At 41.9% G+C, this 109,320-nt stretch overlaps 2 protein-coding genes across 3 annotated transcripts; both read left to right on the top strand.

Moving 5' to 3' along the window:
* The first annotated feature begins 200 nt into the window (after nucleotides 1-200).
* CIB2 (calcium and integrin binding family member 2) lies at nucleotides 201-49,904 on the top strand. The gene is made up of 6 exons (XM_056347659.1): nucleotides 201-670; nucleotides 10,401-10,435; nucleotides 27,064-27,175; nucleotides 41,338-41,485; nucleotides 41,573-41,768; nucleotides 48,793-49,904. Exons 1-6 carry the CDS (start codon nucleotides 620-622, stop codon nucleotides 48,812-48,814), a joined length of 564 nt encoding a protein of 187 aa, XP_056203634.1. The 5' UTR covers nucleotides 201-619; the 3' UTR covers nucleotides 48,815-49,904.
* A 20,328-nt stretch (nucleotides 49,905-70,232) lies between these two features.
* Nucleotides 70,233-107,305, top strand: TBC1D2B (TBC1 domain family member 2B). Of its 2 annotated transcripts, none has more exons than XM_056346017.1 (13): nucleotides 70,233-70,684; nucleotides 77,404-77,557; nucleotides 82,681-82,846; nucleotides 87,876-88,033; nucleotides 89,040-89,266; nucleotides 91,787-92,179; nucleotides 93,565-93,675; nucleotides 94,802-94,995; nucleotides 95,534-96,028; nucleotides 97,829-97,946; nucleotides 98,649-98,834; nucleotides 100,182-100,303; nucleotides 103,333-107,305. In XM_056346017.1, the coding sequence occupies exons 1-13, from the start codon at nucleotides 70,322-70,324 to the stop codon at nucleotides 103,526-103,528; spliced, it is 2,883 nt and encodes a 960-aa protein (XP_056201992.1). In that variant the 5' UTR covers nucleotides 70,233-70,321; the 3' UTR covers nucleotides 103,529-107,305. The 2 variants fall into 2 exon arrangements, with proteins under 2 accessions (XP_056201992.1, XP_056201994.1); XM_056346019.1 differs by lacking the exon at nucleotides 70,233-70,684 and adding an exon at nucleotides 76,344-76,493.
* The last annotated feature ends 2,015 nt before the right edge of the window (nucleotides 107,306-109,320 follow it).

Here is a 109,320-nt window from a genome sequence, read left to right on the forward strand (position 1 = left end):
GCTACCGGGGGGGGGGGGGCGGGGGGCTGCCTGTGTGTGTGTTCCTGGGGGGGGGTGTGCCCTACCTGCGGGGAGGGGTGTTGGGGAGGGGCCCTACCTGCGGGGAGGGTGCCCTACCTGCGGGTCCCGGGGCCCTGCCCGCCCCCGCCGGCGGGGGCCGATGCGCCCGGGTGCAGCACGGCGGCGCCAGCGAGCGACACCGGGTGACGCAGCGCTGCGCCGGGGGCGCCCAGCAGCGCCCCGCAGCCGCGGGGTGGGCCACGCACCCGGGACTCGCACCCGGGCCACCGGCCGCCGCTGGCTGCTAGTCCGGGCTGCTGGGCCGGCGGGTGGCGAGGGCGCTGCGTGCAGCCTGGCCGGGGCGGGCTCGGCTGCCTGCGGGCGGCACCTGCCCGGCCCGGGGTCCCCTCCCCGCCGCGGGGTCCCCTGCCCGGCCCGGCCGCGCAGCTGCGGGCACAGCCCGCTCCGTGCTCCGCAAAACTGGGGGCACAGCCCGCGCCCTGCGGGCTCCGCGCTCTTCTCGGCGCCGGCTGTACCCGCTCTAGATGCCTGCAGTACGGAGGAACCCAGCTGCTTCCCATGGGATGCATCTGCATAGAGGAAGAATTCCTTCTTTAAGATGGGTAATAAGCAAACGATATTTACTGATGAACAGCTAGACGCCTACCAGGTAAGGTACCCCGGCTGTCAGCTGGGGAATAGAGGAGCAATCCGCGTATGTTTGTGGGGTGGGGTGGGTTTTTTCCCAAACATAAACGCAAGCTTCATTTGTAGCCTACAGGCATATATTCTGCTGTTCCTTCCAGCAGCTGTGATAGTATTGTGAGGCTGGGATGCTGAATATACTCAGTTTAATTCCCTTCTCTATATACAGGGAAAAGAGTCAAATCCTCAAGGTCTGGACTAGGAAGCAGGGTGAAGACTGTGACTAGCTTGACAGTGGGAGCTTTTAGTAGGATCTTTCTCTTGAGTGTTTTGTAGAGAAAAGTGGAGCAATAACCTCTCCTTCTCTGCCTGATGCCTTTGGTGACAGTAGAGGGGAAAGGAGGGTGTGTGTGTGTGTGTGTGTCTTGTCTAATTTCACTTCTTTTAAGGACAAGTCACAGAAACACGCTGAATGTAATTCCAGCATAGGTATCCCTGTGCTTGCGTCCACTCCCGGATGGCAGTTTCTTACCTTAAAGCAGTGTGTGATTTATGTCTACGGATGGCTTATTGGTGGTACTTTATTTACTTCACATTTCATGAGCTGGATTTCTAACAGGGTAGAAAAATAACAGTTCCTAGCTTTCTGTCACGTTTCAGTACACTGCAGATCTGATTGAAACGGGCTGCAGGCAACTCTCTGCACACTGGGCATCTCGAAGGAGTTTGCTAGAACACAGCAAGGCAGTGCAGGAGGGGAAGCAGGGGGGGAAGCAGGGGTGGGAGCGTGCTGGGGCGGCAGCTGCCCGCTGGTGATGAGATGCAGGCAGGGCTGCCTGCGCTGCTTGGTGCCTGGGGGATGGACACACGCAGAACTGACAGCGCAGGAAATCCACATTTGGTTTATCTCCTGATAACATGAGGGACAGATCCAGCGCACACAGGAGTAAATACCTTCCTTTTTACCTTCATCTTTGACTCAAGCCCTTGAAGTAGAACCTATGATTTTAAATACTGATTTTCTTCGGAGTTGCTGCTAACATGGCTTTTCACAGGTGTAGATATTTAGCCACAGATAAATCCCTGAGGTTAGGGGTATATGTTGAAACACTTTAAAATGTTATCCCATGCTGAAAATAAGGCATAAATTCAATTGTCTTATTAAATGCCTAGGCTTTTTCTTGTCATTGCAAGAAATGGAGCTTCTTTAATTTCCGTGTGTCACACATCTTACCCTTGCCAGCAGTCTGTCACTGTAACATATTAGTCTGAGTTAGTGGTCTTAGACTTAGTAGTCCAAGACCCAAAAACGCTTTTTTACATCCCCGCTGGAAATCAAAGGTCTGTAAAGCACCAATGTCTGTCTTCTGACTAACAATGAAAGTGAACACAGAACAGAGCACAACTGCAGTGAAACAAAACAAAATCCAAATGTAATTAATGTTATCTTCTCGACATAAACTGGCAAATGCAAGAGCTGAAATGTCATCCCTAATCCACTGCTCTTCATGTAGAAATTGCTGTTCTCTAATGGCTTTTGCAGCCCCTGCCTTTCGTGACGCTGGGTAATTGATCTCAAAGCCTGGTAGTAGTTAGGCTCAGTGGCTGGAGTCAGCTGAGGGATTTCTCTGTTACAGGCCAGCTTGTAGTTCATTAGTCTAGTGCAAGATAATTTTTGACAAGTAATAGCTCTTGTTTTACATGGTAACTACAATAAAATAACAAGTTTCAGGACGATGGCTAACATCCAGAATTTGTTAGGTAGGAATATCAGCCTCGTGCCATGAGCAATCAGATAAAGCCCTTACTTACGTGGCTGGTGCTTTGCCTCTGGTCCGTGAGTTACTGCAGACCTCTTGGATCTCTGAGGCACACAACTCCTGGGCTTGCTGCTGTAGCATCTGCACAGGGCTGCTGCCTCTGCCCTGCATTCTGGGGGAGCACTGTGCCTGCTGTGGTACCAGTGGGGCTGCTGGACTTGGAGTTTGCCATCTTAGCTGCCACCTTCTCAATTTGTGTGGTTCCTTCAGAACGGAAAAGGGGAGAATGGGGTGATGGTTCCATCATTTTTAAAATGTGGGTTTTTCATTTCTTGAACTGGCAGTTGGGTTGCCAGGTCCTCTGAACACTGGACCACAGTAAGATGCTGGCCACCAGGGTCCACTTTGCAGTGGTCTTCTGTGCACAGCTGTATCCCACTGCGCACCCAGGCATCCGTATAGAAATTGCTTTTAAAATGGATCATTGATTAATCTTCCCCTCCCCAAACAAGAACAAGGCAACTTCTTGTGAATTGTATGTCTGTGAGTTGGTCCTGTACTCCTTACAATAATACCCAGGGTTACAACATCTGTAGTATCAGTATGGCAGAAGCAAAGAGGCAACTTGCTCCTTTTTGTAAAATAGGTCGGTTTTTTGTTCAGTTCCCCAACAGTTCCTACTAGAAGACTGGTCAAAACTTCACTCCCCTTATGTTAAGACTTATGTCTTTATTTGAATATATTTCTGGCCATTGTATTATCTGGTTGTAACTTCTGCCATTTTTGTCCTTAATGCAAATTGCACTGCGCATATAGCACCTAAATACTACTTTAGTAGTGACATTTTTATAATTTTTTAAAATGCATTATGTTTTAAACGCTTATTCCATGGGAGATACTATGAGATGGGAAAGCGAGAAGTTCGTGTGCTCAAAGTATGGTAAAACCGTATGTAAGTGGCTTTGGTTTCCAGGAGCAAAGATTAAGCTGCAGAAAAAATAACCTGCTTGAAGAGCTAGTATACATAAATCTTAAGTCATTAATACGATATTAATGAAATAAAATAACCAAATTTGATTTGTCTAAAACTTTCTGAAATGCCCATATATAAACTTTTTTTGCATATGAAGTGCCATATCGAAGAGTCATTTTTTTAGCAGAACCTTTACACTTAAATAACTGTAAATTGGGTCACCCACAAGATGACCTCAATATTTTTAATAGACAAGGGTTTTAAATACTTTTCATTAAGACTGGCGATGGGTGGCCGGTTGAAACTGTTTGTAAAAGAGATGCATAGTAGGACTTAATAATATTAAGCCTCTCAGCTTTTTTCATTCAAAGTAGGTAGAGGCAAACTGAAGAAAGACCAGAAAGCTGCAGATCTCACACACCCTGTCTCATCACCTGTTCTTTAGTTACTGTTCTAGTTGACAGGTCTTCACATATTAATAAACTTAGCGAAATGTTTTGGAAGTTAGGCTTTTGCAAGTGTTGGTTTCCTTACTGAGATTCACCTCATTTAAAGTTAGCTGTGTAAGAAAATGAATTCTACAGGGGATTGCTGGTTCTTACGCCCTCCGAGTGCTTGACAGTTTGGGAGGGGGGGTTGTGTGTTGGTTTTGGCTTGGGTTTGTTTTTTTTTGGTGGTTTGGGTTTTTTGTTTTTATATAAAATGCAAAATCTAACCAAGGTCTGGCTAGGGCAGAGGTAAGTATTAACCAGCAAGAAAGATGTGTTTCATTGCCATCAAAGAGTGTTTTAAAATTCATCTTTTAAAAGTTGTCTGTAGGTTTTGGAGGTCAAGCCTCATACTGAGACAAGAAAACGAACAGGAATTGTAGGCTTTTTTGAGTGATGCTGTATAAAGATGCTTGAAGCAATAGAAGATCCAGGCAATACAGTACAGCGGCATCAGAGCCGTGGGTTGACCTCAGGGCGCTGCATTTCCTACCGAGCAGGATGTGCAGCAGCTGCGCGGGGGGCATAGGCAGCCTGCACCCCTGCTCAGCCAGCTTGTCGCCCTTTCTGGAGTTAATTGGATAAATGGTCTGAATTTGATACAAACGTGGGTCTGATTTTTTTTTCCTAATAGACAGAACGTAGAGAATATAGGGCACAGATATTTTGTATCAGATATTACTGTTTTTATTGCAAGCTATTTCTTTTTTTATTTGTTCATTAATGGGATTATTTACTCTGCGTTATTTAATGTAGCCTCAAAACAGACTGATATTTATCCTGGCTGTGTTCTAGGCAGTTTATTGCAATAAAAGGTAGTAATATGAAATAATGACTTACTGCTTCTACACAAGAACTTGTCTATTACAGAGCTAGTTTTTTGCTTTCATTAAAATTCTGGTCAAAGTGGGATTCAACTATAATTCATGAGAATTGTGGAAAAACCTGATGAAACAAGTTACGTTATGATCTGTCAAGAAATGCCATTTATAAAGTGAAACTGGGTCATCAAGCTAGCTATCCTTTGCTTTAAAAAGCTGTACTTCACTTAATTGGGATCTTTGATGAAAATGAACCCTTTACAAGAATATAAAAAGTGTGTTCATCATCACAGGTTCTCCAGGTCCTTCTGTAAAAAGTATTTTCCAGTTTGATAGAGTATTGCTGCCTAAGTGCAAATTTAAGTAGCATGGTCATGGAACAAGGGTTTTGTGAGATTATCCTTTAGTCAGATTCTGGTTTTATGTTACCAGAATATATATTTTATATACACTACTGGTTTTCTAGTGCATATATAGATTGAGCAAAATTCCATTTATTGACAGTTTGCTGCTTCTTTGGTCTACAGCTGCAGATTTTTCCTCCTGAAACTCAGTGAGTGTTTTAGTTGTCCTGCCTGTGGCTCTGAAGTGTACGTGATTACGAATAAAGGTGGTCTGGATGTTAAAATCTCCATTGACATTCTGACGTAACCAGCTTTTTTAAATGATAAAAGTCCATATACCAATACTATTATTAATGCAGATACTAACTCTGGCAGGATTTTTCTGAGTGTTTAAATCTGGATGCGCTGAAGTACTTGCCCAGCTCAGCAATGTTGGCTGGTGCTAGCCTCAGTGACTTCCAGTAACTCTTTATGTATTCACAGTGATGAAAATACATCAATATCTTGCTGACTCAGTCTTGCACAACTCTATACCAGTCTTAGTTGTATGGCAGCTAGAATGAAAGTATTGCAGTTGTAAAATGTTACCGGAATAGTTAATAATAGATCTTCCATGAAAGTTCTGTTGTTTCTATCTAGCACCCTTTAACTTACATTTTTGATTACTTTATAGGACAATGTTTTTATGGTGTTTTGATTAAGTGTTCTTATACGCATTGTATACTTCTGGCACAGTGCAAAACATCATTTGTGATTTTAAAAATGAAACTTCTGAAATAATTTGTTTGAAACGCTGCCATTTAAAATGCTGCAGCAACCAGTACTTCTCATTTCTTAAAAGCTGCTCAGTAACACAGCTGTCTGTCTTGCCTTGAGGTTATTGTCAGAACTGCTGTTGGTCGCTGGTTTACTTCATCTGTGGCTTGCTGGCTTTTGTTTGAGACTGTTTTACTAATTGGGAGTGAATTTGTATTGCTAAGACTTCCATATTATTTCCTTATATATAAAAATTCCCAATGGAGCTGTTGTAGGATCAGAACAAACCAGCTCTTATGAAACTATACGTATAAAAGGCGGAATGTATGTATTGTCTTAGAGGACAAACATGCATTTAATGTGTTTAAGAAATATTGTTTCGCAGTAGCTTTGTGTACTTGGGCATTGCTATTCTTTCATCCTGTTCCTTTCTCCAGTTTTTCTTCTTCTCTGTAGAGAAAAGTCTTGCTTATCTGTGTGAGGTTTAGTTTTATTTGAAACCTGTGCTTTATGCACATTGATACTTGCTTCAAAAAGTGGTGAGTGATAATTTCTCATTCAGTGACTTCTGCTGCCATTCACAAACTGCGCGCCGCGCTCTGGTATTGGCAGCGTATCCAACAGGGCAAATGACGTGTGGTCTGACACAGGAGCCATACCTCATGTTACGCTCTGTGTGTACGCTTTATGTAAAGTACCAGCATTCTTAGCACAATTATCTCAATTTTTTGTTCAGATAACTGTAGAACTAAACATAAAGCAGAACCGACCTAGGAGTTTGCAGCGAAGGCTTACAGACCAGTGGAAAAGGTAGTGGACCACCATATGTCAGTCTGTTCCTGTTTTGGCCTAAACCTGCAATCACCTGATGTAGGAAATCAAAGAATAGAGCTCTAACAGCCTGTGTATTCTGCTCTTTTGGGAAGTAAATTTTAAGAGCAGAGCCCGTTAACCCTACTTCACAGGCAGTGTTGGGTGACTTGCAGAAGGTCACGCTACCAGCCAAGAGCAAAGCTAGCCGTGGAAGCTAAATACACCAGCTGTCTCTTTTCTCTGCAAAATATTTTAAGAACCAGTTAAGCCACCTAAATGTCAAATTTGAAAACCAAGTCCCATTATACAAGCTAATGATCTCATTGAAATCAATAGGAAATTTTGTTTGTTTTATTTTATTGACTTTGCTAGACATAAGGAAGTTAAGCGGGTAATTGCAGATTTATTTAAGTGGTATCTTACCCTCCCAAAACTGCCAGTGATCCTTTGTCAGACATCTAATTAATTTGATTATCAAGAGCACAAGGACAGACTGAGTGGGACAGTTGATCTTGGAAGAGGAGCATGTGTTTTCCCGGGGGCTGGGGTAGGGGACCTCCCAGCCTCTCTTTAAATAACCTAAAACCCGCGAGGGGCCTTCTGTTAGCAGGAGGTTTTCAGGCCATTGTATAGCCTTAGAAATAAAAGCAACGTTTCTTAGGATAAATTCTTGCCAGAAATCTTGAATCGATAAGAATTACAAAAATTCTGGTAACGTTTCTTTGTTCAGTATTTACTCTGCGCTGGCCTGGCGGGAGCGCCAGTGCCTTTAGTGTCCAGACAGAGCAGCCAAGTTGCTCTTTGAGTTCTTCATGAACTCAAATACATTCCACAGAATAGCAGATGGGTCCCATGATATCTCTGGCTTGAAGGGAGATGGATGTCGTCATATGCATAAATGACAAATGCTTTCTAGGACCCGCTTCACCTTTCCTTATGAGGGAGTTACTTTAACATGGTAGTTTACTATTTATTGTCCATCATTGTGTATTTTCTGTATGAATGAAGTAGCCAGAAGAAAATTGGATGACTCACCTCCGTGTTTCTTTGGTCAAAAGTCTTTAATTAAATTGCCCGAGTCCCAGCAACTATATAATCTGATTTTGTTATTTAGACCCTTGTTCCATCATGACTTTAATCCAAGTTAGGACTGTGCTTTCAAAAAAAAAAAAAAAAAAAAAAAAGGGCCAGTCCTGCACCTCTTTCCTGCCATCACTAGATACTAGATACTTGAGCTTCATCCCTTGTACCAGCACCGCTGGTGCTCTGTTCGAAGCTACTGGATGGAAACAATCCGAGCTGGGAGTGGATCTGGTTTTGCTAGGTTCATTGCCAGACTCGTGAGTTTCCTCCGTGGGAGTTCTCTGATGCAGTTCTAATATCTGTGGGTGCGAGGTGGCATGAGGGAAGAGGCAGGAGCGAGGAGCTGGGAGCAGCAGGAGTGCAGCTGGGCTCCCATGCGGTGGTGGCTCGGAGCTGCGGCGTTTGCCTCGGCCGCCCCAGACCTGACCTAATGGTGAGCATTTCTGAAGCGCTGCGTGCAATCTTGCTGTGGGGCAACAGTAGGGGCCAGGTCACAACTAATTTGTGGTGCTCTGACCCCGAGTGGCATTAAGATCTCGGCAAGTGGCCTGTGAAACCACTAAACCACTGTAAATGCTTTTTGGACACCGCCACCCCCCACCCCCCCCCAACACGCAATTCCACGCCGGTGGCAGGCGCGGCTGGAGCACTGCAGGCAGGCAGTGGCCAGGCATCGCTTGCAGCTATTTATTGTAAAGGTTTTCAATATCAGTGGGTTTAGATTATGTTAGTTAAAATTTTGTTTGATTTAAAAAAAAAAAAAAAAAAGCAGGCAGTAGTGTTTGTTGTCAAAGATGTGAGGTGATTCACGTTAAAATAAAAAAAACCCAGACACGTGGACCTCCAGTGGGGATGGATTGTGATCTGACCTCTGGGTGTGTCTTCCAGTGGTATTTTTGCATGATTCCTGCGAGGTAAAGGGTGGCTTTTCTTTTTCATCTTTATCTCCATTTGCACATAAATTCCCTGTCAGCTTTCTAGTTAAGTAACAGTGCCTGCCGTTCTCTCAGGCCTGTATAATTACGGGCTGATTGCTGCCGAGGGCATTGCAATTATTGGTGAAATTGCACCTGCCTCACCTTAGTCAATGAAGCATCCTTAAGTGACGGTTTGACTGTCAGTGTTGAATGTGCTGGAATTAATGAAGACTTAACCAGCTGGCTCCTGTTTCACTTTGCGCGGTTCCAGACGATGTGCTGTGGGTGTCGGAAGCTCACCCGGTGCTTCCCGCTGCGCCTGGTGCCACTGTTGTGCCCCGCAGTGCCGGGGGAAGAGCTGCTCCGCCACATCGTACGGGGAGCGCAGGCAGGTGCCGTCACTGGTGCTGCAGGACCGATGGTGTGCCCGCACACCCGAGACAAGTTTGCCCCAGCTGGCTGCGATGGCGCATGTCCCTCCTGCCGGAACGGGCGCTGGGCCGAGTGGCTCTCAGCCACTCTCTTGTCCTCTGGCGGGTAGCACCGGGGGTCACGGCGGTTGTGTGTGCTTTTAGGTCAGACTTACCAAGCCCGATGTTGTTACCTTGTCACTAGCTGATTTAAAAATACAATGAATTTCAAATAAGGTTCCATTGAAGGAGGAAGACTACTAAGAGCTGAATTCCCAGGCGAGTGCCTGGCTGTATCCCGCAGGCCTGAGTCAGGCCGCAGCAAGAGTCGTGGTTGTTCCCTAAATACACACATCCCCATCAGCCACTGGCTCTAAGACAAGATGAAGTATATTTTTTTTAAATGTACAACCTGAGCAATGTTCTAAACTGATCATCCAACAATCCATTGCCACCACTGTTCCCAGGTCTGGATGTGGGGCAGAATTTGCCCTAAATACGCGTTGGACAAGACCGCGGGGATGAGGGGATATTTCTGTTAATGGACGGGACTCATTATTGTGGTTCCTCACAGCACCTGAAAATATAACTTGTTTTGTGACTGATGTAGAAAGACATATAATGGAAACTATTTCACTGCTCATACTACGGCGCTTTTGTGAAGTGTGTGAATTCTTCTAGCAAAACACAGTTGTTTGTATGGAGTGAATGCAGTACCACCGCAGAGCCGTTTAGAATGCGAGTGAATGTTTGTAAGCTCTTCTTCCATGCTCAGAGAGCTCTGCTTTGCATTCTAGTAAGTTACTCCACGCGCTGTGGTGCCGCGAGGCCAGCGGAACGGTTTGCTGTCCGGAGCAGGGGCTGTCCCTTTCCCCATGGTCCCGACGGACCGGAGTTTGCAGGCTTCACCGAAATGACCACAGCACAAAGTAGTTGTTAGCAAAACCAGTTAATAACCAAGTACATCACCTTTATTATTAAATTGATTGCCTCTAATAGAGGAATAATCCAAGTTAGAAGATAGTTTTCTTCATCTATTTGTTATTTATAACTTTCTAGATCCATTTAGTGAATGTTTTTGGCCTATACCTTTACTTTTTTGATTTAATTTTGTTTCTAGTCTGGTCATTCCACAGTGGGGAAGTATTTCAGCAAGCTGGGCTTTTTTTCTCCCGAAGTTCCATATTAACAAAATTGGTTTTATTGATAGCCCTGTCCTTAGGATGTTTCAGTTATTTCGTAGCATATATTGCTTTCTGAGTCAAAAGCAGATGGCATATCTAATGTTTTCCTGACAGATCTGAGTTTCCTTCAAAAAGATGGGAAATTAATTCTTTGCCATTGTTTTCAATATCGCTATAGTACAATAACACATCTTGTTTTTTAACAGGATTGCACCTTCTTCACCCGGAAAGAAATTCTTCGGTAAGTAAATTGTATCAAATTTTTCCTTTGTGATTTGTATGGAAGAGACTGAATCTTTTCTCTGACTTGTGAGGAAAACCAAATAAAGCCAGCTATTTTGCGTGAATGAATGAGAGTATAGGACTGGACTCAAGATACAGTTACAATATATACATGTGTCTAAGGAAACAGGTGCTGATTAGCTTGACGTCAATATCATTGGCTTTTCTAGGGATGAGCCAGTGACTTTTATGAAAGGAATGTGCTGCCTTTCTGCTCGGTTATATATACACACACACACATATCTGAAGGTACATCCTTCATTCAGTACATGTTTTGGTATGGACTCAAGTGCGGAGAAAACTGGTGGAACTTCAGTTGCAGAGCGCTGAGAATGCTTGTTCCTGTGCAAACTTTCCCTACAGAAAGTCACGGGGGCTGGGGTCGCTTTTTGCAATTGAAGGACTTGGGGTTGTTTCAGCAGTGATGGACTGAGCCAAACTGAAGTCATTTCTGCCTATGTATGGGCTGACTTCTTGCCCAGGATCCTGCCGTGGATTCTTGATCTCTAACCATTCAGATTAAGGATCTGTAAAAGCATGACATCGATCCTGTCCTGTCAGTATACCTGTTTTTTCATGAGGATTTTTGCTGTATTGGGTAGTGAGAATGAATCTGTGGTGTGTATCTAGATGTAGGAGCTCATAACGCTTCAGGATTCTCAAATTTGACTAGCTTCTCAGACATAAGAAGCCTTTGTTTTCATAAACATTGGGAACTGCTTTGAGATCAAAACCGGACGTGGTCTCTGAGCGAAACGTTCTTTGCCACCACTCTGTTGCTGTAAATGTCAGGAAGATGGATGTTGTGTCGAGGCAAAAACTAACGGCTTTGAGTGGTGTGCTTTGTTTTTTTGCTGGAAAAATAAGAGGTGGTATTTCAGCTAATTTCCTGCATCCCTTTTTCTCATTACTGACAGAGAAATGATGCACTCGCTCCTCAGCAGCGCGCATCTCTGAGACCGCTGTGCAGTAACAACGTTGCAATACCACCACCTCAGCCAGAATTGAATTTGGTTCAGGTCCCTCTTCTATAATTATTCTGGTTTAAAATTTAGTCACGTTGCTGGGGTACATTTTAATGGTAAACGGTGTGACGGAGTCAGGATGTGCGTGCAGCGAGTGGGTGACAGCTGCCTAAAGATAAGCTCAGCTTAGTGTGTGCTGGCCCCAGCAGAGACACTGGCGTTCTTGGGGTGAGTCCGGGCTCCACAAAAGGGAATTTCCATAGCATGAATGTAACTGCTTTAGCAAAGCGTTTCTTGGCTGCAGACCTCCAGGGGTGGTGTGTAGTGGTTAGCTGTAAAGAGGTGCTGTTCTGTGAGGGTGATGCCCTACAAAACGTCGCGCAGCTTGAATAAAACTGAACAGTAGTTGTATGTTCCGTCAGGGCTGCCCTGTTGCTAGTCCTGCTGGAGGATGCTGACTTTGGTAAAGCCAGAATTTGTTAGGGCAACTTGTTTAGAAAAGCAGCTGTGAGAGAGACATGTAAGAGACTTTGTGGTTTAGACGTCAGGAGGGGTTTGATGATGTTCTTGTACCGTCATCAATTCCAGTAGTTGGATACAGAATAAAGGATGTCCCTGTGCAGCCACCAAACCTCTGATACATACATGATAGAGGCAGAAAAAAGCCACGACACCTAACAGTGTAGTGTGATTTGTTGTATATCCAGACCTTTAGCCACCTTCTAAGTCTTTTAACAGTCAACAAATAACTGCTCTTCTGTTTCACAGGGCTACTTGAGACACGAGTTCTGAAACCATTTGTTTGGATTGGATAAACTGAAAAAAAAGGCTTTGTTTTTCTAAAATCCCCTTTAAATTGTTAAAAGCTTTATAATTGTATTTGTACTATGTTTCTATGAGAGAAATAATTATGAATTAAGGATTTTACATTTTATGTTAGCTAAGGTTCTCTTTGTAGCTTTGTATACTTGACCTAATTGGAGAATTTGGACCCTTCCAGGGTAAGTGGTTTGTAGACTGTGATACTGTGTCATCTTGCTTTTAGGAGTAATTTCTTTTTCTTCCTGGGGATAATGTCTAAGGAAATAGTGGAATTAGCCTGAAAGACTCATTGATTTCCACTGCAAGAAAAGTGACTCATTGTGGTACTTGTACACATCTAAAGAAAAAATTGTGGACAAATAGGAAGCCTAAAACATGTGCAGTATGAGCCCAATTTAAAGAATAAGACATAAAATGTGACCAGTTTTATAGTAAGACTAACATTGGTGGGGGGAGGATGGCTTCGGAACTGTATCTGTGTTTTACAGTGATAAAAAAAGGAAATAAAGGATCAAACATCTCCATGGAAGTTGCAATTAGGAATCTGCTAAATCTCAATAGGCAAACTTTTTTTTTAATCTGGAAAACAACATTTCCAAACTAAATTTGAGCCATCATGTGCAACTGAGAAAACACAGAAAGTGTACTTGGAAAAATGCGCTGCAGATTACAAGAAAAGATATTTGAAAGTAATGAAATCAGAAAATGTCCTTGTGTGATAGGCAAGCAGGAATGTACAGTATTGCAAAATCTGACTATGAAGTAAAGAGTCAGCAAGTTCTGTTCTCTTTTTCTGGGTTGCAGTAGATAAAAAATACTTGAGAATGAGTTTGCGATGTGCAGCTTTGACAAGCAGATAAAAACTGGCTGAAATTAAGAGATTTCTGTACAGAATTGTCATAAAACTTTCACATGCACTCTTCAGTTTTTCTTGACAGCTGAGACTGAGAAAAAACTTACACTGAAGTTTGATATCAGGGTGCTAAAGATAATGTTTTAGATCGTGCTAAACCCCAAAAGAATAAATGATCTGGATTTGCAAGTATTTTTTATATAACAATACCCTGGGCTTGATTTGTAGTGTGTGCCCCATGCAGAACCTGAGACTGTACTGGATAGGGGACCTTTGGTCGTGGTGAAAACAGCTCACAATTTATTTCTGTAAGAGCACTCTGTGGTCCTGGAGAACTGTGGCAGCATAAAAGAATACCTGAGCAGAAATGGATCTTTATTTTCTCCTTGATTGAGGCAGATTACACAGTACTGTAAACGGCGTGGTGCTGGACAGAACACTACATGTATCTCTTAGAAAACTCTGTCATTTGAAACTACATTTGCAGACAGATTATTTTTTTAATAATATATATTATTTTTATATATTTTATTATATATATGATAATGTTTTTTCCCTTGCCTGGCAAGTGTGACTTAAGAGTAGAGGAGATTACTAGAATTCATAGGACTTGATGAAGGGAGCAGCACTGAATTGTGGAAAAGATTCTCCTGCTCTTCGGGAATGGGTGGATGCTTTTCTATGTAAGAAAGTCTGGCGTGGGGACAGGGGGCAACAGGGACGGGGGGGCATCGGCAGCTCCTGCTGTAGCTTCTTACTCTGCCTCTTCCTATGAAAGCAACTGAGCACCTTTGACAAGTCGCCACTGTAGTTTGTTGCCAACACTTAATATTTGTGTGTATGAGGATAATATTGCCTGTTGAGGTTGCAAGCTCTGTCTGGTAAGGATAATTTGAACTATTTTTACATGCAGCTTGCTGAAAGTTATCTTTGTTGTAGGTTTTACATTTTTACAGTAGTGAAAAAGCTGTTCTGAATATTTTTTTGAGGCTTATGGTAACTCTGAGAGGTGCTGTTGTCATGGTAGACCTGGTCATTTAAATAGAACGATGAAAGAACAGTGAAGTGTCAAATGTGACAAATAGTATTTAAGTTAAAGCAACTCTGACAGATTGTTAGTAAGTACTGTTTCTCTAAAAAGCGTAGAAATGTGAATAAGGATTTTTTTCTTGGTTTGTTTTTCTTTCTTCAGTAACATGAAAGGGCATAAGTGATGCCAATGATAATGCCCCAGATTGTTAGAATTTATTGTGAAACGGAAGCGTAGCTTCTTCCAATACAGCTTAACAATACATTCTGTATTTCGTAACTGGAGTTGTAAGGAAACAATCTATACCCTGGGAACAGAACAAAGCGTGCACTTAGGCTCAATTATATTCTTTATGTTAGGCTAAGGAAAACTTTTCTGCTTGTGGGCTCTGTATGGGAGAGAAGCGAGACGCTGCCTGCGTGACTTTTCACCCTGTCTGCATCAGAAAGAGCAAAACCAAAAATACTTATGAGGAATGGTGCAACCTTAGAATATGATTGGGAGCAATAGATGTTTTTGGGGTAAGAGCTTAGATTAATGGACAGTGAAAAACGGATGCTCTGCTTGAAAAGTACACTGTAAAATGCAAAATATTAATGTCTGATTGGAAAATACTTAGAAGAATAAGATCATAGGAGTAGTTCTGTAAAGTCCTAAAATCACGGGAGAAGGACTAGTCACTTGGAATCGTTGTATTTCCTCTGCTGCTGTAGCCTCGCAGTGTGACGTGTTGGCTCACGGGGCAGCATCACCGGGCTGAGAGGTGGCTGGCAGCAACGCCAGCAGCGGCGGGTGTTGGCTGTGTACGAGCTGTTGGGTGCACATTGCTGTCTAAGGAATTACAGGGTGGCATCAGGAGGTATTTCTGCATGCCTGAGGTGGTGTTTTACTCATAAAATGAGTTATGATCCCCTCGTTAATTAGCACTTCCAGATTTGGCATGTCCCCACCTGGACTAAGAGGCAGTAAGCGCTGTTCTGTGTTTCTCTAAGCACCGCAGAGCGCTCACGGGCACCGTACAAGGGAGGCGCAGGTCGGGCGCGGTTCAGGCAGAGCCGCATTTCTTGTGCAGGGACACAATCCAGCACCGAGTAACCTTACCAAACAAACAAACAAAACAAAAAAGGAATAGTTTTTTGGCTTGAGTCAGCCACCCTGGCAGGCTCACCGTCTGCCTGCATGAGTGTTGGCAAGGGCGCGAGGGAAGGGGCACAGCTGTGTGCGTGGGGATGGAGGGACGAACATGGCAGTTCCAATTTAGATCGATTTAAACTGATGTGAACCAGCATGAGACTGCAATTAGGTGAAATGGGCTTAAGTGTTTTTATCTGTCCCTGCAGGAAAAGTAGCCCATCAAAAAGCCCAAACAACAACAAATCTATTTTCTGCTGGTTTAATGAGCTGAATCAGCTCTCTGAGGGATCAGATGAGTGGTAAAGCTGGCACAAGAGCTAGAGCAAGCAACAGAACTGAAAATGAGGAAAGGAGAGATGAGCAAGACTTAACGTTTTGGTACCAGCACGGTGTTGGAGTGGCTTGGTCTGACTTCAGTGTGTAAGACTTTGATACTGGCATGGATTTAAGTTAACATAAATGCAGGGTGCAGTCAAAGAGGTGGCAGACACATTGTCTTGATTGATAATCTGAGTGTGGATAATTTGCACATTATTAGGAAATAGTAGAATTTATGAGTTTAAGATGAAGAAGAAATAAACATAGAATAATGGAAATGGATCTAGGAAAAAAAAAATCTAAGTGAGACTGCAGCAGAGGCAAGCATGCCTGGTAAAGAGAAAAATAGAAACCATAGATCATTATTGGTGCTTGATAGCTATTTATCACCAGAAAACCTAAGTACACGCTTAAGTATTAAAGACTGTTAGTTTTGAGATGTGCTTAACACAACTAAGAGGATTCTCATGGGCCCAGGACAAGAACGCATTAGAGAATGTCAGATAATATAGACGCATTTATGTTATCATTGATTCAAAAAAAATTCTGAAATATTTATAGGACAGCTGAGAAATTTTTAGAGTTGTTACCGATTTCCTTGGTAGGTATGTGTTAGAGCTTTGAAAACATGCCCCACTTCTTAAGGAGCATGTGGAAATTAGACCCGTATGTATAACTTCAGGGCATAACTGTGGTGCTTTGGAAGGTGCCAGAACACACTGGTGGACAATCTGTTCCTGAGTGTCTAGAACACAACAAAAACTCAGAGGCACCCACTGTGGATTGATTAAAAGCCAATGTCTTCCTTTGGTTGGCTGCTAAAAGGAGCAGATACAACATAAATAGATATGACATATCTTTTATTTTGGTAAAGCCTTTTCCACATTCCTGTGTGTGTTACTCTTGTTCTACCTGTATAAATATGCTAGCCTCTTGGCTAAGGTACTATTGAACATACTTAGAAAATGTGTAAGAATGGTGAGAAACCTTGAGGTAGGAGGGTTGCAGACACTATGAAGATCAAGATTAGCTTTTTCAACAGTGCTCAGTATGTCAGAGAAATCATTAGATCTGAAACGAGCAGGAGGAAATTCACAGAGTTGAGTACTAAGAACTGAGGAAAAAAATTGTAAGCACAGAATGCAACATAACAAAAAAAATACGGGGTGGGGGGTAGTTGATCTAAGCAAAGTAAGCACAATTTTAACAAACGAACAAAACCCGTAACTCCCCCTGATGCTCTTGCAAAAAAGGGAAGTGCCGTTCTAGGATGCATTAACCTCAGCATTGTATATAAAATGGGAGAATTCCATTCCAGTCAGCACTGTTGGGAGCTCAGTAGGAACAGACTGTTCAGTTTTGTGCATCACCATTCAAAAACAATCTGTTGTACTGAAAAACGTCCACTAGAGAGAAACAGGAATACGGGGGAAAACATGATATATGAGGAAAGGTTGGAAAAACACTTTAGTCATAGCAATGAATCTGTTTAGATAACGTGCCTCTCATTATTGTAAATGGGAACAAATGGTTGAGCTGTCTCTTCTAAGGTGGTATTTCTCTTACTCAGTTTTGTAAATCTGATTTTCTAACAGACAAGCTTTTACTCCAGCAGTAATGCTTACCTGCTAGCCAGCCCATCTGTCTCTATTTCTCCCTGTAGACTAGTACAGTTTGGCAAATACCCAGGCAGTCAAACACAGGTGTTCTTGGTTGTCCATCCTCGCCAAAAAGCACAAGAGCTGTAAATTAAAGTTGTGTAGCCTGGGACTGACTTAACCTAGCTGGCCAGCTGTGGGGGGGTATGGCAGTAAAGTACAAAGCTGGGCACCATCTGGGCAGCCAGCACGCCTTTGAACCTTTTTGTAGAAGAAAATGAGTCATGCTGTTGCATTTTTTTTTTCTCTGCCTGTTTCTTGGCATGTTTTTGATGGGTAAAATGTAGGTCAGGAGCCCTTCTGGCCAGCCCAGCTGCGTGCTGGGTTTGACACCCGAGTGCTGGGCGAGGCGAGCGGTGCTCGAAAGCCTGCCCTGCGGGGGCGGGGCTGCTCACAGGGGGGTGGAGGGGGGGTCGGGCACAGCTCATGTTCTTCCAGCGCATCACGCCTTTAGAAAATTTGGGGTTCATACGGGGCGAGTTCCCATGCTGTCAGCTCTGGGGGAAGAATGCGTCTGCCAAGAGAATTCAGGTTTGGGGGAGCCCTGTACGCTGGGAACCTTCCTGAACTTTGTGCAAGAAACTGTATGCAGGGAGAATGTATATCCTGAAGCTGCTATTGATCTTCTTGTTAATTGTGCTTCTATTCTTGTTATTAATAACGTTTTTGTATACTCCATGAATGGGGAGAAAAAAAAAAGGCTTCTAGCCAAGTCCTGCATCTCCCGTGCCATAACGCTCTCCTTTATCGTGTCCCAGTCAGGATGCCCCCGTGTTGCGAGGCACGGGGGAGGACCACATCATTCCTTGTTCTGTGTGGGATCTGGACTGCTGGTGTACGGTGTCCAGTTCTGGGCTCCCCAGTACAGGAGGGATATGGAGCTACTGGAGAGAGTCTGGCAAAGGGCCACTGAAACCGTTAAGGGCCCGCAGGACCTCTCGTGAGTAAAGGCTGAGAGAGCTGGGATCTGGAGCGTGCAAGGAGGACAGAGCCCAGTGGCAGGACAAGGGGCAGCGGGTACAAACTGGAAGGCAGGAGGTTCTGTTTGAACACAAGGAAGCACTCGCCCCTCTATCCCCATCCCGGTGAGGGTGATGGAGCACTGGGCCAGGCTGCCCAGAGAGGTTGTGGAGTCTCCATCCTTGGAGATACTCCAAAGCCATCTGGACGCGGTCCTGGGAAACCTGCTGTGGGTGCCCCGGCTTGGCAGGGGGCTGGGCTGGGTGATACTGGAAGTCCCTGGTAACCTCAATCATTCTGCGATTCTTTGAATCACCAGTGGAAGAGAGGCCTGTGGGCAGGTTCTTCGGTGGTGCTTCAAGGAAGGAAAAATACTACGAACTGCTTTTATCTACGCTTCCTGTGCATCATGGAGTTCTGTGAATGGCAGTTACACGTACTGAAAGGCAAAGCCTTCCTGAGCGTGACTAGATCTTGTAGAATAAATTTATTATCAGTTATCTGCCAGAAATGTTTCTTGTGTAGAATTTCATTTTAATTTTACTGCAGATGGTGTAGGAGGTTGTTTATTTAGTATTGTCTTGAATTCATCTATACTGCTTCATTTTGCATTGCAGAGATGAAGGGACACTTGATGTGCTAACTAAAAGCTGGCTGAAGGCTCATCTGTCCACCTTCTCTCTTCCTCTTACGCTGCCTTTGTATAAAGCTGATTTCTGTGTCCAGTTACTGTATTTTACTGACATAATGAAAATAACTTCAATTTGGAAGCACAGAAGGGATGTGGCCTATCAGTAAGAGAAATGTAATGAAATTCCTTCACCTTTCAACTCTTCCTGCTTGCCTTTCTCGCTGTTCCTTTTTCTTTATCCTTTTGTTGAAGTGTGGCAATTTAGTGAGTTGAGTTCCTGTTTCTATCAGATGTTCCTGGCTGGTGCCTTCAGTGTCACCAAGTTTCCTATCATTTTGGTTTCAGCTCCATATGGTAGACTCATTTTTCTGATAGACTGTTGCAAACTCTTGCAGTCCTTGGAGAAAATAATTCACTGAGGAATTGCTGCAGTACAGAGATTTATGCTGTAGCTAGCATGTGCAACATGTAACTGTCATTGCAAAAGCAGTTTGTGAACGTGTGGCATAAATCTGAGACCCTGAAAGCACTTCATCAGTTGCAGACAGCCCTGGAGGTGCCTCCTTCCTCAGTTTCTGAGCCCCATGTTAAACCTCCTTCTGCTTGAGCTCTGGCAACTTTTTCTCTGCGCGTGGCAGACTTACAGACGCAGGTCTGGTGGGACCTGTTCCCCAGCTCTCTGATCACACGCCTGCCCATCCGCAGTAACAGCATTGTAGGACAAGAGTACGCGCCCCCCACCCACTGGCATCGGCAGGGGGCTGCAGCCTCTGCACATCAGCTCAGCTGTAAATCAGTTCCCGTCAGGTCTTTGCATCGGCACGATTCATTCTTTCCTGCAGTCTATGCAATCCCATCTCGAATGCTGTTGCTCCTTTGGCTTCCAGCCCTCTCTGTCTCCAGGGGCTCAGAAGGGCGGATCGCTCGGATCGCTCCGTTTCCAGGGCTGTGGGTAGACTGGCCAGTGGTGCTGCTGGTCTCTGGGGTGGTCACTTCTCTGCCTGTTACAAGAAGTCCTCCTCCAGTTCTGCTCTGGCATCTGGGCAGAAGCCTGTAGCTTTGATAGTGGTGAATAACCCACAGGGCAACTGAAGCGCGCGGGAGTGTGGCTCTGGAGCTGCCACTGGCGTCCTCCGAGCTCCTTTGGGACTGTTCGTCAGCACTCGCCACTTCGTCTCGGTGTCCCAGTTAGGCCATTTTGCTATTTATTTTCTGTGAATATGCCAAACAATCTAGAACTGACTCTTTGGGATAGTCTTGATCGGAATGTTAAAGTCTTTGAATGCCTTCCTGTTATTTAGGAATCAACAGGAAAGATGTTGAATTAAAATGTTTTCCCTTTACAACACAAATCAAGTGGCTGGTGCTACAAAGGCAGATCAGAGTTGGTGAGATGTTTATTAGGTTATAAAGGCCACTTTAAAGCTTCTGGTTATTTCTAATCAATGAGCCATTACAAGCTTTTATCTTTTGTTTTCAGCACTCCTTTAGTGCAGAGTTCTTATTCCAAAGCAGCCCAGCCAGCTGTAGTGTGTTGTCACTACATTTAGTGGTGGTGATCTATGAGTATCCAGCCAGGGAAGAGCTGCCTTGTGTTTTAATACACCCACTGATGACCTTGGGTACAATCTGACTTTCTCTCAAAGCTCAACAGCAAACTAAAACGAGTGCTGCAGGTGTAAGCTTGGAAATCTCTGCTTTTCAGTTTTACACAGGCATAGCGTGGAGGCATGGCTATAAGTTTGGAGGCATTTCAGCCATGTCCAGCAGATACCCACACAGTGTTACCCTTGCTGACTCCAGGATGCTGCACCCTTGAGAACTGGGGACAGATGCTGACCCACCTTTTTTACCATATAAAATGGTCACAAGTGGTAGAATGAAAGTTAGCATCAACAAAAAGTAGGCTGTGGAGGCAATACTGTGTTGTTTGCGGTTTTTTTTCTGAACACAGCTTTTTTTGGTTTTCACTGGTTGATGGGCAGCTGGGTTGATTTAAAAATTTCTGCTGCTTACAGGTGTAAGTCTTGTTCTGCCCTTAATTAATTCAACAGAAAAAGTCTACCCCCATTTACATGCCCAGGCAGTATTGCTGGTGTAACTGCATCAGTTACCTCAAGGAGCTGACTGTGAAAACCTTGTGTATTTTAAAACACATCAGTTCCCTGAACCTCACTGCAGTTTCTCAAGTGTTAGTGCTTGTGCAAGGGAGGGGAGTGGGTGAGCGAGCTTGAAATTTCTGCAAGGGCAGATCACAGTTTAGGTTTAGACTGGAGTAAAGTGGTAGAGAGTCACAGCCTCACTCCTTGGATATAGTATGTTAACCGTAATCATATACCAAAATCTGTGGGGAGAAGGCATCATCAGTAAATTAAATTGTTCTCTAAATTTGTCACTACATTCCCTCCCACTGTCATCTGCGGGAGTAAACACGGCCAGCTTCTGCGGGAGTAAACACTGCCAGCTTTTCTTCTCGTTCTTCCATGCAGAGTAAACAAGGCATCTTGGCAACAAAGAGCACATCCAGGAATGTGAAAATGCTTCTGCATGCATCCAGAAGAATTTTTTGAAGCAAATGTGCCTGCAGGGTCTGTAGTCTCTCCTGCAAAGACAGTGAAGCTGGGTGCCAGTCCTGGCTTCTGGTGGTACATGATGGTCTGTGTAGGTGATGGCTGCCTTTCCGAAGCCATACATGTTCAGACAGCACTGCAAAACCTTGCATTGCTCCCCTGAAAGGACATAAATGTTTCTGTGACAAGGGCAGATAGCTAAAGCAGCTTTTAGGTTATTTTCAGATATGCTTCTTGTTGAGGGCTGTGCTAAATGAAAGGATAGAGAGCCTTTCCTGGCTAGATCACAGCTGCTCCTGATGTGGCCAGGTCACCTGAAGTGCCTTCTGCTTCTGTAAGAACAGGAGAAATATTAGAGCTTTTACCACTGAGCTTTGTTTATTTTCTATTTATGGTTAGTAATTAATGTTACTGAGATGCGTCAGAACAGGCAGTGATCCATACAGCGCCAGTCGGTGCAGCGTTTGGGAGGTGATCACTGACTCTGACTCAGTGTGGGTTTTAGTGCTTGGTCTGAGTGCGGCAGTAGTATGAGCAGTTGACGTAGTGATGTATTGCATAAAGGCAGGAGGGTTACAGGTGTAAATAACCCTTACACCTACTGATTTTTATGTTGCGTTATAGAAAAATCGATCAGAAATCAGTTTCTTTGCCAAAAAATAAGTACTTGCCCAGTGTAATGTAGGTTACTCAAGTAAACAGAAGTGTTGCTGAAACTTGTGCCCAAGGGACTGTGTTTCACTGTGATACGGGGCTTTCTCACGATCCCGTAAGAGGCTGAAGGAGCTCTGCTATTTTTTCAACATGTTTTCTACAAAATCTGGTCATTTGGGAGACTGGTAATCCAGTTTGTCATAAAAAAGTGCATGGTGTCCCTGAAGGACTTTCCAGCATCAAAAAATTTCAGCGGGGAAAGGAGTTAATATTTTTTGTTGGTGGTTGGTTAGTTGAATTTTCTGTTAGTTGTATTATAAAGAATACCGGAGCTTGTGCAACGTACTGTGTTGGGTTTGGAACCAGAGCTGAAGAAATCTTATGGCCTTTTTCATTGTGAAATTAGCTAATGGTGCCATGTAATAAGGCTATCACAAATAGAGTTGCAGGGTCCTTGCAGATAAAAGCAAGTGGAGGATTGTTTTATGGCTGTAATCTTGTTTGTGGGAGCTGGATCACAGCCACTTCCTACAGGCTCGTTTGGATGCTTTAGTGTGAAATCCACTCAGGTGGAAAGCTCTGACGCCTACAGATCTTGGAGAGATTTGGTGAATTAGCGGAAGAGTTAGCGGGAGGAGAGCAGGCTGCCGGAGCTGTCCTCAGGTCCACTGCTGATTACTGTGTCCATCCTCCACCTTCCAGCAAATTCTGGCAGGTCCTGCTGCACGCAGGGCCGCGTGCAGGAGCGCTGTGCCTGGCCGCTCCTTCCTGCTCTTCTGCAGAGGTGGAAGAAAGGCTTAACTTTCAATGGACGGGCTGGGAACACATTATCTTCACGGATTTCTGTAAAAATAAGTATTTTCTGCATCGTGGATGTTTCTGAATAAAAGACGCTGCATGTATTAACACGTACAGGTAGGGACATATATATGTTAGGGTATAAAGATGTTTGGCAGTGGGAACTGTTCCCTTGCTGTGGTTGTTTTCCCCCACTTCCCATCCCTGGGCATGCATTTCCCTTTCCAATTCTAAAAATGGAGCTCTGTCGGCAGACGTGGTGTTCAGCTCGGTGCCCCTGGCTGTAACTCCTTGCAGAAAGGAAAGAGGAATCAGTTCCATTATGATCTCTGGCAGCAAACTAAAGGAATGTCTTTTTATTCTGTGTCCTTTGGCAATGTTTTTAGCTAAAACCTGGTCCCTTCTGAGAGATACTTTGAATATTTTCTTAGAGATGCTCTCTGAAATTAGCACAATTCCATGGTATGGAGGTATAATAGGGTGGTATTTGTTTTCTTGAAGGAACTGCAAGCCCTCAATGCTTGAAGTAGTAGGAAAAGCACAAGCAGAGAGAATGCATCAGTCTTGGGGAAACTGTATGTACCGCGGTGCTATCAGGTGGGCACACGGTAGGTGCCCTGTCCACGATAAAGTAAGAGTGCTTTTGTTGGCCTTATACTAGAAGACACAAAGTAGTTGATACCTGTGGGACAAGAAGGGTGGTTCTAAGGTGGAATACAAACTCAGACTGCTCTGCAATCAACAGCACAACACATTCCAGCTGAAAAAGGCCAAACTTCCAGGTGAAAGATTTTTTTTTTCTTTCTGCTACTAGAGAGTTTGGGTTAACTTCAGTATAAATAGGTCATTTGGGTTTCTGTGGACAAGATGGTGAATTCTGTCGGGAAGAAAAGATGGGTTTAGTCTGCGCGGATATATTGTGTTGTAAGGAGACTAACCCCTGTCCTGGGGAAAAGGATGCCTGTGGGCGGCTGGAAGAGCTGTAGCTGTGCCCTCTCTTGGGTCTCTCTCCCTCTAAGCCTCCATCACTGAGATAAGATTGTTGCTTCCTAGCAAAGGGCAGCTGCGATACAGCATTGAACCTGTCCTGGGCCTTCCAAGGCTGTTTCTTGTGTTAGACCAATATCGCTATCTCTGTAGATACCATTTCAAAATTTCTTACTTTACTTGACGATGGTGAGCATCATACGGAGCTGTAGTACTTCTTTCAAAAGAGTGCTGAGTATCAGATCACCGGGAGTCGGTGGTGACAATGAACTGCTTTTTGATGTACCTGTAGTAAGTACTTTTTGTCATCTTAGTACTCAGTCTCTATTGTAGCACTGTGTTATTCCTAGTACTAAAGTAGTTCAAAATTCACACTGTTGTGGGTCTTTCTTTTGTTACTACTAACAGGTGTTTATTTATTCTTGTGATATGCCTGTATTTCACTAAGAGATACTTTCCCACAACTTTTTTAGACTGCTGTCACTTGTTTGTTCCCAGTAGAAATTGACCCAGCTTTTGTTTTGTTTTGTTTTGGTTTGGTTTGTTTTGGTTTGTTTTGTTTTTTACAAAGGAGGGTTTGTTAGGAGTTCTTTATTGAAGACTAAGAGAAATTCCATACCTTGTTTTTAGGTTAACTTAACAAGCTTAGTAAACCATGAAATACTGATCACTTTATTCCAACCCCGTGTCTTCTGAAAGACATTGTGGAGAACTTTAAGATGCCCAACTCGGCATCTGTATTCATAGTCCTGTTGGAGGAGACAGAGCAAAGACAGAAGAGTCTAATACTGGAGAAAGCAGGGAAGACAATCCTGGCCGTTAAAATAAGCAGGCAGCGCCAGCCAGTGTGTTTCGAAATGTTGCTCACAATGGTCAAGCTGTTCCAAGGGTGCATTGCTTTATTTTGATGAAGACTAGAATACCATTTCAGTATGTAGCTTTAAAAAAAAAAATAATCCTTAGATGGATATTTGGTTGCAAAGGTTTGCTTTCCTTTAAGTGCTTTTAAGCTTTTTTTTTTTCTGTTGCGTTTAGGGGCATCTTTGTAGCTGCTGTTTATGACAGAAATCAGTTACTGGAGTGGGAAATGGCTGTTCCATCTTAAATGACAGAGCATTTATGAGATGTCAGGGTGAGCTGTGGTAAGCAGCCGAAATATGCTTCAGTCAGTGGATATTTAATTTCCTGTATGGCACAACAATACTGCTGCAGGGTGTAAAGACATTAGTTTCCTAAGATCCAGACAAAACATGTGTCTGTGTTCCATTTCATGTATTCTTTGTGACACATCATAATGATGGCCGGAGAGGTGCCTGTAGATTATTTTCTCCTGGTTTTTGAAATTCCTTCCCCACATGAACTTGGAATAGCTGTGGGGCTGCTGGGGCTGAAGCTGCAGCTGGCAAGGCGGAGGGGCTGGGGAGGCTGCATTGCTGCGTGGTTCCTGTTCCACTGTTTAAAACCTCTTAACCTCTCCTTGTAATCGTTAGTATGCCTACTGAGCAGGCAGGACTGTTTTGTTAAAATGAAAACGTCACCAAAAAATACGTACAGCTTTTCAATATATGTAAATAGTACATGTGACCTAATGAGACACCAGACTGCTTTGTGTTAGTACCTAAGATGTGGTAAAATGACCACGTTCTGCCCTATGCAGATGAAGGATTAGGCGTGAAACAAAATTTTCATGTATGATAAAAGTTACATTTTGTAGTACATGACATTTTCTAAGTTTTCTGTGGACAGCAGCTACCTACACTTCCTTCCTATTCCTTTAACACACGCAGAGGGCTGGCGGGTCCCACGTTCATGCTGGATCCATTGATCTCTGACTGATCTTTGAGCACTGGGATACAGGTGTTCCCTCTCCAGCCTTTTTGTGCTATTATTTGACAGAGTCTTGGGATTCTGTATACTTGTCCGCTAGAATGACATAATCACTACAACCAGTACAATTAGAAAATCAGCAGAATTAAATCTCCCCAGTATATGAAATAATTCTAAGCAGGTAATGTTTTACATACCAGGGAATGTCTGTCTGTGGTTTAAGAGCTCAAAATTTGAGATCCTTTGGTGAGTTTGGATTGAATACCCGTTTTACTTGAAACGCTTCCACTCCTAATTTGAGCGAGCCACCCTAGTGAGAATAAATGCGCTGAGATAGTTTGAAGAGTTTACACCCTGCTGAAGTTGATGTTTTCGTTACATCCGGCTGTTTTCTCTTGGCTTTCGGGCTCTGCTTTTGCGCTCATTCACTAGAATATCTGGAGACAGCAAACAAAGGGTGGGATTAGCACATGTTAATTCAATTAATGATTGGAAGTAACGTGGCAGAAACATTTATGCAGTCTTTGCCTAGGTTGTGCAGGAGACTCAGACAGTTTTTACAATTTACTGGTACTCAGCTTCTAAACTTCTAGAAACATTGATGTGTGTCACGGGCTTTGACTCTTCCTTTCCCAGCTCCCTTACAAAACTGTGACGTGATATTGTCCGCATGGTAAGCGAGCCTTAGAGGGTCAAACTCGGTTTATGAACGTTTGCATCTCTCAGGGAAACACTTGTGCATTGCCTTTAAAACACCCTGGTTTGATGAATAAGCTGCGCCAAGAATGAAACAAAGCTGCGTGAACTGGAATGGAGTGGGCATGGTCTGTGCGCTAGTGTCAGCCAGCGCTAGGATTGTAAGGCTAAATCCCAATGCTAGTGAGTCACGGAGAGGAAAAGGGCTTTTTAAATTCAGAAGTGGTGTCACCCAAGGATATCGTTGCCTGTAGCATCATAGTTGCATATTTGACTTTTAAATTCTCTGAGCTGTTGTTCAACGACAACTTTCTGGCGTGGTGCAGATCGCCCAATAGTCTCCCCTGGGATGTGATCCTGGGCTGTGCTCACAGTGTTAGTGCCTTGATCCAGGCCTGCGTATGGTGCTGAAATGTTACTACAGGCAGCCTGAAACGCTACTGAGTTATGCGCCTCGAGTTACGCGTGGGTGTTAGCAGCAGTTATGCTGGGTACTGCATCAAAGCCTTTTTTTTTTTTTCTTTTCTTTTTTCCTCTAAAAATATGGGGATTTGGTGGGCTTGGACCTGTGTGCTAAAAATACTAAGAATTAGAGCTGCAAGACAAATTTGTGTCTGATTGCTGTATGAATGGAATTGGTTGTTTAAAATTGGTTATTGGCTGTTTTTTTCTGCTTGTTTACAGGTTGCATGGCCGATACCATGAAATGGCACCAAACGTTGTGCCCATGGACTATACAAAGGACCCAGATGTTAAACTACCTATGCAGCTTATAATAAACATGCCTGAGCTAAAGGTATCAATTCTGACTGCTTACAAACTGTGTCTTAAATTATGTAGCTCAACTGCCAGAGGTTTTGCCAAGTGATTTTGATATCCTGAAGCAATGTGCCATGCTGAGGTCTTCCCCTTCCTGTTCCTGGTCAAGGGCAAAACCAGCCCCAGAAACTGGAAAGTGTTTAGGTGGGGTGGGTGCCTGTCTTGCAGAGACAGCTGAGATACGTGTGAAAGGAAATGAGCAGGAACAAAACTTACATTCAGCAATCTTTCCACTTGGTATACATTGATCCCTTAGAAGCCGGTGGGATCTCTGTGTGAAGGGCCGGTTAGAAATCAGAAGTTCTTGTCTCAGTGTGTGGATAGAAAATTTGCCTGAGGTGTGCAGAACGTTGCTGATCAAAAGTAAGTTTCCCCCTTTTTTCTCAGCTGCAAGAGCACAGTAAATACTGGGTTTCTTAATTACCAGGAGTTTCCATGTCTCATGGAGTCATTGCGTGACAGGAAGTGGAGAGACAGTCCATGTAACTAGAAATGAGAGAAGCAGTAGCATAAAGCAACCAGTACAAAAATAATTGAGACGTTATTTGTTTTTATTACCAGTTCAACAAGTGAATATGGTTTTAACAGGATTTTTAGCATTTATTTTTCAAACAGTTAGTTATGTTGTCGTTGGTCCCGTGGTCTATTTTTATCATGTCTGCAAATTAGTTGACATCTTCAAATTACTATCATGTAGAAACAACTATTTGTTCACTGTGCATGAAGTATTAAGAGCAATGCCATAAAAACCTTCTAATTGGTGGCCTTCCACTTCACTTGAAAGATTTAGAAATTCTTCCTTAATGTTGTAAGACATTGATTATTTGGGGGAAAAGCGTACAAGCGTAAGCAATGCTTTAGAAATTCGGTTTGGAGGAGGTTAAGTCAACACAGTGAAAGACATTTTAATTGGTCTTCAGGTTGAAGTTCACAGAGCTTGTTCCTTTATTACCACACTTACTGCATGTTTGGTTCTGCAACAATACCATTTATTGAACGAGGAGCATACTTCACTCTAAAGAATGTTCATTAAAAAGTGTTTGACCAGCATTTCACATAAATGGAAACATTAGAGATTAAACACATATGAGCATTTAATTTAATAGATGGCCATTGAAAAATTTTCATCCTTCACTTATGACTCTGGTTTACCAGATACCTATGTACAGCTTAGAAATTCGGGTTTCTGAATAACTGAGAAATAATTTAGGATTCTTTTCCACACTGAGCAAGGAATTACTCAGCAAAATCCTAGTATATGTTTATACTCTTTCTAATGATGGGTTGGCCTTGTAATAAAGTATATGATGGTGTGGCTAGCTTTAATTCCAAAGTTACACATAAAAAGTAAAGACATTGTAAATTTTAAAATTTTATAAATAAAATAATGCCAGGAAAACTATAGACAGCATTAATTCTATCCTAAAAGCCATAAATGGCACTGTCATCAATGTAGCACATCTACATTATTTGACTTATCAATAGTTAAGGATTTTGGCAGGGCTGTTTTGCTAATGACCTTCCTTACCAATATTCCATAGTATAGGAATAGAATTAATATATACCTCACTGTGGCTCGAAATAGTGACAGAATGGAAACCTGTGATGTGCGATGAGTTTTTAATAGAGCTTTCAAAATGGTTCTTTCATCAGCTGGTGAAAGCTACTCGCCCTTCAAACTCCTGAAGCTGCATAACCCACCCCTAATTAGAATCCAGCTCCAGGTTAGCTTCACATCAGCCATGCCCAGCATGTGTCCTTGAGTGCCATGGGTGTAAGTGTAATTCTCTGCTCCACAGCTTGCAAAGTTGACCTTCCTACCTCACCTCAAATAAAATGAATGACGTTTAATAAATCATGCAGGTACTGTAGTGTAACAAAACCATTCTTCTCATCTTTGCCCGGTGTGTTACACAGTGTGATGTAGGAACAGGCTACAACAGTGGTGGAATTCAGGGTGTGTTTATATGTGAGCTTCTAGTATCAGCAGCTTTGAAGAAAACATTATTTTTCAACAACATTATGTGTTTATAAAAGAGCCTAAATTATGGGCCTGTATACTTAATAATGAAAAAAGTACATCTGGGGAAGTATTAATGGAACTTTAAAATAAAGATCTTGCTGAAAAGTTGGGTTTTTTTCCAGTTCACCAATTGCTTAAAATATCTTACTATAGGTTAACCATTCAGGTATATTATAAGTATTTCATGTAAGTTTTGTAGAAAACAAATGTTTGTATCATTTTTATTATTATACAAATAAGGAAATTAGGCAACAGCAAAAATAATAATACTTTGCAGAAATGCCTTGCATTTTAGTTACCTCAAATTGAGTCCAGTTTGGAGACAGAAACAAAGATTTCAAATCAGATTTATCTAAAATTAGATTTAAGTCATAATTAGGCATCAAAGTCAGTAGCCTGCGAGTTGTTGGCATGAGCAGCCCTTATCAGGCCCTTAGGCTGAATTCTGCAGTATAGTGTTAAATTACTCACCAGAGCAAGAAGTTGGGACTTGGAACACTTGCTCTAGATCATCTTTGTCCTGCCCATGAGATTGTGGGATGGGATGAATGATACCAACAGGTGAATAGAGAACAATTATGCACTACTTTTCACAAGGACAAGGAAGTATTGCATGGCATTACAGACAGCTGACATAACATGTGAATGTATTGAGGAACTTGTTGCCACAAGACATTTTGGCAAAGACAGCATTAGCCTTCCAAAATTATTTAGGTACTTTTATAGAGCAGAATTCCACAGATTGCTACTCATTTTTATGAACTGGATGTAATATCTAACTTAAAGTCCCCAAAATGCTCATTGCATTGATCTCAGAATATACTATAGGAAGGATGGCCATATCACCGTTTTTTTGTTTGTTTTTTTTTTTTTTTATGTTTGCCTTATCTGCTACTGGTTCCAGTTAGAGTTAGGCTGGTGGGCTGGATGGACTGATGATTATGACAGTTCCCATATTATAGTTGGGGGGCAGGGTGTGTGTGTCCCTTAGTAGCAATCCCTAGATCCGTTGGATTTATTCTTAATGCCCCAGTGAGATTTGTCTGAGGTGATTTACTCAAAGGACCTGCTCTTAGCAGTTACCTGGAACCGGTCATGTGAAGCTGAGCAGCTAGTCTGAAAGCAAGAACATTCTTGATCTTGAAATAGGAATATTTGCCTGGCTTACTGAAGTGCTGTCATGTCGGTTGGACAGCTGTAAATAAAAATGCACATTAGTGTTGTATAGACAACAATACACTAAAAATTGCTAACGGTCTTACATACATGAATATAAAATAATAAAATAAACCAATTAGCTTTTTTAGTAGCTAGCAGGATGAAACAGCATGGGCTTCACAAAGCCTAAGTACGTGGGAGCATCTTTAAGTATTCTGTTTTCAACTATCCGCTATTTTTGCTTGTGCATAAATACGGAATTCTTATCTTGGTGATAAAATGTATCATCCTCCAGGGGTTTTGATTCATTTATCCATTACTGTAAGTAGCTTTATTTCTCTCTAACATGTATGCAACTCATTCATCACTGTAGCATCTTAGGTGCTTGTACTGGCTGGCACTTCTGGTGTGGACCATTGGTATTCCCTAAGTTTTATGTTGTCATCTCTAGAATCTTGATAGTGCAGTATGAAATTCTCAGGCTCAGTTATGTGGCTCTGTGGAGTTTAACTGCCAGATGGCCGATAGCTGCTTTGTGAAAAATCAAGGCAAAGTTCAGAAAAGAAAGCACGAAGTGATAATCACACAGGTTCTTTTTGGCTTCAGTGATACAGGGTTGAACACTCGGGAGCACATTAAGGAACAGCTTATTGTACAAAAACTTTAGAGATGGGAGGCTACTACTGTATTTACAAGGCAGCCTGGTGCTTAAGCTGAGATATAAACCAGAATTTTTATACTGGACCATGATTAGATTTTGAGATACAGGAGCACATCTCATTACCTTAGCAAAGTTAGGTGGTAATGATAATAGACTTCCATAAGTAAAGTTGATTGTCATCTATCTTCTCCCAGGTCTCACAAGGCTGTGGAAGATCCTTAGAAATACTGCTGTCAAACCACTCATTTTATTTCAGGAATTCTAGCAGTTCACAGAGGAAGTGCTTTCAATAACTAGTGAGTTCATTTCCAGTGAAATACCAGTTAGAGGAGGCTAGATCTTACTCCATAACTCTTTCAAAACGTTGACACTAGGAGATGTTAAAATGCCACCCAGGATCTCAGTTATAAACGAGGGTCAGTCTTGGTCATGGAGCATTTTGTGGTTACCCGTGCAGATGGTGGGGAGGGGGAGAGAGTGTTTCCCCTAGAGTTCATTTTCCAAGCAATCTAGGTAGTAACTCTAGCTCGTACCAAAAAATACCTTTTAACCTTTGCGGTTTGACCAGGCTGCTAAATACATAATTCTGGTGCTTTTTTCCTTCAGTAAATTTTCATCAAGGTGAAGACAAAGCCAACATCTAAATCTTAAAATAGAAATAAATGAACTGATGTCTATTGAATTCTAATGAAATTAGTGATAATTTCAATGCACCTGGCTTTTTTCATATACACATTACATTTCTAGTTACTGGCAATGTTGAGGTCAATATCACTGCAGATTCTGACAAATGGACAGAATCAATAATGCACTTTTCTAAATTAGATTCTGCTATTATAAAGAAAGACCTTTACCTCACACGTTAATGTTTTGAGCCAGGATTTTTGTGTTTCAAAGCAAAAAAAAAGATTTGATGGTGTCACTTGCAGATCTACAGTAAGCAAATAGCTTTTAGTATAAAATATTACTATTAATTACATTATTGGGGTGTTCCTTGTGATGAACAAGGAGTCTTTTCTTTGTTGTGTCCCAAACCTTTACGTATAAAACTATTATAAGTAATAAGTGTAATATTGTTAGAGCTAATAAAATCACAATTGGATGAAACATTAGATTCAAAATTCCTGTTGCTGTTGGTGACCATCTGGGTAACGTATCTCCCCAGTGATGTTCTCCATCCTTTTTCACTCTTTCCAGGACATTGTGTATCTCTGCTTCATGATGGGACGGTGGTCAGGGGTCTTTAGCCATTGTTGCAAATTCATTTTAGCAGTTGATGCAGGTCATCATGTTGCAACAGTTTTCTTACCCATGTAAGGTTCATCCCAATGGAGGTAGGCAGTAAATCTTGATATGATATGTAGTTAAATTGTAGCAATTGGTGTGTTGTGACAGGTAAAATTATGAATACGGGTATTTGAGTGATTACGTTTCTACAATGGTGTTATCTGTAAAAATTGACTCACAAAGGGTTCTCATGCAAACACACCCATATGCAACATATACAGGTGAGTTTCAGGGGTTTCATCAGGACGTATTTCAAAATGACAAACATTTTGTTCGGTGTCAAGACAAATGTCTTAGGCCTTAGTGGTATTACTTTCACAAATACCTCCCGGTTGTTCCCGTCTAACGCATGCGTTAGCATCAATAGTTTGCCATTTATTCATGTTTTGTTGGGCCCATATTGTGTGTCCGAACAGGTGGAGTGCAGTCCCGGGTGGCTGAATCCCAGGCAGTGCCTGCATATGTGGTAGGTACCGAAGCATTGCGTATTGTCAGAACAAAAGCTGTGGCTTTACTGTCCGTGGGGTTATCAGTGGAGTGAACTAGATGCCACCAGGGCTGCCATTCCCTTGCAAATTTAGTTGTGTAATCCCAGGTTACCTTTTGAATCTCAGGGGGCAAGATGCCCTCATCGCCTTCCAGCAGATTGCAGCCACAACTGAGATACGTGTGGTGTGGAACATACTATAGCTGCCATATTGATTAGCATAAATAAAAGGAGTGAGGGTCTCTGCCCTGTGGGTCGAGCCTGTTGCTGTGTGAACTGGACTGGGTTCCTGCTGGCGGTGATTGCTCCTGCCAGGAGGATAAGCAGTCCTTCGATGGTTAACCCAATCTCCAGGGAGTATGGGCTGCTGTCATTCCTCGGTGTCATTCCTGGAAAAGGAAAACAAGACAAGCCTTGGTGGGGTTTTTCTGTGGTGATCCCTTAGTGCCTCAACTTGTTTAACTGCTTGGACTAAAGACAAAAGTCCCTTTTTCCACTCAGAGTATCTTTGTTCTGACTTTTACGATGCAGTTCAGCTGAACAGCAAAGGTCTCCTGGGTCTGTCAGGGCCAGTTTGGCATAGGTTATGGTAAGTTCAGCAAAACCCTGTTCTGCTATAATGGGGTCTGTGATCCTTTATAAAAGCCTGGCGACCTTTGGCTGTTTGTCCATAGCTTGCCAGGCATACCAGTTATCATGAGCCCGTTCTTCTGAGAATTCTGGACTTATTTCATGCTTCCGTAAGTAATCAGTGATATTACTTGCCACCCTGCCAACTGTGCCAATTTGTCGTGGATCCTGATCTAGGATCCTGCTGACTGTGCCAGTTTGTGACGGATGAGTGATTTAGATCACTTAAAGAATCACAGTCAAAGGAATTAGCGAAAGTGGTTTTAATGTGACGTTGTAAAAGTGCAACTTAACGGAGCTTGATGGCAGGGTTCACCCTGTTACTTACTACATGGAGGAAGCACACAAAGGAGATTTGAGTTAGAGTTGAGCTAGAATGATCTATGCAGAGACCGGGAACACAAACAGTGAGGAAGACCCTCCCGTTGAGTCACGAGGTTTGGAACGGCCTGCTTTCTTTCTGAGCTCCTAGGGAGGGTCTGGCTGTGGCTGTATCAGCCTTCGTCCCAGGTTTGGTCAACGGTTTATGTCTAAAGGTTTATATATGCAAAGTTTGTAATAATATTAAGTAAAGTTTCAGCAGTATTAATTCAGCATGCTCTCGTTTGCTTTCTGAGGATCCGTTGTGAATAAGAAGTCTCTCTGCCTTGGGTAAGGAATGCGTCTCGGGTGAGGAATCTCCAATGGTGAGCAGTGTCCCAGTGCCAGGGGAGGGTCACCTGCACGTAGTCCAGTTGCAGTTTGGGGACAACTCAAGCTGGGCTGGTCCAAAGACCTGTCACTGGTAGAAGGTGTCTCTGCCTTGAGGAGCAACCGTGAGAGGTGTCCTGGCTGCAGGGGAGGTGGCCGCCATGCAGGGGTTGCTGGCAGAAGGCGCTCAGGCTGCTCTGTCTGTGGGTGGAGCAGTTTGCGGCTGGTCAGATGGCGTGATGGGAAGGTGTGTGTGGGGCTCCCTGCACCCGTCTCTTTGTGCCTCGATACATGAGTTTTGGAAAAGCTGCTGGCTGTTGGTGTGTTGATGGCACAATGGGTGCCCCGGGCTCGTATGCGCCGATGGCCGCCATGTCCCCCTGCGGCCTGGGGGCTCCCCGGGGCACTCCTGGGCCCACTGCCCCTCGGGCCTGCGCCCCCTCTGCAGCCTGTACCAAAGCACTGCTAGTCTGGCCGAGGGGCCGGGTGCCTCCGCCACGGACGCGCACTCACTTTAATTGGTAATGAATTATTCACTGACTCGGGGTTCTTAAAAGTTGAAAGTCAGGACAAGAAGTAAATAAATAAAGACGGGGTAGATACTTTCAGTTGATTAGGTCTACCGTTACAGCAAAGTAACAGAGTTGCTTTGCTCCATCTGTTCCACTGCAGTCTCTGCTCTCTTAATTTTGACAAACTTGGTTACATGGGCAGCAGCCTTGGAAATTCAGAGCATGTGGGTGCCCATGAGTGCAGCAATTAATACTGTGAAATTGTGGCAGTGGTATGAGCTGTTTGGTATGAAGCCACATAGAAAGCAAAAGTGATTTCTTTTCAAAACAAAACTGATTTTGCTCCCGTTATCCCTGTCCTTTTCAGAGAGCTGGATGTGGGGATGTCGCCCGGTGGCAGAGCTGGTGTATGGTCTGTAGAGGCGGCAGGCGGCCACCCTCTCTGTGACACACATGTCCCTGGCTATCAGGGCTCTCAGAGCAGCGTGTGGCCGGTCTCTGGTCATGGTGGTGCAGAGCGGCCCCCTGGCAGGAGCTGGTCGCCAAAGGCCTTCCTGGAGGGGAACCCATTTCATTCCACTCCCTTTGGAGCTGGCGGCTTTCTTCTTCTGGCTGGTGCGGTGACTGGGTTGACGCTCGCAGGCCTGGTCACCAGCCGCGGCAGCGAGTGGGGCAGCTCATGGCTCCACGCGCCACCGGGACAGGACGGCCGCAGGCCCGGGAGTTGCTCCAGGGAGAGGGAGGGCACGTGGGGCACTGGGGCTCTGTCGTATGTTCGGAACCGATGCCTGCACCCCATTTTTCGTAAGTTTATACAGGAATGCATGTTGAGTCGCTTCAAAATAGAATGAAAACACATCCTGCAGTGGTAACAGGATGGAATTTTAGAAGCGGCTTCAGTGAGTCTCCAGAGTTCTCCGTGCAGCAGGCAGTGGCGCCGAGCGGGCAGGCTGATGCTGCTCCCACCCCCCCCGCTCTGGCCACGCTTCACCTGCGGCTCGTCCCAGCTTCCTTGTCTCTGCATCCTGGTGTTCCTCCTTAGGACTGGGTGGATATGTTACCCCTTTCAGACCTCTCTTCTTGCTGCTCTGGAGCCCCTTTTTAATTGTGTGTCTCAACCACGTGCCCTGCAAGTGCAGTAGGCGAGGGCCATTTTCCTTCCGTGACCTCCAGTGCTGTACCTGCTTGATGGGCTTTACCCGTATCATCTGCAGTTTCCTGCTATCATTAGTGAACCAGTTTTTGTTAAAATACCATATGTTCCCATGATACACTGTTATGTTCTGTAATACCTAAGCAATTCCATATGCAACTGGAATCATCTGTTATTTGGCTGTTGTGACCGTAGTGCAGCCTTCAGTAGAGAGCTAAGCTTACTGCTGGACTGTCTTAACGTTTCTGCATTCTGACAGAATGATGTGATTATTTATTTTTTTTTTAAGCTGTATCTTCACCTGGGTTTGTGCAGGGTTTTCTTAATCAGTACCCTGTAGGCACTGCAGAGAATTTTAATGATGTGAATATAATATCTACACATGAAAAAAAAAATCGATTTTAAGAAGAAAAGCAAAAAATAAACCTAAAGCCAACAAAGAAATGTGCTTTTCTCTGCTCCAGGGACACTTTATGCTTCCCTTCCAAAGCACCAGTCTCTCCTGTGGAGGTGTGGTAATGAACAGTTTAGCCATTTTTATATTAAAGTTTGGCTGGTAAGAGTTAATTTCTGATTTTTTAGGAATAATTCCTGAAAATTTGAGAAAGATTTGCTGCTGATCAGTTCTGAACAAGTCCTGATTAAAGCATTGAAAGGAATTCTGGCTTTCAGTAGTCTGCAAAGCAGGCTGCTTTGTGCGTGTAAATATCCTCCCTATCGTCAGTGGGGACTTGGGTTCAAGTACAACAGAGAAACTGCTCATCGTGTTTCTGTGGATATAAAGCTGAGAAGCATTTTGTAATGACTGTCCAGCATCTCTGGCTTAGTTATCTTGGCCTATCTTACACCTTTACTTGCAACCTCCTATTTCCACAATGCAGTCTGCTTGTGAAAATAGGGTGCAGTGCATTAAATCCATTCATCTCCAGAATGGAGAGGGCAGAAGGTCAGTGCGGGGCTTTCCTAGAGCCTGTGAGGGGAACTACAGGGCAGGGGAAAAGAACAAGTGGCTTGGTAAGATTTAGCTGCGTTCTTAGGAATAAACTTTAGAATAGTTTCTTAGAAAACTAATGGTTATGGTTTATTCTGTGGTGTTCTAGGTCTGTATGTTGGAATAGATGCTATGTGACACTCAAAAACTCTACAGAAACACAATCATCTGAGTAGAAGAAGTGATCGTTAAAAAGATGGATGGCACATTTAGGAGGATTCTCTCAAACCGCTACATCAATCTCCAAAACAGCAGAGTTTTAGTTGTAACAATTCTTCATGGTTTCTATCTCCCCTCTCCTTTTTGTTGTGACAGGGCAGTAAAAGCTTTTTAACAAGACAAGTGCAAGTTTCTAGTTTTAAAAAGATACATTTTTTAAACAATTAGTGCTTAAGGGAAAACAACCTAGGAAGGAACAGTATAATTTCCCCCTTTACTCCCTTCCCCCATGGCTTTTCCTTTAAATATGATGGAACCCTAATCTGTGCTCTTTGGAGTAGAGGTAATGAAATTACAGAAAGGATGTGAAAAGTATCTCTGAAGGTAAGCTAATACTTTCCATTGTGTAAGCCACAGATATACTGCCTGAAGACACATAATATGAGAAAGTTAAAGGAAAGAAATCAATATGAGGAAAGATTTTATTTTTCATTTAGGTTTTAGAGATCCATTTGGCAAAGAGTTATTTAAGAAGTATGCTTAGGTCCATTTAATTCATTGTTAATTCATTTGTGTTTTCAAGATCTCTGACATGCCAAATAGACAGCTCATCTTATGCAACTGCAATATGTTTATTCAGTCCAGGAGATCACGCCTAGCATTTCTCATGCAGAAAGTCCTGGGTTTGATATTCACTGCTGATAGGGATATTTGCATCTGTGTATTCCCTGTTCGTTACCCAATGCTGCCTCTAAGATGTCAGTTTACAACTGTTACCATGACACATGGTTCTGATGAGGTTTTTTCTAAAGAAAGCAATATAGTATTTTAGAAATAGAAAAGGTATTTTTTTCTAACATCTTTTCTCATCCATTCTGATGATTAGCATTCTCTAATATTAAACATTCAACAAAGACACTAATTTTTAATGTGCCTTTAGGAAGAGAGCGGGCCTTTTGCATGTGTTTCAGCCCCAGTGAAACTTACTTTGGCTTATCAGTAAACTGACAATTTGAAACAATAGAATCGTTCCCCTCGTCTGTCTGTCTGTATATTCACAGCACAAACAGGTCTATCAAGCACTCAAGTCAGATGCTTCGGCCTCAGCAGTACTCTCAGATGCACACCTGCTATACCTCCTCTACACATCGTGTACATGATGTGAGCGATCGTTACGGATCCTTTTACAATTACTTTCTCTCAGCCATCTGGCTAATTCTGAGGTGTTGTTTTTCATTCTGAGACTCTTTGAGAGATGTGACCCTGCTGTTTTTTTGAGGCTGTTGTCTTTTTATTTTCAGGAATCCCTCTTTTCTACACTATTTAATCTCTTTTTTAATTTTTTCCTTGGGCTGTTTTTTTCTTCATGTGAGCAGTGATCTCAGCCTGAAGTATTCAGCTCAGAGCACAGTGAGCTCGTTAATCTCCTTCCCTTTGACATCTGTAGGCATGCTCCTTACTGTGGAATTACTTCAGTCATTGAATCCTGCAGGACAATTTGAATTTAGTATTGACTGCTTTAATGGGCTGTCATTTGAGCTGACGGCCCTGTGGTCCCTACTTCACCTATCCATTAAAACAGCCTGATTCCTGGCTGTCATCTGAGGCAGAAAGGCTGGAGAAATCTTGGCATTCAGCGGTGAATTTTGAATCTTGATTGTCTCATGGAATTACGCTTCCAATGCCTGCTTCTCAGACCTCAGCCATCCTCAGAAGATCGACACGCACGCTTACATGGTTTGTCAGTAGATGGGTATTTGCCTTCTGCCAGGCTCCAGCTATTTTCTACCACAGAAGTAGTCCTAGAATGCAAACAGCAAGACGCAGAGACATCTCATTAGATAGCTGATGTATCCTGAATGCTTTGGTATCATTAAGTAGAAACCTTCTGCCAGGATCAGGTATGCTCTTGGAGGATGTGAATGGCCAGTATAGCCTCTGTGAAAAAGTACCTCAAAGTTCCAGCTGGGATGTTCACAGAGACTTGTTCTTAGATTTGCTGGGTGACGTGACTTGACAAATAGGTGTAGGTGCGGTACAGGCCTGGTCAGTCCGTGCCCTGTACCCCACAAATGGCTGGCCACTTCTCTGTACTTGCGTCCTGGAACTGGACGCGGCAAAGGGTCATCCTGTGGCGTGAGTCCACGCCATGACCGGTCACCTGGAGAAGGAAGGCAGGCTGCTCCCCAGAACTGCATGTTCTTCGAAATGTCCACATGCACAGTCACACCTCCCATTTCTCTTAGAGAACTTAAGCTTGCGTATGTTATGCTTGTCTTTTAACAAGAATCCTTGAAAGTTTTTAATTATTTGCGACTATAAAAAAATGTATCTTAAATGTTATCTCTGTGTGGGTGACAAATTTCATTACGCTTCCAAGTTCTCCGTGTGATTTCAGTTGAACATCTTTATCTTCAGCTTTTATTGTAAGCTACTGCACACTATTTAGCAGTTGTTGAGTTTCACTTCAGAGGCAGCTGCATAAGCAGCCCAATACTTTTGTAAGGTACTTCATGCTCCTTTAAGATGATTACTTTATTTACTACATTACATTTATTTACTACATTAATACAAAATGTCAATCTATTCATGTAACTCTGCTTTGTCCATGCTGCTTGTACTTTTTTAGTCTCCACAGGTGTGCAGAAAATGTGTTCTGTAGGTGCATCTGTTCCATGTGTGGGTTATCAAGAAAGAATTCAAGTAAACTGAAAAATAAGATTTTTTTCTGGTCATTTACCTCTAAAATACAGCTGTTTTATGAAAAGTAATGTGAAATGATTGGATGGTTTATGAATACCCGTTAGCTAATTGAACTTACAGAAAAAAAGAAATTAAATGGATATATGATTGAAGTCTGAGCTTTCACAACGCTGCTTCTTTTAAAGTTAAATAAAATTATGCATGCATATTAAAAATCATGAACTATACGCTACCATGAAAGTTGTTTACATTTATAGGAGATCATAGCATCATAGAATGGTTTGGGTGGGAAGGGACCTTAAAGATCTAGTCCCAACTCCCCCCATGGGCAGGGACACCAGCACCCCCAAGTCTTTTCTCCTCAGGCTGCTCTCATCCATTGTCTGCCCAGCCTGTGTTTGTGCTTGGGATTGTCCCGACCCACATGCAGGACCTGGCACTTGGCCTTGTTGAACTTTATGGGATGCGCGTTGACCCACCTCTCAAGCCTGTCCAGGCCCCTCTGGGTGTCATCCCTTGCCTCCAGCGTGTCAGCCGAACCACACAGCTTGGTGGGGTCGGCAAATTTGCTGAGGGTGCGCTCGATCCCACTGTCCATGTTGCTGATCAACACGTTAATTGGTGTCTTGGCTTTGATAAGATCTGTAGAACAGCTTCCATGAGATGCTGCTCACAGCCCAAATGATGTCTGTGTGTTTTATTTGTATTCAACTGAACTGAATTGATTTTCCCAGTTTTATAGACACAGCTACAAATTAATCTTAGGGGTTTGTATAGTTGATGGAAAGATGTTGTCTTGTTACTCTGAAGATGTTTGTTTTGGACTTCAGTGTCGTAAAGCAGCTTTACTTATGCTTGCTTGTGCGTTTATGGTTTTAGACTGTTGTGTTACTCAGAGTAGCCTTGACAGCAGCTGCGTTGGAAGGGTGCTAGAAAAGCGTCTTGGGACCATCTCCTCTGGAGATGAAATTTCAGTTAAAACTCTGGCATTTGTAGTCAGTTCAACCCGAGGCTGGGCACGGACGTGTATTGGAGTGAAAATGGAAGACTTTTCTACAAGTTTCTACTGGGATGTGACTCTGCAGCCCTATTGAACAGACATGGTTCAATTGATAGTTCCACATCAATCAGGTGTGAAATGCAGATACTTTTTGAAGTGGTTTCATTCTTCTTCCAGCCTTCAGTCAGGTGCCAGCAGAAGGCATAAAGGTCCCGTTTGTTTTGCTGGCTTGCCACCATGGGGTTCCTGTTTCCTTCCCCTCCTGCCACCCCCTGCTGGTGTGCGTTAGCTTCTTGATGTGGGAGCTGTGGCCCTCCGACCCCTTGCCAGGAACCTGTTACGGGCAAGTGCTCTTCACGCTCTCAGTGCCTTTACCCTCTTCACACTCTCAGTACCTTTGCTCTGACGTTATGAAGCGCGTATTCCACACCGGAGAAACGCGATGAGCACCAGTGCAGAGAGCATGGCTCAGAGCGGAGCTGAGACGCTCGGGGCGAGAAGTGGGGCTGTGCAGCAGCACAGTCTGCTGATGCCTGTAAATGTGACTTTTTAGGTGCATTTTTGGAAGGAAAAAAAAAAGTTGTCTTCAGAGAGCTAACCATGGAATTAAATGCTCATTAACAGGGAGTTGGCAGGTGTTTTGATCTTCCAAATACTAAAATTAAGATGTATCTGTTTTTCACAGGAGAATCCCTTCAAGGAAAGGATTGTGGAGTCTTTCTCAGAAGATGGAGAGGGGAGCCTCAGCTTCAACGATTTTGTGGATATGTTCTCTGTGCTCAGTGAAATGGCTCCCAGAGAGCTGAAAGCAATCTATGCCTTTAAGATCTACGGTACTGCGCTTTTGTGTGCCTTTTTGTTTGAAGTAAAGGAACATGAGAGTTGTTGGTGATCTTTTCTTTGGTTCTTTTATTGTTTAGATTTTAACACAGATAACTTCATTTGTAAATCAGACTTGGAAAAAACCCTCAATAAGCTGACCCGAGAAGAGCTAACAGCAGAAGAAATCACTCTGGTGTGTGAGAAGGTGATAGAAGAAGCTGACATGGATGGTGATGGGAAACTAGGATTTGCAGATTTTGAAAACATGATTTCCAAAGCACCGGACTTTCTCAGGTATTGTTTTAAGAAAAAGATAGTCTCTTGCATATTTTTCAGTTTGTTGTTTTTTTGTTGTTGTTGTTGTTGTTTTTTTTTGTTAGGATATCACTGTGTAGCGTAATACATGTTACATAATTACGCTACATAATAAAATGTTAGACTTTGATACTTCACCAGGGAGCTGACTGGAGGATGACTTCTTACCCTAGCTCTGTGCACTTTTCTAGAGCATATTCTAGTTCTCTCCTAACCTGAAGACTCAGAGCTCAATGCTTTTAATTATCTCCTTTTTCCCCCTGTTTGTTTGTGTTCTTTCTTCAGGAAACTACTTTGTTCTATTATGAGCTCAAATTCATATTGTTCTTAAGCTTATAGCAAGGATCCATGGTGTCTGAATAGGTATGTGTGTAAAAATCATGTATAAATTACAAATATATGTGGAAATACATTGGTCTTTTGTGTTGGGAAGGTAAGAGCCAGAGGTTATTACAGTGGTACAGTTCATGCTGGTGGCAGAAAATCAATTAGAATCATTAATTACAACAGTCTTTCTTTGATCCGGTGTTTATCTGGGTGGGGTTTTTTTATAACTGATATTTTTAAATTTTGTTGCTGAGTTTCTAATAATCTGTAGATAAAACCCAGCTATCTAAGACAGTTTTTCTGGCATGTTTCATATTTAAAGAGACCTTTTGAAAAGGACAATGACTTTTTATTTTTACACATAAATAAAACATTCTACATAGACTTATATTTAAGGCTGTTACTTTAGTAATACAAGGATAGGTCTTCTTTAAGAAATGACAGTGGATCAGCCAGCAAAATATAATACTGCCAGACTGGGAGGAGTTCAAATTTCAATCTTAAATCCACTGGCAGGGTAGGCTGAAGCTAAAACCTGGGTCCAATTCCTCCTGGAATTTCAGTGGTCTGAGTTAACTGTGTCTAATAGCAAATGCTTGATAACCTGAAAAAGTTTTTTTATAATCTTTGTTCATCCATATTTTTGTTAAGTTGGTAGTGTTGCTGCTTGTCTGGTGATAATTGATTACGTAAATTCTAACATCTGGGAAGACAGATAATTCAACTATTGTCTGGATGGTACAGTACGATTGTAAGTCGTTTTGGGAATGTTGGAATTAGTAAATTCTAGTTTCTGCAGACTTATGTCTCCTGGTTAGTTGGCTGATATCTGGGAAGGAGTTTAGTTTCAATTTTTTGCTGCAGTTAAGGCACAAAGACTGTTTCATCAGTGTAGATTTTCTGATGTCTGGAAACGTGCAGAATTATTTTGCGTCTATCTATGAAGTGAAACACAGACTCGTTTTTACACAGCTGCCTGTTTGCGGGAATTGGCAGAAACGTAATCATCTCTCAGTCAGGTGGTTTTGGATTGTGCCAAAGGATTCAGAAGTTACTGGAGGGGATTAGCAAAGCTCAGACTGATTGAATAAACTGTATTTTCATAGGAAATAAGGCTAAACATTAGGATAGAATTAAGATAGATCAAAATTTGAACTGATAATCTTAATGCTAATGGAGCTTAAAGAGTTTTAAGTGTCTGCAGAACGCAGAACAGTTTGTTTCTTTCATAAATGAAATTTCTGAGGAAAGGCATTAACAAAATGATCCTGCAGTAATGCATGAGGACGTGATTCCTGTTGACCCTGAGAAACATCAGCATCTTGAGAGGATGTGCTACAGGTTTATGTGAATGTCTTTTATACATTAGAAACGTATCAGGCATTCCTTGATTAATCACGTGTATCAATGGAAACTTTTAGAACAAGATACGTATCATCATTCTAATGAGGCTTAGCTGAGTAGGTATTCTGATATTTTGTTTACATATATTTCCAGCTAAGAAAATGTTTTCTTTCTACTGTTACCTGTATAGAAGCTGCTGGGGTCAGGTAGAGTTGCCTGGAATCGATCAAAAGGCTGAACTGTACCTACAGGTCTGATAGAGAGCAGGTTATGTGCAAGTGGTCTTCAGGTGGAGAGCAGGTCTGGCAGGTGAGGAGCTGGAGGGAGACATGCAGGCTCAGCAGCAGCCGTGGTGTCGCACCTTCCCCTGCCCTGGCTGGCTTTACTGCCGTGTTGCAGAGGCTCACAAACTGCTGACTGAGAGGTCCAAGCGGAGGATGCTCTGCCACCCACTCATTTCCTGAGAATGTAGCAGAGAGGAGTATTTGCCACTGTAGCCATTGGAATGGCTGTCGTAATTATTTTTCTTTTCCAAGTTGGTCATGTTTTGGGAAGCTGAGGAAAGGAGTGGAAAGACCCGGGTGCTGGATACTCACCAGGGCGAGAAGATGGGCAAAAAGAGGGGTGAGGTGAAAAGTACAGAGCTTGTTCCAGATCAGGTAAAGAGAAAAGAGAGGGAGGGATCACTGACTATACCGATCATCTCAGAGCCCCAGGCTATGAAGTGTTGGAACACTGATCATCCAGTTGCTCAGTTTAAACACACATACTTTGATACGTTTGTGGCATGGTGAACGCATCTTACCGAGTTGTCTCCTCGATGGTCAAGATGGCAATGTGTATATTTAAGGCAGATTTTTTCCATCCCTGGCATCAAGGGCAGTGGTAATTTCCCCCTCCTTTCAGGTCCAGAAGATTAGCTGGGGCACAGGATTCGGCTCTGAAGTCCTCAGGTTGAGGAGCTCCTGGTGTGACATCACCTAAAAAAGGGGTTTCTTTCCAGCTGAAACAGTGATTCTGAGCCTCTGGCTGTTAACTCAGCAACATGTTTTTAACCTTCAAAGCTGTATTGCAAAATGAGAGTGTAAGTGGAAGAAGTCTCAGAGCCGAGAAGAGAACTTGCAATTTCTCTGGGTTAGTTTCTGGTTCAGCCAGGTAACAGCTGCAGGGAAAGCTGACAAGGTCGTGAGAGACTGGGTAACTCGTCCTTATTGCAGTTTACTGTTAGTTTTGCCTGTAAATGTTTTTTATTTTTTTGAGGTCATTCTTTGTCATATTTTTCTGCATGCACCGCATCACAGACTGACATCATTAATACCTGAGCCGCTTACTTTCATCTTTTAAATGCTGTGTAAATGTTACATTCTAAACTGAGGTAGCGATTAGACTTTTGTAACGAGATCCGTTGAATTTTATGGCCACAGTAAGTACACCAAGATCCAGCTGGGGACCACAACTAAGCCAGTGCTCTATGATAGCAGCCAACATATGCTATCGTGTGGCAGAACCTGTGACACAGGACAAGAGTGCAACTCCAGCAGCTGATCCCTCCCCACAAAAAACCCAGTTCTTATTCACCGAGTTCAGTTACTCTGTAGCAGTCTTGAACACATTACAGATTCATTTATTAAAACAGTGATTTCTTTTATCTTTCTGAATTTATCTCCAGCTCAATTCCAGGCCTCTTGTTTTCCTCTCCTCTGTGCCTTCAGCTGTAGTGCTCCTCCACAGCAAGGACCGCAGGCTGTTTGCAGTCCAGCTGGGCACTGTCACTGTGTAGTGTCACACGGACCGTGCAAAGCACAGCGAGTGTCTGAATAGCAGATCATCCACCCTGTGTGCCACCTGAACTATCTTCCTGATATTGTAAAAAGATACTAAAATGTTGCAGCCCTCTCAGAACTAGCCAGCTGCAACAAGGTCTTTTACCATCACATACCAGGTTAACTTCAGTAAGTAGTTAGCATGCCTTGCCCTGGCACAGCCACCCACCTCCCACAAGGTCTTAAAGGTCCATCTACTGTTCATACTGTTTCTTCATACTCTTCATGCCAGTCCCTCTGCTGCCTTCTCCTTGTCTCTCCTCATCCAGGGCGCGCTCTCTCTCCTCCCAGTGCTTCTTCTCAATCTCTCTTGGCTGCTCCTCGTCCATACCCCTTAGAGCTATTTAACTACTTCACAGGAACCAGCCATAGCTGCACCTTAACCACATTGGCCAACCCACAGCCCCTGAAGCCAGCCCACAGCTGTATGTTATCAATGGTAATTAACCCAGCTTCATTCCTCTACAATTCCCCCCTTTTTTTTCTATTTTCTTTTCCTTTTTAACATTTCATACCTTAGGTATTTAACAATCATCACAACCTTTTTACAAATAAACTTCTCGTACAGTCCTCTATAATTCCTCTACGTGAAAACATATTTTCATCTAAATGAAATTGTCCCTTTTGAAATCTCCAGCAGATGCATGGAAGAAATACCCACCCATCAGTGTCCGGAGACAGTCAGAAATTCGTTTGGCCTTGCGCGTCTCTGCTTTTTGTGCTCAGTTGAATGCATTCTGGGCTTTAAATTCAGGTCAGCCTAAGTGCCTAGTGATTTACACCTCCAGCTGCTCAGCAGCTGCGAAAATGAGACAGGCGGGTGGCAGAGCAGTGGCCGTTCCAGCAGGGATTGCCAGGAGTAGTTGGAGCTGCCGGGTGGGTGCCGCTGTCGGGCTTTGCTGGGAGGCTGTGGGCCACCAGCATGTCTGCGTGTCTGATCCCTGAACCCCATCCTGGCACCTGCTGTCTCATCCTTGTGAAGGTGTTAACTTGCCAGACTCCAGAGTATTTTTATGTGCAGTGAAGTGTTTCTTACACTCTTCTTTGCCTTTGCCCCCCACCAAAAGCAACTTCTTCACATCACAGGAGTAAGAAGCTTAGGATGCGAGGCAGTCAGGTTGTATCCTTGGCTCTGCCGTTGCCTGAGGAGGTGATCTCTGCTTGCCTGACTTCTAACATTGATGACTTTTTATAGTAGGAACTATCATCACTAAAATGAAGTATGAAATTATGAAAAGGAATACTTCCTTTACCCTGTTTGTGAAGATGCTTGAAGAGCAGACCCCACAGCAATGCGCACTCCGTTCTTGAAGCGCTTTTCTCACGCAGCTCAGTATGTCGGGCTTTTTTAGGCTGTCATACTGTCGGGCATACTTAGCATATGTACAGCAGGCAGTGATTTCGGCACCACGATCCAGGTTTTGACTTGGCATGAGCTGAAGTGTATCCACTGTACGTTGACTGATTTTCCTTATCTCATCACTTGTTTCTCAGACCTTTCCTTCCTGGCCCCGTGCAGGTTTGATCTCTACAGCCAGCCTTCGCGAGCTCCGTGCCGCTGTCAAGCAAATGAAGATGCAGTAAAGTCTGTTGCTTGATTTGCGCTGCTGTGGCTGAGGAATTTTTTTCAGACCAGAAGAAAACACTGCTAATCGTTGAGCAGGGAAGAAGATACATGCATTTTTGGCTGTTATCCCGGAAGCTTGAGTAAGCTGTAAATGATAATGACAGCTGCTGGTTCAGAAAATTTGATCCCAGTGGGTTTATTTCACTCAAAATTGCTGTCATTATGAAGCTGCTTGTAGTTTAATGGAAGTATTAGCAGTCTGAACTGGCACTAGCTAAATGTTCTGTTCTACAAGACTGGTTACGTTTTCCACAGGAAATTGTTTTATAAATCATCCTGGAAGTTTAAGCTTATTTGAATGCCTGAGGGTGAAGCATACTACAAGGATTTGAAATGGAGTTTGTGAAGAGTATGGCATTAGTAATGCCTGGGAGCTGCCAGAGCTGGACAGAGAAACAACAGACTGAACAAGAAGGTGTCAGTGGCAATGCAGGATTTTTGAACCCTCTGGGGGCCTTCACCTGTGCAGCGGTGGGTGTCCGGCTCCAGTCCCACTGGCGGCTGAAGCCACAGAAGCTCCCTCGCAGGGAATGTGCACCTCATAAGACCTGTCCAATGCGCAGATTATCCAGTTCTTAAGGACTAAAATTAGAGCTAGTGACAAACTGGCAAGAGGTGCTTAGCAAGAAAACAGTGGAAGGGAATCATTTTTGTCGGTATTTTTCACGGAATATTTCAGCTGCTTCTTAGTAAAAAGCTCAATCTCCAGAGGCCAAAATGACACTCAGATAGAAATAAAAATATTTCTGATCAGTACCTTTCCAGGGAAGTGTACGTCGATGGATTTTTTTTTTTTTTAAGGAGCCATGCCAAAAATGTTTTCACATACAATGCTGTGTATTTTTTTTCTCCTAGATGTTGTCTATGTGGGGCTTAAACTTTCAAGAATTTGTATTACTACGGAGCTCTAGACATCTCTTGAGTTGTGAGGATATTTATAGTTGTGGGTTTTTTTTCTGAAACCTTAGTGCTGGTGCACTTTCTTTCACAGTACTTAGGCTGGTATGCCAGACTGCTATACAACATACTTTCCAGTGCCGTCCAGACTGAATAAATTCCTAGATACAACGTTCCTAGGTACCACCCTGAGTATAAAATTTTAATCTCCTCTAAATATGTACCACAGAGCTTCCTTCAAGTGAATTCCTGGTTCAAATCAAATAGCAGTGATTAAGGTAGAGCATTCTTTTTGTATAACAAAATCCCAAAACTGTACATCCAGAACTCTTCAGCCTCTCAAACACTCCAAACCTCTGAAGTTTTCTTTCAGTGTAGGCATCAAATTTACAGTATATGCATACAAAAATACATCATATTCCCTTCTGATTTCAGTCAAGAAAGAAAAAAACAGAGTTTATACTGCCACGACACTGGGCAGAGATTGCTACCCAGAGCTTTCAGCATGCCTTCCTTACGATGTCTTTGCTTGTCCTGTTAAGATGATGCTCAGGAGTTGTTTTGAAAACCAGTAGCAGTAGTAAGGCATGCTGCTCACCCCATCACAGTGCAAGTAGAAAGAAGGTAACAGTCAGGATTTCTTGTTCCCAGCAAGAGAAACAGCAACTTTATCTGCCTAATTTGCCTTGTTCAGAAACCCAAATGCTGTGCCGTAGCAAAGCACCACTGGGAAACATTTAGCTCTGCTGTGTATCCAGTTAATGGGTCAGTTTATACTTGATTTAACGCAATGCCGAGCTTGGCCCCCTGAGTGGACATTTTCAGACGATGGAAATTTCTCCTGGAATGTTTCAGTTCTCCCTGAGAGCGCGCGAGAAGAGATGCAGATACATGACACTGCACCTTCCTTTTTGTACTTGCAGTCGGATGTTGTGCGTAATGACAGATGTGTTTATAGCTCTTAATCTTTTCCTTTCCATTGCAGTACTTTCCACATAAGAATCTGAAGATGTTTCTATGAGCCAGTGTTACCAGAAATGACTTGCCAGTCCAGCCTTTCTGAATCTCAGGCACTCTGGAGGCTTTTGCCCTCTACTTATGGCTTCTCAGAATTCAGCGGGAATGCGGGAATTGTTCTGCTCCACAAAGAGACAGAAGCATCGTGTAATCTGCAGGAGATTTGGAATAGTCGCATTTGTATCTTCACTGCTGGCCAAGCACTCTGGCAAAGATGGTTGGGTGGTGGGTGGTGGGTTTTCTTTTCTTTCTCTTTTTTTAAACAGGTAGCATCAGAGTATTATTAAAGGTATTTCTACATAGTTTTTATATTTATGAATATTTAATACTGCTCTTAAAAGCGCAAAAAAAAAGAAAGATTGACAAAAAGATTAGCTTTGGTGACTTCTGCAAGAGTACTTGAAAGAGAGCACGGGCCTTAAATAATGAGATGCCTCTATCACTGTGTTGTACGGCTGGGGATCTTGCATGGAGATCGCCTTAGGTGAAAGAACCGCAGTCGAGATCAAGCTCCCAATGTTGAAGACAACCACATCCCAGGTTTGCTTTTCAGTCACTGAAATGGCAGTTGCTGGGTTTGGTGCTTACCTTCAACCAGTATTTCATGGATTGTCATGTCCTTATGAAACTTGAAATACTTGCCTTTTGTATATGGTAACTGCATACATGATTCATTTCTTCCCAAGACAAACGTTAAAATTGTGTCTTTATTCTCAAAGAGGGTCCTGCATTTTACTTATTCTATGGGCTGATAATGTTGAATGGAAGAATATGATCATCTGTAACTCATGAAGAAGTTAAAGAAGCACAGAACTACTAAGGACATGAAAAGACATTTTCTTTCTAAACCAGCTATGCAATCTTTCCCATAAAACGCATGAATGCAGCTCTATATTCCTCTTCCTTGTCCAGCTGGAAATCAGCTAGTTTGTTTTTTTTTTTTTTTAATTCCAGTATTGTTTAGGTACTGGGGCCTGAAGACAATCATTTGTGTATTACTGTTCTAACAGTCAATAGAAGGGCTCTGTCACTTACATGGCTTCTGTATCAAAGTCATTACAATTAAAACTTTTGACGCATTCTGTTGTTCTTTGAGGATTCTTGGGCTAAGCACACAATAATTTCCTTTCTGGTCACTATTCCAATTACTGTGAAGTTAAATCTTTCAAAGGATGAAATGTGTTATTCTTATTGAAAAAGTTGTTAAAGTAGAGAAATGAATCTTTTTGGCATTTCTGTAGGATGATGATGTTTATCTACCTCGGAACCTCTTCTGTATGGTGAGCTTGCACTGGAGCTTGCTGTTCAAATTTACACAGTATGCATCTTAGCGGTATGGTTGTACATTGAAAGTGTCCATGGAAATCTGTATATTCAAGGCATACAGGACAGACTTGTCTAAGATAGCCTAGGGAAAATGAAACTTCTATGTTAATAATAACATTTATTTTAAAAATATTTTTTAGACTGATCGTATTCAGTGATGTTTATGGCATTTTAATACTTCTTCCTACTGGTTTCTGTTTAGATAAATGAATTGGAGCCTAAATTCCCTTTGATTTATTCACCCAAGTTAAAATTAGCATAAATCCATCCTGATACTGTTTTGATTGAGTAAGAAGAGATTCAAGCCTCAGTCATTTTCATTTTGAGCAGATTAAGTTAGATGTCTTGATTGATTCAAACAATTTGCAAGGCATTGGCATTAAGAGAGATTATGTTAAAATTACTTCCTATGCCTTGAAATGTCAGCCTAGTAGTTTTTTATTTCTTTGAAGATGTACATTTAATCTTGAAAGCCTTGTGAGATGTTTCTTCTGTCATGATGAGTATGTATGGTAAAATACCAGGTTGCAAGATTCTGGGCCAGGTTATTCAGACAAAAAGGATCTGGCACTGATGGCATAGGTCAGGTCCTTATGGGATCAGCTGGTTTTTTTCTGTGTTTTAAACTCTCTGATAGCTAAAATTCTTTGCTTCCTGACACTGTGTGTCATTCTACGTTTAGGTCATCCTCCTCACTTATAGGAGGACCTCAGTTGCCTTGGAATGTGTTCAGTGTGTTGTCACCCTGCTCTCCCTGATCTGAATGTCACAAAGCGGTTGAAGAGAGACCTGGGCTGGCCGTCAGATGTTTACCCTGCAGTCATCTGTCTGAGCTGAGAAGCAAAGAGAAAAAGAAGTCAGGAGCATCCTGCAAAGGAATATTCCAGTCCATAGTTAAAGGAAAAAATCTTGTAGGGTACTGCAGATACGAATGTATGCATGAACTCCCTTTATTGCTTTATGTTCCTCTCCTGTAACAAAAAGCTGAGCAACATAGTACGGCCTTGGGGTTTGAGAGGTACCCATGCTCGAAAGGCTTCTGGAGCAAAATAATCCTGCCTAGTAGCAGGGAAGTTATTATACCATCTGATGGCAAAGGTAAGGGATAGGTTTCTAAAGAAGCTTTGTATTTTCAGTTCCTTCGTTGTCTGTAGTTGGGTGTCTTCTGTTATAGCAAGAGTGTTGAGTCAGTAGGAGCGCAGTACAGTGCGTCACAAGCTGAGGAGTGTTACGAGGTGAAAAGCCAGCTGTATTATCTTACAAATTCACTAGCAAGTGTTTCTTCCCCTAGGCTTACTTATTCAAAAGGAACTATTGGGCAATTTAGAGAAAAAATGAAACAGTGAAAGAGATTTAGACTTCCAACAGGTTTGGATTTGGCCTAAAAGCAAAATGACATGCCTTTTGTATTGCAAAAAGGGTCTTAAATATGAATGGGCATTTCTGTATTTGCCTTCAAAAATGGACAAAGAAAAAGGAAAACTGTGACTCCAGACTTCTCTTAAAATCGCCAAGTGTGTATCCGTGTGTTATCTCTAGTTTATATACACTCAAAGCATCTCAGGGACGAAAAGGAGCTGGTGGAAGTGAATAAAATAATACAGCATCAAAAAGCAAGTAATAACCATGTTATTTATTAACACCCTTTAGCTGATCATTGGTTTAAGGGAATACTGTAAGCTGAGATTTGTAACAACCTGTAGGCCAAAATCTGATCTTCATTACTTCCATACTCACCATCAGTAAGTCTGCTGACTTCAATGGAATTAACTCGTAGTCTATAATGGGGTCTGCGTTGAGGAGAGCAGCTGGGGCGCTGCTGCAGTGCTTTGTGCTCTCTCAGGCCCTCGGATGTAAGCTGAAAATGCTGCGCGCTCTCCGGTGTGTCCATAACCACCTGCTCCTCTTGCTCTGGGGGCTCAGTGTTGGAATCTCCCGCGGTTCCTCACAGCCCATGGAACTGGGCTCCTTCCCCTGTTGCCCCAGGGCTGGTTTGTCTCCTGGCGCACCTCTGGGGCACTTTGCTGCAGCAGTGAGGCGGCACCCTTACTTTGGTGCAGTCATGACTCCCTCACGCTGTTCCAAGTTTCCCCAAACTATAGGATACTATATAGAATCTGTGATGCCACAAATAAAAGAAGATTTAAACTGTGGGTAATTACTGATTTTAAGACTGTAGATAATTACACAGAGATTTTCATGTTTGATCAAATATATGGTGTTAAATCTTACAAGGGGTAAAACTAAATACTTTGGAAACAGGTACGTGAAAACATAACGATTTTATAGAATAATTTGTGTACATGATTTTCTTTCTTGATACACAACTAGCTGGACTGTGACCCAGTACAATGACAATACTCCTCTACAGTATTTTTTACTCTGTCTCAAACGCTGTAAGATTAAAGCTCAAAGATACTGTAATTTTCCATACAATTACTAATTTCTTTTGTGTGATGTTGGTGTCAGTAATGCCTGATATTCATCAGAATAATGGGTTCATTTTTTCCCCTTTCACGAGTTAATATGCTTTTAATTCCATCTGTTCAGTTTTGCTGTCTTTCAGTATCATTGGATATTCTTTTTTTTTTTTTTTTCCATTTTGCAGTAGTAGTGCCTCATGGGGTTGTGTTTGTAAAAGTCATTATTTCCTATTGTCTGTCATGTGTTCTCTGGAAACGCAGTGGCCACAGATGTTGCGGGCAGCAGCAAACCATTGATTTATAGAATGCCTTCTGTATTTTCCATCTTACCCTGTGTAAGTTACACTAGCTTGTTTGCCTCAGAACAGTGACAAACACTATGCTGAAGCCTTTGGAGGTGGTCTGTGGTATTTGGTGTGAGCAAACACGCAAGTGGATTCGTTTGATCTCTGTTACTTTAGACGTGTGTTATCTGATGCATTGCAGTTTATCTCCCATAATGTTTTCCATTAACAAGTTTTATGTGTGATTGCTGTGAACCATCTCTGTCGCAGATGATCTGTGTATTTCACCGTCCATGGGGTATGCCATGGCATATGCCAAATGTCCAACACGTGGCAAACACACTCTTCTGAGTAGAACCATTTCTTTGAGTTAAGGTCAAACGGAGGTAAGGTCCCGTATATATCATTATCTCTGTTCTTACAGAGGTGGAACCTGTTTCTTGGGTTTTATGAAAACAGCGTATTAATAGAAATGTTTTTTAGTCGAATCCTTGAAAATTGAAATGCACATTAAAAATTTAAAAAATAGGGATTTTGTTGCAGAAACTATCAAACCTCATATTCTAGAGGCCTGACTAGTTTCAGATTATATTCTGAGATAAGAGACAGGGGTTTTGTTGTGGAATGGAAATAACTGCACTTAGCTCAAAATCTGAAATAAATGAATTTGGCTGAAATAACAGCAGGAGTAAAAAGAGTTTGTAATGTTATTGCCCAATACACTTCAGCTGGGACAGACAGTGGAATTAAATTTGATGAGGAAGACATTAAAGATAATAAAGTTATTATTGTTCCTGTCCTTAGGGAGATGTGTGTCTGAGGCAGAGTAAAGGACATGGTGAAGAGATGTTCTGCTTTTTTCTCTGTGTGGTTTTGCAGTTACTGGTGTTTTGTAGAGGTGTTGATGACACCGAGTGACTGTCGCATTCACTTTGGTGGGGAAAACAAAGAGGCTGTTCTTGGTAGTGTTGAAAGAGCATCAGCATTACAGATGAAAGTGCCTTTATTTAGCTGGAAGTTCTGCCATTTTGATCTTTCAGAAAAAGAACTTTCACAACCTGAGCTCCAAACAAAATGCCCTACTGCCCTTTTCTTCTACTGCCTGTCACGTGCCAGAGCAACGACGAGCCAGGTGTGACAGCCTTGCGTGCTTTGACGTTGCATCATACGTTACTCATCCCCTCCATTCTTTCTCAGTTAAGATTTGCTCAGATCCAAATGTTTTTATACATTGATCCGTGACTCTTGCTACAGCTATTTTGCACATGCGTGGCTGGTCTGGCACGTGTGCTGTTGAGTGCGTGCTGGCAAGCCCTGCAGTACAAACCATGGCTTGTGTGGCCTTCCCCGAGTCTGTGCTGTGGCAGCTGAGGTGTGTGTGCCGACAACGTAGACCGGAGTGGTGTAACTCTGCTCAGGAGGGTCATGGGCACCAGTACAGCCTCCCCCTGGTTTTCAATGTAGCTTTTCTCAGTTGAAATCAGTGGATGTGGCAGCCTGCCAGGACCAGGGTGGCTCATTGCCGTGGGCTTCGTCACAGCTGGGAGAATTCAAGACAGATAAAGCTTGCTTTTACTTCTGTGGACTAATGCGCCATGTGGAATGGTAGCCGCTGGGGCGTCACGGGAGGCTTTGGGCCGGTCCCTTGTGCAAAGCGGTGTGAGAAGGCAGGCACAAGGTGTCTCTGTACTTGGTGGAAGTGGTTCTCAGCTCGCTCTGAGGAAGGATTCGCCTGCCCAGTTCCTGCTCGCAAGCCGGATTCAGCTCTTTAGTAGGCCTGTCATCCCTGGGGGTACGGACTGCTCCTCACAGTAGCCCGCAGGCAGTACTGGTAGCCAACTCGTGCTGATCATCAGTGATATTTTTTTAAGTGATCTAATATTCCAGGCTACTTCAATGGCACTTGGATAAATTGATATTCACCAGATTCCCCACCCCATCCCCATTAAGAAGAAATTATCTTCTCTTTAGGAACCTGTTCAGCTTTGTCATTATGGCCTAGTAGACCCTGGGAGGAAAAAGAATATTGGGCTTTTAACTAAAATGGTTCTTTTGGTTTTCAGAAAATGATTGTGCAACTTTTTTTGTGCAGATACAAGATTCTACATACGAAACCCATGGTAGATTCAGAGAGAATTCCCTCTAGGAGTAATCTGAACCTGAGACTGTGCTTGCTCTGCCTAAACAAGTAGGTTGATTCATGTGTGTATTTTCAGAAAGAAATTAAATTCCAGGAAATTCAGTCAGGCTTTTCATATGTTTAAAAGTTTTCATCACTTTTATTGTGATTTTAGTGACCATTTTCCTTCTGATGATATAACCAAATATGATAAGGAAATACAGATACATTCCCTATTGTAATTTCACACATCCTAACAATGACAGCAGCATTAGAATTTACAGTTACACAAGTCACTATTATTACACATCTTCTAAACTTTGGCTTTCTGCAGAATTTGCTGGCAAATGCTCCTGATGGAATGACTTAATCCCACATAACTCATTCTCAATATTTTTTCCATTTCCAGTTATCTCCAGTAGCTAAAAAAGCAGAGGGAATAATTTGTGTCCAGAGAAGTTGGTGTATTTTGAGGTCATACTTAATTCCAAGAAATTCACAAAATTAAATACTGGGTTATTAGTGTAGTGAGTCCAGCCTGCTTTGCTTAGAGGAGTCTCTTTTTCTCACCGTAGTAATTCTGTAGTAGCCAGGTATTCTTGAGGGCCTGGTTTCAACAACAGGAAGGCTCCTGCTCACTTCAGCATGCAGGCATCAGCTCAGGTCAGTAATCATGTTTTACTTTGTTCAAATGTGGAATGCATAAACCACATACCAAGGACTGCAGATAATAAATTATTCTGTTTCTGAAGAAATACTAATAAGCAGGCACTGTCAGAGATGGAAAACACATTTACTGCCAGTATTGTTATTGTCTCATTCCTTATGAGACAATACGTAAAATGAAAGAAAATATTCTAGCTTCATATGAGAAATAAGGGGAGTGTTTGATAATAGTGGCCAGAAGTGAAGGAAACCTGCGTCATCGGCAAACGTTCTCAAAGTCGGCAGGATTTTGAATGGTTTTGGGAATCTGCTGAAGTTCACAAGCCAGGCCATACCTGGGTAACGCCAAACCTGAGTCTCCTGTGACTGGGGTGCCGCACCTGCCCACAGGGACCTGCAGGTCAGCTGGGGTCAAAATGGTGCTCAGCAGCTGCTAATCAACTCCCTTTGACACAGGGCACCTTGCAGGGTGGGGGAATCAAAGGAAATGCTGTGAGCAACAAGTCTTTAGATGTTAAATAAAATGCGGGAAAGGAAGAATTTCTGAGCAGCTTGTGAAACCAAGCTTCACTCCTGCCGCATCCTGCAGGAGCACTGTTAAGAGGTATTTGAAATTGAATGCAAGTCTCTTTATTTATGACCAGTTCAGCCTCAGTCGTGTTCTGTTCTGGAGAAGAAACTCTCCTTTGTTATTAAATTCTCCTGTAATTCTTTGTGTAACTATGAAGTCAAGTATTATTTGAACAGGTGAACAGTGAATTTTTGAATCATTGTTTTTCTCAAACCCTCCGGACTGCAGGCAACAGGTCTTCCTTCCAACCTCCATTCATATACTCGGCCAAGAACCCAGCAGAACCGAGGGGGAAGGACCTTCTCCGGCACCCAGAGCGCAGCCGCCGGCAGCGCCATCCGAGGCAGGTGGGCAGCAGGCGCGAGGGGCCCATTGGGATATGGGGAGTTGGGGGTGTTTGTGCACCTTGGGTGAGCAGCCTTCGCCTGTGCCCTGCATCAGAAATGAAGTGGATCCATTGCTCTATAGGGGTATAGGTTTTTATATACACTCACCTTCCTCTGTAAGTGTGCAGCTGGCTAAATCATGCCATGTGTAATTGCTGTTGGGAGGCAGGCACCAAACCACCTCGTTCTTTGGAGGGTCCAGTACCATGCTACTTGTGCTAAACAGCACCAGCATCTCTAGGATGTCCATTTGATTTTAATGAGTTAATTAAAACTTGAATAAAGTGAGACTACTGAAAAACGCAAAAAATCTTCTTCAGCCGCTTCATCTGTGCCTTCCATGTTTAGTTTGAATGTTCTTGCTTTACTGGTCTAAACAAAGAGTATTTGAGGCCTCACAGAGAACACTGGCATCTGAGTTCACAGTGTGTTGGTTTGCTGTAAGACCGTAGAGTGAACTCAGCTAACGTTCCTCCTCGTTAGCTTGCTCGGAAGGAGTACAGGGTGTACGCAGAGGCTGCAGGCTTACCACCGAGTGCCACTGCACTCCACGTTATCAGTAAGCGTTTGATAAAACAAAATCTGGCAAAGCCAGAGTAAATATTTGAAACAGTATCTTCATTTTTTGACCAAGCTCCTCCTGGGAAGAAACTTGAGATTTGTTAAATCCCTTTGAAAATGTTGGTGCATCATGTGAAGGTTCCCTCGGGCATCTCTGCTGTGTGTTATGTACCAGGGGACTAACCAGTGGGTTTGGCTGCAGGTCTTGCAGGTTTGCCAAGAAGTTTGGGGCTTATTCTGCTCACACAGCTATAGAAGTAAAGTCAGCTGCATTCAGTGTATTGAAAAATACAGCTTTGTTAGAGAAGCATACCAGTTGTGACTCATTTATGGTACATTCTCATTATTTTTTCATTTTGTTTATTTTCAGCAGAGAACTGGTGGAACACTTAGTATTTCTGCAGTTAATCTGTGTGTTAACCTTGAGAATAACAGTGCAGGAAAAATTGAGCCTATGACATGAGAAGAGCCTAAAAAAATCTTGACTTGGTAGAATGAAGCGGAGGCGCTTACGAATCCTGTGATGAAACCCAGGAAGCTTGATTCAGCGAATGGGGTTTTGAAACCCACAAAGCCTCCTACCTTCCCCTGTCCTATTTACCTGAAGATATAAAGCAGGTAGAATTTTGTAATTGATAGCTAATCTACTGCTATTGAATCTGATAGTTTACAAATAATTGTGGTTCTTTGTGGCCTTTGATACTAATTACTCTCCTTTTTATGTACCACTAAAAAAGGGGGAAAATGAAGAAGTGTGTGCAGAGGGAAAGAGAGTCAAGGACACTTCCCTGGTCATTGACTGATTGATTCTGCCCCCACGTAGGACCTTCAATCATCGCTATGACTGCTGAGGCAGCCAATTTCTAAACTCTGTTTTATCTTAGAAATCCATTATAGGGACAGGCGGAAAAGGCAATTGTGATAATTTTTAATCAAGATTCCTAGATGGTTTCTTTTTTGTGAATGGGATTTGCTTTCCATCTAGTATCATCCTTCTTTTTAATATTTCTGCGAAATTTGACACTGCGGTAGTGCTGCTGGCAACATCTTTCTTCTTTTTCTTCTTGAATTCCTTAAATTATTTAGATCCATTTTTTGTTTTAGTTTAATGATTTTTGTTAGGTCACAATAGAAGTTTGGAGTTTTGTTGTTGTCAGCTTTGATGTATAATCATCAATTTGACATGATTTTGGCTGCATCTTTCATCTGTAAGCATAATGGGCTGCAAAAAAGAATTTGTTTGAAACCAGTTAGAGTTATAGTCAAATGTTAATAACCACTAAGAAAGGAATTTTGTCTTGTTGCTTCTTTCAGTGTGTGTGGTCAGTGAAAGCAAACTGAACAGAATGGAAATAGCTGACATGCTTCTGGAATACTCCCCTACTTTGGGAGCTGGGGAACAGAAATGGCTCTTCATTATGTTTCTGTCTTCAATCCAGTTGAACTGCCGAAATGCAGAGCACTATTAGATTTTTTAATAGAGCTTTTCCAAAGTTCACAAGATGATGTAAGATGTCTGGGTCACAATTTTGGGTAGATTCTTATGGAAAATGAGCCCAAACTGCTATGTCACCAACCTTATTTTACTGTGCCTGAGGCTGCAGAGGTCTTTATTATGAAGGGTTTTGTTTGTCCATCACTGAACAAGGAAGAAGACATATAGTTTGTATCCAGACTCTTCCAAAAAAGCACAGGAGAGTGTCTAGACACTATGAGAAAGAGTCTTTTCTTGGTTAAAAAACTAATTCCACCTGTAAGATTGGTATAGTTAAGAGGAAAATGAACCAGAGGGTTTGAGTTTGTCCCCCAAATGGGTCTTCCGGGGGGGTTTATTTATTTTCTTCTTTTGCTTAAAGTGTTTTATTCACCTGTAACTGTAAATGTCCTTAACGATACCTTGAGGATGTCTGAACAGAGAAATGACAATTAAAACTTCCAAAGAGTAAAAACTCTCTGGAAGGCTGAGTATTAAAACCAAAACCCCCTGCTGGCAAAAATTCCTGCTGCTTTGATTCACAGCCAATTACACCTTCTCAGAAAACAGTTTGTTACCCTTTTCCCAGTCATACCAGTTGGGACTACTTGGAGGTTATGAGTTCTAACCAATATAATAAAAGCTTACCAACATTTTAAAAAATACTCATCATGATTTGTGTATATGTGAAATAAAAGACAAGGAACATGATGACTTTTAATGTCTAAGAGCAAATACCACAGGAAGAGTCCTATCATATCCTGACTATTACAATTTGTATGCTTTGCAGAAAACAATCTGTGGAACTATACAAGAAAGAGAATATATATAAAAAATTTAAAAATAGAATTTATTTCTCATATAATTGATACATTTACTAAGCTGATAAAAACTATGAACAATTGTTCTCCAGACATTCCAATGAAGATTTGAAATAAATCCAAGTGTAACTTAAGTTCAAAGAGCTTGATTCTTCTTCAGTTCTCACAAGGTTATTTCAGAATTAAAAGCAGTTAGTTGAGTTCATCCGTGCAAATTTTAAGAAAGATTAGAATCAAACTGGATGTTTGGCTTACAGTGAAATGTACAGTATTTGATATCTTGATGATAATCAACTAGCAGTGTTGCACACTGCATATAAATACTGCTTTACTTTACGACTTTCTCCAAAAGTCTCTGTTTAGAAGCCTGGTAACAGCCTATCCAGTCTGTAAGATTCATGAGTGGAGGTGTCCCCAGACATAACATAGGGACCATTAGTTGGGTGGTTGATAACAAAACGCCAACGTCAGTCTTTGTCTCTGCCACAGAAGTCATAGTTTAGCTGGGCTGGGAGCACACTGATGTGGCTTGACATTCTCACTTCAAACCTGGCAGCCCAGAACTTAGGAGAACTTGGATTCAAACTGCATTTTATCTGAATAATCAGAGATGAACTTTTGAATAGGAAACTTTTTCCTTGTCTTTGCACAATCAAAATTGAAAGTAAACCTTGGAAAGCTCAGCGCACAAACCTAATGTTGAGTTTTCTTTCTCGTTTGCTTTTGTCCATTTAGAAAATCCTTAGAGATAGGACTGACATCATGTGAAACCATATGATGTTTAACTTTTGTTATTATCTGGATTTAGACTTTTACATCTCACAATGTGGATCTCTGTTATTTGAGCAAGAACGATGAAATAGCAATAGTAAGCGGTTAGCCTCAGGCTGGAATGGCTACCGAAGAATGAGACATACATACATTTTAAAATTTATTTATTTAGCATTTTCCCTCTAACTGGAAATATATGAAAAATCAGAAATTAATTTTAGGATATCATGGTTATAGACTTATTCACCCTCTCATGTTTTTGATTTCCCATCCTGGCTCCTCTCTTTCTGTTGCTGTTGTCCTTCCAGATCCAGGCTCTGCCCAGATTCACAGGTCCACACAAGACAAATACCTGACACAGAAGTACCTGCCTTGACTGTGTTAGCTGTTCACTCCAGAGCATGATGGTGCGTTGTAGCTTTACAACATAACAGTTGCAAGATTATTTAACATGAGCAATGCCACTGTTTCTGTATACCTTCCCAGACTGTTTTTCAGAAACACACATATGTTAAAAAAAAAAAACAACAAACAAAACCAGAAGGCCCATCTTGAAGCGAGTGTGATATAGAAAATACCAACTATGGTGATTACATTTTCACACAGTTACTAATGTAGAAGCACTGTCATGATGGTAGGTGTTGCAGTGTTCTAAGTAGGTTTGGAAACAGGCACCATGCGGCTTCCCCCGTGATTTCTGTAGGAGGGCTCTTTCTTAGTCCTTTTAGTCTTAGGAAGCTGGAAACCCTGAAGTGCACTGTTTCCGATATGATTCAGAACACGTCGAATGAATTTTAGGTAACATTTAATATTAGCTGAACAAATTCAGCCAACCTCATGTGGTGAAAGCTCCAAGCTAATAGCTTCAGCACGATTCTACAGGCAATCTGCCTGTACCACAAGAGAGAGCCCTTGCTATCTTACAAGCCTCACTTACAAGAAATAGTATTATGCCTTCTAATTCTGCCTTCTTTCACTTTCCATTATGGGGCACTACACCACTGTTTTCTGTTCTGCAGCCGCTGTGCACGACTGTCTGCACAGACTTTTCACCACTTCTGCATATTGCCAGGCATGAAAACCGAAACTCGGCATCTTCTTCTCTATGCTGAGATGACAAGCCATGCCATTTTTGATACAACTGTTACGTAAAGAGACAACAGTGTCTTCTTTCTGTCTGTTTCAGAGAATCACGGAATGGTTTAGGTTGGAAAAGACCTTTAAGATCATCCATCCAGCTGCTGACCTAGCACTGCCCTCTCTTGCCCAGGACTCTGACAGGCGCTTCAGCAACTGCATAATTTAATCCCCGAGTGATTTTCTGTGACTCAGCGCCTGCATTTCACATTTTGGTTCCCGGTGCCCTGCCCGCCCCTGCCCCTTGCTGCAGCCCGCAGGCAGCACCGCCAGCTGCCCCCACGAGCCTTTCTCATTCTCCCTGTAGGAAAGTTACACATCGATAGTATTTTTACAGGCCTGCAACCAGCCTGTGTTTCAACCATTGCAGGAGCTGATTGTGGCTCAGGAACGCTGCCTTAATGAATCCATGCATCTGAAGGGCTTAAAGGCAACCATGTCTGTCTGGACTTTTTCACTCTTCCATATTTGCATTTAAAAAAACCATATGTGTTTAAATCCTCTTATAGAAAAAGAGATCCTGAAATGAAACGTGTTTGTGACTGTCACTTGCCTACCCAAATACCCTGATAACAGCTGGCTGTAGAGACAGGTTTTGGGGGTGGTGCACACATGGTGCATTTTTGCTCAGGCTCATGAGGTCAAATTCAGCTGAAGCATTCAAGGTGCTGGTGATGTGATGGAACCGAACCAACTGCATTACAGTATAGGCCAAGAGAAACAGAGCAAGGTGTACGCTAGTTGTGTGACTGCCAGCTTATCGTGGTACATCGCTATCTATGACATGAATGAATGTCTGTCCGACTACGCTTTCCTTTTTCAGCAAGTGCTTTTTCTTCTGCTAATTTCACCCATGTAACTTAAACACTCTCCCTGCAGAGACACCTATATGGTTGGCAAACAAGACGTGAGTTTCTTGTAAGTGTGGGAACTTGAGATCCATGTTAGCGTGAGCTGGATCCCATTCCCATTGTCACAGCATTGTTTGCATGGGGTGATGCGACCTGAGGTGAGCTTGAACACTCATGCACGGAGTGCAGTTTTGTGTGCCAAGGGTGGCTTCAGTCCCAGCAGTGTATCCTTTCGGCACAAGGCTGGCTGTAGGTGCACAGTGACCCTGCCAAAACACTGCCCAGTGCTGGCTGTGGTTCTGCGTCACGTTGTGTTATTCAGTGTATCCCTTAATTTTATTCTTAATTGATGTTTCTTGTCTCATGATCTGAATATGCTTGGTGCTAGAGCTCACCACAGTTATTGCTCCGTACCCTGCCCCTTTACGCTTTCCTCAGGTAAATTTATCACTTAATTCTTCAGGAACTGTGTCTCATTAGGGACTGAAGAGTCTAAATCAACACTTGGTGCACTGGTAGTAAATAAGCCATCTTAAGTTGTTCTCATTACTCCTTATTTTCAGTTCTTTCACCAGCCTTCTCCCACCACCCTTTCATCCTGCTATGTTTGCAGAATACGTAACATAAGATACTCCATTTCAGTTGGAGGTTCTGAAGACAGAAATTTCAAGAAACAGAAAGTTCTTTGTTTTAATAAATCTGATGTTGTCATATACTTCCCCAAATTCAGGAGAAATTAATTTCAAATGAAAACTCGTGAAAGAACTTCTGGGGGAGCTGCTTCTGTGCGTAGAGCTCACATTCAGGAAATAACTGAGTTATGTCAGGACACAACAGTTGTGGCTGGGTAGCTATGTGGTAAATGCTTAAGATTAACCCAGTGAGGCCTTCAGAAGATTCCAAATAAAAATGTTTGCTGTAGCCATTACTTGCTTTGAGTAAGGTATATATATTCCATAGCTTTTGCGAAGAGTTTGCAGGTCCCTCAAAGGGCACTAAGGATGCGTTATTGTTGGCATGGGCTAGCAGTCCTCACACTGACCACATATGCTATTTACTGGATTTTCCCTGAAGTACAAGCGCTTACAGTTTTACATCTGCTAGCGTTGGTGTTAATAAATGACGCTGCTGCAAGAGGCAGTTAGGGTTTGAGGTGGAGAGAATGGAAAACATTTGTCTTCAATAAACTGAAGTGGTTTTGGGGCAGTCTTGAACACATGCCATGGAAACACAGCTTAGTCTTTAAGGAGTAACATTTCCCCCTTCTCAACCATCCATACTTTGTATCTTTTTCTAGGATGCAGATCTCGTTTTCTAGACTTGCACAAAATTTCCTTTGATACTAATATTAACAGGGTACGTACAAGCGTTTATTACGGCCAGGTAAGCCAGTGGTATAACGTAATGGCATATTTAGCATATAGTGCTAGCAAAGCTGGGTACAGGAGGGCAGCTGTCTGGAGATGATGGGGTCATTTTCCCCTCACATTTTCTTAGATAATACTATTCTTTGATATCTGTCTTAGAAAGGACTTGGGGTTAGTTTGGCTCCAGATTTGGATGTTGTGACTTACTCTTGAATCTGTGTTTCCTCAGTTTTCCTTTGCTTCCTGTCTTTATCCAAAGCCAAAGCCAGAAGTTCCAAAACAGAAAACCACAGGAAAAGCTGCTCTGGTAATATTTGTCTTGAGCAGAAATAAACAGCAAGAGAGATTTCCTGCAAAGTCATTTTCTTGTGAGGAATGTAGCCTGGATTCTAGACCAGATTTAGACTAGATTTAGACTGGCTAAATCTGCCTATTTGTGTATCAGTTACAGATTCTTATTTAAAACACATGTCTTTCAGTTCACCATCTTTAGTTCTTTTTTCAATCCCATTCAGCTTTGACAAATACATTTACACTTTACTAGAATATTGTATTTATTTCTTGAAAAAGGGTGAATGGACCTGTGATAAAATTATGAATTATAAGAATCTGAAGAAAGCTCATTTGCAAGGAACCGGTGTCACTGTTGTAACTTCCCACTAATGAGTGTGTTAAGCACTTCATAGTCCACATCGGAAGAAAAGCTCCTGCCCAAAGCATTTAGGCTGGAATTCATCCCACTGAAGTTTAAACACTGAAATGATTTGCTCTCCATCAGTTTCTGCTGTTTGGCCATTGATGCTGGATGGAAGCTGGAGCGAACAGACTTTCCACTCACAACGTACATACGTTCCATGTGCGGATTTTAAGCCTCGGCTAAAAATCTAAAGACTGGGGAGACGAATCTCAGCTTTCTGCGAGATGGACATTCAAAGTGAAGATAAAATCTTAAGAAACGCAGGCCCGGGGCAGAATTCCAGCCGTGGGTCTGTGTGTAAGTCTAACCCTGAATCACCCCCGAGGCACGCAGAGGAAGGGCTGGCCAGGGCTGTGACTAGCTGCAGCTCCTGGGGCAGTCCACTGCGACAAGGCAGCGAAGGTCTCTCGATACAGGCGTGACTGCCGTTACCAGCATAAAGGCTTGGCTGTGCACCTTTCGGAGGTCTTTGGAGGGGTCCCTGTTCGGATTTAAATGGAGGGAGGGAAGTGCTCCACTGCTACACCTGGGGTGAAGGAAGTTCAGGAGCTGCTGCAGAAGCACAGTTTTGTGGTTGCAGTTAATACAATGCAAATATGTCAGCCAGGACACGGTGTACCAAGAAATGAGTTAGAAAGTCAGGAAAATGGGCACACCGTGATTGAAGGTGAGAAAACTGCCTGGGCCTCTGAAATGTTGTGCAGAAAAGAAGAACAACTCTTGGGCACACCTTGGAGTAGAGAATAGTTAAAAGCTTTGAGATCACAGATCCTGACAGTTGTTGCTGTGAGTTAGAAAAATGCTGCGCTGTCTCTGCTAGCGCAGAGCTGTACCAGCCACTGCACTTGGGAGAATGGGCTTGTAAATGCCTCACAGGAAAAAATGAAAATCTCTAATGCTAACGAGATGTGATGGCATAAACCACTGATGGACTGTAGAACTGTTATGTAAATAATACCATGTATTTTTAGATTTTTCAGAAGAGCCTTACGCAGCAAGGTGAGGTTGACAGACAAATATATAACCCAGTAGACCTGTAGTATGTTTCCACACCTTAACACTGGCCTTCTGAACTACGTAAGAGCAAGTAAAGGTGAAAACACTATATGACACCTGTTTTCACTAAATGCTGTAGATAAATGCCAGCGCAAACATCCATGTATTTGTACAGCAGTGATACACTTTTTCCTGTCACCTCTTTTCATCTTTTCAGTTTTATGTGAGGTAGCTTGTTTTGTGTACTACAAACTCTGCTGGTCTGATGATCCACGTATGTAGTGGCAGAACTTCCCTTACGCATTTTGCAGCTCTGTTACGAAGTAGTATACTGGGCAGGATATTACAGTTTACACAGAGCAAGGCAAGGAATCCCTGCAGCTCAAGGATAGTTGCTTGTCTTCCTGTTCACTAGTCCAGCGCTCTGACGGGCCATCTAATCCCAAAGAAATCCCTTTCCTCCATTCTGATAGTGCAATGCTAGACTTCTAACCACAGGAACATTTATCAATGATAGACTCCAAAATTAATTGTCCTAACCTCTTTTGCTTTCTCTCTTGGCTCTTACTTTTCAGGATAACTCTTCAGCATCTCCTTCCTTTTGTTCTAAGAAAATCTGACTGATGATCAGAAGTGAGTTTAATCATCCCTCCAGTCAATGTTCCGGGATCACTTTTAAACTCTTTAGCCCAACATCACTTAAGCTGCTATACAGGGAATAAAGATAATCTTCAGCAGCCCTTCACTAAGTTATTTCTCTCTCTGTGAGACAGTGGATATAAATCTTTTGTATTCCATTCTGTCCCACTTGATCTTTTCAGATTCTTCATATACATAATGCTTCCATGTAATATAAAACAATTACACACACACACAAAAAAAGGATTATGTGAAGATTTTTATTAAAGTCTACTCTGTGATCTCTTCTGATCTTTCTTTTTACTGGACACTTCTGTAAGTCCCCATTATATGTACCTATTCTTAGGTTCCCGGCTGGGAATCAAGTATACACATGGAAATAAGTTCCCCTGTAAGCAGCTGAAATAATTGTGTTTTATTAATTGTGTCTTTATATCCCTTGCCCATTGATCTCTTTGTCTCTACAACAGTACTCTCAATTCTTCTGCTTACACCCTTCAGCATTCCCGTCAAGCTGTACAGCAGGTCTCTAGGCAGCCTGGATCTGCACCGATGCTGACAAGCCGATAACTATGTGCGTGCAGATTGCCCAGGTCGTTGCTACAGTTGAGTAGTTCCTGCTTTTCTATTCATAAAGGGTCTAATTTGACTCTTTCCTCTACATGGCTACCAACTTGCCTGGATATCTCTACAAGTCTGATCACAGATGTGTAACTAGAAAACAATGCTGCCATTCAGTGGACTGTGTAATTGTTGCTTTTTTGCAGTGAAGAGTTCTTGATAAGATGCAGTGCAACAAAAAGAACAAAGAATGGATTTAATGTTGTTGTATATTCAGCTGGTTTTGCATGAGACGATTAACTGAACTGAGTCTTTCCTACTGAATCAGAAACTACAAATAAGCATCCCTGCTTACTCACGGTGCATCTTTTTTCCATTTTCCGAGGGGAACGCAAATGGCGAATGTGACGCAGGAAAGGAGCACCATCTAGTGTTTAAAGAATAATACCGGAGAATGAAAAGTATGTGAAACGTCGCCCATCGGTTAACACATATAGACCGTGTAATTCTTTGGCTGACTTGTTTGCATATACGGAAAGAATTTATGTTGGAAATGTAATAATATGATGTTCTTCATGGACGTTGTGGTGACTGGGAGGCAGGGGAATGCAGAATGGTATGTCAGTCTGCACCAGGAACAGTAATTTGGAGCTTTTTTTTTTTGCCTATTTGTCTCCGCTGGGAAAAGAAAGCTTAGGAAAATTTTTGGTTCCTGACCTCCAAAGAATGGAAATAATATTAGGCCAAAAACATTCACTCTTCAAAATAATGTAGAGCAATACTGTATGCAAGTACTATACATAACCAGGCTGTAGGAGAGTGACACTATTTATCTTGGCAGTGACGGTCACAATTAACGTTCTGCAAAATATTTGTTAAAATGGAAGTAACCGTTTAGCCTATATCTAAGCGTGCAGGTTTGGACTGACACGATGTGGGAGAGGGTTTGAGGGGGACAACTGTCTGTAGTTCCATTGTTCTGGAAAGCAAAAACCAGTAGATGTTTAGTGTGAGCTCTGAAAAATTCTGGGTTTCATCTCTAATTAAATCCCTGTATCTCAGAAGATACCAGACAAGAGACAAAGTAATTTTTGCTTTCTGTTTTGTGAAAGGAAGCAGTGTACACTCTCAGCCATTCTAATTTTGGAGCTGTGATCTCATTTTAACCAAGAGCATGGTACAGATGTGCTGCTTGTTATTGACTGGTGTTTCCTGCACTTCTGTAAACATGACAGCATGAGCCTGGCGCACACACCAGCTGTACTCTCTCTGCCTCCATATCTAATGATAGTCTCTTTTTCTTGCATATTTTCTTTTTTTGGATAAAATGTGAATGTATTCAAGAACTGTGAATGCTTATATTCATGATAAGATAAAACCATTACAGTTGTAATGAGTTAGACCAGTCTCTCATTTTTGAGAGTAAATTCAGTTTTATTTCTTATGTGTTGTAGATGGCCTTGTTCAGCTGAAAGTGCCATTACTAAAATATTTGTTCATTTTCAGGAGAGAAAAACACACCAAAAAAAAGGGAATTTCAAATATTTTCATGTTTAATGAGCTTTGTGATCATTTTGGAAGTGTAACTGCTGTTTTGCTATATAGAAAATTTACTTGACAGTTGCACTATGGTTAGGAGTTACACTCACAAAATTGGCCCTCGCCTCTGAACAGGAGGGAAATACCTTGTGAGATGCTATTTATATTTGTTTTCTAGACATTGGTTAGCAACAGAATATCACCTATATCATCTGTGCATTCTGGACATGAAAACATGAAAGAAAGAAGCAGGTAAAGGGAAGAGCGGTTATATTCACAACAATTGCTGTTATTTACCAGTCCACATCTGGATCTGTTGCTGAAAACAAAGGGGGGTGGGGGGGGTGGGAGGGGGAGGGCATACATGAAATAAGGAACTTACTTCCCAAGAAGGGGAACTTCTGTTTACATAAATCAACTGTGAAATCAGGGGATTCTCCTGCTTTTAGTGTTGTGAGGAAGCTGAAGAGAAAATCAAAAAAGAGAAGTACTGACGGCAAAACTTTTGAGGATTTAGGAATCGATTCTGTGGTTTATTGCAAGATGTAAGTATTGACAGCAGTAGGAGCCATGGGTGCTCAGCACACAAAGAACAAGGCCACTCTTCATTAAGTTGATGAGATAATGTAACGGATCAGGGATAAGTGCTGGGGCACTTCAACTTGTCTAAATGACTGAGATAAGGAACTGGCAGCTTCTAAAGAGAGTCAGTGTTTTCCCTGTGTAATTCATGTTCTGGCAAATGACACTTGCCAAGGAAGAGCATGATGCTACCAGAAGACAGAGAATACTTTATATCTGGGAAAGAAGATACTGAGCAGTATATATGGAAGAAACGTTACTGATCTGTTGTCTAAGCACCATCAACACTTCTTACTTTCCACGTTTACTAAGAAAGCCTCAACTTTTGACAGAGCAGAATCATTCTTCTGGTCTGGAGGGGGAAAAAAAAAAAAGAAAAAAAGTCTAGCCTTAGTTTGCAACACTTAATCTTTCAGCATAGCACACTTCATGTCATGTGAGTTGACTGGGGAGATAACTTCCACACCTCAGTTTCTATAACACATTACTCAAGTTTCTCTGACAGAACATGGGCTATTTCCTCACTCGACACATTTCTTATCAGTAGGTGACATCCGGAGGGGAGGACTCAAAGAATTCTGCAATCCCTTATGTCAAGGTCAAAGTGGGACCCACAGACAACGCTGAATGTCCAGGTGCTTTCTATCCTTTAACTCCTTTAGCACAGAATGAAAATACTGTCTGGGGGGTGAAGTGGTTACTTTTTACTGAGAACTTGAAATCAAGGCATTTAAAAATGAGGACAGAGTAAGAAGCTCCGGGGCATTGAGGCTTTCTGGATAACTTGGACTTCCAAACTGTCACGATTCAGTCCGATGAACCCAGTTCATAAATAGTATAATCCTAACAAAAACACCGTTGCAACCACCAGCTCCGACCATTGCAATGACCGTTTTCCCAGCAAGCCCTTTGTGCTGGAACTGAGGTTGGGAATGAAAAGCTGAGTGGAGTGGTTGCCTCCTGCTCTCGGGCGATGATGCCACATCAGCCTGCTTTCTGCGTTGGTACCCAGAGCACTGGGCACGGGTATGGGCATGTGCTGGGGGCCGGGCGCCAACAGAGCCCCGTGGAAGGCCGCGTGCCCCCCGGAGCAGCGTGGTCTCTCCACAGAGGGGTTTTCTGTTACAGGAGTTCTCTATCATTAACGCTGGAAGTGCCCTGGGGTCCGAAACGTGCCTGGACGTAGCAGCGAAGCAGGAACACATCACCCGTGTGGCCTGTGGCCTGCAGCCGCTCGCAAGGCCGAGCCCCCCGGCGCCAGAGCGTTCCCCCGGGGCCGCCTGCCCGCCCCGGGAGCGCCGCGGCTCGGAGGGGGCTTCCCGCAGCCGCCGGGCCGGACCGGGGGGGCCGGGCAGGGCGGGGGGCGCTGCGGGCGGCCCGCGGGGCCCCTCTGTCCCGCTGCCGGGAGCCGGAGGGCTGGAGCGCGGGGGCGCCCGGCCCGGGAAGCGCTGTCCGGCGCGGCGGCGGCACCCGGCAGCGGCGCGGCCGGGCCTGCTCCGTGAGCGGGCGGGCGGCGGAAGGCGCCGCTCCACGTCGGCAGCGGGCCCGGCCGCCCCGTGCTCCCGCCAGGGGCCGGGGCGGGGCGGGGCGTCCCTCCGGCTGGGCCCGGGCGGGGGGCGGCGGGGCGCGGCCGCACTACAAGTCCCGTGAGGCGGCGCGGCGTGGGGCCGGCCCGGCTCCCTGCGTGGCGGGCGAGGCTGCGTCGCGGCGAGGCCAGGCGCGGGCGATGCCGGCAGAGGGAGAGGAGGGCCCGGCGGCGGCCGGCGGGGAGGGCGCGGGGTCCGGCGGCGGCTCGGCGGGGGAGCAGGCCGGCCCCGGCGCCCCCAAGCTGTGCGGGTACCTGCAGAAGCTGTCGGGCAAGGGCCCCCTGCGCGGCTTCCGCAGCCGCTGGTTCGTCTTTGACCCCCGCCGCTGCTACCTCTACTACTTCAAGGGGCCGCAGGAGGCGCTGCCCCTCGGGCACCTCGACATCGCCTCCGCCTGCTTCAGCTACCACCAGCCCGAGGCCGCCGCCGCTGCCGCCGCCCCGGGGGACGAGGCCGCCGCCTTCGAGGTTCATGGCCCCAACGGCGCCGTCGCCGTGCTCAAGGTAGGCCCGGGGCCGGGCGGGACCTGCCGCCGCCGCGTCCCCTCAGCCTCCCCTCGGGCCGGGCGGGCCGCTCCCCCCGGGCCCCGTCGCTGCCGCCAGCCCGGCTTTGCCAGCGAAGAAAAGCGCCGTTTCCGCCGGCGCCCGGGCAGGGCAGCGGAGCCGGGCGTTAATTTCAGGGCTGCTTCCCCTCCTGGTGATTGCGCCGTTAAAGCGCCTCCGGAGGGGCCGCGGGCGCCGGCGGGCGGCCCAGTGGCGGGGCGGCTGTGCGGGAGCCACACGTGGAAAACGCCTTTCCGAGTAAATGGGGCGGGTGGGGGCGAGGGAGCGGGTGGCTGTCGGTTTTGGGGTGCTCACCCCGAAAGGTGCCGTGTGGCGGCCGCTCCCCGCCCGCCGCCTCCCGACCCGGCCCGGGCGCTCGGGTCCTGCCGCGCCCTTCCCGCAGCGGGACCCCCGGGAGCGGGGCGCCTGGGAGTGGGACCCCGGGAAGCCGCCTGCGCTCGGTGGAGAGGGGCCATACCGTGCCGAGCACCCGTTGCTGCTTCCCCGCAGGCACCGTGCCTGTGCACCGGCCGCGGGCGATGGACCTTGCTAGGGCGGCCCTGGCGTCAGGGTGCGATCCGTGAAGTCACCCGAGCGACACTGCCGGGTCCCTGCTGTTGGGAAGGGTCTTCTGCACACCTGGCCGACGGTGACGGTCTGAGCACCGGCAATACACGATGGTAGAGGACGGCTTTATAAAGCTCTTTGGTATTCTGTTTTGATAAAAATGAATGGTTGGCAAAATAGGGAATCATTAACATACCTTATAAGTATATATTCTTATATATGTATATAAGAATAAGCACATTAACTGGAAAACTAATATGATAATAGTTTTAACTATATTTGGTTAAGGAAAAGCAACGTGATTGGCAGTTCTGCATGCCTTCATGTGTAAACCCTACCTTTTTCTTCGTATTGCTGTAACGAAAGATTTTATTGCTCTCTGTGAATCTGCCTTTATAGCCCAAGTGTTTATGTTACAGAAGTTTAAAACTGCAGACTCAGTGTAAGCTTTGATATTTTTTTAATAGCTAGAGGGTTTTTGTTCGGTTTTGGTTGGTATCTAGTGATTTTTGTGGGGAAACCTGCAAGAAAATACATAATGCACTTTCTGTTTTGAGGATTCTTTTTGAATAGGAGGGTCTTTCTTGAGAAACATGCACCTCGTGATGAGAACTATAGTAGGAAATAGTATATGCCACCTGTGTAATAAGTAACTGGTCTGTCAGACGGTACTCTGGCAGCAGCCATGGGTGTCTTCTGCAGTCATGAGGATAAAATTCTTCTACTCAACGCTGACGCACAAGCATAAGGAACAGGGAATTTCCTTTTGCAGGTTTTTCCTGATATCTTTTTAGTCTGATGTTACTGTTCGGCCCATGCTTTTTGTATTAATCCCCCCCCCCCCCCCCCATATTCTCTAGGAAAGAACTTGAATGGATTGGAGCTCTCTTCATGTTTCCCTTAAGGATATTGAGAAAAGGTGCCAGTTAAGGCAGTCAAAGTAATTTCTGTAATTAGCAGGGGAAAAAAAAAAAAATCTTCTACCTCTCATGTTGTTATGATGCTTGCCCTAAAGGGGTCAAGTGATTGCCCATAACAATGCTATTATGTTATAGGTGTTTATATAATAAATAAGGAATTAATGAAAATTTTGAGGGATATTGGAGGACCAACTGGCCTTTTGTGGCTGTGTGATTTAACAAGGGATAAGGCTTTCGCAGCTGGAATTAATTTTCTTCTACCCAACACACAATAGTTCTTTAAGGCCTTTAAAAACATCTTCCAGCTAAATTAGGTAGACTCAGAATTCAGAATGAATTCCAGATGTTAGATTAAAAAAAACCCCAACAAAAACCAAAAAACAACCCACCCCCCTGACTGATCTAGCTCCTGTTGAAATGTGATTTCATCTATCAAGAAAACATTACACACTGAGCATAAGGAGTCAAGTCAAATGTAGTCTTTGCCCTGAAACTCACATGCCTTCTTTTCCTCAATTTGCCGCTTGTTCAGAATTTCCAGATCTTGTGATCTGGTCTTTCCCATTCAGTATTATAAGCTGAGAGGAGCAACAAGAAATAAGCAACTGGAATTCTGGATTGAAATGATGGTGCTGTTGAGGAATGCATTATTTCTTCATAATGCCTCAGTTTTTTGCTAATGTAATGATTCCATCATCTGAATTGCTCAGTCTTTGCCATTTAATGGGAGCTGAGGACTGTACAATATACTTAGGTTTTTTTCTCAGTGTGATGATGATTTCAGGGAAAATGTACGGTAGCCTTTACAGCAAATAAGGCAAATCGTTTATAATTTAGAAACGTAGATAACCAACCTGACACTTGCATGATTATAGCTTTTCTATGTATTTTCAACAGTTAAGTACATTAGAAGAAGCTAATTGTGGGTAAAAAGCTTTTCCATCTAAAATATGTAACTGGTGCCGTCACTTTAGGTAAAGGAGCAGAGAAAATTACAGATAGAATATGTTTGAGAATATTTTCATGGAAAGGGCCCGATCCTGCAAATACTTGCTGTAACGTGGAATGCTGGTAATACAGACAAGTGAATGTTTGCACAGTGAGGTCTGTCATTAAGGGAGAAAAGCATTAGCATTATGAATACATGTAAATGAACACAGGGGCCCATCTCTCATTTATTTTTAAAGCAGCATCTTGTGCTGACACAGCTCACTTTCTTTTGAAACAAAGAAATGCTGGCCACTGATGGTAGACTGTGTGTCTAGCCACTTGTGTGGATAACTTCTTTGTGAACAGTGGTGAGTTGGGAGGGGAGGGGAGTAGAAATTGCACAGAGTTCTTAAAGAAAAAAAACTTTGCTGGGTTATTGCCAAGCGGTAAGCATTCCAGACACTGCGGATTTTGGAGCCCAAATCCTTGAAAGTATTGGGCACCAAACTTGCTGAAATCAGAATTATTTAGGAGCTTTTACTCTAATTTGTCAATAATCTTTAAGGATGTGGCAGTGATTAATAACGGGGTGCTCGAGCTCAAGCAGTATTGCCTTAGAACCAAACACCATTAGGGCCTGACTCAGCTTAGAAGGTAGCTCAGCAGCAAAGGTGTTTTGGAGCTGATTTTTTTTTTTTTTTTTTTTTTTTACTTTGCTGGTTAGTGGTTGCAATGCTTTAATTAAATTGGGCTGCCCTCCAAAAAAAAAAAAAAAGCCATCTGGCTCCAAATTTGCTGTTTGAGTGTAGCAGGATTAGTAAATCTTGAGAAATGCAAACTTTTTGGTGATGTTCCTTTTCACAAAAAAGCTTGAGGGAGAGTTTGTTCGTGTTCAGAAGAGGATTGAGATAAGAATGTTCACAAGTTAGCTCAGAATGGTGGGTCTGCTTGTTGCATTTGTTTGGACTCTTCCTGAAATTGTTTAATATTGGCATCTGTGTTCCGGTAGAGGATGACAGTGGGTAGTTGTTTTCTCCCAAGTAATTCTTCTGTTTGCCATGTGTGCATCAGTTCCTGCAGGATCCTTAGTGGGAGAATATAGGGGAATGGTTTTAAGTAAATTAAAATGATTTTCCATCACTTATGTTAAAAAATACATGGGACTCTGGCTTTTCACTTATAGTGTTGCTGCTGTTGTCTGTAAGTTTACAATAATAATTCCTTATCTCTCACCAGTTCAGATAACATGGTCGTTTTTCTTCTTGCAGAAATGCCTCCATTAAAACATGACTAGCTAATGTTCTTTCTTACTGCAGAGCCACACAATAGTTTAGTACAAATAAGGATTTTTTTTTTTGCGAGATTGCAATGTTGCACCTAGTTAAATGTTCTGTCTCTCGTGGTGGGCAGAAGCCATGAGAAATAGGGCAAGCAGGGAAGTGTTCCTTCCTTTGATGGGTAAAGTGAATTTAAAAAATGTTTGCAAATTTGCCTTTTGTTTAGGAGTAGGGGGAAAGGGAGACCTAAAATAATTCTGTGTGTGGTTTAAAAAAAGGTCCATTTTAAACAACAAGCTTCAAAGACTAATTTTGTTTAATCAAGAAGTATCTTAACAGAGATTCTCAGGACACTCTTGTACTTGTGAAATAAGGAAGATGGCTATATACATTCAGCAAAAACTGTTCAGAGGGAGTGGAAAACTCCATACGAGAAGGAAGACTGTGTATGTGAAAGAAGGAAGGCAAAGTAACAGGCAGGGTGGAACAGCAGGGTACCAAATAATTCTTGGGAAAACTACTTAAAATAGGGGAGGGAGAAACTTCTGCTCTGCTTTCCTGTTTTAGTTGAAGGACCATAGCTGCTAATGACCCAATCAACGTGTAACAATGACATCAGTTGTAAACTGAGGATGCATATGTGCTGCTCAGCAGAGAACTAGGGCAACTGGGAATTTAAAAACAACAAGGAGCAACTCCAATAAAAAAAATTTAATGGTTTTCTGAAGACTATTGGGGAGAGGATAATGGGACAAATTGTGAAAAAGGCTTATGATGTTGAACTAGTGATGAGCAGAAGTTCATTGCAGGTATGACCTAGATTGACCCCAGGTGAATTGCCTCATTAGTTGGGTTGTGGTAGTGAAGCCAACCACTGAAGTGTCACATTCTGTGTTAGTGGAAACTTTGAATTCTTCGTGTTTTTTTGCTGGAGCACACTAAAACATAGCTTTACAAGGCCTGTGTGCAAGTCTAGGTGAAGGGAATATAGGCCCTCAGATTTACCAGAAATGAAGGCTTGGCACTGGATAAAACTCCAAAGGAAATACGTTTGTGCTAGAAATAAAAGGGGAGATGTTTACTCTTTGCAGCAAGTGACCGGAGGCTGTAGATTTCAGCTTGCTGCTGTGGCCCTAAACTAACAGTGATGGCTGTGTGGATTGATGTTCCCCAGCGTCCAGTTCTTTGACGCTTCGTGAGAAACATCTTAGACACTTCTAAATTATTCTTGTCCCATGTCTTTTTTTTTCTTTTGTTTTAATGAAGGAAATGTTTTCCTCCAGTATCCTGTGAGCAATCAAGATTAAAGGAAACTAATTCCTATTTCAGATAAGAAATATCTTGCTTACATGCATTTCTTACCGACTGAGAAAAGTGAGCCTACAGTGTCCTCTTGCATCACTATTTGGTTTATTTCAGTACTTGATTTGACTTACGAATGTTTATTTATGTGTCTTAAGTCTTCCCATGTATGATGTACTGAGACGAACTGGAGCAGCAGCTACAGGAGTAACTGTGTCTGTTTTATGATTAACTTCCTTACACAGCACTTCAGAGCCATTTGCTGTCAGGTGTTGCGGGTGTTAAACTTTATATGGATAAAAAAAGCCAAATTGTAAAATAAAAATCTATCTCTGTGATTGCTGAACACTAAGATGGCAGATTGCTGAGCCAGAGGGACCACCCAGGGAAGCATCAGTTCTTGTTTGCCACATAGCCTGTGCTGTCTTGTAATTAGCTGCTCTCAGGGTCAAAATATGGTGGTAAATGGATCTTTAGTTTGACTAGACAAGAAGTGTTCTCAGATCAAAACTGAAGACTAATTTTTGCCATTTGTGCTTTACGCAGCACTTGCTGTACTTCCTTTGTAAGGAAATCCGTGTGGTTTGCTGCTCTTCACTCTTCTGCAGCTATACCCTGGACAGGTACCGTCTTCCGAGGTGACAAAGGCAACAGGAAGCTATTTGAAGTGGTCTTTAAAGGGTAAACACAGTCATTTGCCCAAGTAATGAGGGTTTTTCATGGATAATGCCACTAAACAGTTTGGGAGAAGGCAGGAGGAAAACTGGCTGAAAGGTGAGCGCTCTGTGTGGTTACAAGCTGAAGGACTTAGGTGGGTGTCTCTTAACAAGTGTTAACATCTTGTTCCGAGCGTAGGGTGTACTACGGTGAACATGCTAGTATCAGGTGGTGTCAGCTGCTTGTTCTAGAGTGGCAGCTGAGAGTGTATATTGGAATAAAAATGACTTTTCCAAGTGAGCACCTGCAGTGTCAGTTACCATCACTTACTCTCTTGTTGATACTTGTAGGTTGTCATTTGACACACTTTGAAATGACTCTTACAGCTGTGGTTCTTACTGAAGCTTAAAGATGGGTTTGAGTTCTAGCTCACTTATTACCTATTTATGCTAACAACTGTAGGCTTGTAGATTAAATATTCTTGTTAGGCTTTTTGGTGTTAAATATGACCTTTCTGTAGAAGTTAGTTAGCTCGTGGGATCATCGAGTAATAACAGTATGTAGATTTAGTCATTAATGTAGGAGGCATTACAGTGCCTAATTAATTTGTTGGTTTCTGCTGGTAGTAAAGCAAGTAAAAAAAAAAGAAAATGGGAATCTTACTGAGTGTGTGTGTGACTTTTTTTTTCATAATGTAGATTTGTAGTTATATATTTAAATAACACTGTGTAAAATTACAAGATGATACTACTGTATTTTCTTACGTTTGAGTATAAAACCAGAGGAAAAAAAAGTGGGACTACTTCTAATGGAAAATGGATTTGGCATGAAAGTAAGGGATGTTATGTTTGCACAAGGTGCACCTAGTACGTTGGTGGTTATTTTGAATCATGCTGGTTTGGGGTGATGATACCTTGCTGGTTTGCTAATTATCTGGTTTGGGTTTTTTATTGCACTTGGAATTACTGTATTCATATACCAAAGACTTGCAGTGATCTTGTCAGCGCTCTGGTTCTTTGTGTTGTAGGCTGCAACTCGTCAGGATATGACATACTGGCTTCAAGAACTTCAACAGAAGAGGTGGGAGTATTGTAACAACCTTGACGCAGCAAAAAGGGACAGCAGAACTTCCCCTACACCAAGTGATTTTTCCAAAGGTCTTGTTGCCAAAGACAACCCTGGTACGTTGAAAAATTAAGTATAATCAGAATGCATGTTTCTGTTCAGTGTCAGTTAATCAGTACAAGCATAGCACTGGGGTAGAGAACAGTCTTAGGAAGCTTTTGTCACTTGTTATCAAGTAACTCTGTAAACTTTGTGTATGTTAATGATGCTAAGATTATTTAACGTAAGTGTAATTTTATGTGTGATTTCATGTCTTATGAAACCTGTTGGTTTCTTTAAAAACAGATTTTTAGAAATGAAGTAAAATGAAGTAGTCTTATGACTAAGTTTCATTAAGTTGCAAAGTACAGTTTAGGTTAGATCGTTGTCTTTCAGTAGTTGCAGTATCTTAAAAGCTTACTGTGTTAAGTATCCTGAGATGTAAACGAGTTTTTAATGGGAACAGGTGTATTTTGCATTCTGAATTACCACACCTTGTTCCCAAAAAAGTATGGTGTGGTGAATCTATCTGACTGAAAATTTCCTGTCTTTTAAAATGGGAAGACATTTTGCACTGATACTACAGAAGTGAAATTCAGTCTCAGTAATAATCTGTAGTCAAGCAAAATGTAAGTTTAGACTGACATCAAGAGTTTTATAAAAATGTGTCACTGTATCGTGCAAACTTGCTCTGCATTTTTGCAGAATTACCTTGTATTCTGCAAATAACACTGGTTGAGCACTTCTGAATTGTTTTATTCCTGAATCATTACAGAAATGGATTGCTTCTTATTTTTGTTACCCATAAATAAGACTGAGTAAAATCCTGTTCTGTGCCAAGTTAGACATTAGTAAAACTCTCTTGGGTTTAAACAGAGTCTTGAGGTCAGACATATTTCATCAACAGATTTTATATTTTGTTCATTTCAATTTGCTTATACTGTAAAACCAGAAATGTTAAGCTGTTGTCTTCCCCACCCTTCTCGCCCCTCCCCTGGTTCAGGTCCCATGCTGCAGTATTGTCCTCTAACCCAGTTTACTGCTTTAATTTGAGAGCAGTCTGCTTGTAGCTGCTTGCTCAACCGCAGCTGGCTTCAGAGTACGTGTTTTCATAGGGGCTCAGCTTGATGTTTCAGCTATCCCAGTCTAACAGCTAGTCACTAATTAAGGAAATGCCCAGCTTTCTCCCTTGACGTAGCACTGGTGCTAATCTCATCCTTCCTTACACTAGCGCAGGGAGTGCAGCCAGCAGGAAACAAGTTTTTCTCCAGGTTGGTTTTTGGCCAGGGTAGCTTCCTGATGTGGTTTGCTGTAGGGGCAGGTGAGTACCAGCATCAGCCTGCGAGAGTTGTTGGTAACGTGAAGTGGGGTGGTTTGGCACCACCTTTCTGGCAGCAGACAGCCTGGTTAGCAGCTTGTTAAGCTATATGCAGCAAGAATGTATGTGTCTGTGTACAAAGATGTAACGGCTTGCAGGCGTTGGAAAGGGCAGCAGGCTTTTGCTCTTTCAAACATTGGCCTTCCTACCTTCAGCCTCTCACTCCCTGCTATGTAGTCCACCTTTTTGCATTTTGTGGTGTTTGTCTGACCCTGTGTTGAGTTCGTTGAGGTCAAAAGTTAGCCAGAAAGGAAGGTGAATTTTTTTTTCGGCTAGATTAATGAGCGGAATATATTTACCGTGCAGTCAGGTGACTTCCAGAACTGATGGAAGGAATGGAGGGAACAAGTCATAGCAATAATGAGGCAGAGCAGCTACATACAGGAAGGCAGTGTAAAGGAGCAGGCAGGACCGCCCTCTTGGCAGCAGGTTGTTGGATCAGACCAACCGCAATATGTAACTTGGCCCCAAGTCTCTGTTCTTTCGTGTTTGTGCTGCTTCCCTCAGAGCGTAGGAACAATGTAAAATTAACCCGCTGTCACTGCGGTCTGCGTAGGTACTGTTCCCTCACTCCTGTTTTGCATCTAGCAGTTGTAATCCAGTCACTTTAGATGACTGATCGGATATTTTCCTTTCTTTTAAATCACTGGGGGGTTTGCAGATCAGCAAGCTGAACCAATTTGTGTAAATTGTAAAAAATATTCAATTATTATTAAACCCAGAGCAAGGAATGTCAAGATAAATTGCATGGGCTGAGTAGACCCATCCATTTAAGGGGCAGCCTGCAGTTAAACTGCATTATGTATAACTTGAAACTGCATCTAGAGTATCTCATTTTTGAGGACAAGTCACGATAATGACTTTACCATAAACTGAAGTGTTGGGATTTCTTCTGGGGAAAAAGAGTGAAGACCCAGAGTGATTGATTGTTTCTTCATTTTTAAATAAGTACTCCAAAAGTTTCCTGTAGAGTTGTGGGGCTGTTAAGGCTCTGATTCCATGTTGATGACTACAACATGTGTCTTGTTTTTGGTTTGGTTTGTTGTGTCACACCCCCCACCCCACCCCCAGTAAATACACATTCAATGATGTGCTTTATACTGGAGCATAGAAATTGGTTTCTTTTGCTTTAGTGCTTGAGTACAGATGCTACCACTAGTGTTTTAAATGGGCAAGCAGTCTGTCTTCAGTCTAGAACCAAAATTGCTCACTGTAGTCTTGCCTGTTTTGTCCTGTCCCCCTGTGGTGTTTCCGCAGCCCCAGTTTAGAAATCTGGACTAACTGGAATATAGGTAAAGCTAAGGTACTGCTTTTTGGATCAGGCTTGACAAGTTTTTAAGAATATTCAAGGTAGTGAAAAATACTCTCAAATACTTTTTCAAGTGGGTTGTGGGAAAGCCGATGTTACAAAAATGAATCTGTAAGATTTGTCATGAAGCTGCCTTACTACTGTGGAAGTCAAATAAATGATTCATTCTTCATAGCATATGGGATTTTTTTTTTTCTTGGAATTGATTGAATGTTAATGTAGTTTTTATGATTTCAGTTCTTAGTTATGCTATTCCTCAGCTCTTAATTTGCATTAATAAAAAATGGTATATGATGTATTTATGAGATTGGTTTGAAGTAAGTTGAAAAACAAGGTAATTTTTTTGTGGTGGTTGCATTAGCAACCACATTATATTGCTGTGCTGTATCTGCTGCATAGTCTGTACCTCTAACCAGTCAGCTGGCTGGTCTAAGTGGCGTTTCACGTACAACGAGCAACCTCAGGAAGTCAGAAAATTCGGCCAGACTGATAAGCACGCCTGCTGGAGGAAATGCATTTATTACAAATTCAGCTCTTGAGCAATTAATTTACCTGGACCATACTATAAAGAGACTCTGTAGTCCTGTCAAATCATACGGGTAGAAGAGGAAACAAGCTGTAAGTACAAAAGCGGAATGTTAGTATTCCAACTTGGGGTTAGGTGCCCACGTGTTGTTTGGCACAGGGATTGGTTTGTTCTTTTTTCGGGGTGGTTCATTTTTTGGTTTGGTGTTTTGTGGTTTGTTTTTCTTTTGTGGAAACCTGTTTATTATCCTTCCCCTTTATTAGACAGTGAACATGATCAAAAGTTAGTTTTATCTAACTTAGGTGAATTTTGTTCTGCTCAAGCAGTCAAGGTCCAAAAGAATTTGGAATTTAGTTGGGCTCATAAGGCACTGAAGAAGTTTCTATCAGCACTGTTCATGAAATAAATCAAGACAGTGTAATTTATACCTGTATTTGGAAGATGACATGATACACTTCTCTTTCAGATACCATTTTTCAAGGGTTTGATAGATTTGTAGTATCAATGATGTTTTTTATATTTGATATTCTGTATCACAAAATGTTCTGTCTTTACCTCTAACTTTCAATATGGGCTAAATAAAAGTAACCAGCTGCTGAGTAACTGGGAGGTAGAGCTTGCTTAGGGATGGTCTGGCTGCTAGTGCCAAGTGATCCTCAGAACAATGACTGGAAGGTTCACCAGTGATAAAACAGGGTATTGTGATTTCCCAGGATTTTTCCCTTCATGCAGAGAATTAAGTCAGAAGCCCATCCAGTGTGTTACTTTCTAATGTAACTGCTGAATCAAGCATCAGTGTCCTCAACATTTTTTTTTAATTTACTCTGTACTTTGTGAATGGTATGGAGAAGAGTCTGAAAATTACATTTGAGCTTGTTTTTAACTTGCCTGTTCAGAGGGTTTGTAGAAGCCCATGAACCACTTCAGGCTTCTCTACAGTGCTTTTGCTATTCATAGTGTATTCCGTACTCCGTGTTTCCTATTCCCTCTGCCTGCTGGAGGAGGGGTGAGGGAGAAAGCAAGCTATCCAGGATAACGGGAATGCTGAGGTAACATTGCACTACAGATCCTACAGCATGTCTTGGACAGTGGTATGTTGGAGGCCTGGTGAGCTCTGTTGGATCAGCTGGGATCCTCTGGACATTTAGCTCTGGCTGAGGGGTAGTGCGGGTTTCTGGCAGGTTCCTGTGGAGCTGTTCAAAGGCTGTGAGTGTGCTGGCATGTGTGCAGTGCCAGGCCGGGGCTGCACGTCCCCATGGCTCTGTCCCGGACCTGCAGCGTGGCCGAGGTGCGCAGGGGTTGGGCTGGTGGGTTCAGGTACAGCTGTGTTCAGCTTAACCAGAGCTGCTAAGTCCTGTCTGAGCCGGTGCCCCCGTGCCGGTGGGCCTGCGGCGCCCGCCCCAATGTTCTTGGCTCCGGGGACGCGGGCTGGGTGTGCACAGCGCTGGCTCAGGCCTGTTAAAGCTCACTGACTTGCGGCAGCAGTGTCACTTGTAGGATGAAGCACAGCCTGAAAGCTGTGTCACGGTGTTCTTGTGACACTGTTCCTGAATTAGGAGTTCTGATAGACCTGAGCTTGTTTTACAAAGGGGTTTTGTGGATTAATATTATTCATCTATCTTAATTTATATGGCTTTATAGCTGCTTAAGCTAGATGAATCAGTATTGGCTAATTGATTGTAAATCACTCGTGAAATAATACTTCATGAGCATCACACAAGGCCTGTTATCAGAAGTATGTGGCTACAGTGAAAGCTCACTGAGGAAAACTGTGCTATTTTTAAAGTTCTTTTGAAAAAAGCATTTAATAAAATTATGTTGCAATTTAAAATAAAACCCTAACTACGTTACTAGCAGTCTTAGTACTATGTGACTTCATATAGCTACTATTCTTATACTTACTGAAAGTTTTACCTATTTTTCTTTCTCTCTTTGTCTCTGGTGCGTGTGTGGTTTTTTTGTGTGTGTGTTTTGTTTTTTAACATAGATTTGAGTGTCCTAAGTCAAAATGCTTCAGCAGAGAGAGCTAGAAATATTCTAGCTGTGGAGACTTCTCCTACAGACCTGGTGGGAGAACAAGCAGCTTCCCAACCTGCACCAGTCCAACCGAGTGCCCTCAATTTCTCGCTTAAACAATGGAGTACCGAAATCAAGTAAGTTGGGAACATGGAAGAAAGAGTTATTGTGAGATTGATAGTAGCTGGCAGAATAGAATCTGTTTCCTACTGAAAGATGTGTGTAGGTGGAGCTTTTTAGAAGAAATGAGGGTGATGGGGTGGATCAGTATACTGGACTGTATCTCTTAAAGTGTAACTTTTTTTAAAAAAAAATTCTAATTATTTATTTGAAAGGCATAGCTGAATGTCATTGTGTAGCATTACTGATACCTGAAAGGGGGACTCTAGACCTGTAAAGAACTTCTGGTGGTGGCTTTGCCCTCTGAACCCAAGCAGGGAGCTGGGAGTTTTATGCTCAGCTAGTATTACTTTTTATCCCTCATTGTGTAATGGAGCTGCTAATTGGTAGCATTGTAGCAGTCATAGTATTTAGTGCTTATGAAATATTTTTAGTGATGAAAATCAAAACAATATAACCATTCTTCATTTTTTCTTTTAAAAAAATAAAAGTACATGGCACAGATTTGAAACTGATGTAGTTTTGAATTCCTGAGCAACAATGAGGCAGACCCCTTCTGAACAACAGCAAAACCACAACTTATCCCCTCAGTCTTAATGGGTTTACTCCTTAGTATTAATTGCTTTAAGGAAAGCAGTCCTACTGATTTTCAGCTCTCATGTTACAGTTTCTTTGTAGATGTTTTTAGACTTTGGTCTGCCTCCATAGATGGATCTTCCGCTTCTACTCAAGGGATATGATAGTGCTGCTGCGGAGCAATTCACAAAGCAGAGCTGTAGCCTTGGTTAACTTAACTCGCAGCCCAAGAGGGATGTGGTCTAATGTTGTTCACTTTCATCAGCAGTGCTGAGCTAAACAGATTCTTTTTAAAGCTTTCCTATTAAACACAGAGTTCCAACGGGTTTCGAAGTGGTGTTGGTTCGGGGGTTTTCTTTGGTTGTGTTCTTTTTTTTTTCTTAAGACTACTGTGTAGACCATTTAAGTTATAGGAAAGATGGTTTATGGCTGGGTTGGGAAATATGCAAATCCTGTTACTACATGTCCTGTTTAAACTGTAGCCTTGTATCGTTTCTTGGCTTTGCATAGCCACTTTGCTTTGGTAGAACTAAAATTTGGTCATAATAGAAGGAAAATAATATAAACCAGTTTCTGTTAGGTAAATTCCTGTATACTTGAAATGATGTTTCTGGCTTTTTAAACTTTTTTTCTGGATTTTTTGTTAGCTTTTTTTCTGAATTGCAGATGATAACGCTGTGGGAAAGTCTAGGTCCAAGTGCAGTGTCAGGGTAAGCTGCTCGGTGTTGCTGGGTTGATGTGTTAATGTTTCTTTGTAACTGAGCAGAAAGGCCACAGTGGAGTTGTGGGTTGGGAAGCACTTTTGCTTGGAGGGAGGGGTTGCTGGTGACAGTGGCCAGCAGATACTGTAGCACGGTATTCAGGAGTTAGCCCATACAAGAAAGGCCATCTTCCTAATGGCCTGGAGTCCTTGCAGATCTCTGGGAATAAACATTTAAGAAAATTCCACACTGAATCTTTCAGGCTGAATGCCAGCCTTCACCATTCCACTCTTTCTGAAGATATTCAACTGCAGTGGTTCATCTGTCTGAAAACCTTCCTGGGAAAATAACGTTTGTTGTATCTGCTAACAGATTATTTTTTTTTTAATTCTGTGTTAGGTTTTTGTTTATTTTTTTTTATATGGAGTGCTTTAGTGCCCCCATGTGCACTAAATTTTAAAGCAGACATTCCCCCCTGCAAGCTGATACCAGTGGGAAACAGTGTCTTTTTCAGAATTGCTTGTTGTGCTCCAACATCCTCTTCTGAGCTTTTGAAAAGTCATTTTGCAGAGAATTTACTGAGCTGGCAGCTAAAATCTGAAGTGTGTGTAATGTGTACAGTTGTGTACTACCTCTGGCCACATATTCTGTCATTGAGGTAAGAGCCTGACAACCTTGTCAAGAAGCTATTTAGCTGTGTGGTAATATGCTAGAACCTCTGACAAATTTATTCATATTAGCATAGGCCTTGCAGTGACATTTCTTAAAAGCTATGGACTAGCATTACTCCTGCCCATTTTGAGCTAGCAGGTCAAGAGCACCTAGGTTCCTGTATCTAGTAAGGTAAATTTGCTCTGAGACTTGAGTCTGTAGCAGTTTTTACGAGAAAGGTGGATTTTCTTCAGCATAGGTTTGGTTAGGGACAAGTGAATTTTCCTTCTGATGGCTATCGTCAGCTGCTCCAGAGAGGGGTAGGGCATGTATCATCTTAATTTGGACTGACTTTGCATAAGTATTGAAGATAATAATTATTACATGCTTCCACTCCCTATATTTTTTGTTCATTTAGTCCTGCAATGAATGATGCCAAATTAATAAGCAAAACTATTCAGTAACAGTGTAAGGGTCCTTCAGATGGCAGCCTTTCTCATTACGCAGCTTTGGTTTATGCTCAGAGCATTCTGAATGGAACTCCTGTGAAAAAGCATTAAGTGATCATTAAGTCTTGTATTTTAACATATGCAGTCTCGTTTGCCGATCAAGAAGCGACAGGTGATCTCTTACTGCGCTGAACAGCATTCTTTGAGCGTGTATCACAAGAAGGTCTAGTTAGTTATATTGGATCTATGTGTGGAACCAGGACAAGATTGTTAATATTTCCATAACAGTGAAAGCTAATTATTAATCTTGGAAAATTAAAATTACGTAGTAGCATGACCGTAAAAGCTGACTGCAAAAAAAACCCCACTAAAATGTTAGCAACTCTATTATAGTAAACGTGTCACAGAGCAGTACTGTTATGTTTTATTGTTTTCCTCCATTCTCTAGCAATTCTATGCAATTTAGGGGAGGGGTGGGATCTGATCACCTTGGGAATGTGTGCGCACTGTCCAGTATCTCATTGGATTGTGACTAATTTTGACCCCAGCCTTAGAGGATGGCTCAGGGTGTTTTTTAAAACTTCAGAGTTTTCTCTACATTGCTGGCAGCTTGTGTTTGTTAAGAACCTGTTTGGTGCCTTAATCATTGCCCTTCCACCTGAACACACGTATGGTGTGTTTGACAGAGAAGTTATTGCTATAAATAACTGCATTTGCATCCTAGGTAGTAGTGGTGAAATAATAATGGGAGAAAAGTGAAGAGTGTCTTGGAGTTAAGCCACATGTGTACTTAAAGTAATTGAAGTTGAAACATGCTTTTTAAAATCTATTTTCAAGTACTTAGTTGTGGCGTATATAGACACTTAGGCTGGAATTTTTTTCATCTTTATGCTGTCAGCTGCTTGTATCTCTTACTTATGCAGAATATAGACTTGGAAACAATTAAAGTAAGTTCCTATTATCTAATCATAAAATAAGACTTATACCCAAAATATATATTTAGATCCTATGTCAGGTCTTGTGTCGTTTATCCAATTGTACTTGTCACACTGTGCTTAGGAAAATAAATACTGTCTTTTAAATTCAGCTACCTACTTTTAGTCTGATAGAAAGCAATGAAGTGGTGCTGCTTCAGTGCCCTTAATAATTCTATGCAAAAGCTTTACAAAATTCAGCATCAGCTATAATTATTCATGGACCTAACAGCAGGTTTTGGAAAAGCTTTTCTAGAAGTTATTTTATTTGACTTCCTGTTCTGTGTGGGTTTTTTTCAAGCCTTAAAAGGTAGTGTTCAGATGGGCTTTAAATACCAAGTTGACCAAGAGCAGAACAGGTGGTTATGGAGTTGCATGGTGAGAGTTCAGCTACTACTCAGAGAATAGCTGTAGAGTTACCAGGTGACACTTAATAATTTTGGGTGCCTTAGGAAATTTGTCAGTCGTCAACCAATTCGATCTATTTAATTGGAATGGAAGGTCTGAACAATGAAATGAGGCTTCAGTGTTCCCCCAACCAAAACTGTGATTCTTTCTGGAAGAAGATTAAATGTGTAGTGTAATTCAATCTTTGTCAAGTGTGCAAATTGATTGTTGGAATGGTTTTATTAATAACCTTAAGGATTATTTTCAAATTGTACATGATTGCATATCAGTTCACCAGACTACAGGAATTTTGCACTGCGTAACGATTAGCCTAGGGTTCACGTTGATCAGATGTTAAATCTCTTGTGAAGCTGAAAGACTGGGTTGGATCATCACATGGCCTTAAAGGTGTAACACGGTTTACTTTCTGCTTAAGGTTTGAGGATTAAGAAGAGAAGATGCGGCTGATGGAGTGAAAGCGCCCTTGTGGGCCTTCATCTTATGCAGACTGTAGAAAATGCTGAGATACTAAATATATCTCCAACTTTAAAATATTAAACTGATTCATATGGCTTGATGTAGAATCTCCTTCTCTATTTGAACAAAGACTACAGTACTGGGCTACATTAATACTCAACAGACATAAGTGTGGAGTTAAACATTTCTGATTGCATGATGGTTGCGGGGGAGGCTGGGTAGGATAATCTCATTTTGCTCATGAAACGTACTGTTCTTCTCTAGAATTATTTGGCTGGAATTTAGAGGTTGCCTCTGAAATGTTCCTGCAGATAATTGGCAACGTTCTGCCTTAAGAAAGAAAAACTGCTAAGGAGTCTGTCATCAGCGATTCAGCTACAGCAGGTCTCCTGGGTGATCCCAAGTTTGATGTTAATCCAGAATATAAAACTGTAACATAGATGTGTTTTGACTGCATGCTGTTCTGTTTAATGCTTGGCAGTTATTCTAAAATTCTAAGCTACAATAGCTGATTCCAAATCTTAATTTTGTTTTGTTTTGTCCTTTTCCCACTGCCAAAACAAGAATAAAACAGAAGATGACACAAAAGACCATAGCGGTCTCCTAGATATTAATATCCTGTTAAAGCAAAATAGTTCTATTTGTGAAACACAGCACTGTTGATAGTAGGTGCTGTTTAGTAGGATATGCTTTAATTTATTTGAGCTTTTAATTTGTATTGGTTTTATCTGTGTTTTAGCTTAGTTTTAGTTTGCAGTGGTTGTCTTGAAAACCCCTTCATAAAAACAATGCAAAATGGAGAAGTCACTTTTCCTGTTGTCTTTTTCACAGAAATTCAATGTCCTCTTTAAGAAAAGGAAATAACGAAAACCGCAAGAGCATATTTTATACCACTGAAGAGTGGGAATTGCTGGATCCAACCCCAAAAGACTTGGAGGACTCGATGGCCCTGGAAGAAAAGAGGAAACACCTGGCAGAAGGAAGTAAAGGTAGGAGTGGGAGGAAGGAAGGGGAACATGTGCCCTACTTTCTTCACTGTAATGTAGTGTATGACATCTGTCTCCAGGGCGTAAGTGGAAGCTTATCTTTTCTTCAAAAACCACATTCAGAGCTCTGCGCATTCTTTTGAAAGACTTGACTCCAAACACATTGCGAGGAATTCCCTGCCATTCAGATACCGTAGAATAAGCACAAAGCCTTGTTGTCCACTGTTTCAGGTTCCCTGAGCATGTTAATTATCTCCAGTCTTGTCACTTGAGTTGCAAAGTTACAGGATGAAGGGAAATGTGGAGGCTTCTGATTACTTAGCTAAGTGTCACCCATTGGAGCAGAATTGCCTTTAAAGTATGTGTATATATATGTTATATTGGCTTGCTTCTGAAACTGCGGAAAAAAAGTTGGGATGCATATGCAGGGATAGGTCATCTGTGCATTGTAACTGGTTCTCACATTTGACCGGTGTCTGGCATAACGTTGTGAAGATTTTCACAGCTCCTTAAGAGCATTTCAGCTGCCATCCAAGTGATTCAGTGTGTTAGAAACAGTCCTGCTCTCTAAGAATACTCCCGTGGTTACATAAATGGAGGTGAAACCTTACTCTGAATGCCTCTTAAGAACAGTATGCTGTGATACCAGTGATGTTTTGGTCTGATCACCTCTGAGCTGTTAATAATTTGAAGCAAAATTTACTTTGGTATAGTTAAGCGTGGTACCTTTTATTTTCTGTAATGAATTGTAAAGTTCTTTTTATGTCTTATTTCGCAAGTATTAATTTAAGAGCTAAATCTTACCTGGGAGGGGAGGAGACTGAGCTATTTACTTTTCCCACCAAAGGAAGCAACTTGGAAAACACGGCATGTTTACCGCTCTTATATTGGGCTGTTTAAATGCTGCTTAAAGTCTAATTTCAATGAGCATATTTTTAAAAGGAAATCTGAATGCTTTGGAATGTCTTTTTACTAAGTGAACTGAACTAGAAGAAATTGTTTTATGCAGGACTGACTAGTTCAGCTTTTCCATTCGATTTTGGCCGCATTCCACACAAAACAAGGCGCCCGTTAAAAGACATGATTGGATCAAGCAAAAACCGGAACAGCAGTGACTCTTCTCCAACTGAGTGGTATTCTGGTAATGGCAACAAACTCGTCTCTGAACTGCAACTGAAGTATCAAAGCCAGCAGGAAGAGTTGGAAAAGCTAAAGAAAGATCTTTTGAGCCAAAAGGTAATTAAGCCTTCAGGCAAAGTGCACAAAAGCAAATGGATCTGGCCAGTGGTTGTGAGTTTACCCTTTCTGGCCATCTAACTGCATTAAGAGCTGGTTGGTGGTTATAAAATAATGGTGCTAAATCAACCTTTGTTTACAAAAAGTCTTGAAGCAAGCAGGACCAAGCTTTACATCTGTTGAAGGTGAGGTCCCTGCACAAAACTTTCATTTGCGCAGTTTATTAGCTCTCTTGCTCACTCTCTCACCAAGCAGGTTTTGTAAATGGTAGACCTAACTGTGAATCTGTGCACGTAGTACTGCCCTCATGGAGTGTTTGTGCCTTCTTCATAACAAGATTAAGTATCTTGGCTTTATCTAAAAGAATTTCTACTGAATTTAAGAAGAAATATTTTTTAGTTTTTATATGGAGTTGCTACTTTTGCTATTCGTGTTTTCTGTTGCGTGAGATAATCAAAGGGAAACCAGAGAAGGAATTTGAGCCCCATATTTACACCCATTTTAGGTGTTACCTCTCCTGGGACTACATTTGTGCTTCTGAGAGAAATCTCACTGATACAGTGCAACACTGTTCACAGCTGCTTCTGTTTTAATAAGAAGAGAAATGGCGTCTTAGGCAGCTGAAGATAGTTTCACTGTTCATACTGGGCTAGATTTAGAACTGTCGTCGATGCCAGCAGCATACAAGTAGGATGTTTTCCTGACAGCCCGTGTGACCAGACAGATTTTTATACTTTAGTTACTTTTTAGGGAGTAGATAGGAAATTATAACCTGCTCCACAGCTGCTGCTTACAGGCAGGATCTTCTATTGTGCATGTCCCTGTTGTCTCAGATTGTCTGATAACTTAATGGTTGTTGGCATGTATGTTACCAGTCTGGGTTTTGTTGATTTTGATAATTAAAATGGTTATTTGTCACTGAACTATGGCCATGAAATCATCCAGCTGTTCAGTAATTGTTAAAAGTTCAGCCCGGTGCCATTAAGATAATACCTGAAAAATGTTTTAAGTGCAGCGAAGGAAGGAAGAAGAAAATCTAGTTTAGCAAAACCTTTTCCTCAAGATCCAAGGGTTTCTTCCCAGACCTCTCTGAAGACTATGGCTTATTCTGGGTGTAGCTTTATGACTTTCCAAGTCATTGTAAACTTCCAGATACATTATTGAACTAAAGTTCTCAGGAATTCCATAAAAACAATTCCTATTTCTGTCCTTGTACCCTTAATTAATGTCAGAGAGCTATTTAAAAAAAAAATTATTTTTTTTTTAAAATCCCAGCTTTAACAAATATTATGAATGCTACTAGGGTTGAACTTGCCTTCCCATGTTTCCACAGGGTTAAACCATTAACTAAAGATGGGAACTGGCAAAGGTAATAATTCGGATTAGTGAGACTTCTAAGTGAGCAGTCTGCTGCTCGTGCTTTCTTAGCATTTATTGTTGATCTGGATATCTTCCTGTGTATGCTTTTTTGGTTTTTTGTTTTGGGTTTTTTGGTGGTTGTCTTTTGAGCTTTTTTTGGGGGTATATGTTCTTTTTTTAGTGGGGTGGGATTTTTTTTCTCTGTAGTTTAGCTTTCAGAGAGCTTTTGGTAGTAGCTAAAGCAAACTCTTCCAGTATTTCTTTTCTTTTAAATTTCACTTTGACTTATTTGCATGTAAAGCCTTTGCTTCTCCAAGGTCATAGTAGAATCTCGTTTCAGCAAGGAATCAAGTAGGGTTTTACTTACAGTGTAACTCCCTTAAAAATCAGCTGTTCTTAGGCGTGTGTACCTCTGATTCCCCAAGCAAAACACATGCAGCTTTCATGGAAGCGAGTAAATGTTGTAGTTGTCCAGGATCTATGCAATCCTGTGAGCAAAAGTACTTGTCCTTTAGTGTGAGGGAATAGAAGATGAGAATGGTGGAATTGTTAGATGAATGTGTTTTCAAAATAAAGTTCTATTTCAGAGCCTTCAATGCTGTCTTCTTTTGCAAAGACCACAGAAACTCCTTTTCTCCCTTGTGGCAAGCCAGTTAATTATTTGGCTGATTCTGTGGCAAGATTTTCTAAACAGCCCTTCAAAGACTTCCTTTTCAGCAAAGCAGCATGTACTTTTTTTTTTTCCTTTTATTTTCTCTGCATTTGTCAGGGAAGAGAGCAATTAGTTTTCTTTCCCTTTTCCACGCTGTAGTGTTCACCTGTTAATTTTTTGGGCTTAAGCCCTCTTTATATTTATCTTCTTACAAGTAAGCCTTTTTTAGCTTTCAAATAACTGCTGGGCCACAGCTGTCAACTACTCTGCCCAAACTTGTTGTAGCCTTTCTAGGCAGGATTCTTGGCTCAGGGAAAGACATGTAAGTCACGTAAGGTGTTAACCTGCTAGAAATTGTGTCGTTTCTTTTTTTTTTTTTCCTTAAAACACCACCATGAAGTCTTCTGCAAGCTGATGATTCAGGCGCAAAACCCATTCCAAAGTTGTCTTTTGCTTGATGTTGTAAAAGTTATTATTCTAAGTTATAAAACTTTTTTTAAAATTCTCAGGAACTTGTGCGACTTCTGCAGCAAACGGTCCGATCTTCCCAATATGATAAATATTTTGCAAGCCGCCTTTGTGAAGGGGTTCCCAAAGACAAATTAGAGCTGTTGCACCAAAAAGATGACCAGATTTTGGGTCTCAACAACCAGCTTGAAAAGTTAAATCTGGAAAAAGACAGTCTGCAGCAGGAAGTAAAGAATCTGAAATGTAAAGTTGGAGAACTCAATGAGCGGCTGGGTATGCTGATGGAAACTATTCAAGCTAAAGATGAAGTGATCATGAAACTGTCTCGCCAACTCAGCGAATGTGAGGACAATACATCCTCTCAAAGCGGAGCAGTAAATTCTTCCATGGCCACCTGTACTAATAAGGAACTACAGGAACTGGACAGACTAAAAGTAAGAGCAGTGTCTCTTGTCTTGATGGATAGGGGAATCTCTACTCCCTATAAAAACTACTTTCTAGTCTGCTATACTGTTTGAGGAGGTCACTACAGCAGTTCTCCAAGATACTCATCAACTGAGGCTTTCTCTGCTTGGAATCTACACTTTCAACTTTGTTATGTGGTAATCTAAACAGAACTTTTATGCTTTGAGCTGGTCTGTACATCTGTAGTACATGTACATCTGTAGTACAGTGTCCAGTACTTTCAGTAATTTAATCATTGGTGTGGAGGAGGAGTGATGTGAGGAGTAGTCAAAGGAACAGGAAAAAGAAAGGGTAAGAGGAAAATACAGGCATGGAGGAAAACAACTAGAAAGCTTATTTCTTGGGTTTAGATTTTTTTTTTTTTAATATTGAAAGTGAGGAAAAAGCATGTGGAATAGCAAAGGGAAGCTCTGAGGAGAAAAAAAAAAAAGGAATATAAGCACCTCTCTTACTAGTGCTACTCCAGATGTTATCAATGTGCTTTTTTTCCCCCTCTAAACTACTTCAGTCAATGTCTCAGAAGTTTGTAAGACTTTGAAGACTTAAGAAGTTTGTAAGTTAAAGAGTTAATGAAGTTACCCACTTATCTCTAAACATGCTTTCTTGCCTTTGGATAAATGTTGTATTCCAAATGGATTTAACGTTCCAAGGGATTTGGAATAAAAGGAAGTAACTTAAAATATGTATAAGCATTCATTAATTTTGTTTCCTATATGTGAGCCCGCAAAGCTTTAGAAAATAGAATTGAAGCTAGAAATGATGGTCTTGGCAGAAAGCAGGCTGAAGCCCGTAGGTGCTGTGGGGCGTGGGGGTACTGTGAGCGCTGGGAGGGCACTGGCATGCCCCTCTCCCGCAGCCTCAGCTTTCGGAGGCAACACTGCCAGGCTGGGGCCGCGGGTTGGGCGAGGCAGCTTGTCCCTGGGGGTTTATGGGTTTGTGTGGAGGCAGCCATCAAAGCTGTACATCACCTGAGGCCTGGCGTTTGCCCGCCTCCTTGCCTGGCATGTGAAGCGTTCTGGCTGCTGCACAGCACGCGGTGGGTTCTGGGAGGTGTTTGTGTGGGAGCCCCATGGTGCTGGTGCTCTCCCCAGCGCATCCTGGCTGTGCCTGCCTCCTGGCAGCAAGGGCAGCCCGCTGCTTCTGCTGGGGGTGCAGGGCGTCTGTGCTCGTGTTTGGCATGTGTGTTTGACTTGTGAAGGCTAAAAATAATATTTTTACTTGATCCTGGTATGTTTTATGCTAAGTCCTATTCGTAGTTGCTTGTTCTGTATTTGAAGGTATACTTTCTCTGGTAGGCATTTGCTGTCTGTAAGATTTTTTTATTAAAAATCCAGTTTGCTTTTTTTATCAACAGGACAATCTTCAGGGTTATAAGACCCAGAATAAATTTTTAAATAAGGAGATTTTGGAACTTTCTGCTCTACGAAGAAATGCAGAAGCAAGAGAGAGAGAATGGCAGGCAAAGGTCAGACTAACACAGCATGTTCTTATTTTGGCGATGTCTAAAGCAGTTCTCAAAAATTCAGTTGTATAGCTACGCAGGGAGCATAACTGTGGAATGGAAATGGAATAGCTGAAGTGTATTAAATGTAATAATTTAAAAAATATCTCCCCTAAATCTAGTCCTTAGACTAGGTAATCTTTTGGAATGGGTTCTTGAAAGAAGTAGTTGACTTTAAAATATCATTAACCATTGGAACTTTTTTCGTAGCTTATGAACACAGGCATGTATATTTCTGAAACATAGTTTCCTCAGAATCAAGGCTGTAATAATTTCGTTGAAGTATACAAAAGACAGGATGTGTAAAGATTTGATATGTCACTAAGTAGAGCTTTCTCCTGGACATGACAGACGATTGTGTTATGGTAACTTTGGAAGTGTGTTTCCATACAGATGAATTTGAGTGTAGAGAAGTTGCAGGTAAATAATGATTTCCCTTGCCTGGGGCTAGGAAAATGCACACATCCATAGCTAAGGCAAGATACCTGTTGCTATGGTTTGGTAAGGTTTGCTTTTATTTTCTTGGAAACGATGCACACAGCAGCCCAGGGCTAAATGCTGTGTTTTTGGCATGGGGGTGCATGTGTACAATTCCTACATGCTATTACCTGACTTGTGTCTTTAAAATGCCATTTAATTTCTTTCTGTTTAAACATGTGTAGACTAAAGCTGTTACTTTAAAAGCACAAAATGGTCGAGTTGTACTTTGTACAATGTAATGATAATGAAAGCTTGCTCAGATTTTCCACATGTAAAAATACGTGTGGTAGAAAATCTCTGGTCTGCTATTCTGCCTTAAAAGACTTTATGTAAAAAGCCACAAGTGTCTGCGGTGTCTTTCCCGAGTACATTGTATACAGAATTTTACAGTAGTGTAATATAATGCATATATAACTTTTGTTTTCCACACATAAGGGTTGCTTTATGTCTTATGGTGCTACAAAAATGGGGAAGTAAAGCTGATTGTTCTTGACTTACAGGTTTCTAAAGTGACGTAAGCTAATAGAATAATATCAAGCCAGATTTTAAAAGAAGTGTGGTACAAAGTAAGTTTCTGAGGACTTATAATATTATATATTGTTTTCTGCAGTATACTAGCTTGGAAGCCAAACTCTGTCAGATAGAAAGTAAATATTTGATCTTGCTTCAAGAAATGAAAACTCCTGTTTGTTCTGAGGAGCAGAGTCCTGCTCGTGACGTCATCACACAGTTACTGGAAGATGCCTTGAAAGCAGAAACGAATGAACAACCAGAACAAGCATTTTTCAAACCACACCTGGTCAGGTAATTTGGTCCTATTAAAATAAATGTATGTATATCTTGGTTAGTGGACCCAGTTCTAAAACTGGAAAACAAGACAGCAGGGATATAGTTGCAGGATTAGGGGTTTCTATTAATTTCCCTTAATGAATAACAGTATCATCATGAAATCCTTTTGGCTGTATAAATACTTTTATTGCTTTATTTGAGACACAGTATAGAACTTGGACTCAGATGTTCCCATATAGCTGCTGAAGGCGAGCTGCTGAGGAGATGGGTTCGTTTGAGCTTGACCATGTTCTTACACAGATAGCTGAGTCTGAGTAGTAGTGTCTATTGGAATATGGGGATGAAGTCTTTTGTATATGGGATTATAAAAATAACTATTAAATAAAGGATATACTTTAGAAAACAATTATTATTTAAACACGTTAAAACTTAAACTATGGTGGGTGTCTTGAGGGATATTTGAAGTAACTTTAGGATGGGAACTTAAGAGTTTCAGGGCTACTGAACACATTTTTAAAAGCCTTTTCTCTTCCTCCCCCCTCCTCCGTTTCAGTGAATATGATATATATGGCTTTCAGACAGTCCCAGAGGATGACGATGAGGAGAAACTAGTAGCAAAATCACGAGCTTTGGACCTGAGATCGCTTTCCCTCAGTGAAAATCGAGAGATCTCCACAGGAGTGAAATGGGAAAATTATCTCGCAAGCACAATGAATAGAGAGATGATGCGTAGTGTAGAACTGAAGAATCTTATTCGATCTGGAATTCCACATGAACATCGTTCCAAGATGTGGAAATGGTGTGTCAATGTCCATGTTAAAAAATTAAAGGAAAGCACTGTTCCTGGGTACTTCCAAACCTTGCTTCAGAATGCTCTGGAAAAACAAAATCCTGCATCTAAACAAATTGAGTTGGACCTCTTGAGAACTTTGCCAAACAACAAACATTATTCCTCCCCAACATCTGAAGGGATCCAGAAGCTACGAAATGTGCTGCTGGCATTTTCGTGGAGAAATCCTGATATAGGATATTGCCAAGGTCTCAACAGGTATGATTTTGCAAATCTTGAGTTACAACGGTGCAGTAAAACCATGCATAATGAGCCTTTCAGATCACATGTATAGCAACATGCTTTGGGCAGCAATTTGCCTTATAGGTTGTATGTTAAAATTTATAATGTTTTAAGAAATAACTATGACATTTTTTTCTAAACAATAAATAAACAGAAGACCTGGATCATGAAACCTGTAAAATCATATTGGCAAAAGAACTGGAACTGTAATTAACTCACATAAGAAATGGGCTACATAAATGTTGTTTTATATTGTTTTCTTGTCAATTGTAGGGGATCTTTTTGCTTTTGTGCACAAGAATTTGTTAGGTTTTTTGCTTTTTTTTTTTTTTTAAACAAGCAGAAACAAATGGTTGAAAGCTTTTTGTACTGTTAAGGCCACAAATTTGAGCATTTCCATTAGGATGTCTTCAATCAGAATTGCAGTAATAAATTTAAGGCTAATTCTCGTGTTACAATGCTAAGAAAAATTTGAAGTCATTGCCATTGGTGTTTGCTGAAATAGTTTTGGTACTTTTGAGATCTGTAGTAAGGGAAGGTGCTATTTGATAGCAGGTGTATTAGCTTAACACCCTCCCCTCATAGCTATAATATAATACCAGAGATGTCAATTTGAGCACTGATTTATGTACTAGAATAGGGTAAAAGACTTCGGACTAGAGCAGCTTTATTATTTGAAGCTGCACAGAAGTAGTAGTAGAATAGAGGCAGTGAGTAATGTAGTAGAGGTAGCGAGGTGGTGGTGGTAGCAGTAGTTGTAGTAGTGAATAATGCAGTAATAAGTATCCCTTTTTCTGAGCATTCATCAGTAGGGGTAGTGACGTTTTATAGGTAAGTCATGCATTTTTAGTGTTAATATTGTCACTGGCACGTCACAAGGCATGTCTGAAGAGCACAGCTGTTGCAATCTTGGAGCAGCATGTCTCTGGTGTGTAGAAGGTATTAGAAACGCGTTTGCTAAACTTGAACTCTGTGCAGAATAACTTTTTCCTGGGTCATTTTTGGGTTTCTTGTAAATAATTCTGCATTTGGGTATACTTGCAGAAGCTAAAAGCAAATTGGGTATTTATTTCACGCTTCAGTCCTCTTAAGCTTTTAAAGTGTGATCACCTTGTTAAGCTGTGCAACATCGGAAGCAGTTCATATTGTTACAACTCTTCTTGCATACAGAAATAAAATGAGTTTACCTGAAGAAATATATTGGCAGTAACCTTTCATATTCAAGCAGCTGTTAGTAACATGAAGAAATTCTTAGAACATGCTTAGTCTGGAAAATTTTAGAGCTTTTTCTTTTCCTTAAAGACAGTGGTAGATAAAGACAGAAGTATTACTTTATATCCATTAAGATAAATGTAAGTCAACTTGCTAGAAAGGATTTTTCTAAACTTAAAATAATTTTGTGTGAAATGCAAGAACCATCTGTTCTTTTTCTTCTTCAATAAGGAAAGACAAAAGTCTGGGAATCAGAGCAGTATATTTAGGTTTTGGAAGCTTCTCGTTATTTTGGCTTAGTTCCAGAAAAAAACAGCATCTAGCAAAACACTTTACCTTCGCCTTTATCCGTTTACTTATTAAACTGAATAAAAACACTTGGTGTGACTGAGAAGGCATCTCCTTGCCCCATCTTAAACTTCATTAATGGTTTTGCTGTTTAGTGCTCTCCTGTTACACGTTTATTTCTGCTAAACAGAAACAAAGGCTTTATTGTGATTGTTCTTAATACATTTTGTGATACTATAATCTTTTTTTTTCTCTCCAAATAAACCCTATTTTTAGATTGGCAGCGATTGCGCTTCTGTACTTGGAACAGGAAGATGCTTTTTGGTGTCTAGTAACAATAGTGGAAGTTTTCATGCCTCATGATTATTACACTAAGACACTGCTAGGATCTCAGGTATGTGCTCTGCAAAAACAAAGCCTGGTCCTGTAAACTGCAGCCAGTCAAAAACTTGGTAAGTGTCTAGTCAGCCTTTTGGGGGAACGGGTTGTGACAGAGGTGAGTTCCAGGCACCAGGACCCTTGTTTAGACAACGACTGAGTATAATGCTGGAATACCTGCTTGGAGCTCCAGTCCTTAACGCCTCTTCTGATTATTGGCTTTACAATGTTGACTGAGCCGATTTATTGTTTCCTTCCTCAGAATTGCAGGGGTGGGGCAGTTATGGGCTCTGGAAGAGTGGGGGTGAGAATGCATTATGCAGTACTGTGAACAACATACTCTAGCACTCCTCTGCTTCCAGGTGATGCTCTGGTACGTGCTGCCTCCTTCCTCCAAGTCTTCCCTCAGCTTGTTCCGGTGCTCCTGCACCAGGGCAGCACTAGTGACCTGTAGCAGGAACACAACATCTGCGTGTGAGGAGCCCTGTGAGATTAAGGAGGGTGTGGATTAAGAAGCAAAAGGTTGTGTCAGCAAGGGTGGTGTGCCTTGGGGTGGCCAGGCATGCTTTGGGTGGATCTGGCTTTGAAGTGTTAACTAGACAGCCCTAGGTTTCCTGGTTAGCTCTTGACTTGCACTTACAGATTGGTAACAGCCCTACTTTGAATGAGATGTGTTGGAAAGGTAGGAGCGATAACATCATATTTCTCATCTCTTTAGGTTGACCAGCGAGTATTCAAGGATTTAATGAGTGAGAAGCTTCCACGACTCCATGCTCATTTTGAACAATACAAAGTTGACTATACTCTCATAACTTTCAACTGGTTTCTTGTGGTGTTTGTGGACAGTGTCGTTAGTGACATCCTTTTTAAAATCTGGGACTCCTTCCTATATGAGGGACCAAAGGTGAACTGAACAAGCTAAGTTTTTTCAGTTATTACCTGGTTAACAAAACACTGTGGTGTTACTGAGTGCAGGGTGGAGGAAGGTTGTTTCACAAGAAACCTGTCAGTTAAAATCACTGGTAGGAAAAGAGGGGAGAAAATGTGCATGAATAACCAGTCAAAACTTTTTCCATTTTATCTGTGTTTTGCAAGTTGAAAGCTTGAGTTACGTAGAAGAATTCTAAATGCTAAGTATTTCCCTTTCACCGCCCATTGCTTCAAGTTTGAAAAATAAAGCTTAGGCAGTGCTGTTTACTCCTACATGCAGCTGTCAATCAGTTTTAAGTAATTATATCAAAATGAGAGCTACTCATAAAGAAGAAAGCTTAAGTGAAGGAGGGAGAAGTTAGAAGTATTGAAGAGGTGTAAGAATCAGTTGTAACCAAGTGCCAATGTTTAACTTGTCTTCGCAGCAGCTACTTGTTTTATTTCTGCAGACATTTCAAGTACAACTGACAGTGACTGTTGGGATTCCTATCATTAAATTAAGGGGTGAGGGTGAAAGAATTTTCATGTGTTCTGTACTTGTCAAATTGCAGTGAAAGAAGATCGGTGCAGGAAAAAAATCATTGCATTCAAACACAGTAATAACTACAGCAGATGTTGTAGGCAATTGGAGAGAACAATAAGATGAGTAGACAAAATCTGTGTGTTAGTCAGATTTCTTGTTGGTCTCATTTGGTCTCATCTGAGCATTCGAACACACAGTGGTATCTTGGTTGTGTGTTGATTCAAATCAGTTTTAAGCATCGTGGTATGTTGTGAAGGCAGCCAGGTACAGACTGGCAAAGTTCAGAACTTACTGAAGCCTTTTCAGAATGAAGGGAAATAATGCTTCTTCCAGCTCGTGCCAAAGATCATTGACAAACTGGTATCGTAAATTCCTTCAGCATCAGTCCCCCGGTGTGCTGGGAAAATTCAAGGCATTGGAAAACAACCCGTTTAAAAAGCAGAACTTAATTTTAGCTCTGAAGCAACTTAATGAATACATTCAACAGGCCCGGTAGTGTTTGTTTTACAACTGAATTAGGCACTCAAAACTTCAAAAAATTTGTATCCTATAAACCCAGCATTGTTTTCTGGATAGAACGGTAGAACACCTTGTCTTGGTTTCAGGCTGCAACAGAAGTTTTTGGCAGCTTTTGGAAATGGGGGACAGGGAAGGAAGATGGAGGGAGGTGTGATGAGAAAGTGCAAATGCAGCTTGTAGGAAGACTAACGCTTTTCCTTTGAGTTTATAATGGATAACTGTGAGAATCAGTGCATTCTGTTCTTACAAAGAACTAAACATTGTATGTATTTTTATCAGGTAATATTCCGATTTGCCTTGGCACTTTTTAAATATAAGGAGGAGGAAATCTTAAAACGGCAAGATTCAATGTCCATTTTCAAGTATCTTCGCTATTTCACGCGCACTATACTTGATGCCAGGTGGGTGACTCAAACTTGTGTGTCATTGAAAGAGTTGGGGGGCACAGAAATGGTCTGTTGTGGGTTTTTTCTTGTTTTGTTATCTAGATCTTAATTTAGAAGCAACTAGAGATGAAATTGACTACTAAGATTTCTCATGAGTAGTTTCGTCTAGCTGCGACAAAGGCACAAGTGATGAATGTGTAACTGTAAATTTTTAGGTATGATAGACACTACCTTGCCATGTTGGTCTTGTTTAGCCATTGTATCATGGTAGTAACACAATTTCAACCACAGGTGAAGTCTTCCCTTGCACTGCGGATGCAACTTAAGTTGTAAAATGTTTTACAATAATACTTGCACCAGGATGTGTTTTTATTTAAAAACATGAGCTATGACCCACTAAATTTACATCTCTTATGCATCATCAATACATAGGCTAATGCCGCATAACTCCAGCTGATTTTAAGATATACTTTGAACGAGCAAATAAATATAAATTAGATACTCTTCTGTTCTTCCAGCCTTGCATAGGAATTACAGTTTCTAAATTAGGGTCTAGTGTTTTTAGGTTCCTAGTTTTAAGACCATAGAGCAGCAGATTAATCTTAAAAAGAAAAGCTCTGTTGGGGTTGATTTAATGTCTGAACATGTTTTGCACAGATACTGAAACACACTGATTTAGAATGTAGTAATTATATACTGGAATCTGAGGTCTTTGTTTTTACCGTAATAAAATCCCTGTGAAATTAGGTTTATACTTTGGCTCCTACTGCAAGAGCTATATATTATTTTTACTTCCTGTGTTTCAGTTTTGACTGGAGAGAAGTTAAAACTGAATAGTCTTACTCTGTGCTCGAAAAGGATTGCTGGGACTGATGCAGGGGGAATGTTCTGCAAGTGATTTAAATGGTAAAAGTCTTGATAACAGATGTTGCTTCCTCTGCTGAAACCTCTCCAAAAACTCCTGAGAGGGAGTTGCATGGTGCTTTGTATTTTAGCATTCCCCGTTTTGATTTAAAAATGCTGGGCAGTTGTTGTACTCAGCTGTTTGTGACCAAAATAAATGCTGACTCTTGATTCCAAATCTGGAAGTGAGAAGTATGTGCACGCTCTTCCAAAACTCAAGTACATATTTTTAACAGAAAACAATTAATGAAACAAACTTGGGGATATTTTATAATTGATAAATAGGCTATTTTATAGCTTATAATCAAATGTGTAACATGTAATATCAGTAGTACCACAGCATTATTGCCAGAAACCAGAGACTGCAGAAGAAAAGGGGGGAGGGGGGGAAGAGGGGAGAAAAAAAAAATTCCTTTTGCTTGTATCTAATTTGAACAAAATTTTGATATTTAATCAGAGCTGCAGATTTGGCTTTCCCTTCTTTTTCCAATTATCTAACAAATGATGCCTTGGTTCTCCTGTCTAAACTTTCTGGTGCTGAAATTACCTATTTTAAAGATTTCTAATATTGCTGGAAGAGATCTCATTTTGGTGTTAACAAAATGAGCTAATTGAGTGTCTTTTGGCAGATGGCGAGTTCAGGTGAGGACAGAATTCAGTGCATCAGAGATATTTACAGCACAAATATGCTTTGTGCTGGTCTGTAAATATCTGTTCTCGTAGGATTTTAAAAGTTGGAGTTGAAACTAGTGATGTAGGGCCACCTAGGGGATATGAATTTGCCTGCTAGAGCTGCTAAGCATGAGTCAAGCTGCTTGGTTTGCTGTTCTACCATTTTGTACAAGTTTTACAGCATCAAAATTTAAACAGTACAAAAGCATGTAGAGTGATGCCTTTCCTGATACAGATAAAAAAATCATCTTGTAGAGGAAAAATTCAGGATTATTTCCATAGAATTTGTGGACATCCTGAATGGGTCAGAAAATTATTTTGCACAGAATTTATAAGTTTAACCTCTCTAGTGGAGAAAATTCTTTCCAGACATGTGCGTAATTATACTCTAGGTTATAGTATGTCATAGTTAGATTTTTCTACAGGTGAAAGTTGTGTTCCAAAGCATGTTACGCACTGGCAGAGAAGCTGTTGGAATACATTCTCTTTATAAATAGCAGGAAAATGTTCTTATTCACCCAAAAATACAAACCTAGGGAGAGCTTACCCTTAAATAAACTGTCCAAATAAAATTTCTTAATATCTGTGTTCTGATTAAGATAATATCAGATCTATTAATCTGATAATTAAACTAGAACAAGTTAAATTCCAGTTCCCCTTTTACTCTTAGTAAATAAAGAGGTTTGGGGGTTTTTTGGTATAGATCAACAGTAATGATGTAGTTAACTCTCTTTGGCCTGATCAGGCAGATCAGTTACTGGTTTTACTGTGACTGAATAATAGCATGAGGCAGCGTGACTCTGGCAGGGTGATAGATACTCTTGTCATGTTTTGCTATGCGAGCTGACAAGCTTGAGTTGACACTAGCTCCAAGGTGTCTGTGCTCCAGCCAGCAGAATCCCAGAGCTTTCTCATTGTATGGTCAAGTTTGGCTTGTACGTGTGTTGTATTGTCCTTGTCTGTGTCTGTATTATCCCAGGCTTTATCTGGTCTCTTACATGACTTCTTGGATAACTTGAGAGCTGACTGTCCTGGGACTGAGTGAGGTTCAGTGATTCCATGGAGGAAGTTACCCCGTCTGTGCTGGGTTAGCTGCGTGTACCAAGCGTTCAGTCTAGCCCATGGAGCTCTGGTTAGCAAGCTTACGGCTTCGTTCAGTGTTGTCAGGGCTGTAATCACTATAGTGTTAGATAGAGTTTGTAGGTGGCTTTGTGAACTGTTTTTGATTAAAAAAACCAACAAAAAACCCCTCTGTGTTTGGTAACACTTTATCACTTGAAATAACTTGAAAACCGAGTGCTTTACAGAACTCCCTTGCAGTACCGATAACATCTGAGACCAGTCAGGTATGTGAAAGAGACCAGGGGTATCAGCCACATACTACATACTGATATGGATGAAGTACAAAACTGATTTTAAAAAAATACAAAATATGAATGATTGTCTTTTAACGTTGTGCAATCTTACAGGAAACTGATTGGTATTGCTTTTGGAGACCTGAATCCTTTCCCGTTACGTCAGATCAGGAACCGGAGGACCTATCACCTGGAGAAAGTACATCTTGAACTAACTGAACTAGAAGCCATTCGTGAGGATTTCCTGCGTGAGCGAGAGACATGTGTAGAAAAAAGAGACCTTATTAGTGATGATGAGGAGGATAGTTGAAACTACTCAACATAAACTTTTCTTTGGGATCATGACCAAAGTGAGTTAACCTCCAAAACACTTTATTAATCCTGTCAAACAGAATGTAAATTGGTTGCTTTTGGAAATATGCAGGACAGATTTCCAAACCCCAGCACTTTCAAAAATACTGCTTTGTATGGAGGCCAAACATTTCTGTTTACATTTATGTTCATGGAATTGTATGTAGGGCACTTAATATCTGTCTCAGTTTAGTCAATCAGCTGAATTGCCAGTTGTTTTCCCACAGTGCACTGTTAGTGCCTTTATGTGAAACAGGAGTAAGGGAAGTCCACACTCTGTTTACTACATTCATCGCCATTCTACATTTTTTGATGTAATTGTGGGTGTTTTTGTAGTGCAGGTTCAGTGTGGGAGGACATAGTTTTTTTGGTTTCAGGTTTGTTTGACAAATGGCTTTCATCATGTTGTCCTTGAATAAACTAGCCATTCTTGAGGTCATAAACTAGAAAAGTATGGAATGAAGCACAGGAAGAACTTTTACATTCCTTTGTCTTGTCCTGAAGTGACGTGAAGTGGATCGTCAAAGAGAACACTTGAACTTATGTACCTAAAGTAAAGGTAAAATAAGTACCTATTTGTCCCTGAATGTTCAGTGTGTACTGAAACAGTGAGATCAAACATCATTTATGCTTTTCTGGGCAGCTGTATCGATAAAGTTTCTTATTAATGCAAAGGAGTTTATAGATCGAGTTCTGTTTAGTCAATTTTATTTCTGTTGACTTTTTTGATTGCAGTGTCTTAAGAAAGCCACAACCAAAACCCAGCTGTTATGGAAGAAGAATGGAGCTTGTCACAAGAGTACCATGTTTCAGTAGCTGACTGGTTGTGTATCTGTTAAAGATTTAGTGCTTGTTTTTGTTTGGGGTTTTTTTTGTGTTTTGTTTTATTTCAAAGCTTCTTCCTATTTAGGACTTAAAATAAGATAGTCTTGATCTTTAAGAAGAAACATAGCATTCTTTTTGCATGAATGTGTAACTATTGTACGATAGCAGTAGCAATAGGATTCCTAAAACAAATATTTATTAATCAGAGGAGCCTAAAGGTCACAGCATGCACACAGAAATTCAGGATCCTTTTGCAGCAGTAAAATGCAATATTCTCTTAATGCGCTCAGCTTTGCTGTGAGCATTGCATGCACATCCTACGAGACAGCTGTAAGGAAGCGCTGGGTGTTCAGCTGTAGCGTTCCTGGCTAGGGAGGTGTGACTGGAGGCCACTCGCTGTCATTTGATGACTAGCAAGACTCTAAACGGTTATAAGGACGAGGAAGGTTTCTCTCTTGTTGGTTATTATCTGGACTGTTGCAGTGTTCTTTCCTGAACTGTTAAATCTTCAGGTTGTTGGGTTGACTTAAATGTTGTGTCTGGATGCGTCATGCTAAAACTAGCGTTCAAATAAGGCAGCAAATGGCTCAGCTCTGGGGAAGTGGTTAATTGTTAAAAACCAAAACTGGTGGTCGGGAGCAGTCAAGTGCATCAGGCTTCTACTTTGTGTGTTTTCTTATGGTTTTCTGAGAACAAGTTGAACTACTTTATCAGATATACTCATGTAATTGTTTTCTAAAACAAGTGTGTACAGGGAGAAGTCCTGCTTCCGTTTCGCAGCACTTTTTTTTTCTTCTTTTTTTTTTTTTTTTTTTTCCCCAGAGAACGTATTTGTAGCCTTCTCTAAATAAGCACATTATCAGTCAGTTTATCTGGAAGGGAAGCATTTAATCAGTGGTGAACATTGTAACTTACAGGACTACTTCTGATATAAAATGTATGCTTCTTCTTATATGACACATAATTTTTATTTAGTCAACAAATACTTGCCAATGAGGGACACATGGTATGATCATCCTGATTTGTATCTTGTCTTCTAAAATGTCCCCTACCTTGTCTATTGTCAGTAGTTTGGGGGTTTTTATTCCCTAGTTACTCTTGATTGTGTACTTGAGTTTATTAGGCAGGTTTTTTCATATTATTGCATGTACTGTATTCTTTTCTTACTTACAATCAGTGTTTGAATATAAAAATAGGACCAGGTTTTCTAGTTACACTGTCTTGGTTTTGAAAGAGCTGGTCTCTAAATCAGTCTGTAATGTCTACTTTTTTTTGTTTTAATCTTGTTTTCAAGTCTTAAAAGAAATCTTTCCAAGCTGAAGATCTTCCTTCCAGTGGCAACAGTAGAGATGTTAAGAATTTAGAAGTATGTACCCACCCTATTCCTACAGGTCTATTATTCCTGGGTTTCAAGTCTTTGCTATGAACTAGTCCTGTGACTTCAGGAGATGTTTCTAGACCTGAAGTCTTCAGGTTGCGAGTTTAAAACTAACTTTAGGGCAACTGTTCAGGAAGTTCTCTAGCTGACAAAACATGACCTGCAGTGTTACAGGACCATTTGTTTTTTTACAGTTGTGCTGATGGTTAAATTTGTGTGTGTGTTGCTGTGTTTCATTATATAAGTTGTAACCCAATTGTACAGTAAAACTAAGTAGCTCAGTTTCCTAAGCCACTCTGTGAATCTTAATACATGAATGTTGGGAAGCTTATGGAAATCACATTGGCTCTGGGTATTTTGTTAGCTTGCAAATGTGAAGTGAGTTGATGCTGTTACACTCAAGTTGCCAGTGAGCTGCTGGCTTCATTTTGTTAAGCATCATTACTGATGCCTTAGTTAAAAGATGAAAAAATTGCAAAGGCATCTAACCTCTGGCCGCTAGAAGTCTGCACAGAACAAAAATGAGACGCACGTAGCAGGAAGCAATGTCAAGGGGAACTTGCCTTGCTGTTGCAAATGTTTTTGGGTGGTTATTAGTCTTCTAGTGGTGCTTATTCTGGTAACTTTGAGGAGTAGTAACTAGTTAGGGACATGCAAGATACACAGGCAGTATTTAAACCCAATGAAATGAGCAAAACCACAGTGTGACTCAGTGGCCTGGGAAAGCTGAACTGCATGGATACCAAGTGTTTGTATTCAGGGGTAAACTTCTGAACAGTGCATGAGGGTTTCACATTCATGCCAGCCACTTAGCAGACCTGCTAATGCAAATACAGACTGCTAAGGCTATGTTCTGCCTTCGAGGTCATGCATGTATGTGCAAAGAGTTCCTTACACATGGTTCTCAGTATATGTGATGTAAACCAAACCACTAAGTTGCATCTTGCAGAATATTCCTTCATCTTTATACATGTATGCATGGCTTTCCAGTGAAACTTCTGTTTACTTGTTTAAAACTTTCTTTTAAATAGGCAAAAAATTGGTGCACTACATCTCTAGCTATGAAAACTGCACAGTATTTCAGCTTTACCTGTACATGTGTACAGGTGGTGTTATCCAGTGTTATCAGTTTGTTCAGTGTCTTTTTTTTAAAAAAAAAATCAGCTATGTAATCAATGAAAAGGATTTTTTGTTGCCCTTTAGGTGTGTTCTGTGAGAGATTATCCCTTTCCCCTCAGTCTTTGTAAACATGGTAAGATATTTCAGCAGAAAGGGAAAGATTTTTTTTTTTCTTCCTTAAGACATCAGGAATGAGTGAATGGTCTTACATTTGACAGAGTTGTATATTCAGTCATGCTTAACTGAGAAATGGAAAATTAATCCATCTCATGAAATTGTGTAGCTGTTTAAGTGAATGTTCCCTTAAGTGCCATGTTAGAAATCAGCAATATGCGGTACAAGAAAATTGAATCACAAAACATAAGTGATGTTATTTTCATAAAGATTGATGTAAATAAAAAATTTATTACTTTACAGCTTGCTCTGGTTCTTTTTGTGTGTGTGTTCATAACATGCAAATAACTGCAGGTGCCATCAGAAGAAAACAGTATTAAAGCTGGTGTCTTTGTCTGGTAAGCTGATTTGAGTGTATAGAGGAACATACATTCAAATTTGGCGTTGAAGCATGAAGACGTGAAGTATTAGAAGTGTTGCATGCAGGTGATGCTGACTGGTGACTTGTGGTTGGTGTCCTTGGCTTCTTGGGAGGGGAGGGGAGGTGAAGTTGACAGGGAGCAGACTTCCTAAGAAACACATGTATTCGTATGACGCCAAAAGCCTCTTTAGTAGTCCTGGCCACTGATGTTCTCCTAAAGCCTTTGGTAGCCAAGTGTGTAATTTCAGCTTTTTGAAAACTTAACAATATAGTGAATTTGGAAATCTAGCCTCAATGTCTGTCTTTCAGATATGATTTCTGCATTTTGGAGCTACCTTGATTCACTTGAAGAGGCTGTCGGGTACCTCAGGTGCTTCAGATAACTTAATGGCTAAATGTTTGTGAGGGAAGAAAAACAAGAGTTGAGACATCTCTTTAATTGCGTGTCCAAGCAGGTCATTCACAGTAGAGGTAAATCGTGCACAGTCTTTGTCCTCTGTATCTGCTACAGGATGGGAAGCTGTTAAAAGTAGATGTTGGCACAGAGAGGGACTGCAGAACAGGATAGAGAGCAGCAGCTGAGGCAGAACATGACTATGGTCTAAGGACCTCCTGTCCCATATACCAAAAACTTAAGCCAAAGGAATAAAAAGAAAATTCTGGGAAGAGAGTGTGTAGGGAGCAATGGTCTCGCTTGCGGACACTTGGCATGTTTAGCGTGAGGAGGCTGTGTTGCCCTAGCAGCTGCTGGGGCCTGTTAAAGAACAGCTGAGGCTCCTGTTTCTTCCTTGGGACTGAGCTGGAGACATCTGCTCTCCGTGGAATTGCAACAGGGATGCAAGTGTGGCTGATGCGTATAGCTGATGTATGTTGTTAAATACCTTACTCCTAGGAAATGCACTAACTTAGAAAGGACAAATGCAGCTCACCTGCTCTGAACTGAGACCAAAACCTGCAGTGTCACGTTCTGTTCTGGGTGTCTCAAAGGTGCAGAGAACACGCTGAAGTCTCCTGGCATTACAGTATATCAGGTGTTCGTTCTGTGGGAGTCTTAGAAGTGCTAAACATAGCTTCATTATCTGCTGCTCCTTGACCTCGCTGGAAGCAGAACCCATGTAGTGCTGAAGATTTAAGAATTCCCACACATGGAGTACATTCACTTAGATAACACAAAGGAAGGGAGTGCTCTGCCTTGGAAGTTTGCCCCCTGGAAAAGAAGGTAAAAGGTTCAATCACAAGGAAGTTAGAGTGGTATGTTCATCATGATGTGCTGCAGAAGCCATGCTTCTCTACAGTGACATCCATTACAATGCTAGCTTTGCAGCGGGTTAGACTAGAAAGCAAAACCGAGGACTGGATGTGATATTAAAACCACAAATAGTTATTGAATAAGAAAATTATCTGTCCTCTACCCTAAACTAGCCTGGGGTGCTGTAAAGAGAAGTAATTAAAACATTCAGCACTAGAATATACCTGGTAAATAAGGTGTCTTTGGCCTTAATTAGGATTTTACTGGCCTTAAGTGACTGCATCTTGCCTGTGTGTTTCAAATGAATGTACCTTTGGTGTGTACAGAACAGCTGGATGTCTGCGGTGAGCTGCCTCAAAGGCTTCAGGCTTGAGCTGATGAACTGACTCAGTGATGTCTTCAGGAGCAGTGACTGGTGATTAAACTGTGAAATAAGCTGTTTACCTGTTTTTCTCAAGTATTTACACCTTACATACACCCACGACCCCTCGGAACATAAGGTACGGGCTTTTATATCACTTCCTAAAGGAGACTGGGGGGTGCGTGGCTGGAAGTTGCTGTGCCGTTTGCTTGTGCTGCCCGCTTCAAACACTACTCAGCTTTGAGTTTTCCTTCCTGTTCATGTCCTGTATGCACTTAAAGGCT

This window comes from Falco biarmicus, chromosome 7, assembly GCF_023638135.1.
Source record: "Falco biarmicus isolate bFalBia1 chromosome 7, bFalBia1.pri, whole genome shotgun sequence".
NCBI lineage: Eukaryota > Metazoa > Chordata > Aves > Falconiformes > Falconidae > Falco > Falco biarmicus.

Bases quoted from the DNA above. Each gene is read 5' to 3' on its own strand.
- TBC1D2B (XM_056346017.1), top strand. From the start codon at position 70,322: ATGCCGGCAGAGGGAGAGGAGGGCCCGGCGGCGGCCGGCGGGGAGGGC. The intron at 88,034-89,039 runs GTAGGAGTGGGA...TGTTTTATGCAG, and splicing joins CCTGGCAGAAGGAAGTAAAG to GACTGACTAGTTCAGCTTTT. The intron at 89,267-91,786 runs GTAATTAAGCCT...TAAAATTCTCAG, and splicing joins AAGATCTTTTGAGCCAAAAG to GAACTTGTGCGACTTCTGCA.
- CIB2 (XM_056347659.1), top strand. From the start codon at position 620: ATGGGTAATAAGCAAACGATATTTACTGATGAACAGCTAGACGCCTAC. The intron at 671-10,400 runs GTAAGGTACCCC...GTTTTTTAACAG, and splicing joins AACAGCTAGACGCCTACCAG to GATTGCACCTTCTTCACCCG. The intron at 27,176-41,337 runs GTATCAATTCTG...TGTTTTTCACAG, and splicing joins TAAACATGCCTGAGCTAAAG to GAGAATCCCTTCAAGGAAAG.